The sequence below is a fragment of the Mya arenaria genome, chromosome 7, assembly GCF_026914265.1.
Source record: "Mya arenaria isolate MELC-2E11 chromosome 7, ASM2691426v1".
Classification (NCBI taxonomy): domain Eukaryota; kingdom Metazoa; phylum Mollusca; class Bivalvia; order Myida; family Myidae; genus Mya; species Mya arenaria.
In genome coordinates, this window is record NC_069128.1 from 36316962 (window position 1) to 36461140 (window position 144179).

General features: G+C 33.5%; 2 protein-coding genes across 2 annotated transcripts; both read right to left on the reverse strand.

Annotated features, from left to right (window-relative positions):
* Positions 1-20282: 20282 nt before the first annotated feature.
* Positions 20283-27196, reverse strand: LOC128240097 (uncharacterized). Its single transcript, XM_052956592.1, has 4 exons — positions 27069-27196; positions 26411-26685; positions 24076-24174; positions 20283-21915 (listed from the first exon to the last, which is right to left on the reverse strand). Exons 2-4 carry the CDS (start codon positions 26672-26674, stop codon positions 21796-21798), a joined length of 483 nt encoding a protein of 160 aa, XP_052812552.1. The 5' UTR covers positions 26675-26685; positions 27069-27196; the 3' UTR covers positions 20283-21795.
* Positions 27197-35140: 7944 nt separating this feature from the next.
* Positions 35141-72896, reverse strand: LOC128240098 (vascular cell adhesion protein 1-like). Its single transcript, XM_052956593.1, has 13 exons — positions 72810-72896; positions 59611-59662; positions 54201-54513; positions 50416-50730; positions 46639-46953; positions 45036-45332; positions 42750-43031; positions 42170-42457; positions 41216-41536; positions 39823-39951; positions 38686-38774; positions 37770-37785; positions 35141-35320 (listed from the first exon to the last, which is right to left on the reverse strand). Exons 3-11 carry the CDS (start codon positions 54307-54309, stop codon positions 38686-38688), a joined length of 2145 nt encoding a protein of 714 aa, XP_052812553.1. The 5' UTR covers positions 54310-54513; positions 59611-59662; positions 72810-72896; the 3' UTR covers positions 35141-35320; positions 37770-37785.
* Between the last annotated feature and the right edge of the window lie 71283 nt (positions 72897-144179).

Genomic DNA, 144179 nt, shown 5'->3' on the forward strand with positions numbered 1-144179 from the left:
TCAAAACTCCAAATATTTCTGCCCGCAAATAAGTAGAGGTTCCTGTGCAAACGTTGGACTTGCTTGTCTATGCTTCTCGAAAGATAACTTCTTTGGCGTGCAGTCTATCCGTTCAAGATTGATGTTTGCCTATTATTCTACTTGAAAACGCTTGAATGATTGCGATCTGTGGTATGTTATGGCTTAAGCCGCCGTACATTAAGCAATGCATTATTCATCCGCATCTTAAGATGGCGATGGAACTACACAAGTTGTTTATACGGACAAAAGTTGTTTAGGTATATCGGACTCGTTGTAATGGATGTTAATTACGGTCGACACGCCGAAATATGATACTGACGAAATTTAAAGAAAAATGCTAATCATTATGTGTCTGCAAACATATGCCAATACTACCTATTTTAAAGATGAACACAGAAAAAACGTGGTGCATTTTACGTTTCGGATAATCCAAAGCGTGCAATTACGGCAATATCACATTCGATTTTAAGGTTAAATTAGTGTCCGGAATACGCGACGATGGTAATAGAAGGCGACTGCAAAATGTCCCAAAACAATGAACAAGTTCTTTAATATAAGAGACCAGCCGGCTTATGACTTTAAGGCCATAAGAAAAGCACCAAAACGTTGTACAAGAACAACATAAACAAAGCGCACGTGCGCTATTTTAAAGGGGCTAGACACCAGATGGTCAAGAAATCAGCAAAAGCAAATGCTGTATTTCAATGCGAGCTAGTAGGAGGCCGATGAGACGTTACTTTACATGGTTAAAATAATAAATGCAACATTCATGTGGCTTTTTCTCTTATGTGTTCCACGTTTAAAATAGCGCATGCCGGTTCCAAGTTAAAGTCCTATCTGCTTATGAGAACAGATACATATACCGACGCTTTTTTAAACTTACTAGGATTTACGTGGTTTTACGTGCGCAAAAACTGCGAAAGATGCATGTATCGTAAGCGATATTATGATATACATCAGTAAGTATTATCAATGTGTTATACACAACGATGTCAATATTATATAAGTGTTTGTCAAATTTCTTTTTCTCTTGCAATTATATCATCTGGTGTATAGCCACTGTAATGCTTTGGGACTATGTGGTATAATGTTAATTGTAAAACATGTGTACTTTTTCTATTTTATTTACATTACCAGCAAGTGCACACACACGTTTATTACTTAAACTATTGTTCAAAAACATGGCCTATATTGCCCTACTGATATTAAAAATCACATTGTCGATAAGTCGAAGGGATATATTTAACTGGAAATAAATGGGATAGTACAATGGAAATTACAATAGCCAAGCATTAAGCGAAAACATAGTTAAAAGGCACAGTGTTATAGTAGCCATATACTTCAAGAAAACCTCGTTTAAAGTCGCAATGATACAATTGCAAAATATAACACTAAAACCTAGTTTAAAGGCTCAGTGTTACAGTAGCCAAGCATTAAGCGAAACATAGTTTAAAGGTGCAATGTTATAGTAGCCAAACATTTAGAATTCACCAAGCTTGCTGGCTCAAAATTACAATTGCCAAACATTTGGTGAAAACCTAGTTTAAAGTCACAATGTAATAGTAACCAAACATCTGGAGATACGCTAGTTTAAAGGTGAACTGAACTGTAATTTCTAGTTCTTAATTGTATTTATTGTTTCTACTAAACGCGCTCAAGTTTGATATACAAAGCGTAAATTTTGCTTCTACGGTCTACCGTTACCAAGGAATCCGGCCTCTGTTCTGCCCATTCTATGGTTGCTAGATGAATTAATGCCCTTGAAATGAGTGGACACTGTGTTGTCTCCCTTCGTTTTAAGTGCGCATGCCCAGCGAGTACCACAATGCATTGCACCATTTACCACAATGCATTGCTTTAATTTCCCGGAAAATGTTAGATATTTCTGGGTTTCTGATATCGCCTACATATTGATGTAAGAATTAAATCTACAAAATCTACGTAGTCGGTTTGAATAGCGATACGAAGTGTTTTATATGAAGTCAGTCTGTATCATTGCGATAAATATAAACGTGTTACTTCCCTTGGATTAAAATAAGCCATTTAAAATGGAGGCCATGGCAACACTACGTTTCAGAAACCGTCAATGACAGACAAGTCAGTGGCACAAAATAAGGTAGCGATAATGAAATGCAGACGATCTTAAACTTTTACGACCGTGCTCTTATGTTGGGGCAGCTGGTTGAAATGGATTGATTTACCAAACAATAATTGCAGTGCCATTCAATCGTAATACTTGCGAGGACTTGGACAGGTTATAAACATTGGAGATTTTTTGATACAAGGAAATTGGAACAACCAGCATTCCATAATATTGCTTTACATTTGGCTGTTTTAAGTCAGCATTTTTAATGGAATGCTGTGTTGCACTCTACTTAGGAAGATTAAATTGTGAGTGATAAAGGTGAGTGATTTGATAATTACTTGTATTTTATCAAAGAATGACCTCCACAATAACAGTTAACAGTAAATCTGTGAGGAAAAGTGGGCCCAATGATGGGCTCGAACCTATGATCACTAACACACTAACCGATGCCCCATGTTCGTATAGGATTACCTAAACACTTCACCCCTCTCCCTTTGGGTGCAGGACGAAGTGAACCATTTCACAAGTGAACCTGTTCCTAAGTGTACAATTTCAGGACCAAGTGAACCACATATGTATTATATAGTGGATATTGTGTGATGGCACACTGCCTGAAAGGTGATAATAACTAGTAATTATCGCCATTCGAATGCAAGACTTCACAAATTATCCATTAATTACACCCAATTAGGATGCAGTAGGATGTATTGATAATATATTCATTATAAGGATTAAATAAAAAGGTATTTTGTTTTTCATTTTTCTTTTCATTTTTTCAAAACATTGTTATATCAAAATACAGAATTCTAATAAATAAACACTTTGGTTAACAATTTATTCATATTACCTATTAAATCATTTATACTCAGGAAAATAAACTCCGAGTTACTCTGAAACATAATATTACATTAAGAGAATATTCCCTATATAACATATAGATGGTTCACTTCGTCTCACCAAGTGGTTCACTTAGTCCTGGTTCACTTGAGAAGTGGTTCACTTCGTCCTACATTCCTCCCTTTTATCTAAAGACTTATCAAGACACCCTTGCATTTAACATCAAAGTTAACCTTGGATGAACAGTGTGTCCGGTGTTGGACTCGAGCCAAAAAACACTCAAAAGTTAGGATGAAATTCTTATTAACTTAGCTAACCAAGCCGCTGCTTCCCCAAATACAATGCACACTACAACAATAAGGCAACTATCAATTCATTGCTGGATTTTCATACCCCGACATCCTTTTTTTTCGCCGCCACTTAGAAATATTGACTCAAATAAAAATGTTGATCTAGTGTACCAGTATGTATTTGCATATCGGTCCAGAACTGTCTAGGAACTGAGTTTATTCTTCGATGTAAAACATTGACTTATAAAAAAGGAGAAATGTTATGATCTTGATTGTGGTTCGTCTAGAAACTCATGTTTATGGCCCCTTATGCATTAAGAAAGAGCATGAACATTCATCTAATGAACAACAAAATACCCCCATTTAAAAAATGGTTGAAAAGCAATTAATCTAGCAATTTATATTGGCCAAAAAGAGACTTTGAGATTTTAAATACCGTCATTCACATTTTAAATACAACAATGGTTGGTTTTCATTTAAGTGATACTCACTTATTTTGCCTATTTATTGAAAGTATGTTGTAAAATAAATCTGTAAACAAATCATTGAGCTAGAGTTGTGGGCCTTTATCCCCCATAATCATATGATTTAACACTTTTAGGAACCGCTTAAAAGGGAGTGATCCATAAAAATAATAAAACAAATAAAAACAAGAAAGACTGAAAAAAATCATAAATCAACAACTTTAGAGTTTGTGGAAAGTTCAGTTCATAATTCTGGGTGTAAATAAGGTTTAGTGATTTTAATAGAAATTTGTACTATTTACAGTCACCAAAAGGCTGTTGGTCCTAGCTAAAAGGCTGATCCTTCAATTGTGCAATTTTTAATAGAGGCTTGATTTACAATGGGAAAAAGGGCGGATTCAGTATTTGATACTGGGAGGCATAATTTAGGGGCAAAAACATTTAATTTGCGGCCCTCCATTAGAACTGAAATGTATTTGGTTAAAAGCATTGGCAGTGGTGTTTGAAATTTTCACAATTTCTTGATCGAAATGGTGCATTTTGGGGATATAATTTTTTATACTCTTTTTCTACTATATTGAAACAAAACTGATCATAGATATTGGGATGGAGGTGGGGGGATGCCCCCATCCCACTGGATCTGCTTGTGAAATTCTCTTATCAAATTGTGACAAATCAGAAAACTTAAAATATGCTTTAAGACAAACTTCTTATCATTCTAACTTTTTGTTGTACAGCAGACTAAAATTTTTTTTAGTTTTTTTTTCTGAATTATTTCAATTAAGCCCGACTTGAAATATATGTTAACCATATTTACATGTATACAAGTCATTTTGTGAACAAAAAGCAATCAGCTGCTATAAATGCATTGAGTACAAAGAGTGAAATGGACAATGGCTGTATTTTAAAAAATAAAACTGCTTGTTGAAATGCATTTTTTGTTGTAATGAGTAAAAATTCATACATAAAATAGAGAATTAATTTGATTAAACTTGTGTATGATTTTTAATAATACTACATGTATTAAATACATGGTATTAAGATACTGTTTAACTTGTGCTCATAGAAATATAAATATTCTGTATTCAGCATTTGATGTTTACTTTTATTTTACTGCTTTTTGTCTTTAAACTGTAATTCTATAGGATTTAAAAAATACTGTAAGGTTAAACACTGAATCAAATTTCAAACATATTAGAGTATTGAAAATCAATTACATGCAATATTTTTATATCAGTATCTTTTTCAACATTTAATATAAGTATAAAACAAGTATCGCTATCAGTTATATTGTTTATTGTGTATAATTTTAATTGGATATCATGAAGATGAATCAACTTAAATAAGTCAACATCATAAAATGCTCATGAATACATGGAATACTCATATGGAAAATCAGTATTGTGAATAATGTTTTTTCAAGACATTATCTAGATCTGGGCTAAAAGCATTAATCAACGAAATTTATCATCATATCATAAAATTAAAACTGCACTCTCACAGATTGAACGTTTTGACAACTTCTTATTTTTTTCTTGAAACGAGCCAATTTTTGCGAAAAATGCACTGAAACTAGTTATATAACTGCTGACAAATAAAAAAATGACTGGATTTTTATATTTAAGTTCAAAAATTGATGTTTTATGCATTTTTCTTAAACCGTTAGTAACCATTTAAGCCATAAAACATGAATTTTCGAATGGAAATATGAAGTTCTATGATCTGATCTTTTGTCAGCAATCTTTTATCGTATATTTGCTGATACCAACGCAAAATTTGCTCTTTCCAAGACAAAGAATAAAAAGTTGTAAAAACACTATATGTGTGAGAGTGCAGCTTTAACATGTCTTGACCACTTTGATGTTTAGACTCTAGAGTTGCAAGTTTGTCCTTAATCTTTCCACATGACTTTGTTCTTTGAAATAGTATCACACTTACCGTAATTTATCTAGTTAATTTGTATAACTCTGTCAGATTCCGTGAATGGCAGATTGTGACTAAGCATCCCATAGACTACAAATGCACTGGTTTGGAACTGCCAGTGCATAGTACATTCATGGCATACTAATCATGTTCAGATGTTTGTAGTAATTTCACCAATTTCCTATGTAGAGAATACATGTGTTTGGTCAAAGCCAGCATGAACCATGATGAAGTTCTCTCACCTTTAGAATGAACAACATATGCGCTTCTTTGCAAATTTCACAATAGATAGTTTTTCAAAATTAATGTTATAAATAGATGCATACATTTGAAGTTTCTGCTAAATGATTTAACATTTTGTGCAGGTTTTATCTAGCTAACCTTGATGTAAAATTTGGTTGACATTTGAGAACTTTAGCTTAGCAAATAATCTACTCCATGGCTAATTTACATAAAAGGGATGTTACTCTTTAGTCAAGCCGACGGTTAGAGATGGCCTTTCTTTAAATACAAACTTTGATAGTATCCATCGATAAATACCTAGGTTTTTAAAGCCACTTTTGTTGTAACATAGCACGACATTCCTTTTGTCAGTCAAATGACTGCCACTAAATCAGCTTGGCATTGCCATCGTTTTGCGTGTCACTACTGTTATGCCACGTTTTACATGAGAATTTAAGTGCCTAAATTTTTAATGGCTGGCAATTTTTTTCTTGGTCTTTCAACATCACATCTGGTCAAAGGAGTGGATGGGACAGAGGCAAAGCTGTTGCCTATTTGGGCTAACACACCGATCCCCAATTGAAATTGTATAACCGCCCCTGCATATTATACTGATACTGGTACACTAAATTATTCACAGATTCAGACTTCAGCCGGTTCAGGAACAAAGGATTTGTCGTCAGTTTGAAACTGTTTCAAACATTCTGTGTTTGACTTGGTTGAACATATTGATTCGTTCCATTTCTTCTGTTAACTTTCAAATTAAAAGCGTCTACTTCGGAAGATTAAGCAAAATCCATATGTTTTACTCGTTATTTTGGTGATAAACCATGTAAGTGGACTGGAAACCTCGGAAAGTCCATGTTTTTTTACTGAATTTTCGCGGACGCGGAAGTTGATATGTCGATTGACTGGCTCCCGTTTCATCTTCATTCTCTATCAAAACCGAGAGGCAGTACCAAAGGAAGCAACTACGCATGTATAGCAACGCCAAGGGACGCAAGTCAGTCGAGTTTTTCGGAAAATGCGGAACAGGGGGTAGTTTGTAACAAAATTGCCAGCTTATGAAAATGATTTGAACTGAATATCATATCGTATCAGACTTGAAAATTATCAATCTTTTATATCGTTATGTAATAATTAAATGTCAAATATCAGTTCAGTTCTACTTTAAAGGCGTCACTGTTATAGTAGCCAGACGTTCAAAGAAAAACAAGTTTAAATGCACAATTTTACAATTGCCAAAGATTTAGCGAAAACCTAGTTTAAAGGCGCAATGCTACAGTAGCCAAATAATACGCGCAATATTAGTTTAAAGGCACAATGTTATAATATTCAAACATTTAGCGAACACCTAGTTTACAGGCACAATGTTATAATATTCAAACATTTAGCGAACACCTAGTTTACAGGCACAATGTTATAATATTCAAACATTTAGCGAACACCTAGTTTACAGGCACAATAATGCAGTAGACAAACAATAAGCGAAAACCGAGTATAAAAGGACACATATTACAGTAGCCCAAAATAGCGAAAACCTAGTTTAAAGGCACAATGTTACAGGAGCAAAACAATAAGCTTAACCTAGATTAAAGGAACAATATTAAAATAGCCAAACAATTAGTGTTAGTATGTGTTGATAAACAAAACTCAGGCAAGCTTTGCATTTACTCGAATGCACCCAATAAATGCATCAAAATACTATATAACGCAATGCACGACATAGCATACGTTACATCACAGCTAAATGGCGCGAAAGTTTTACCGTGCTGGATGCGACAAAGGGGTATGACTCATATCCGCTATCAAAGGGGTCGTCACTCCTAACTACATGCGCGACGCCTTTCGATCGATATAACTATAATCATATTCCAATGGGTATCCAATCAGCGTAAGACATTTTCAATCGGAATATCGATGAGATCCTTGAGAGGATTCCAGGCGTTGCATCGCTTGTAGACGATATAAAATTTTGGGGACGTTCGAAACCGAAAGATGAAAGAAAACCCGGAGATGCCTCCTCAGCAGCGCGTGAGAGAAAGGTTTCAAATTCAACACAGACAAGCTATTGTATAACCGTCGGAATTCAGCTATTTTGGTCAGGTGATCGGTGAAAAAGGATTGTCCGCAGACAAGGACAAAAAACCCGCGATAGTAAACAAGAATATCCCATAACCACGCCATGAATTAGAACCACGCTTCGGCATGGCGAACTGCGCAACAAATCTCAAAGACATCACAAGTCCAATTCGTAGTCTGCTGCAGAAAGAAACACAGTTCACAGTGACCAAGTTTCCTCGTTTGACCGAGTCAAACAGGTCAATTTCCAAGCACAAGTGATAACATACTTCGAAACTGAGAAATTCATCACGCTCAATGTGGACGCATCGTCCATGTGCGTCAGAGTCATCTGCTTACAGGGGAACCTGTCACGTACGCGTCAAAAACTTGACAGCTATTCAAGTAGCCTGGGCACAAATTGATTTCGTTTGGATGCCAAAAATTCAAACACTACTTATAAGGCAAGCAGACTATAGTCGAGAGTGACTTATTTCAATCCAGAAAACGCCACTATGTATAGCCCTGTAACGTCTGCGGATTGATTATGGAATCACGAACACTCGACATAGAATTTAATCATACGAAGGGATCAAACATCCCGATCTGTGACGTGTATCTAGAAATTATGTTGCAGAATCCTACCCAGGAAGGGGCACAAATTAGATGCTCACAGAAGCGATCAAAGAAAAGAACAAATCCATATTGAAACGCAAAGTGTCGAGCAGTTGCTGGCTGTAAAGCAGGCAATTCTCAAGGGATGGCCGGGCGAGCGGACATTGTGTGACTCATAATCTACCGAGCTCTGGAACCACAGGGACGAGTTAGGGTATGACGATTGGCTCATATTCAGATGTCCTCATTATACCAAGGGTAGCACATTCAGACATCCGTTCATATGAATTAAATCAGTTGCCAGAAGGTGATTAACCGTCCTTGCGGTATTTTGTCCTGGCTAGGCATGTCGAAACAGATTACGGAACATGTTTTAGCTTGATAGAAAGATCGCCTTGAAATCAAAAAGGAATCGTAGACTCAGCATGAATTTCCCAAGCGACCATGGCAAAATGTCTAATGCAACCTTTTATTCTCGAATACAAAGAAAACATTGTTTGGTCGACGCATTTAACTATCGCAAAGAGACAATTCGCAAAACAGTTCAAGCAAAACCTTAGTTACGAAGCTCAAAGTTTATTTCAGCCGACTCGGTAGTCCCATACAGATAAAAACAGTAAACGCAAAATAGTTCACATGAGACGAGTTGGTAAGATTGGTGAAATAGAGGATCAACACGTGACGTCATGTTCTTCAATTGCCTGCTCTAATGCTCATGCAGAATCCGCAGTCAAAATTGCGAAACGTATATTACAAAAGGCTGAAGACGCGAACACCGACGCACACCCTGCTTTGTTAAAAATTCACAACATTCATCTTCCATTAAGATATTCATCTGCAAATCTTCTTAAATCCCCGGCCCCAATTTCTCGAAACTTCTTAAGTCCCTTATAACAGGATTTAGCTAATCTCACTATTTTTGTTGTTCTATAAAATGTGTTATATTTACTTCTTCAAGAATTTTTAGAAATCATGTAGGAATAATCTGTTTGATTATCAGAATAAACCATTTTTCATTTATCACAATTCACTTTCAGTATGTATTTTGGCTAATTGAAATAAGCGTCTTAAGCCTGTTAAGCTTAAGAAGTTTCGAGAAGTTAGGGCCCGGTGCCTAAGGTTGATTTTGCCAAGGTCGAAATCGACATAAAGCTCAAACGTGTTAAAAGGTATCATGACAGAAATACCATGCCTTTACCGAGATGGAACCCAGGTGGCCGTTTCATGTTATAATGGAATACTGAAGTTGTTTTTCAGTATTATAACCGATCATACACAATACAGAGCACGGACGGCACAGAGCCGAAATCGAAGTTCATGAACAAAATCAGAGCTGATCATTTGAGCATAGGGTATGATCAAAATCCCCCCTGTACACTCGCGATGTCTTTTAAGGGTCGGCAGCGATGCAAAAGTCGATTGTGGGAACAATTTTTTTAACTGTTTTAACACATCAACTCATTTTTATTTTTGAGCTTCAATATTTAGCAAACATGTCTCATATATCCGATACAACATGAAGAGCTGCAATAAGGAGTTAAGCATGTTTTACGAAATCATTTTTGTCAGATATTCAATCAAAAAGCATTTACGTTTTCAGGGAAATGTCTTAATACATAAATATTAAGTTTGTGAGTCAAATTTATCGGAACTGCTCACAAAATTAATAACTTGTTCATCGGATTTCCAACACCTATTTCTTCAGAAAAGCAAAAAGAATATATGTTTATTATTTTGTCAGTTGCGACCGCACCGTGTAAAATTAGTTGTTTTTTTTAAGAGCGCTAATTTGTTTAGTAGAATGTGGCCTTTTCCCTTCTAACCGCGTTTTTCGATCGTAAGAATTATCAAAGCACCGGCTCAATCATGCAGCCGCTCTAATTATAATCAATGAACGATATAGACCCGGATACAATCGTCTAGATGGTCGAGATTAAATTGGCAACACGAACACATTATTTCACTTCCTAATTCCTTAAAATTACGTTAACAAATGACAATTATACCACCATTTAAAGTCTGTTTGTTTTCATTTGTGTAATCGTATATATACTGGGCAAGAAGTGCTGATTTTTTTCGTGAATGACAGTGATTATCCAAAGTTTGAATTTGGTTCGGACATATTTGACGGGAATTTGGATGACCGTTACAATGAAAAGATGGTTTCCAATCGGTCATCTATACTTTCTACACTTGTCCAGGTAAAAGCTTCAGGTGTGTATTTTAACTTCTTTGTTGTTTTGCTGTTAATATAGCAAATATGCTGTATTTTTTGTATTATTTGTTTCCTTCAAAATTAATTATACATTTAATGATTTATTCATGTGTGTTTTTATTTTGCTACAGATAAAAGTATAGTGTTTATTTCATTCATATACAATGCATGTACAGTAATTGAAAAATAAAGTTTGGCCAAGAAACGAGCACCACATTTCTTGTGTTATCATAAAACTGTTTCAGTAATGCATACTACATTATACTACAATGAACATTTATGTATAATATTTCTTATTAAAATTACAGATTCCTCCGATGCAGCGGATCATGAAATTCCTGTCCCCATGAGGCAACGAGGCCGTGCTGGTGGTAAAGGCCTTGGTCGCCGATGAGTCAATGTTCGTGGACAGTAGGATGATGCTAAAAATCAAACTGACTGACATTCAAATGTGCTTCATGCAATCCCATGAGTTTTACCATTCACAAAAAAACAACAACATCAAACAAGCCGGATTGTGTATATTTTGTAAATATTAGTCAAAAAGAATAAAAAAAATGGTGTCAGAGTGTGTGATTGGAAAAAGGTATTAATCACACTTTGTGTTGCGAATAAATGTTTGTAGATTGTTTAGATGTTCATGTGTATATTTAAGCTATATCTCGAAATCATTTAAGTGTTAAATATTTATGCTGAGTGGTTTTTGTCTATGAAAAAATATTGCATATTCTTGTATTTTTTTAGATATTTTTTTTGCTATATATGAAAATTGACACAATCAGTATTTGCAGTACAAAAGAAGTAAAAGTGTCGTTTGTATATATGCTTATGTTTTCTATTACCGGTCTAAATTTGAGCAAGATATCTAAAAAATAATAATGAAGATCTGCAAGTTTAAAAAAGATAGGCGTTAAATTCTGAGAAAGCCTAAAATCAATCTGGCGCTAGCTGGAATTTTCTGTGACATATTTTCAGCTGGTTAACAATACGGTGAAGGTCTATTGTAAATTCTCTTCCAGAACTTAGATGGCTACCAAGGTCAATCGTGTAGTCAAAGCAAGAGTGATAGCTGTAGTTTGTATTTGATTGCAAATACCTATATTCATTTTGTGAGTTATTTTTCAAGTCGCCTTGTGTAGTCATTTCCTTGGCATGAGATATGACAATGGATTTTAAAAGAGAATATTTTAACCAAGTTTTCCTAAGGAAAAGTGGAAAACCTCTTTAATAGATTTGGATATGCCACTGGTCAGGCTGGTGACTATGAGATAGTTCAAAGAAATATATTTGCTTTTTCTCAAATAGCATTTGTTTGATCTCAAAACTAATATTTGTATAGACTTATCTTTTAGTGTTATCATTCTTTCATTGGATGTTATCTTTGTACTGTTTACAATATCATTGTTTAGTTAAGAAGTGAATAAAATGTGAGCAAAAGTGAGTTAAATGACTATATTATATATTTGTTCGCTCTTCGCTCGTTTCTCTTTTTTGCTAAATGCAAAACAATTATTATTATTATTATTATTATTATTATTATTATTATTATTTCGCTCGCTCACTCCATTATTTTTTGAAAGAAATCCGATGAACAAGTCAGATGAATCAATTAGGCGTGGCCTGAACAATTTTAAATAACAAGCTTCAGAAATTTATAAACATTCAGGTATTAACTGTATTCCTTTTCTTTTACAGACGCCGGCTGTATACATATAAAAAAGAAAAAAAAGCTATAATGCGAAAACAATGTTGTATTTTCCTAGACGTTTGACATATTGTTACTCTCTGATAGGTACACCTTAAAATGAAACCGGACGTTAGACACAGGCTTCATTGTATGACCCTATACTACACTATGTCCCACGCAATGCTATAAACCATACTTTGAAATCATTAACATTGACGAACATTTATATAATCACCAACTGCCGAATTGATGTGTGCAGTATAAGTAAATATTTGCTCTGAATATTGAAACTTTGTCTTTTTTAACATGGATCTCGTTATCAAAGAAACATACATGAGAAATGTTTGAGGAATTTCATTCGAGTCCTCAAAGGCTTGCTGTGATAACTATTTGATATTATAACTAATAATACAACACATTACAACCGTGAAAATTATGAAATTGAAGGGAAAGTATTAGTATTAAAATGAAACAATGATAAAATATTTAGTAAGAGAAAGTGAAAAGCAGCAAAGGAGTTGAGACTTGAGTCTGGTTGTTTACGAGCCTTACTCGTTTTGGAAGTTCGCTGTGTGTTGCCCTGTTGTCAAGTATGAACGTTGACATTGCGGGAATTGTACCATAGGAATTTAAAGTGAACGAACCCTGCTTTCAATTGGACAGATGCAATGTTGAAAGAAATAATTATGAATACTAAATGACAATCGTAATGAATACTCACAACACTACCACAGTTGGTTTAAAACGTTTCTGGTCATGACATAAACTCAACTAACAATTTCCACGCCTGTTAAGACCGCTCTTTGGTTTCCAGTGGTAAACGACCATCCAATGGCTCGTGGATGGTAAGCTGTTCATATTTCCATGAACTCAGTTTTGTAAAAGATCCACGTTTTTTTACATGGAGCTCATTGATACATGTTGTTCAAAAACGTCTCATTTGAAACAAGGGACGAAACATACACTTTGAAGATTGAATAACTTTCCACCGGAGTGTTTAACAAAACCAGAAACACGTTTTCAAACAGTGAGTACATCGGGTTCCTGATTTCCAAAGAATCTCAAGCATGAATAGCTTAAGTGTCTAATTTTACATACCACTATCTTAACATTGATGTTTTAAATTAAAAGTAGTTTCTAGTATAAGATAATTTCTTCAAAAAGTCTAAGAACTCGTCAAAATGTAAATACTACACAACCTATACAGAAATAAAAATGATGTGTTTAGCTTGGTCCTTTTATTAGTTGATTGAGAAAATAAGGCCAGTTAATGACATTCATATGTATTTACTTAAATGGTTACAGAATAGTTCATAGCAGTTTTAATTAAAGATGTCGATTTGGCATAGAATTTGGAAGGCATGGCAACGGTCGTTGATTGTCTACTCAAATATGTGTATGCCTGATTTGTATCTGTATTCCTTGCCAGCAACAAAATGCAATCAGAAACTTGTCAATTTGCTTTTCTGATATGCATTCGCTTTGATTCAAATAGGAGCTTTTCCTGTGGCCATATTATAATTACATAGAGGGGAAATCAGCATAGAATTTTTATTATCAATATAATGTAGGGAATATAGTAAACTGGACAACAAAGTCATACTATGACTAAGATGACTGCGACAAAAAGGGTTACAAACACCAGCGGCCTTTTAAAGCTATTAAATTAACAAATTAACAAATATTCTAAAACATATAATACTGTTAACATTTTGAGTTTGCAAATTATTTTTAAAATCAAAACCATTTTCCAGTGTAGCATATACTAAAGTGTGTTGATTAATTTTGTCGAACACAATTTTGTTGAGAAATACCATGTAAAAAACGTCATAGGTATGACTATGTTCCAGTGCCAGAGTCTTTATATATTTGAACAATTTATCTCTTGATTGGAACCTTCTTTTCATTACATTATTAAGCATATTGTCTCGTCCATGACAGCCTATCAATTATCAACGTTATTTACAACAATAGGTTGTGTTGCTTCTTTTCAGAACAATTTAATTACATTTGCATCGAAACAATAATTTCTCTGTCGGAAATCTTGTTCATGTCTCAAATGTATATGACTTCTATGTCAGCAATGTTATAACACTCCGATACTAAACAGTTTGCTTTTCAGATATACAGCTGCCTTGATTTAAATGGGAGCTTATGATGTTAGCACACTATGATTATATAGAGAGAACTCGGCGAAAAATATATATCAATATAACTCAGGGAATAATTTAACAAAAATAATTAGTATTGCCAATACTTAAAAAATGCATTTTTTAATATAGAAGCTTTTATTCAGCTCAAGTTGAGTAAGACATCAAATTTTACCGAACTAGTAACTTGAGCAACAAATACATATTCATGACTGAGATATATGTAACGAAAAAGCTTCTCTTTATACTTATAATACTCTTACCATTTCGTATTGCAAAATATTTTTGATATCAAAACGAAGTTAACGTTCTCCACAGCAAGGAAGTATTACAAAATTATGTTAATATACACTAATTTAAATTTTCTTTTTATTCCTATATTACCATTTTAAACCTCTTTCAAATGATACCGGTTAAATATGGAGTATCAGGCATCGTAATGAAATACGCATACGAAAATATATTCATAGAATATCCAGATTTAAAGAAAAGAAATAATTAAGAAAAGTCGACAAAAATTACATCAAATACTATTGGATAAGTAAAACATCAATTGTTCCAAAGTATGGGTCTGTTTTCAACATCAGCCAACCAACGGTAATGGACGAAACTGACTGACAGCTACTATTATTGCTAAATCTGATGGTAAGAAACGGCGCTTGCGCGATCAAGAAGATAAACACGCCACATGCGCAAGCCCATTGCACCAGGGTTATTTTAAACACAACCAATATATGCATTGTTGCTGATGCACCCGCGAGATGTTCCGAACGCATTATCACTAATAATTATATTAAAACCAATACACATTCCCTTCACAGTGTCATATTTCTGCCTTCGTATAACCACGTAGCCTTCTTGGAAAGTTTCGCGATATTAATGGAGGATATAAAACATAATATCTATCAAGAGGAAACTCGAAAAAAACATTGATAAAAGCCAGGTAATTATTTTAACGCGAAAATAATTAAGTGTTCTATATGGCTCTTAAACATTTCAAATTTATTAATTTGATTGAATTCATGAAAAAATATGCGAAAAATCGTAATGAAGTCATATAAAATACGATATCTGTAATGTTTAAATTTTTCGAACTAAATAACTTGTCACGTGAAAACGTTATCTTTATTATGTTTGGTTGCAATTAATGGCAGTTTAATGCAGTGTATGACACTTATAGGATTTTTTTCGTTTTTATATCTGTCTCGTTTTTATGAAGATATTTGAATTTCCATTTGAGTGATAATTATGTGACATATCCGCCATTATCATCGTGAAAGTTTTCATTATAACTGCGTTGTAATGTGATAGCACTCAAGATTTATCCTAAGATGTACTTAATATGTCATTATTCCATGTTAGAAATATGAAACGGGATGACTCAATTACACAATGACCCGTATTGTATGAAATTGCTTAAATATTTTAAAGTATAACGTTTTACGAAAAGAAGATGTTTTCAAATTTAAACAAAGCTTTTTTTCTTCAAATAATAATACTACGACCGGAATACGGTGGTGTGTTTAAAACACATTTGGATAATACATTTATTTTACATGCATACCTTCTTGGAATGATAAATAAAAGCACGTAAGTGATCACGGGGGGGGGGGGTCGGGGAACTTAAAGCAGTTCGCAATGTTAAAGCCTTTACCTGGAAGATATCGATAAAACAACACAAGCCATTTTCAACTTAGGTCATTTACTAAAGTTAAGTACCACTTTTCATTTGATACAGTTACTTCATAAAATCTTAAATATCTTATTTTCATTGATTTGATTCAAAATGCATACTTTAGGCCACACAAAATTGATATTTCGTTCCGCGGATTTACCGCTCCTATTTTTTTGAAAATGTAAAAAAAAAAAAAAAAAATTTTGTGCGCCCGCACCTTCATTTTGATCGCCAAGCAGATTTTTTCAAGTAATAATTTATTAAAAGGCTTAAAGTAATCAAGGATAATTTGATACCGATGCGTAGTGTTTTAATACTGTATATCGATCGGTTCAGCATGGGTTTCAATAAATTCAATCAAAATGGCGGCTTCCGGTATAAACAATGTTGCTCGAAGTTTGGAAATTAAATCTTATTTTTGACAATAAATATGTTTTGAGCAGGCTTGAAGTCATTGTTGATCGTCTCATGCACTAAAGGATCATTATTTAAAGCAATCATTATGCAATAAAGCATGTGTATCTGAGACTGGTAGCGATTATATATCTCCATACCCTACGTCACGCGCACGTCGTTGCAGCGATGACGTCATTACGTCACAATTTCCATTCGCCTATAAGGTTATTTTATACGCTAAAATACAGAATTATATGTCCTAAAATGGGGTTGGCAATCTCAAAGATATCTAACATACCTACACGTGATCAGGCTGGGACAAATTTTTCCATGTAGGGGACGCTAAACCCTTCAAGATGCACCCTCAGGGTGTGCGGGATGATATTTGGTCACTGTTTTTAAGCGCGTCAAAGTATGCGCAAATTCAAGATATTTCGTAAACAAAACGCGCTCCCATATAGCTCATAAGGGGGAGCTAATCTCGTACATATCTTCGGAACCAATAACGATAGGAGGTTGGTTCTGGTATTGAAATTTACGTCTCTCCATACCCTAAGTCACTCGCACGTCGGTTCAGCGCTGACCTTATTACGTCACAATTTTCATTCGCCTATAATGTTAATTTATACGCTAAAATGCAGCACAAAATGCCCTAGAATGGTGTTGGCAATCTCGAAGATATCTCAGCATCCCTACACGTGACCAGGCTGGGACCAATTTGTCCATGTAGGGGACGCTAAACCCTTCAAGATGCACCCTCGGGGTGTCCGGGGTGATATTTGGTCACTGGTTTTCAGCGCGTCAAAGTATGCGCAAATTCAAGACATTTCGTAAACAAAACGCGCTCCCATATAGCTAATAAGGGGGAGCTAATCTCGTACATATCTTCGGAACCAATAATGATAGGACGTTGGTTCTGGTATTGAAATTTACGTCTCTCCATACCCTACGTCACGCGCACGTCGGTGCAGCGCTGACGTTAATACGTCACAAATTTTATTCGCCTATAAGGTTAATTTATACGCTAAAATGCAGCACAAAATGCCCTAGAATGGGGTTGGCAATCTCGAAGATATCTCAGCATCCCTACACGGATGCTAAATCCTTCAAGATTCACCCCTCGGGGTGTCCGGGATGATATTTGGTCACTGGTTTTCAGCGCGTCAAAGTATGCACAAATTCGGGACATTTCGTAAACAAAACGCGCTCCCATATAGCTCATAAGGGGGAGCTAATCTCGTACATATCTTCGGAACCAATAATGATAGGAGATTGGTTGCTGGTATTGAAATTTACGTCTCCCCATACCCTACGTCACGCGCACATCGGTGCAGTGCTGACATTATTATGTCACAATTTTCATTCGCCTATAATGTTAATTTATACGCTAAAATGCAGCACAAAATGCGCTAGAATGGGGTTGGCAATCTCGAAGATATCTCAGCATCCCTACACGTGACTAGGCTGGGACCAATTTTTCCATGTAGGGGACGCTTAACCCTTCAAGATGCATCCTCGGGGTGTCCGGAATGATATTTGGTCACTGGTTTTTAGCGCGTCAAAGTATGCGCAAATTCGGGACATTTCGTAAACAAAACGCGCTCCCATATAGCTCATAAGGGGGAGCTAATCTCGTACATATCTTCGGAACCAATAATGATAGGAGGTTGGTTCCGGTATTGAAATTTAAGTCCTTCCATACCCTACGTCACGCGCAAGTCGATGCAGCGCTGACGTTATTACGTCACAATTTCCATTCGCCTATAAGGTTATTTTATACGCTAAAATGCAGCACAAAATGCCCTAAAATGGGGTTGGCAATCTCGAAGATATCTCAGCATCCCTACACGTGACCAGGCTGGGACCAATTTTTCCATGTAGGGGAGAAGGAGAGAACATGTATTAATATATAAATACAAAATGACAAAATACGTCTTTAATATGGTCAAACTAAACATTTATTTTGCATCAAACGCATAAGTTTTTTTTTTAATCTATAGTTGTTGAATTGCATACCGACACCTTACCATACATGGCGTAATTATTGGAATCCCTGTTGGCTAAAAACACGTTGATCTTTAAGTAAATTTAAACACACAGCTTAAAGCCTTCAATTATAAGAAAGACTCGCTCGTTGGGCTCACGCCTAATGATGCAATGTGTTCTCAAGATAGTATTATTCCACAATGAAAAAATACAATTTAAAACACGACATTTGTAAAGGGAAGCCTACCGCCTCAGCTTGGTCAAATATCACTTCCGTTGGTTGAGAAGAAGTTTCCAATTTAGAAGTCGTTTCGTCGCACAGAAAAAAATCATCACTGCCATAACGAACGTTGAGCAGAGTTGTTGGGGGTTCACAAATACTTCCCAATTCGCGTTTCAGTGTAGCTGCGTTAACGTCACACAGTCCTGATGACGTAGAAGCACGTTCGTTATTTGCTCCTAACGCAGTGCCAACGAGTAGTCCGAGAACTAGAGCAGCAACGGACACCATGGCAGACATCACTACAGTACAAATGTACAAACAAGGGGTTATCTTACATCGTCACGTTTGTGAATTGAAAAAAAACAACATTGTCCTTGTTATCTGTGTTAAATCACTTTATAATAACAATTTGCCAAACGTAATACCTCATATAATTCTGCATCCTTTCTGTAGATGTGACTTAAAAGAATCGTGTGTTTATTTGAACCTCGAAGTGAATGCCGTTGAACATTGTGTCATCAGCTTTTCATTGACATACCATAATTTGTGCAGTTTATAGAAAGGCTTAGTCCACCAAAATCGTTACGCTATTTATAGAAAGGTTGAGTCCTCCGAAATCGTTACGCTATTTATAGAAAGGCTGAGTCCACCAAAATCGTTACGCCATTTAGGGAAAGGTTGAGTTCACCGAAATGTTAACGCTATTTATAGAACGGTTGAGTCCACCAAAATCGTTACGCCATTTAGGGAAAGGTTGTGTTTATCAAAATCGTTACGCTATTTAGGGAAAGGTTGTGTCCACAAAAATAGTTACGCTATTTAGGGAAAGGTTGTGTCCACCAAAACGTTCGTTATGCTATTTAGTTGTACACTTGATATATGCACGAACTTTTTTTTTAATGCATTTTTATGTTTAACTCATTTGACGTTTATAATAAAAACCCAAAATCAAACACAAACAAAAGTGATTTAAGAACAAATAAAAATATTAGCGATATTTTTGCGATTTGTTATCTGAGGTATTTGTGGTTATTGATATTGATTGAAAACACCATTTATTAACACTAACATTATTATATGTACTTTAATCATATGCTTTTTTGTTTTGAACATTAAAATAATATGAGTTAACATAATAAAGCATTCCAATTAATTATTTGTTTGTTTATCTATCAAGTGTTAAAACTTATTGCCCACATCCTACACAAACTGTCACTTACGCACATGTAGTAGTTCGCAACCTAATTACTGCATGGCCACTAAACGCTAGCTCCACCCCTTAAAGGTAGTGCAAAAAAACGAGCTGTCGACAACACCACAGTACATCTGTTCCCTTTGTTTTATTATACACACACGAACATGATTAATATTTTATTTGATTATTTTATCGAACGGATATATTTCGCAAATTCGAAAATGTGTTACCGTTATTTGATATTCTAGCCGGTCTCGAAATATGAGTGAGTCCGACTCGGTGGAGAAAACCTCCTAGCACCACAATTCACACAATATTGAAACGAAATCCGTGCCAGCCTGCAGTAAATGTTTTTACACGGTACCACATTATCCGATTTTCTTTTTATGTCCGTTCAATAAAATTGTAAAATTAGCTGGCGTTTAGTGGCCAAGAACTGCTATAAAAATAAGTAACGACATGTAAAGTTTCCACCTGTCTTCTAATAATTGGGATCATACCGAACATAATAAGAACACTAAGTCTAAGTTATAAACTCGACTTGCCTGTCGACATATTGAGCTTCTATTGAAAGTCAATCTTATCTTTGTACAATGTATACATTATAGGCCATACTGTTTAAAACTGCCCAAGTTTAACTGCCACAGACCGAGTGTATCTAAGGTTATTCTCATTTATAAAGTGATCGAAGTAACGTTAAACTTTGTATATTTATATTTCAATATGACAGTCGCTTTTATTAATGTTAAACTTAAAAATGCTTATATAGATATCGACACATCTGAAAAGTGTTATAGTTTTAATTGCTGGAGACAAGCATATTTAACATGTTTGAAAAGTGTTTTAAAATTCTTTGGGGTGTTTTGCAAAATGTTTTGTGTTAATTTATAAATCCAATGGACCAGCACAAAGGACACACATTAACGAAGATTAAAGAAGAGTTGTGGAGGCTCCAATTAAGACATTTGGCTGTATTCAGTAAACAGCTAAGATGAGTAACTTAAGCTTATGAGTAGAATTATAGTGTTTTGTTTTGCCATTAGACGGTATGGAATATCGAGGTCATATCAGGAAAAATGTAAAAGATTGAATAACATTAGATGTGTAACTAAAGTTTAAGAGTAGAATTTAAGTGTTTGTTAGACTGTTTAAAAACTGGCTATTAGACGATATGAAATCTCGAAAAAATATCAGGCTAAGGATAACACACATTGATTACCGCCCCTGGCCTCTATGTAACAAGAAAATCACCGCACAATATCAAACTTATTTAACAACGTAACGTCAAATTTAATTCAAAATCATAAATTGTTTTTCTAATATACTTCATGAAAAATAATAATATGGTAAGCATTTGTTTCTCATTTAATAATTATATATATTATTGAAATATTAATAAACCTGAAACAATACGTAAGAAACCATTACGTTAGATATCAAACGACAAAAAAATGTTATTGAACTTAATAACTCGTATATATCTACGGTTAAGTAAGCCCTTCAGCGATATTTGCGAATCTTACTTTTAATTTTTGAAATCGTCTCGTAAATGTTTCAAAGATGGCACTAAAAACTGAAACGTACACATAAAAGCTAATAGTATTACGGCTTTAACTAAAGGTCATTATTAGTGAATGTTAACACAAATAAGACGTTATTTTTATCGATGTCCACGGGACTAAGCTGGTACCTGGAACTGGAACACAGCGACTACCGAGCAAATACTTTCACTGTTCAAATTTACGAAATTTAGCAGTGAGAATTGACTTCTGTTTTCATCCGCAAGATGTACGTCAGGACCAGTTTTTGAACTGAACAAGACCAGTTGGTATCTATGACTTCCCGAAGGTGGAGAAGGACCGTAGTAACCTGAAATGGAAAAAATAGACATGTTCTGGGGGTAACAAAGGTAATTTACGTCTATTTGGTCTCAAATGCTACACAAACCAATACTCTTTTCTCTTCATTTTGATTTCACGATGTCCAGTGTTATTAAATGATGTGAACTATGATTTTGAATACGTTACTCTGTGATAGTTGGTTATTCAGATTGATTTATTGTTATATTGAATGGCATACATTATCTAACAGAAAGTACTTTCAAACTTTGACCATATTAAGGTTCTCATGAAATATTAAACTCGGTGCAGTTCTTATAATCTAAGGCAAAATTAGTCATATACTTTTCTAACTACCCTAAAACATTGAGACGTTTTGCTCCATAGGCGTTTTCAGGTTTTAGCTCTTAACCATATAGAAAACAGCGACCTATTGATGTTAGCCAATTGTATGCCAGCGGCTTGAGCTGATTGAGGATGCCCAACGAGCACACACAGCAACTAAGAAACCCTCGACTTAAAGATGAACTCTTATTCCCAAATAAGATTTACCACAATTAATACAATTGTTTGAATATACCAAAAATGTTATATAATGTCGAAAACAATTGTTCTTCTGAGGGTTACCTAGTAAAATTTGAAAGAAAGATGCAAAACACGGTATTCCTACCTTTGGAGAAGATAATATATCACAGTAGATCTTTAAACACTCACCAATCATTTAATATTTTTTTCATTTTTAGCTATTAAATACATGGTTACAATCTTGTTATCAGTAATTAATATCTCCATAAATGCATTATTGAGTAATTTGTTAAAGGTTTATCATTGAAACGTATATTCGTTATACATGTGTATATATGGATTTTGAATAAGAGTGTCACTTTAAAACAATGGATACCAGTCATCATGTTATTGTTGTGATCTGGGAACCAGTCACTTCTAAAAAAACAGAATAAACCAGTCTGATTCTGTAAAGAAGCTTATATAGGGATAAAACTAAGGGGAAGTAGGTATAATCTGACAAGCGGCTGAGACGACACACACTTTGACATTCCTGACATTAATCTTAATCTATTTACTTTGGTACTGAGATTTGACGCATGCGCTCATCTTAAACAAGGTATGTCAATATTTGCACTTTTTAAACTTCGAGTTTCCATTTACGTTTGTATGTACCACCAGGGCGTTACGACGTCTTTGTTAACATCATTCTATGCGAACACTGGCGTCGTTCAAATTACACGATATTCCCGAAATGATGCGCTTTATAAAGTATTACATATTTTCTTTATTAAGTGAAGATTATAACAAAGTTATTGCATATATACCAATAAGCTGTAATCGAGAAATGGGACGCTACAATTATCAGTTATTTCATGAAAATGGACATAAAAAGACAATGAATGTTGTTAAAGTTTGCAAACTGAGAAACAGAATCCAGCATGTAAACATACGAGATTGATTGCATTAGTTAACGCTCCTTTAACTATCGAAATAACATGATATAAAGTACCCATTAGTGTTGTTCCCTCGATGGTTCCACTTTTCAGATTTTCTCCCTGTAGGACAAAAACTAACACAAATTTAGTTCAAAATTTCATGATTCTGTTTGGATACCAATTGCCAATCACTTGTTGAAATTATTTGATAAAGGTTTATTGATTTGATAGCTTCTGAAATTTCGTTTGCATTAAAAAAAATCTATCAAATTAGAAATGTCAGGCACATTGATACTATATGATTAGCCAGTACGTTAAGAACTGTCACGTGGCGTTCTGATTATATGTGGTAATTCAAAAGATTTACAAATGTCATGTGACGTCCTGATACTATGGCCATTCAAATTCTATTAGCCGTTACATTTGGACGGGGGAGATTCTTGAAATTTTGTCCCAAACGTATATTTGTTAGATAGAATGGAACTTAAGTGTTGTTTAAACCAAAACATTCAAAACAACTGATGATTGATTGACTCTTATGAACGTTGGATATGAGATATTAGATTGATTGCAATTATGTGAGATAAAAGAATAGTTTACATCGTGTAGCATTTAAATTAGACCAAGTAATCTTGACCTCTCGTTATCCAGCTTCGATGCCAAAACAATATCCCCTTTCCGAAACCTTCGAATCGGTAGGAATACGACTACAATAACATATCATCATTTTTTTACAAGGAGTGACCTACTGTTATGCCTGTAACGGCCCAGTGAAGGAAGAATGTAAGCTTTTCCAAACTGTAGTGAGGGGCATCTGGGTCAACCATCAGAAGGGTGTACGTCTTTCCCTGGGAAGCAGATATAATGATATAGAAAATATAAGCTGTCAATGAAACGTCAATAAACATTTATAGTTTGCGTCAAATGCATACGCACAACATATAGTTGTGAGAATCTTAAGATGTTGTATTTTGCAAGAGTCAGTTGTAACCACGGTGCCCCCAGGTCCGGGAACAGCGGGAACTTTGACTTTCGGTCCAGCCAACCCAGGGTAAATCCCCACTCTGCGGAGACGAACTGATGGTAAAATCCCCGCCAAATGCCCCCCACCCATGGGACCCTAGGTATGGCCCATTCCCCGCTATATTTTGCGCGAAGAAAAACACACCGCATTCACACGGCACTACGGGGCCACCTGAAAGGTAAAACCACGGCCCATTTCCCCAGCTATCCCCGGTATACCCCGGACCTGGGGGGGGGGGGGTTACAATTGACTGGTGCATTAGTAAGTTAGGCAAAAATGTTTCCATATATTAAAATACTTTTTACGTAGTTTTGGCAGACCGCCGGTTACAACGCTCTTATTTACGCTTCAACAGCCTTTCCTTTAATATGCTGCCTTTCGGCAGTTGCGATTATCATCCGATGAACGCAACATCTTCGGATATGTTCGGATTGCGATCGTCGCATAACAATGGACATGAACATTGTTTATCTTGTCAATGTTTGTATTGTGTCAGCACGCCCCGAGAAACTTAAATACACATGTTAGAAAGTGTAAATTTATGACATGTTAAACGAATTGTTGTCATAAGCGTTCCAACTTTACTTTTGTAAGTGATTTTAAGTGGTTGATCTTTTCCCGCGTTATTGTAACGTCATTTGAAAACTGTTTCCTGTTACGGTCGTGTCGTTCTATTTACAGAATGGGTGAGAAATATTTACTGTAAGGTATTCTTAAGTGAAATGAAGTATTTCTTAAAAACTTCTTGAATGAAATCATGAACAATTGGTGTAAATATAAGTAAGGAATTGCGGGGCTGATGTCATTATCGGGGACGGGACTCCACACACTTTAACCACGCCAACTGCGTTATACCAGTATAGCACAGCCATTTTTAACGATATTTATTTATGACACAACTGTACGAGTTTTGGATAATTATTACTCTTGATCTATATATATCTTATAAACATAATGATGACATTTTATCACGGCGACATTATGTATGATATTATATAGAATAAATTAATTATTAGCTGATAAAAATGCTTTCATGGTGACAAAAAAATTTATTATTGACGGAGGTCAATAATTATGATTTTAGTGGCAAAATGGCGTTCATTTTTTTCCAGCGTCATTATGACGGCATTTGATAAACTGCTTTCGGTATATTAATATGGCGATTTATCTAGTTCTCGAAAATTGCCTCCGGCGGTTTATTTAAAAATCTATATCTCTCTTAAAATAGTCCATATATACAGGCATGCGCATAATCGGATTACACATTAAATCGAAAGAAATATTTAAACAATTTCGTAACACTGCAATATTAAAACTACTTTTTAATACAAACTGATTGCATAATATACTCGAGTGTATTTCCTGATTGACTCTTCAATGGCCATATCATGCAACCGATTACATCTTTTTACTTGATTGGATTTTATATGAACAATGATAGTTTAATCAAGTTAACTTACAATTAAGAATAAAAACACATGGAGTATAGATAATGTCCTTGGGCCGATTGTTCAGAATTTTGTTAAAGCTATCAACGTTTTAATCGTCATGGTTGTAAACTTTCAAATCAATATTCCTCTGTAAGTTTCACATGTACACTTATGATCTGCAGTATTCCTAACAATAATGAGACAACAGTTGAATCTGTACTTTACTTTATTTAAATAAATGAGCACACCATCAAATAGTTCATCCTTAAAAGTTAACAACGACGTCATTAATCCCGTTGTTAACTTAAACAACGTATTGAACAATCGAGCCATTAACTAAGAGATGTTATATTATGTGCTTACCAAATGGATATAATCAAATGAAATTATTATTATTTTAGCATTTTATGTAGAGTTAAACCCATATTATATTATGACCTACATTTCTACGTTGGAACATGTTTCATTTAGAACATATTGCGTGAACTTTTAAATTAACAAGAAGGTCTCATTCGCTTTTCTCGCTCCGCCGTTCTTTATCGCAAAGGTTTTACACAATGTGTGTAGATATAACTCGATTCCAAGGTGATATTATTTACAACTGAAAACATTAACAAATGTTAAACTTACCGCTTCTGCTTGGTTAAAGCTCACTTTAATTGGTGGAGAAGAAGTATGCGATTTAGAATATGTTTCGTCGCACTGGAACTCATTATTTCTGCCATAACGAACGTTAAGCATGGGTTTATCGGATATGCATATACTTCCCAATTTGCGTTTCAATGCATCTTCGCTGACGTCACAACTTTCTGATGACGTAGCAGCACGTTTGTTGAATACTCCGGACGCAGCGCATACTAGTATTCCAAGAAAAAGAGCTTCCACTGACATCATGGCAGAAACCGCTGCAACATTAAGAGTGCGAGAACGAGGATTACTTGTTTTGTCACTTTGGGTTTTTGATATTAATCAACACTTGCCAGTCTTGTTTGTGTTTAAATGTTTTCAAATATTCATATCTTTATACATGATTTTGTAGATACATTAACACTATCTCAAAGAATTATGTATGTATATACGCAGCTGCATGAACGTATAAATGTACGCTATATCAAATTGAAAACAGTTAATAAATTAGATTTATTAAGGTGTCAACGAAACCGTCTTACTTGAAAAAAAAACAAACTAAGTTAACTCATTCGAAAGAAAATGCTACTGACATAAAACAATTGCTGACACAAAATAACCTACAAACATTATTTAGGTAATTGAATGTTCATGGACTTACAATTATTGTGCAATTTATCCGTTAAGACATGAACACGGAAATCATAAACCTTTTAATTATTCAATATCGTATACAATTTCCAGCTGACTTCTGATAAAAGCGCACAAAACAAGACAAGCAAAATCGATATTATAAATGTAACTTGCCTGGCGACATATTGAGCCTCTAACAAAAGTCTTTCTCGCAAATATAATGGACGGAAAGAGAGCTTCACAAAACCCGCAAAGACTTCTAAAATTGATGCGTAGATCTAACTGTATTTCACTACGCAATAAATCTTAAAACGGTATTGTTCACAAAATTATGTTAATGTGATAAATATTTAATACATAGCCCTTTATCATAATTTAATTAAAAGCAGCATTACCTTGTATTATGACACGGCTATTTTGTACGTTTTACAGACAAACGAACCGCAGGTGACGTCAATGACGTCGTCATCTTGCACGGCGTTAAATCGCGCCATTTTATAATGTTTTAATTATTTAACCTTTGCAACGACAACTAAAATCCACAGAGAAAGAGAACCGAGCAACAATTTTAAACACCGATACACGATATTAACTACGAGTTTAACAAAAACAAAATCACATAAATTAATGCCTAGAACAGAGAATTATCTTAAGGCCAAAACGTCAAGAAAAGTTTCGATGATCCTGGTAGATTCAATAACCAATAACATATTGAACACACTATAAGAGCACTCCATATCCAAAAATACTGATAAATTATCGAAATTAATCCTCATAGACTAATTTAATAAAGTTCAAGTTTTTTAGAAATGTTCAAATGCTGGTGGAACTTATATAAAAACTACCAAAAGACTAACGATCAGAGAAGTTTTCCAGTATAGTCGAACCCTGTTAGCTCAAACTCGCTTGGCTCGAATTCCTCGTTGGCTCGAATTGCATGTTAAACACCAGTTTCTTTATACCAAATGTAAGCTTTCCCGCTTGCTCGATTTTCCCGAGGCTCGAGTTATTTTCATCGGTCCCTGGGAGTTCGAGCCAACGGGTTCGACTGTATTTACAAAATAAAAGTAAGAGAGTACATACTACAAAAAAATGTTGATGTTTTTCTTTAAGTCTATAAACAAATTTGTTTTCTAAAACGTCTGTCTATAACATCTACCAAACTTTTCTTTTACAAGTTAAATAACAATCAAAATGTTCTCAGCCAATATGAGATCGTAAGTGAATTCAATGCTAAGTATACATGATAATAGTTTTCTTTTGTATTTTATTTTAAAACTGCATGCAAAGCCGTGTGTTAATATAATGCAACTTTCAATTGTAACCACGGCCCTCAGGTCCGGGACTATACAGGGGATAGCAGGAGAAATGGGCCGTGTTTTTACCTTCCTGAATGGGTGGTTTTATCTTCGCGCAAATATATTTGTCCGGGCTGGCTGGACCGAAAGCCAAAGTCCCCGCTATTCCCCGGACCTGGGGCTGTGTGTGTGGGGAGGGGGGGGGGCGTGGTTACAATTGACTGGTGCCTTATGATGTATAAATGTGTTTATAAACGACGATATAAGCGTCAAGCTTTCTAAAAGAATGTTTTGATATTTCAGGCCTAAATGCGCATGTAGCACAAGAAAATATGTGTCACAACATTCAAGGCCAAAATTCATCAAAAGTCATTTCCCATCCAACGTTGATTGACTCAATTGTTCATAGTAATTGTAACGGAAATAATAGGTATATTACATAAAATCAGCAAAAAAAAGTATCTTAGATATAATTAGTCATTGAATTATATGATCATTGAGGTTCTTAAACTGAGGAAAATGACATAAGTTAGGCAATGGCTTTCTAAGTTTCCTAATGTTGTTAGAAGCTCTGTTGTCTTTATTGGTATCGTTGTAGGTGTGTGGTCACCAAGTCATCCTTCTGGTAAAATGTCCCTGTCCTTTCAATGCAACTTAATGTGAAGGCAACAACACTATGCGTGATGTTACAGCCAGGTTAATCGGCTGAATCGGCTAAGCAATCGGCTCAATTGGCTAAATAATTAGCTTAATCGGCAAAATTAAAAGGAAGATGCCAGAACACGTGGTTGTCTTTGCGCATTCGCAAACGTATGACTGTCTTGATCTCTTGAGTTCTGTTTTGTATTAATGATTCTTTCTGATAACAATGCATAAAGTCGACTGACGATATTATGTTTTAGTGATGTAAACTTATTTGTTTTGTATGTATATTCACATGGAATCTCTTAATCTTTTTGACCTTTCAACCCCCAGAATGATGCCAAAATGAAATTACAAAATGCAACAAAACCGAAAGTATAATCTTAATTTACCTCACCCAACGTCATTACGATATTTGCATATCACGTGACTCTCTGAATACTTTACATTTTATGTTGTTTTATAAACTTATGATTTGCATTTTTTCACTAAGAAGTTTTGGTTTAAATACATTTTCCCAGTCATGCATCTGAAACACTTATTGTATCATTATTTTAGTCCATGATATCGAAATTGAAAAAGATACAGTTAAAGTATAATTAGCTCATTTTAGTGGGATGCAAGCTCTCGCCGGTAAAGTGAAGAAAAAACAGAGAACTAAATGCCACCTTACCCACTAGACCACGAGGACCTTACCCACTAGACCACGAGGACTTCGATACATCTTAGACATTTTTGAAATGTTGACCAAATCCTAATAACATCACGTGATAATTTCAATCAAACCAATCACGCACCAACAAAGCATGAAAATTGTGGCAGTCAAAGACGACTTTTGAGAAAATATTAATATTTGCGGAAGGGTTTAAGCTTTAAATATCTTAGTTTTAACACTCCTAATGAATTGTCACACTTTATTTCGGCATACACAAAAAATATCCATTTTAAAAAAGCATGACCGAGTACCTGCAATTTTTCACTAAACAACATTGGTGCTAGTGCTCCGCCCACCTGCCTCAAGATACAAGATTTAAGAATCTTTATTCAAAGTCGGGTATATGTAAACTAGAAACATTATGTCAATGAGCTATTTTCCGACATGAAGAACAAACATACATACTATTTAAAATCATAACAATTTAACTAGGTACAAGGATTGGAACAAGTATTTACAAAAGCCGTCCCTTGTTATATTCATGCATTCAAAATGTAAGATGGATTAGAGCGTTGAAAACAGTGATAACATCAAAAAGTTATGAAAAAAAGCTACAAAAAGTTATACACATTATTAAAGTACAAACTATTTGTAATTTAAACTGTAGATGAATTAAATGGTTTTGTAAGAAAAAAACTAGCATAATATCATTAGCCTTAGCATATAGTAAGTCAGTGACCAATTTGGAATATCGTTGATATTTCCCCTACACTTTTTTAATAAAGCATCGTGTGGACCTCGGGAATTCCTCAAAAATTATATGAGACTTATCATTGTTATATACTCAATTATTTTTTTCTGTAATTATTTAATCCTAAATGACACTAAGGCTTTAAAAATACGTACTGTCTTAAAATAATCGATTGTACGCGCAAATGATATTTTTGTCACTTAAACGACTTCTTACGGTCTAAATACCCAAACGTATGCACACAAAAACTCGTATCTTTTCTTAAAAGTCTAATGGTAAACACCAGTTTTTTTATTGAAAACAGGAGATATATCAGAATGTTCATATGTTTTGTGTTTTTTTTTCAAATAGTCCAATAAAGTTATGTTTGACGTTACGACGACTAACTATTATTTTCCAAACAAACGCATATAATGACCTTTGTTGCCTTTTCTTAAAAGCTATATTTAAATATATTTCATTCAACATTAATAAGTGTAGGGCTGGTTCTCACCATGAAATGAAAATAAATGCAAGCTCTCGCCAGGACAGAGCAAGCGAAATAAATCAGAGGGACTAATACACGGTTATTCTATAATGTGTTATATAAGCAAAAGTAAAGTATCGATTGGAACTTCTTACTAAATTTGTTAATTTTCATCTATGTAATTACGATTGTTATTATGACAAAACCACAAATTTACGTCATATTAGATATAACATTTGTTGGCAAGGGGGTATTCAAGAAACAACTTAGTTTGAAATTAAATTTAAGGTTCAAAACAGTGTTTTAATTGGCCTGTATATTTAGCTGATCAATAGGCTGAATGGAATCACTGAGGCATATTAAGGATAAGAACAAGACGAATGTTGATGTTAGGCATCAAAGACGCGGCTGAATGGGTTTTATTGAATATTAATATATATTATCGATACCCAATTGGCTCAATAAAGTCAAGTGACAATATATACAATAGTTAACATAACTATGACGGTTTAATCAACTTTCTAGATCGTAGTTACTCGGTCGTCTCCGGCATTCGTAAATTATTTAGACTGGTACCTTGCATTATCACCGACAAAATTATTGGTGTCGGGTCGATTCGGCCGAGATATCATTTCGACATTATCCTTTTCAGCCTACTTTTATTCATTAATGTTTGTTTTAAATCGTGTGAATTACGCTTTGAACTTTCATTTTATATCAGTTAAATTTAAATTGTGTTAATTTCGTTATTCCGACTTATATTTATTGGTAAAATTGTGTGAATTAAGCTTTGTACTTCCATTTTATATCACTTAAATTTAAAATAGTCAATTAATGTCGTGTTAAGGCACTTATATTTGTTTCAAATGCATAATTTAAACTATTATTCACAATATGCCCGTAAATTCTCACATGCATATTTACAACCACAGCGTGTATATAAATCGTTTTCACAGAAAGTAAATTTCTAAAATAACGAACTCGTATGACCGTCGACCATTCAATACAAAAAACAGGGAATAACTTTTTTTTAATTTTCTGTTTTAAACATTAGGCTTATTCGTTTTATATGACGTTTTATATGACGTTTTACACGCATCAAAACGGTTATTGACGAAAAAATTTAAGTAAAGTTGAATAAGATTTGATATCATTAACAAATCTTCTTTTTTTCATAACTAAAATTTATTCGTATACACATCCCCATTGACAATTGCAAACATGTATCCCTATAGACGCGGCCTCCAGGCCGCGTCTAATAAGATCAATAGTGGCGGATCCGTGGACTAATGGTAACATACTTGACTGTCAATCCAGGGGTCGCAGATACGGTTCCCCGTCGCATCATAATTTATCATAATCATATTCGACACGGGCAGCTAAGCGCACACTAGCTCTGTCATATAAAAAACGCAAATCCTGTGCAATTGTGTAACTATTTATATGAACATGTTTAGTTATAACAGATGATGTCATACGTTTATCAGGAAAATGCTCTATCAGAGCTGCACAAAGTATTGGCCAATTGATGTTGACTGTTCAAAAATTGTACGAACGTCAGACATACAAATGTAAAGAATCAAATTGTATGTCACTCTGGGTGCAAAAAACATTCAGTCCCTTTCTTGCTACAGGTACAGCTTGTGTATTCTTAATTATGATAATATATCATTCAATTAGGAGAGCTTATAATATATAGTTTATTTCAGATTTGTATAATAAAAAACTGTGCAATATAGAATATACTGAAAATAATAAAACAAACACACACTTATTACAACGATAAATGGTTTAAAAGTATTTTTTAAAACTTGAAGATATGTAAACATTTTGTATGAGTACGCAAATACAATGCAGATATATATAAGCAAATTGGACATAAAGGTATTTCAGACATAATTGAGATTAAAGCGTTTAGGTTATACAAGGTCTCTTTTCTGTATAAGCTGGTTTTCATATGTTGCTGTTTTGTGTAAGCAAAACTAAGAATGCGATATTTAGTACTCAATTGAATGCACATCGAAACATATTAAAATGTATTTGATGTAAATGCATTTGAGCAAGGTTGGTAAAGTGCAGAGACGATTGGAGGGACGTGTGACAAGACAATACCAAGAGGTAACACAGGAGGTATGTTCCAATAACGTTTGACAAGCACACAATATGAATTTAGTTACGACATGATTAAAATAGTAGAATTTGACTGGTCCACTGTAAAGTGCACGTCGGCAGAAGGAATGGAATGTGACTCTAAATTTCCCGAACTAACAAAAAGGAGTTTTTACAGTATGTGGAAAACAAATGTTCATAAAGATTTCTGTAATAATTTGTAGCCTTGCGTGATGTATACTAAACTTCCGATCTCCGTCATGGAAAAAAAACAACAGTGAGGCATGTTTATAAGTTTTGTTTAGGCTGTGTTATAAACTGGCAGATAAGGAACATACTGGATTTATACTTGGAGGGCATTCCATCAGGCTATTATAGAAGAAAGACACGAGTAAGAATTTGTTACTTGCATGAAATATTGCAGATTTCCCAAATTCCGAAGGCGATATGAGGTGGTTTTGCAACGACGAAAGTGAATCGAGGACGACAGGTTAGGTTTAGTCATTGATTGGAAAATTTTATAAAGTAGCTTGCTATAACGTATTTTGTTGTTTTGAGACTCAAGTTAGGTTTCGGTGTACTGGATGTTAATGTATACAAGACGTGCTGCACCACAAATAATCCTGACAGCTTCATGTTGAATACAAAGTCGTACTTGTCTTTTTTGCAAAATATTGTAACAAAAAAACGTCAACATACTGAATAAGTGGTATTAATAAAGTAAATTAAAATATTTCTAGAGATCTAAGTTGAAAGACATACTAGAAATACCGCTCTATGTGTATTCATAGCCAGGACTTTTGCTTGATGGACTCGATATGCTAGTGTCAGGAACAGGATATTAGAACCGTGTAAAAAAAGCTTTACTCTGTAATGTCTGTGAGATGTAACCGATTTAAGTTGCATGTTATTCGTGAAAACATGATTCACTGGTGTGCTCGTCTTTTTAGAGACAAGGAGAGGCAATATTTTCGCTGGGTTGAAGGACACAAACTCTCTTTTTGCCCAAGAATGGATAGGTGGTCTACAATAATGTTAAGGGCAGTATTATCTGCAAAAGACACGAACGCGAATTCACAAATGATGTTGTTTATATATACAATGAAAAGAAAAGGACCGAGAATTGAGCCTTGAGACACACTTGCAGTTACGGAAACAGTATCAGAGTATGTGCAAGAAAGAACAACAACTTGTTTTCTGTCGATAGGATAATCAGTAACCATAAAAGTCATGCTCCTAAAATTCCACTTTGGAGAAACTGGAGAGAAGACGTTTGTGCTAAAAGCAACCAAAAGCTTTGTAAATATCACAAACCGGCGAGACAGAATAAATTATAGAATGAACAAAATGGAACATAGTTAAATATTTCTTAATGAACCCAGGCTGAAAAGGGGCCAGGAATTCGGTCGTGCAAATATGATAATGTTATTATTCAGGATTCCATCTACCGAAAATATTTTTACGAAAACTTTAAAAAAACACATACATTTTCATATGACCTACAATCAAGTAATATAACATGTTCAAAATAGCTAATTCGCTCAATGAATGAAACATTGAAACAAGTTAAAGATGCATTGCAAACAACATTTTGTAAACATAAAATTTTAAAATTAAAAAAAAAATCATGTCATGATTGAAACAATTATTTATTGGTTCTTTATTCGTTATTATCACCTTAAGTCAGTTTGTTGTATATTGCTGTACATGCTCAGCATTTATCCATTTATTACGATGTAGATAAGGAATTTCACCGGCAATGCCTTTTTAAAAAGCTGAATATTCAATTCTTGAAAGGCACCACAGACTTCAGATTGTCCTGTATGCCTTTCAATATATACTTAAAACACTGTTTACAGTGGGTTCGTCAGCATCACGTTGTAATAAACAGGATCCTCTGCAAACAAACACATTTGAGTGCATGAGAACAAATATACTCTTTATGGTTCAACAAAACAAAATGTAAAGTCAACTAGAGGTTTATTATGAGTTATAACACACATTGTTTTTACCAAATTCACGCTATTGTAATATATATATAAAGCGGTGTTGTTTCCCTTCATTCGTAGACGTCGAATATGGCTGACGAACTGTTGTCTATCATGTAACAAGTATTTCATGTATCTGTATGGAAGTTATAATTTATTTCTATTATGTATATGTTGCGAAATTCATTCATTTGTTGCAATTTCATTTTTTATATGTTGAATTAAAACATCCCAGTGGTATAATTGTTTACGCGAATTTTTACCATAAGTTTAACTAGATCATACCTTTCTTCGCGCTAACATCTTCGTAGTGCTCAGCATTCGTTGACCTTGACTCATCCAACGGTGTATACAAATCCGGGTCGTCGGGTCTGAAAAGTATTCCTGTAATAGCTTAGAACCATTGTTTAGAATGTCACCAATCATATATTGTATATCATAAAACAAACTGCATTTCTACCCATGACGTGATTGCCAAATATTTTACAATGTGGGATTAGGTTAACAACATTGTAGGTAAAAGGGCGGCTATTGTCAAGCAAAACCTTATTTATGAATTCAAATTGCCCAGAACGTTTCCATTGTGTCTGATAAACCTATTTACTATGTCACTTTAGTGGAAGGTAATCCAACATGACATAAATACATCAATTTCAAATAGAAGACTATTATTTTTTACAGTATTTAAATCGTTATAATCAATGACGGTTATACACATCAAATGCATATCACTTCCTGGAACATTGTGATTGTTTTACTCAAGATGTCTTAATAATTTGAATCGATTTCGAGGATAAGAAAGCGCCAACAAAGAAATATCAATATTGATTTTAAATGCACCAAATGTTAAATACGTAATAAAAACGTTTAATGGTCATGAGCGTAATTTCGACAGGGACAGTGTCAATGATATGGCTGCCAGCATGAATTTTTTTTTTTATGATAATTCATTAAATCAATATCTACCGATTCCCTTCCTTAATTCGATGCATGTAGTCCTAAACAGGTCAAACAGTTTTTGAAGGATTCCTTATCCTTAAAACAAACATACAAACATAATGTTGGCGTATTGAAGAATGCCGGACCTAAATAAACTGGTCACCAATTCAACATTTAAACAAAGACCATAATGCACGAGTGTTGGTACGTTACTTTTTTTGTTCAGTGTCATCTCGGGCTTAGTCATTTGCATAGTCATAGTCCTTTAGTCAGAGTGTTACTTACTGTTGTGACAAGAAGGATTGTCACTATATTATTAACATTTATGTTTAGTTCATAAAACAAAGATAATCATTAAACTACTTATTTCGTGTTTTTTTTCTATCATGATCTATTTACACCGACACATATTCTATTGTAAACAGGCACATTAATAAATTAATTTTCATATCAAGACTTTTCCTAACATAAAATCGATAGAGTAAATCAACCGAGTTCTCCGTAAACAACCAAGTTTATAATGTAGGAACCTTATATATCACACAAAATCTTACAGTTTTCTACATCCAATACTCCAGAACCAACAGAAGGTGCAACTTTAAAATGAAACTAAGACGAAAATATTTTTTATATCAAAATTAGTGTTGTCCAATAAAGACAAATAATGAGAGGCCTTTAGAGATTGATTTATGACACTTATATCACATTTTGAATATGTCCTATGAAACTTAAGGTAGCACCAAGATTGTTAAATTTATTAAATTTCGAATACTTTGTTATTTATATTAAAGTGAGTGACTCTTGCTAACATAATATTTCATCTCGATTGATAGTGTACATTTAATAATATTCTATATAATAACTGTGAATTAACCATCTACACGATCATAGCTAATAGAAACAAGGTTACACACATTTAAAATTCACCGTACTGGCAACAATGGAGATTTCGGGATGAACCATTTTGGATAATCATTTTCTAACCGACAAGTCAATCCATGTTCACGATTACAACTCGGATAACTCAGGTAACTCAAGTGTTTAGTCAAATAAGTTGAGAAAGTCCACTGCGCACGCGTTAAATCATCGATTCGATTAAACATCATCGCGAGTTGGCTTTGACAATAGTAATTTCCATAGCGTATGCGTTAGGTATTAATCAATTTTAAGATAGTTAGATTTTCCGAATGGATTTAAGCGGCTCACCCAAACGAAGATTTAGATAGCTCTGACATTTACGAATGTCTGATCAAAATAAAAAATGAAATACAAAATAAAAACGGACAGAAACAAACAATATAGTCTTGAATATAATTGATAATTTGTTCAACATAAACCATATTTTTCCCTTGGTAATTAGTCAATGATGTTCCTTGATGTTCCATATACACGAAGACACTTGCGCTGAAAGGTTAATATTTAATTTGGAGCGGATAGTTTTGATGCAACAACGGGCAGTTTTTTAGTCACCTCAAGTGTCAATTGAAACAAGTGTCTATATGATTTGTTGGTATAGAAGCCATTCATAACAAAAACTTATTTCAAGCCAGAGTTATAACATTCGTATTGTTCATATTAACATGTTCATACGTTGCACAAACGTTTTGGTCAATACTATACACAGGTTAGGGAAGAAATATATTGCAACACTTTTCATAATGTATAACATTGTTTAGTCTTCGCGTTAAAACCCTTTTCCTATCAAACAACCACAAGAATCACATATAGATGATCGAAATATATCACCAAACAACTACATAGCTCATTTGTACTAACAAATAATATGTAAATTAGTCTACCAATAAACCGAATACACTTTATCGATTAATTATACACATATTGTAGTATGAAACTTTTAGCTATTTCATTGGTTTAACATACCCATTTCCTCGATCGTCTGTAACAGAAAAACAGAAGCACATTTAAACAGTACGATAGTGAACTAATGAAAGCATTGCTTTCATGTACATTATGTTATCATTTGTGAAGGCCATAATGCTTTGTTCATGTAAGCAACACCCTAACATTAATATAAAGAGCAAGGTTACATAAACGCTGATGAATTATCGTAGCTTTATGATTCGAATTTGACAGTGATCTTTACTTATTCAATGTATTTTTACCTACAATATGGATTTTAAAACTAATGACTGTACCTGCTGTTTTGAGAATATAACAAGCCAGGATAAGTCAATGATAATCATGATTTTTTTTAAATAATTTAAAAAAAATATCATAAAAATAGAAAATATACAAATAATCAGAAGAAGGTCGCTGATTATCTCGGTCTGCAGAACGGTAGATGGATAATTATATAGATTTTATGCGACATATAAATCCTTAACAATTGCGGCTAAATTTGTCAACATTGCAGCGAAAGAAGTTGGCATTCGCTATAGGCAGAACGTAAATAAACAACATCCAAAAGGTCTACTTTAGCAAGAAATGTATTTCTTCACTCCTTAATATAAACAAGCACAGTGATCAAAACGACAACTTTATTTATTGACGATACAAATATATGATATCGGAGAGTGACAATTACTAAGCGCGTCGTAAACCGATGCGAAGTTACGCCAACTTTATTAATTGACAATACAAATATATGACATCGGAGAGTGACGCTAACTAAGCGCGTCGTAAACCGATGCGAACTTACGCCAACTTTATAAATTGATGATACAAATATATGATATCAGAGAGTGACGCTAACTAAGCGCGTCGTAAACTGATGCGAACTTGCGCCAAGGTTATTAATTGACTATACAAATATATGATATTCGACAGTGAGACTTACTTAGCGCGTCGTTAACCGATGCGGCATTTGGCACGGATAATTCATCGTACGTATGAACTGCGTTATTTTCAGGATTGTCTGTATCGGATCTGAAAATAAAAAACAGAAGTTCTTAACATATATGATCTTAATAGATCACTGCAGTTGTTGGGTTTATATCTTTAAAATAAATCAGATATTGATAAAAATAAATATTGAAGATCTTCACTATGATCAGTTGTATTTACTAGGTGTACTTTCATTGTTTGAATCACAGTATAAGGTAAAAAATGTTCAAGAGTCATTAGAACATATTCAATACAAGAAGGACAAATCAATAAATGTATGAACTGTGGTCGATGTACAAGACATATTTTAAAAGCCACCGAAATACACTTTGTAATCGTTTTTACTTTTAACGTTTACCACACACCTAAAGAAAGAGAATGCAAACACGCATATTAAAATATCTATTTATGTCCGTTTTGTTAACTAAAACATTTTTGAAGGAATACCAATCGAAAGTACAAACTTCATCATAGTTGGATTTAATCTATTTGTTGACTGCTAATTCGGCTGAGAACTATTGAGTTATCAGTTCTTAAGTCGCCGACTGTTCGCTTTTCAAAAGCATTGACACTATTGTGAATTGGTTCGTATCAAAGAAATGCTTTCTCTTGTTATTACATATATTAGACAAGTCCGTGCCTGTTCTATACTAATTTATGCTTTTAGACACAATTCAGGATTGAGTAAGTAGACCAGTCATAGTTGACGTGTTCTTAAACCCTTCTACTTAGAATTGTAAACACTTACACAGATTGCGAAGCAGCCACATCTGAAAAAAAAATATATTAAGGGAAAAATATATTTTGACTCAGCAAAGGTATTCAGGAAAAGTCAAAACAGCAAAAAAGTTTGTTCTGTGATACTACCAATACTTTGGTTTACGGTACAATATTGCTATCTAATTTCAAGGAAAATATCGTAAATGTTCGACTCTTACAAAGGCACTTGTCGTATTGCAGGAAAGTGCTACGTATATAACAGCGCAGTGAACGAAAGTACGGTTCTCTTTCAAACTTACAACGCCATTATTATAAAATCAACATCATATTCATTATAAGTGTTAAATAAAAACGTGAAATAGCCGCTTACCTCTTTTTCTTTCAAAGTTACAGTTCACTGTATACTTCCGTCTAAGAATAACCACGACCACAGTTACGACTACAACTACCGCAAGAGTTCCGCACACAGCACCGGCAATAACTGAACCAGCACTGTCATCTGGTTGTATAAATATATAATTCGTTTTTTATTAATTAAAATACACTGTTCGTCACGTTAATTTTAGGTTTATTTTTGAATGGTATCTTAAGTTAAATTTATGTCGTACGCCCAAATGTATATTCAATCATGTGACTAACATTCCCACAATTCTTAAAAGTCTCTCCAGAGACGTGTTAAATGTGCTACCACATAAAATATATCCACTGTCGGTGAAAAGATTTAGTGAAAACATATACTAGGGTACTTCAAACCGTTCTGTAATATATGTTGAATAGCTTAGAGACCACAATATAATTCATACAAAAACTATCTTTGGTGTAATCCCACACTATGTGGAACCTGTAAGCATTCATGTATTCCTGCTAATGGTTGTCAACTAACAACACAGAAGTCTGCACTTTGGCACTGACACATTTATATTTAAAGGCTACTCCTAGTATTATATCTCCACCCCTAAAGCACGTGTATGAAACAATAAAAACATAGGAACATGTTTCGACAACGTGAAAGTTTGGCACAGTTTTAACTTCTCTTTTGTAAAGAAATACCACCACCACTAAATTTGTGAAATGAATCAGTAAAAACAGATAAAGCTTTTCGAAAAGCTGTAAATCTTAGCACTTGCAATTCAATAATTCTGACCAAGAAATAAGATGGACAGCAAGATTATGGGGTATTCGATGCTATTTTCAAAGTTGCGAATTGTGATTATAAAATGTTAGAAAAATATAATATTCTCTTATAAAAGACAAGTCAACACCATTCGTTTTGAAAACTCATAGTTTGGTTAATGGAGATTCCCTAAAATTCTAAAATCAGAATGAGTACCGAAATTGAACTATAAATTGCACATTGTGTGAATAAAATGTAGGCTCATTAAGTGACAATCTTATACAAAATCAATCCATAAACATGTATAACAAACATAAACTTTGAATGAGCCTTTAACTACTTACTAAATAATGCATTGATGGAAAATATTAATTACTGATAACAAAAGTGTAACTGTGTATTTAATACCTATAAACGCAAAAGTATTAAATGATTGGCGAATGCTATAAGATGTGCTGTGATCTACTGTGTTTTATGCACATGTTTTGTTCAAATTAAACTAGGTATCCTTTATTAAAACCATTGTTTTCGACCTTTATTCATCGTTTTTTGAATATTAAAAAAGTATTAATTTTATGTGGGAGTAATAGTACATATTTAAAAAGACATAATCCCCCGAATTCAAGAGCTGAGTAAACTCGTACATTACCTTGTGCCTGCAGTAGAAACGTTTCAGTATAGTTTCCAAGCTCGTTGTTGACATGTACGCGGTAATACCCGAAATCCTTTTCATCTACGGAACTGAAGAATAATTTAGTTTGAAGTCCGTCTGTAGAAATAGTTATGACGATGTCTGTGTCATTAGAAACAATATTCCATGTACTAGACGCCGAAACCTTCTTTTCCCAAACAAAGTCCTTAGCTCTTGGTCGCGGAAACGCTACTAACTTAAGAGTAAACGCTGCAGGCTCTCCAGGTGCAATTGTGACGTTCTGGTCTCTCTGGGACAATGCTGATGCACGAGGAGCACCTGAGAAATAAAGCTCTTTTTTATATATTTTCCTGGAAACAGGATAAGAAAATGTTTACAATGTGCTGTTCTGGAAAACATGGTTTCTAATGTTAGTACATAATTAAAAAAAGGACAAGCAAAGTAGCCAACAATTCAGGTAATATAAACTTTGGTATGATGTTTTTTACATATGAGGCGATATCGTCTGGAACCGTTTGTCGTACTGAAAACGAATATGATTTCAGGTTCAGATATAACTAACTTTAGCGCCAAATATGGGTCACAAATGTGTTCATGTCTAGCGTATGTTCAAAATAAGTAGTTGTGTTTTTGGCTTAGTCACAGTATAATATGCACATTTGTGAATGCTTAAACTTTCATAGAAACTCCATTCAATACAATATGAGATATAAACAACACTTATCTACGTTCGACAACAGTATATGCCATATGTACAAGATAATTAACACATGTTTGTACTGCAAAGGAAACAACAGAAAATAGTAGTGTCGCAATGGAAGTTGTGATGAAAGATTTATTGGTGTAAGTTCTTTTAATAAAATGAATATGCATTAGTCAATGTTTAGAGGGAAAAACAAATAAATGGAACTAAAGCTCGAAAAATCAAAACCAGAAAATCATTGTACTCACATCGAACAAATAGCTCCAAGGACCTGATATTAGCTTTAGTATTATGTTCGTTTTGTGCTGTACACTGGTAAATGCCTTCGTCTTCACAAACACTTTTGTTGATCGTGAAATCCAATTGTTTTGCGTCACTGGTTGTTTTCAAATATTGGCTTTGCTTTAACAATGCTAAATTTGATGATGGATTACTATGAGCTTGGCAATAAAATATGACTTGTGTGTTTTCATTTACTTCAAAGTTTTGCCCGTGATAAGCATTCAATAATGTAAAACTCGTCACTTCTGCTTCATCTAAAATACAATATATTGAATTAGTATACGATCAGTATAGCTGCATATTCTAGTTTTTATCAAATTCATTCATACGTCTTTACTATTTAAAACCTTTTTCGGGCTTACTGTCATGTGCTTAGTCTGGAAGTATTTAATTTTACTAAGTATTTAACTTTAAAAAATCATCCCATGGAACACATTTTTAAAGCAATTTAAAATTAATACGTCCCCTTATGTGCTGCAGTTAATTTTAAGATGTCAATTTCAAATCTATGTATTCAATTGAAGCTATTTTTAATATCGGACTTACATTGCACATCAATGTAGACTGTATTGCTGCTGATGCCGACGGTTGCGTCATGCCCTGTAGGTTCCATGTAGTTCGAAGCTGTACATCTGTAGTATCCAGTCTGTTTTCGATCAATGTTGGCGATACTAAGAGACTGCTCCATGGAGACGTTGGTACTATCAGACATTCTATCCCATTTAAAGTCGTTCTTGCTCGGAACACCAGCAGTTACTTCACAAACCACAGAAACTGTGCCTTCTTCGAGTACTGTAACGTTCGTCAGCGGCTTAACCACGGGAGGAACTGAAGTAAAATATAGCTTATCATCACTACAAACACTTATAATTTTAAGTTATATAAGTTTATAAGTTTTTATAAATACATCGCTAAAAATAAAAGAAAAGAGGCGCGCACTCATCTTGAAGTCTATTTAACACTATTCTGAATAAATGCTTTTGTTATAATCTGCATGCGCCCAAGTGTGGTTTTGGATATATATTTATACTGGTGAAGAACAAGGAAATCAGCCCTTGGGTCGTATTTATGAAACTTCTTACAAAAAATGTTTAATTTAGTGAAATATTTCAAATGTTAAACAACGAAAATTCTAGAAACCCTTTTATTTTTCACCAAATTTATACATGTATGCATTATTATTTAAAGTCGTTTTTGCTTGGAACACCAGCAGTTACTACACAAACAACAGAAACTGTGCCTTCTTCGATTATTGTGACGTTCTTTAACGGCTTAACCACGGGTGGAACTGAAGTAAAAGTTAGCTTTTCCTCCCTTCAAATACTTTATTGTTTAATTATTTAAATTTAAAGACTTAAAGAAGACATCGCTAGGAAAAAAGGAAAATAAGCGCGTTCTCATCAAGCGTTATTATGAATAAATGTTATGTTAAAGCGTGTGTTTATCTAAGTCATTTTCATTTGGACCTTGTAACTACACAGGCTCTTTTTTGAATTTCCAACTACTAGGCTTGCCCAATCAGATTTCTTTGTATTATTCAAATCATATATTATGAGAGCATTTTAGATTCAAGTCATATTTATGTTTCCCAAAAAGTTATTAAAGATACACTCTTACTCCCTACTAAGATTTACGAAAAATCATTTAATTGCTTTGATATACCAAAGAGGATGAATAAATGTCGAAAGCAATGGTTCTTATGAAGGAAGCCGAGTTTAATTTGAAGGAAGGTGCAGAAAACATGATATTTCTACCTTATGAGACTATAGTAGATCACAGTAAATCTTTTAGCATTTACCAACCATTTAATATTTTAGCGTTTTCAGCTATTAAAAACACGGCTACAATCTTGTAATCAGTAATTAACGTTTTCAATAAATGTATTATTTTGTAAGTAGTTCAACTGGCATCACTCAAAATAAATGTTTGTTATGCATGTGTATGTATTGATTTTGAATAAGAATACCACTTTAATTTCAGGTCATGTAACTCTTATTACCCCATTGCAGATTACTGACTTGTGTTAGACTGAAGATCTCGGCTTTCAGTTTTATTGTTTGGAATAAGTATATCAGGTACGAAAAATATCGCGCTAGTTATCACATATAATAAATAAAATGTGTTGTGTTTGTGTCTTTCTAAATGAGTTATAAAGTATGAACATCAAAGAAAAAAAAAACATTATTAAGATATTGCATTTCATTTTCAAATCAAAACTACTGACAAATTTCCTTTGCTAAATTGCACTGATTTTTCTCGAAGAATATCTCAAACAGTAAGACATTTTTTTTTTCTTTTTTGCGCAGCATGATGGCAGAATTGTTTTATTTTGTACATTGTTCTAAATACAATTTTGATATGGCTTACTCGATAGATTGCCTCTTTCAATGTACGTAAACATGCAATACCTTAAAACGTTATAAAAACCTGTAGACTAAAAGTAAGACGAAATTGACAATTTGAGAACAAATACCTTTACTATGACAATATGTAAGGTCGTATATGCGTTTGGATATTATAAATCATTTTATACCAGGTACTATTTATTTCAAGGTTTTTGCGTCCGACACACAAAAATCCAACGTCTTTAACATTACCACATACAACCATTCGGGCAACGAGTTACCCATCAGGTACACACTCAACATGTAGCGACCCATTTCATCGAACATTTAAGGAAGAAAAGTAATGTTTTTGTGTGAGCTTATATCTTGTGTCGCATACATTTACAGTATTGTAAGCTAATTATTAATCACGGAACGTTAGTATGGCATCGTCCCTAAAAAAATATTAGTTAAAGCGCATTTAAAATTTAATGAAAATAATACATACAAAGAACGTTAAGTCTTGGTTGATTATCAGATGTGAGTACTTGACCACCATTACTTCCTCGACAGATGATTCGCTTGTCCTGGTGTTTTTTCTTGAATGTGTAATTAAGTGTACTTGTAGTGACGTCTTGTAAGGTATTGGACTCTTTGCCAGTTTTGATTAGCTTGGAACCCAGATACCACGATATTGTGGCCACCGGACGACACGTTGACGTAACGCACTGGAAAATCTGTGGAACATTTTCAATTACCGATATAAGGTTAGTCTTTGGAGTTAGATTCACTGAGTTAATGTCCACTGAAAAACAAAATACAAATGCTCGTCAAGCCAGATTTAATAAGGAATAAAAATGCTCTAGTGTCATATTTTAAGGGCACTCCACCATGAAAACGTTGGTCAGAAAGGCCAAATCTTGAATGGTTCTTATGTTAATGTTTTATTAAGTTTTCAGGAACAATGTTTTTTAAGAGTAAACTAATTCTATGATTTTGTTTGTCAATAAAACTATGATATAGTTGCGGCAAGCATCGAAACAATTTGCAATAAAGTTCATGTTTCGACTTACTTTAACAACCAGGAACATAATTTAAAGTGTACGAAGAGAACTTGAGAGTTTTCAAGCACGAAGAAAGGCTTAACACGCCCTTGTTTATCTGATTTTTCTAATATGGTAATTTAAAATATGTCTCATATTGAGAGGGTCCCACTGACTTCATCGCTAAACACCACGCCAACATAGAAAGTCATCCAAAAATGGGGCTCTCACACTCAATCACGAAACTCTCTTTTCAGTAAAATTCTGTGCATATGGTATAAACTGAATGACTGAGTATATGTTGGTTTAAACTTGTTTATTAATTTTATAAGTTGCGTTGGTTGCATGATAATTTAGTCAGTTAACGTGATACAAATATTTGATATTTGCTCACTCAGTGTGTTGTGTTTAGGGGCAACAAGCAAACCATGGTGACAAAGACAATTGTTGTAATAAATCTTATTACCAAATGTACAAAATAAGCCTTATTTTATTTATATATTTTTATTATTGAAATAATACATATTTTCATATACGTATGAATGGTTGTCAAAAGGAATTGGTGCTTGCTTTATTTGCATGTACAGTAAACATTGAAAAAGTAACATACAACTTTTAAACCTGATATGCATGTAAAGAAAAAAATTGGTGTTAAGTAAGCTCTGCCGCCTGTAGTGACATTTGACTCGATTCGTATTTGGTAGGCAATCAGGTTCATACTTAAAAAGGCCGGAATGTTTTAAATAAGGTATAAATAATTGAGAGGAATATAAGTGCGTAAAAATCTATGATTTAGTCTAAGATCATGTTTGATTTTACAACGAGGTCTACACGATGCTTTATTAAACAGTAATGTATGGAAATATTAAAATTAACGGTAACACTTCCTCGACTAATCATTTGTTCTAACAAATAAAACCTCAAGTTTGAATTGTTTAAATTGTCTTCTATAAATAATATTCGCATGTGTTAGAACCATTTTAGGATGAATTATCAATACAATACCATTTCGTATTTTTTGTTTCATAAAGAGCTGTTGTCAGGAGTGGACAAAACATATTACGTTACCTGCATGAGTGATTTGTATGAAAGAGTCCTGCCAAGAGTCATCCAATGTGAGGCATCGATACAAGCCTGTATCGTTCACTTCAAAATTCGTTATCGTTAAGGTGTACATGTCGTATCCAACAGGCTGTAAATTGCTGTTCAAAATAAATTTGCTTTCATTTGATGTCGAACATCCCAACTCTATTTCGCATTTTCCCAAACCTGGTACACTGCTCTGAAACTCAACCAATTTTACGCTTTCACTCGTGTTGCAGGTTAGCGTTATATTACCTTGAAGTTGAGCATACTGTTTGTCGGCTGTAAGCATCAAATCTCCTGAAATCGAATATTAAAACTTTGAAGACTATCGACACATATCAATGCACTCCATCTCAGTTCCTACATGGGTGCTCAGCTAAATACTAACTTAGCATACTTCTAAAACTATTACCAACTTTATTGTTATTACTACCTTTGTGTCAGTCCAATATAATGAACAAACGAAAGTGTCCTAAGTGACAAATCTTCAAAGAAGGTTAAATAGGTCTTTAGACGTTACTTAATATATTTTGGTTACGGCAATCTCTTTCGTGTTAGATTCAGTTTAAATGTCCAAGACCAGTAAGCTCAAAGTTAATACATATAATTGTTCTGAAAATAACAAATTTGTTGAGTAGAATTTAAAATGATCAAATTTATTTAATCGCATTTGTTAGGTGAGCATGCTTAAAGCCTAAAGTTCAAAGTAAACAATAACTGGTAAATCAAGACCAACAACTTAACACTCTACCTAATCAGTTGGTTTTAAAACTTTGTCGAAAAATTACCATTTATAATGAAATGAATTGGACACATTTTTATTTTCTGATCCTTAACGCATAATTCGCCAAAGGATTCTTGTGTAAATCTTTCGGGAATATTTATCTTTTAGCGCTAGCAATATTAGTTCGCTTTTGTTCTCACGGGGGAGGGACTGGAGAATGAGTGGTTTGTAACGCCTGTTGCAACCTGCGTACCAACAATTGTTTAACTGACGTTTACAAAGAGTATTTACAATGAATCGAATTATATTAATGTTAATTTGTGTCAGTTGCATTTGCATATGCTTATGGGAAAACATATAATTATTTTTCAAATTGTTTAAACATTCATTTGGCAATAAAATACGCACAAAAGCTTAAAAAATAGTGTAGAGCGCTCAAATTAACCCGACTAATATTTTAATGGAAATATAAAATGGTGAATGCATCCTTAGTCTTTACAACTAAATAGTATGCACTCGGATGAGGAAAATATGTTCCCATGAGTTGTAATTTGAAAATTAAGGTTCCAAAGGCATATTTCTGACAATATTTATACGGAAATCTATAGAAACAAACTCAGTAGCAAAATGTTTAAACATAAACCCGGTTAAATTGTACTGGGTAAACGCCAAAGACATAGAACATAAAATCACAAACAATCACAAACAAGAAACAGATCAGCACAAAACTCCACAAACAGTACATTGCATATATACTATATAAAAAACTAGATATGTTTATCAAATATTGTACGGCATCGACTTGGAACGGTCAGTATAATGTAAATTTACTGGAGGTTTACTTGTCATTTGTTGAATAGAAATTGTAATAAATGATTTAATAGTTGGTCAGATCGCTATAAAAATCAATATCCATGACAACGGCCTTACTAGGCTGCTTAACTATCAACCGTTTATTGCTAAAAATTATATATCGATGCTCAATGAAAGCACTGAAAGCGTTGAAGTGCAGTAGGCGCAGCAAGCATGATTTTATTTTTTTACAATTCTGTTCACAGGCAAAAAAATGAATCCGTAAATATTTTGAATGACCCCAAACTGTAACCGATGAGTGCTTGTCATTGCCTGCGAAAAGGTAATGTTGATTGATGGTTTTTTGAAACATAAATCTAGTTTTTTAACTGATAAACTTATATGTCTTGGAAATATGAAGATTGATTTCATTTCATAAGTGTATTGCTAGTGTTTATACACTTAAATAAAACACCGGAAAAGGACGTTTTGACTATTTGTACTGAAGGCTGAGTAAGGTAGGGTCTTTGAGTCCACACATTTCCATTATATGCGTTATTTTGGCTCCTCACGAAGATTATTTTGATATATCTGCTTGCTTTCAAATTCACATTAAATTTGCAATCTAATAAATGTATTTAAATAAAATGGTGTGTTTGTTCGGAATATTTTCAACCGCATAGCACCATACGTCCCATTGTGTACCCCGGCGCATTAATTATTATGACATGTAGTGTCATAAGGTAGATAAGACAATACCTCATTTCTATTTGCGGTACTTAAGTATGTAGCCCTGCTGCATACAACCTAAAAACTGATGGACCATAATTTGTTTTCGATCAATAAAATTTGCTACGCTTGTTATTTTCAGAAATAAAAGCCTGAAGTGTTATTCTAGTTGGTCAAAGTCCGGACAAAGCTGATACAATTACATAATTTGCATTTATTTCCAAACAATTCAAATAACCATAACTTCATGAATGCTTGTCGGACAATCAGACTAACCTAATATGCAAAATAACTAGCTATTGACGTCTCCGTTTCTGAGAAGTTATTTGGACAAGATTTGAATATGAAAATTCTGAAAGAGCTACAGTAATAATGTCCACGATTGCTAACCTGATAAATAAACCAATAAAGTCAATTTTGACAATACAACTGAAACTAAACTTGTAGGAGAGATTTAAACTTGTCATCGAGCCAACCAATACAGTGAGTGCTACCTTCATTTGGTGCTTTATTCCAAATATCTAAGCTCTTTATTGTGTGGTTTTAGTCTGTATTTGTTTAATGTGTGCATCTTTATACAATATAAGAACCAAGGAAAGGGGGTTGTCAAGGCGCTTGATTTGCACAAACGTTGAAGAAGACATTAATTGTTTAATGACAAAGGGACCGAACGTTAAACAAGTCACATACAAGGTCACAATTCTATATGATTCATAATCATAGTGCATACTCAAATATATATGTCATTGAAAACAATTAACCTCGAGACGAAGCCAATCCTGACCTAGTAGGCACGAAATTTACGAGCAAGATATATGTTTTATGTGTTTCAATATTACATAGAGGATACTATGTTGTCTGAAATGAAAAGAATATAATTGAAATTAAAATTTATTTAGTATACGGGTAGATAACAACTCCATGGTATTTGATGGTATTAGGGCAAAATGATGGAAATGATGAATATGCTCATTGTGTCGATCAGTTAAAAAGATGATTCAGAAAATACTATTACATTTGACTCGTTAGATAATGATATTTAAAAAGTTATCTGTTGGGCTCAATTTCTGATATGCATGTAAAGATAAAAATTGGTGTTCAGTAAGCTCTGCCGCCTGTAGTGATATTTGACTCGATTCGTATTTGGTAGGCAATCAGGTTCATACTTAAAAAGGCCAGAATGTTTTAAATAAGGTATAAATAATTGAGAGGAATATAAGTGCGTAAAAATCTATGATTTAGTCTAAGATCATGTTTGATTTTACAACGAGGTCTACACGATGCTTTATTAAACAGTAATGTATTTAAATATTAAAATTAACGGTAACACTTCCTCGACTAATCATTTGCTCTAACAAATAAAACCTCAAGTTTGAATTGTTTAAATTGTCTTCTATAAATAATATTCGCATGTGTTAGAACCATTTTAGGATGAATTATCAATACAATACCATTTCGTATTTTTTGTTTCATAAAAAGCTGTTGTCAGGAGTGGACAAAACATATTACGTTACCTGCATGAGTGATTTGTATGAAAGAGTCCTGCCAAGAGTCATCCCATGTGAGGCATCGATACAAGCCTGTATCGTTCACTTCAAAATTCGTTATCGTTAAGGTGTACATGTCGTATCCAACAGGCTGTAAATTGCTGTTCAAAATAAATTTGCTTTCATTTGATGTCGAACATCCCAACTCTATTTCGCATTTTCCCAAAAGGGATACACCCCTCCAAAACTCAACCAATGTAACGCTTTCACTCGTGTTGCAGGTTAGCGTTATATTACCTTGAAGTTGAGCATACTGTTTGTCGGCTGTAAGCATCAAATCTCCTGAAATCGAATATTAAAACTTTGAAGACTATCGACACATATCAATGCACTCCATCTCAGTTCCTACATGGGTGCTCAGCTAAATACTTACTTAGCATACTTCTAAAACTATTACCAACGTTATTGTTATTACTACCTTTGTGTCAGTCCAATATAATGAACAAACGAAAGTGTCATAAGTGACAAATCTTCAAAGAAGGTTAAATAGGTCTTTAGACGTTACTTAATATATTTTGGTTATGGCAATCTCTTTCGTGTTAGATTCAGTTTAAATGTCCAAGACCAGTAAGCTCAAAGTTAATACATATAATTGTTCTGAAAATAACAAATTTGTTGAGTAGAATTTAAAATGATCAAATTTATTTAATCGCATTTGTTAGGTGAGCATGCTTAAAGCCTAAAGTTCAAAGTAAACAATAACTGGTAAATCAAGACCAACAACTTAACACTCTACCTAATCAGTTGGTTTTGAAACTTTGTCGAAAATTACCAATTATAATGAAATGAATTGGACACATTTTTATTTTCTGATCCTTAACGCATGATTCGCCAAAGGATTCTTGTGTAAATCTTTCGGGAATATTTATCTTTTAGCGCTAGCAATATTAGTTCGCTTTCGTTCTCACGGGGGAGGGACTGGAGAATGAGTGGTTTGTAACGCCTGTTGCAACCTGCGTACCAACAATTGTTTAACTGACGTTTACAAAGAGTATCTACAATGAATCGAATTATATTAATGTTAATTTGTGTCAGTTGCATTTGCATATGCTTATGGGAAAACATATAATTATTTTTCAAATTGTTTAAACATTCATTTGGCAATAAAATACGCACAAAAGCTTAAAAAATAGTGTAGAGCGCTCAAATTAACCCGACTAATATTTTAATGGAAATATAAAATATATATATAAAATGCATCCTTAATCTTTACAACTAAATAGTATGCACTCGGATGAGGAAAATATGTTCCCATGAGTTGTAATTTAAAAATTAAGGTTCCAAAGGCATATTTCTGACAATGTTTATACGGAAATCTATAGAAACAAACTCAGTAGCAAAATGTTTAAACATAAACCCGGTTAAATTGTACTGGGTAAACGCCAAAGACATAGAACATAAAATCACAAACAATCACAAACAAGAAACAGATCAGCACAAAACTCCACAAACAGTACATTGCATATATACCATATAAAAAACTAGGTATGTTTATCAAATATTGTAAGGCATCGACTTGAAACGGTCAGTAAAATGTAAATTTACTGGAGGTTTACTTGTCATTTGTTGAATAGAAATTGTAATAAATGATTTAATAATTGGTCAGATCGCTATAAAAATCAATATCAATGACAACGGCCTTACTAGGCTGCTTAACTATCAACCGTTTATTGCTAAAAATTATATATCGATGCTCAATGAAAGCACTGAAAGCGTTGAAGTTCAGTAGGCGCAGCAAGCATGATTTTATTTTTTTACAATTCTCTTCACAGGCAAAAAAATGAATCCGTAAATATTTTGAATGACCCCAAACTGTAACCGATGAGTGCTTGTCATTGCCTGCGAAAAGGTAATGTTGATTGATGGTTTTTTTAAACATAAATCTAGTTTTTTAACTGATAAACTTATATGTCTAGGAAATATGAAGATTGATTTAATTTCATAAGTGTATTGCTAGTGTTTATACACTTAACTAAAACACCGGAAAAGGACGTATTGACTATTTATACTGAAGGCTGAGTAAGGCAGGGTCTTTGAGTCCACACATTTCCATTATATGCGTTATTTTGGCTCCTCACGAAGATTATTTTGATATATCTGCTTGCTTTCAAATTCACATTAAATTTGCAATCTAATAAATGTATTTAAATAAAATGGTGTGTTTGTTCGGAATATTTTCAACCGCATAGCACCATACGTCCCATTGTGTACCCCGGCGCATTAATTATTATGACATGTCGTGTCAAAAAGTAGATAAGACAATACCTCATTTCTATTTGCGGTACTTAAGTATGTAGCCCTGCTGCATACAACCTAAAAACTGATGGACCATAATTTGTTTTCGATCAATAAAATATGCTACACTTGTTATTTTCAGAAATAAAAACCTGAAGTGTTATTCTAGTTGGTCAAAGTCCGGACAAAGCTGATACAATTACATAATTTGCATTTATTTCCAAACAATTCAAATAACCATAACTTCATGAATGCTTGTCGGACAATCAGACTAACCTAATATGCAAAATAACTAGCTATTGACGTCTCCGTTTCTGAGAAGTTATTTGGACAAGATTTGAATATGAAAATTCTGAAAGAGCTACAGTAATAAAGTCCACGATTGCTAACCTGATAAATAAACCAATAAAGTCAATTTTGACAATACAACTGAAACTAAACTAGTAGGAGAGATTTAAACTTGTCATCGAGCCAACCAATACAGTGAGTGCTACCTTCATTTGGTGCTTTATTCCAAATATCTAAGCTCTTTATTGTGTGGTTTTAGTCAGTATTTGTTTAATGTGTGCATCTTTATACAATATAAGAACCAAGGAAAGGGGGTTATCAAGGCGCTTGATTTGCACAAACGTTGAAGAAGACATTAATTGTTTAATGACAAACGGACCGAACGTTAAACAAGTCACATACAAGGTCACAATTCTATATGATTCATAATCATAGTGCATACTCAAATATATATGTCATTGAAAACAATTAAGCGCGAGACGAAGCCAATCCTGACCTAGTAGGCACGAAATTTACGAGCAAGATATATGTTTTATGTGTTTCAATAGTATATAGAGGATACTATGTTGTCTGAAATGAAAAGAATATAATTGAAATTAAAATTTATTTAGTATACGGGTAGATAACAACTCCATGGTATTTGATGGTATTAGGGCAAAATGATGGAAATGATGAATATGCTCATTGTGTCGATCAGTTAAAAAGATGATTCAGAAAATACTATTACATTTGACTCGTTAGATAATGATATTTAAAAAGTTATCTGTTGGGCTCAATTTCTGATATGCATGTAAAGATAAAAATTGGTGTTCAGTTAGCTCTGCCGCCTGTAGTGACATTTGCCTCGATTCGTATTTGGTAGGCAATCAGGTTCATACTTAAAAAGGTCGGAATGTTTTAAATAAGGTATACATAATTGAGAGGAATATAAGTGCGTAAAAATCTATGATTTAGTCTAAGATCATGTTTGATTTTACAACGAGGTCTACACGATGCTTTATTAAACAGTAATGTATGGAAATATTAAAATTAACGGTAACACTTCCTCGACTAATCATTTGCTCTAACAAATAAAACCTCAAGTTTGAATTGTTTAAATTGTCTTCTATAAATAATAATATTCGCATGTGTTAGAACCATTTTAGGATGAATTATCAATACAATACCATTTCGTATTTTTTGTTTCATAAAGAGCTGTTGTCAGGAGTGGACAAAACATATTGCGTTACCTGCATGAGTGATTTGTATGAAAGAGTCCTGCCAAGAGTCATCCAATGTGAGGCATCGATACAAGCCTGTATCGTTCACTTCAAAATTCGTTATCGTTAAGGTGTACATGTCGTATCCAACAGGCAGAATTGCTGTTCAAAATAAATTTGCTTTCATTTGATGTCGAACATCCCAACTCTATTTCGCATTTTCCCAAACCGGATACACCCCTCTGAAACTCAACCAATGTAACGCTTTCACTCGTGTTGCAGGTTAGCGTTATATTACCTTGAAGTTGAGCATACTGTTTGTCGGCTGTAAGCATCAAATCTCCTGAAATCGAATATTAAAACTTTGAAGACTATCGACACATATCAATGCACTCCATCTCAGTTCCTACATGGGTGCTCAGCTAAATACTAACTTAGCATACTTCTAAAACTATTACCAACTTTATTGTTATTACTACCTTTGTGTCAGTCCAATATAATGAACAAACGAAAGTGTCATAAGTGACAAATCTTCAAAGAAGGTTAAATAGGTCTTTAAACGTTACTTAATATATTATGGTTACGGCAATCTCTTTCGTGTTAGATTCAGTTTAAATGTCCAAGACCAGTAAGCTCAAAGTTAATACATATAATTGTTCTTGAAAATAACAAATTTGTTGAGTAGAATTTAAAATGATCAAATTTATTTAATCGCATTTGTTAGGTGAGCATGCTTAAAGCCTAAAGTTCAAAGTAAACAATAACTGGTAAATGAAGACCAACAACTTAACACTCTACCTAATCAGTTGGTTTTAAAACTTTGTCGAAAAATTACCAATTAAAATAAAATGAATTGGACAAATTTTTATTTTCTGATCCTTAACGCATGATTCGCCAAAGGATTCTTGTGTAAATCTTTCGGGAATATTTATCTTTTAGCGCTAGCAATATTAGTTCGCTTTCGTTCTCACGGGGGAGGGACTGGAGAATGAGTGGTTTGTAACGCCTGTTGCAACCTGCGTACCAACAATTGTTTAACTGACGTTTACAAAGAGTATTTACAATGAATCGAAATATATTAATGTTAATTTGTGTCAGTTGCATTTGCATATGCTTATGGGAAAACATATAATTATTTTTCAAATTGTTTAAACATTCATTTGGCAATAAAATACGCACAAAAGCTTAAAAAATAGTGTAGAGCGCTCAAATTAACCCGACTAATATTTTAATGGAAATATAAAATGGTGAATGCATCCTTAGTCTTTACAACTAAATAGTATGCACTCGGATGAGGAAAATATGTTCCCATGAGTTGTAATTTAAAAATTAAGGTTCCAAAGGCATATTTCTGACAATATTTATACGGAAATCTATAGAAACAAACTCAGTAGCAAAATGTTTAAACATAAACCCGGTTAAATTGTACTGGGTAAACGCCAAAGACACAGAACATAAAATCACAAACAATCACAAACAAGAAACAGATCAGCACAAAACTCCACAAACAGTACATTGCATATATACCATATAAAAAACTAGGTATGTTTATCAAATATTGTAAGGCATCGACTTGGAACGGTCAGTAAAATGTATATTTACTGGAGGTTTACTTGTCATTTGTTGAATAGAAATTGTAATAAATGATTTAATAATTGGTCAGATCGCTATAAAAATCAATATCCATGACAACGGCCTTACTAGGCTGCTTAACTATCAACCGTTTATTGCTAAAAATAATATATCGATGCTCAATGAAAGCACTGAAAGCGTTGAAGTGCAGTAGGCGCAGCAAGCATGATTTTATTTTTTTACAATTCTGTTCACAGGCAAAAAAATGAATCCGTAAATATTTTGAATGACCCCAAACTGTAACCGATGAGTGCTTGTCATTGCCTGCGAAAAGGTAATGTTGATTGATGGTTTTTTTAAACATAAATCTAGTTTTTTAACTGATAAACTTATATGTCTTGGAAATATGAAGATTGATTTCATTTCATAAGTGTATTGCTAGTGTTTATACACTTAACTAAAACACCGGAAAAGGACGTTTTGACTATTTGTACTGAAGGCTGAGTAAGGTAGGGTCTTTGAGTCCACACATTTCCATTATATGCGTTATTTTGGCTCCTCACGAAGATTATTTTGATATATCTGCTTGCTTTCCAATTCACATTAAATTTGCAATCTAATAAATGTATTTAAATAAAATGGTGTGTTTGTTCGGAATATTTTCAACCGCATAGCACCATACGTCCCATTGTGTACCCCGGCGCATTAATTATTATGACATGTCGTGTCAAAAAGTAGATAAGACAATACCTCATTTCTATTTACGGTACTTAAGTATGTAGCCCTGCTGCATACAACCTAAAATCTGATAGACCATAATTTGTTTTTGATCAATAAAATATGCTACACTTGTTATTTTCAGAAATAAAAGCCTGAAGTGTTATTCTAGTTGGTCAAAGTCCGGACAAAGCTGATACAATTACATAATTTGCATTTATTTCCAAACAATTCAAATAACCATAACTTCATGAATGCTTGTCGGACAATCAGACTAACCTAATATGCAAAATAACTAGCTATTGACGTCTCCGTTTCTGAAAAGTTATTTGGACAAGATTTGAATATGAAAATTCTGAAAGAGCTACAGTAATAAAGTCCACGATTGTTAACCTGATTAATAAACCAATAAAGTCAATTTTGACAATACAACTGAAACTAAACTAGTAGGAGAGATTTAAACTTGTCATCGAGCCAACCAATACAGTGAGTGCTACCTTCATTTGGTGCTTTATTCCAAATATCTAAGCTCTTTGTTGTGTGGTTTTAGTCAGTATTTGTTTAATGTGTGCATCTTTATACAATATAAGAACCAAGGAAAGGGGGTTGTCAAGGCGCTTGATTTGCACAAACGTTGAAGAAGACATTAATTGTTTAATGACAAAGGGACCGAACGTTAAACAAGTCACATACAAGGTCACAATCCTATATGATTCATAATCATAGTGCATACTCAAATATATATGTCATTGAAAACAATTAAGCGCGAGACGAAGCCAATCCTGACCTAGTAGGCACGAAATTTACGAGCAAGATATATGTTTTATGTGTTTCAATATTATATAGAGGATACTATGTTGTCTGAAATGAAAAGAATATAATTGAAATTAAAATTTATTTAGTATACGGGTAGATAACAACTCCATGGTATTTGATGGTATTAGGGCAAAATGATGGAAATGATGAATATGCTCATTGTGTCGATCAGTTAAAAAGATGATTCAGAAAATACTATAAAATTTGATTCGTTAGATAATGATATTTTAAAAGTTATCTGTTGGGCTCAATTTCTGCTTAGACGCTTAATTAGGCCTATAAATAAAGGTTTCTGTTTAGTAAATGATTATCCTACTGAACTTGTTTTATTTAGGCATATTGAACTTTAAGTCGTTTCCCGGTCCTGGTATTCTGGTGTTTTAATTCCAATTCACCAGAAATACAAAACATATTATTCTAATAATTACAGGGCAATCACACTTACTAGCTGTATTGAAAAATGTATAACTATCGTATTAAATAAATGAAGCTTTTTTATCAGATGCTCAGTAAAGATTCAAAAATGGGAAAATACTGTGAAACCGTTTGTGCTTTACACTTTTTGATTAAAAAGCGTAAGAAAATAAGTTGTTGTTTTTTATTATAGATTGCAGGTGTATGATATTTCGTCAATCAGTTTCTTCTTCCATTTCGATGTTTGTGCTTTGCACTTTTTGATTCAAAAACAGCTTAAACGTAAGAAAATAAGTTATTATTTTGTTTATTACAGATTGCAGGTGTATGAGATTTCGTCAATCAGTTTCTTCTTCTTTTTCGATGTTTGGCACTCTCCTCTCCGCCAGTTCCATCAGGGTGAAATTTCCTGAGCAGTTCCACTTATAGACCTCAGAAAAACACTACCGTCCTCGTCATTAAACACTCTTCAGTTCACTAACTGATAAATCACAAGTGTCCAAGTGTGCAAGTTTTTTGAAACACTTAGCACAAATACGGAAATGATGTAAATTATAAATAATGCATGCTTATACTAACTAAATAAACAGGCTGTGGGTTAATAATAACAGTGGTAAAAATAATTAAAAGATCGGTGGCACATATATGAATAAGTAAATATACGTTAAAACAATTCTACACCAGTTTTACGTGTTTGACCTGCCAGATAGGTAGTTTAATTGGTTCATTATAACAGGTACAATGACTTGTATTTTTTCTGTGAACGCGGGTGTTGTCTGGGCCAATATTCAACACGATGTCGCTAGAATTATCTCCGTTGCAACACGTCTTGTGTCCTTTTATCAATCTATATTTCGAAACCGCCCTTGGACCACTTAAAGACAGCCTATTTTACAAGATGTTTAAGTCAATGACTTCACCGTACTTGTTGTCCGTGATACTCTTCCATGTTGGAGACCACTTATCACCCTCGTAACTCAAGATCACATGCAGATCGCAGCTGTTGCTCAACTCTTTTCTTCCTTCTACTATCTTTTCTTAGAATGCCTTTCGTAATGAAACTCGATTAGACCCACCCTTTCCAGCTTTTAAACGCAATATGAACACAACCAACAAAACTGTTCCTGAGTTTTATTACGATGGAGATCGGAAGTTGAGTGTGCCCAACTCACGTCTATGAGTCTTCAAGAGCAGTTGTTATAAATAAAACAATCGCTTGTGTGACGCAATATGATTTTGTCAATAAAATGGTTAACATAACGAAACTTTTGCGTGATATCGAATTAATTTATACATCAGCATAGAAATGTTAAGATCTACAACAAAGCGAAAGGTTATGTTTGTCATTTTCGCATGTGTGATTGTGAAGATTTTAGTTATTTTCATATTTCTTAAGGAGGGTAACTTTTGGGTTCATTTTTATGAAAATTTCTGCAGGCATAATCAACGTTGACATTGACGCGAAATATGTACTAATAACACATACATGTGTAACAGTCTGAACAAATTGCTATGTGCAGCTGTCGGGGTTCGAACTCACGACCTCTCGTTCTACCGCGTCGCTATAAAAGCTAGTTCTATAGCGAGACAGTATAAGTGCCGCAATATACACATCGTGTACCCGGTTACACATGTATTATAAAAAAGATGGCATTCGCTTTTTTAAAACCTTACGTGAGTTTTCAGCTGACATTGAACAAGACGTTTAGGAATAACCAAAATATTACAATATTGTTTCTGTATCTTCAGGTTTAGTCATTTCAATATTTGTGTGCTGACTGGTCTGTCACCATTATGCAAAGAGGACCTCAGTGCAATGTTATATATCTTCAAATATGTTTATTTAAATGCATGTAGTTCATACATTTGTGCAATGCATTAATGCAAATAGGAATGTAGCCAATACATAAGTATAAATTACCTTGCGTGACGGCAATCGTCAACAGTAAACAAAGGACGTTCCATCGGACTACCTAAAATGATAATCAAAGTACTAAGATATCACAAGCAGGGCTAGGAGTATAGAGAGGAAATATATATTTTTTTAAGTAAATTTTTAGCAATTATAATGCTACAAAACGTGTCGGTTAAGTTATATTATAAAACACCAACAACCTTTTATAACTACCAGTTAAAAATTGTATAATTACAAGTTGCTTTGGTAACGCTAGGACGACAAGCCCAGACCTCACTCACGATTTCTACTATATTGTCCCCCCCCCCCCTTTGCCGCCGCATCTGGTTGTGGGGGCACTAATTTGGGTGAAAGATGAACATCATTTCTCCGTTATTGTGATTAAAGTGCTGTTGTTGTAATACAACTACTGGCAAGGGTACCACAGCGGCAATACGAAAACCAACAATATTTGTACGGCTTAAAAAGCATACTCACTTATGCTTAAGTATTTGTTAGAATGATTAATTGCTTCGCAATTCGTATCCTTTCGCAGAATAGTCCCGTCATTGCACAATGAATCTTCACAAAAGCCTGCCAGAAATACATTGTATACCCATAATAAGCTAATTGTTTTGTTCCATTCTGGTACGACTATATATGTCCCTTTCCAAAAGAAACTTGTTACACAAACAAATTGATGTGTATTGTTGATTTGTATATATTTCCATAACTCTTTTGTCATTATAATTGTGCAATAAAGAATGTTAAGGTTCCGGTCAATTTTAGATATTAATATGGTGTTCATGATGTTTAAGAAGTACTATTCATTTTTTAAAAAGGTGTTTGTTTCTCTAGATTATAAATGTGTATTCTTCTTTTTCAATTAAGTGTCAATTTAATTGTTGATAATGCAGTTGTCTTCGCAAATAATGAAGAATATTTTATTGTATTCATGGCTGATTTGAAACTTCAGCAAATTTTGAAAGTTATGTAGATAAATCAAATATAATAGTAGTTGATAATAGATCGAGACCGGAATGTAATATGTTTGCGCTAGATCAAGCTTGGAGTTAGAGAAACATTTTAATATCTAAGTGTATTTTTTTAAGTTGAAGATGCCAAAATAAATTTTAATGATCAAGCAAGGAATGCCATATTTAGCTTATATCTTCCAATGATAATCTTAGACTTACCTATAGAGTGTTTACTGAAACTATGTCTATGACCAATTCTGTTATTAAGTTGTTAAGTGTTGGTGACCGAAGACTTATTTGGAACAGTAATAGTAAAATACACGGGGATTGTATGACACAAACATTAAAAATTAAAAGAAAAGTTTGTTCCACGTTATGCTATGTATATAGGTTAATTCCCACTAAGTATTGCTTTTAGTGATATAATTCGATTTTAGTAACATACATAACATATATTTTACATAATCTTTGAAATATATTTTATGAGATATCAATTAATATAATTTTAAAAGTGTCTGCTATAAAGATGTACTTCAGAAGTGAAATTGGTATATGTGACATATGAGAAGAAAATGCTTTATTTTTGTTCTGATTTTAAAGAAAAATAAAATTTTGTGAACAAGGCAACATCAAAATAAACAATTGTAATTGTTTAAAGAAAATAATAATTGAAAATAAATATTAAGTCAAATAAGGAAAAAATTCATATAAACGAAGAAATGTTCAGTTGCCATGAAAATAGGAAACAATTTCTTGTGATTTTGTTCCATTTTAGGTCAAGAACCTTAAGTCTGCCGTTTCGTTCTGCCAAATATCTCTCTTTTTGTTTCCCTTGTTTGAGAAACTTTACAAAGCTCCCAATACTGGAATATTGAAAGTTGTACTACATTTATAAATATAAAATTTGATAAAGGGAGAAAATGATAAGCCTCACTCTCGGAGTTTGTTACTCTTTAATTCCAAACGATATACTTTTGAAGGTCATTTCAGTTCGAATATTGTTCCGTTCAAGGAATTATTTTAATTTTGACCAGATTTTTATATTTAAACAACATTTTGACTTATGTCAAAATCCCCTAATGAATTTTACTGAAAGCTTCTTAATCTATTATCGATGGTGCAATAAAAATAATTTAAGTCTCATTATGTAATGTAAGCATATTTTTGTACATATATCCAATCCACTTCACTAAACCTTTTTGAATTTTGTTAACACCCAGTTTGATCAAAAGTGAATTTATCGCTATTTTAATTAAGAAGTTTTTGTTTTTAACATTTTAAACAAAACAATTATACTTACAGTCATTTTCATAGAATCGTTCAATTGAAAGCTGACTATATTCAACTGAAGAAAAGGAGGTAATCAGATAATAAGTAATGACTCATGGAATCGGCGATTTTGCACTAAACGACATTGATTTTTTCATTCGAAAATGCTTGCATCACATCTATTTTAGAAACTTAAGGAGCTTAGCTTTCTTCATGTGAACATTTCATTTGTAAACCTCAAATAAGAGGCAGGTTTTATTTACAAAGCGCTATGCTACGCCCATTTATATATACCTTATAAGCATAGAGCGAGTTAGCGGTCCATTTAAGGATTTCCCTATTTTTATTTACATTTTGTTAAATAAATCACCGTGGGGTCCTTGCGATTTTATCAGACATTATTTAGGACTCAATCATATATATATATGTGTTCTCTAATTATGTTAGCCTAGTTGGGACTTTTAATAGATATATTAACATACTAAATCCGTGAATTCATTTTTCTATTTTACTTCTGGTTTGATGAGCTTTTGCCCTTTTTATTGTTAATCTAATGTTCATATTAGAGTCTGTTCGGGGTTTTACCCTTAACATTTTATCAAGCAATATATCATTAGTAAAACATTTTATCAAGCAATATATCATTAGTAAAACATTTTATCAAGCAATATATCATAAGTAAAAGGTTGTGTTATATTATGCATATCAATATTTAAACGTTCGTCTTTCCAGTCAACTGGAATGCAAAAAAATAATACATGGTAGTTTCGAAATTATGGAAGCTGTAGATCATATGAAATTCTAAATTTACCAAAATCGCAATTTTTTTGTTTTCTTATATCATAGAGGTGACCAATTAACTTCATATCTCGCCTAAAGCAGGTCTTAAAAATTCGGCTTGCTAATAAATGTAATATACTAGTCAATCCAATGTATTTGTTTCGGATGAGAATTCGATCAAAATTTATCAATGTACAACCTTGAAGTATATCTCACAGCAAAGAGTCTTTCATTACACTAGAACATCTTTTTTTAATTTTGATTCTTAAGACATTAATTTCAGTGATCTTGAAGCTCTTGTAAATGAAACGTTTTCGAATCAGTTAGAGTGTTTTCATTAAATTGACATGTTAACATCCTGCCTTGAGAGTATTTATATCTGCAAACATATCAGTCATTTTAATTTCGCCCTATTCAAAATAATTAATTAATGTTTGTCTTCATATATTATCAGGTTTCCCATTCCAAATGCAATTAACCCTTTTTTAATTAAGACCTATAAGGATATTATCTGGTGCTTTTTGAAGACAAGTCAAGGGGTGAATTGTGTGTGACAATGCATCTTAATAACAGACACTTTGTCAAAAAATGAAAGTTTTTGTTTCATCTATCAATCTAAGCATGAGTATAATTCAAGCATTTATGGGGAAAAGATAAAATCAAATGTTGTTTTCTTTTATTCGTAATAATCATTCCGAGACTAGATTCTTTATCTGATGTCTATGTAAATTCTTTACCTTTGCAATAAACAACATTATTGTCTTTCAGAGAACCAATTTTGTAAACATTTCTTTTTATTATTTAGTTTTAGACCAGAGTTTTCACTAACTCTGTCACAATTTCTGTAGGCTTTTCAAATGACTGTATTTTTAGAGGTAAGTGAATCATCAGTAAACATAGAACTCTTTAAGTATTCATTGGCTACATTGATACTTTTACTTAAGTTGTTCGAATATACGGCGATGGATAAAATATATATGGATATAATGAACAAGTAGGGGAAAAATTGATAGCGTTGTCGTACATCTCTTTCCACTTAAATGTGATATGAGCAAAAGGATTAAGGGGTGTTGGCATAAACTCACTTACAATAATTAAATGTTATCTTCGATATTATACAAAGTACATTTTAATGAGTCCGTTCGAATAAAATTAGATAATCAATACTTATTGGAAGATATTGGTAAACATATATCTGATGAATGTGGGTCAAGCTTTTTATAGCAAACCCAGCACTATGACTTTGAATTTCACTACAATAACAACATAGACTGGTGTACTTGATTTAGCAATACCCAGCACTATGATTGTGCCAAAGAATCTGTTTAAATCTTGTTGACATATCACTAAAAGATAAATCCAAAATATTTAAGGTAGTTTACCTTTTCTAAGATTTACAAATCTGATCATTTGTTTAAGGTTTTTATATGACGTATCCAGACATGTTTACTGAACCTTTTATATTTTCTGTTAAGTTATCGTGGTTTGTTACTGTTTACTTATGTTTCCGTTCAAACATTTTATAAGCATTTATCAACACACTTTGATAAATGCATTAATTTTCCAAATGTTATGATATGGTAGTCATGTACTATATCTTAATTTAAAACGTACTTGTTCTTAATGTTGCATTAGGCTCGATTAAATGACCTTTATAGTGTCAAATAATAGGTTGTTGTCCTATGTGGTGCTCATGTTGTTGTTTTATTAGCTCATGTGTTTGATATAAAACGATAATCTACTTTCTGTTTTGTACTGTATATTTATTCAATGTATAAATTAAACCCATAAACTAACATCATTGATTAGGGTGAACTTAACAAAAGCCTCAATTGATAGTTCTTTGTCGTGTTTTATAACCGACAGTGTCATCGCAAAAGGACGTTTTTTCGTGCCTATAAGCCTATTTTTTGCCAAGTCATACCAAAGATTAGGAATAATATCCTTATGTTTTTTTCAAACAGCTGTTATCACGGCGGGGAATCCACGTGACCAAACGGTAGGTTTCAGTGCAAGATGGCGTCACCAAAACGCAAGACTCGAGCCGAAAATCAAGGTAATACATATAATTATAATAGTTTCTTTAATTTTCAACATAGCCTATCATATGCCCACCTACTTAGTTTGTATTAGCATATCCATGTTTTCCTTAAAACTTTAACCGTTCTCGAGAACACTTCTGCAATGTTTCCAAAATGTACCAAATCCGACTGGTAGGTTACAGTTCCATTTATGATTTTGGCTCGGATTTAGCGGAAAATGAGGTTATAATTTGGGAAAATCGCATAAAACACTTAAGTTTTGTTTAAACATAACAGGCACATGCATTTAGAAACGAATATTCTAATGATTTTAAAAGATATGAGGACGAAAAGAAAATGATAGGTTGCAGCTCCGATTTTTGAAGAGATAGGTTGCAGTTCCATAATTAGGTTGCCGTCTGGACTGCAGATTCTTTGACTTAGTTTTAGTATTCAAGCCAAACATATAGGTTTCCATAAAATTCAACTGGTATTTTTCTATACCATTGTTCTTTTCACATAGTTATTACATCATCTAAAGTTATAAAATCATTGAAAATCACATCGAGACTGCTGTTTTTATACTTTTGATTTTTCTGCTTACAAATTTATAAGGTTACCATCATTAATGATTTGTTTTCTGTGACAAATTGATGTATTACACGTTTAGAGTTGAATTGTTAAACCATTATCTGTGATAAAATCTGCACACCAGTATACTTTTATTGTATTACGTGTCAATCCATGTTTTGCAATTTTCGATATATCATATGGAATGCATTTTTATCTTTTAGACCAATGGCACGAATAAGAGAGTCTTTCCCTTCATCAACCTAACCGAAATGAATGCAGGATATCTAAACAGCCAACCAAAAAAATGGCAGCGATACAACAAAACAAAAGAAGTGTTCAGTGAGCATTCGTTTGATCACAAGGTGAGGTCAAGACTGGCCTCACGCAGAAAGAAAGCGACAGCACCCACAGACAGAAATGCAATACAAAGGGAAACTTTAGGTGTACGTTGGGAAAAGGCTAGATGAAATTTGTCGAAACAGCTTCCAACAAAGATCATCGGAAAAGACTCATGTGCCATTCTCATAACAAAAAAAACACGACAAATATATCCATTTTCACTGTAAATATCATAGTAAAAAGTTCATGTTATGCTGATGCCGTTCTTACATTTGATATTTTAGCTTTAATATATATATATGTGTGTGTTTTGTAATATTATATATTGAACCAAGTCAAAGTGTCATTCCCAAACAAGTACATCTGGAAACGTGTCTGCAAAACAGCTGTCTACAACCACGAAGTGAATGCATGGAAAGCGAGAATGGACATAAGCTCTGATTTTGATCTGTTTAAACAGATCCATCCGCATCTGTGCCTATCAAGTGTGTGGTCCGTCGCGAGAGCTCGTCCCGAGAGCCTCTCCCTCATGAAGCTGCTAGCATGTGTTTGCTGCCAGCGTCCCCCAGACCAGCCGATTGATTGCCGTTTATGCCATCGACGATGCAGCCATGAGCTCGAGCACTTGATGTTCGAGTGTTGCTCAAATAACAATAGCTATTCGCGACTTTTATTCCTGGTGGCGATTAAAAGTTTGAGTGGACCGATGTATGACTTACTTAGTACGATATCGAGACAGTCCTTCATTATATACACACTTGGCAAAATCGACGAACATTTGATAAAGGTACTCGATGTACAATTATACCCGGACTTCCTTATCAACTGTGCTAAATTATACAATGATGTGTTAAACTAAGACGCATTTAGATGCGTGCACTTCACCAATGCCACTCGACAAAATGAGCTAATCCTTAAACAGCTATTTCTATTTCGCTTTCGAAGAAATATTGCTTAAATTAATAGGAAATAGTCTATTGATTTTAGCCGATGCATTATCATTGTTCTTAATCGTTTGTAAGATCAGACTTGTATGCAGCGGCTAAATTATAATTTATAAACGAGACCAACTTAATGCGTATAAAACAAACTTGTCGCAATTTATGTTACTGTGACTTTCTTTCATTACTATGTACTATCAAATTTGTATTGTGTTTGTAAATATTCATGCTTATGTATGTATTACCATATACCATGTACATCTCCAGAAAATGGGGAAAATAAAGCTATATATATTTATTACCCATTTACGTTTGAACTTTTAAATCGCTCCTTACATATTACATGTAATACATATTTGGTCACCAGTTCATGTAAGCAGAACTCATGAAAGGCAATGTTTGCCATTTTAGTTAAGTATAACGTTTAACTTTGTTGCTTGCGTTTGAACAATATCAACGAATTAAACTCGACTGGTTTTCAATGTCAACATGCATTTTATATGTAAAAATATTGTTTAATCGCAGGATGATGTGGTTTAAACCTAGCTTATTAGCTTATTCCTCCATTGTTTAATTATAAAACTACATTCGTCGCTGTTATAATCCTTCCGTGTCATGAACATGCACTACCTGACTTAATATCAGTACTAGAAAAAATATGATGTAAGATATTGAAGAGTTAGCTTTCGATTAATGCGCCGTGTTGAACAACTTCGGACCAATTGAGACCACCTTAGTTTAAATGAACAAATACCAAACAAGTGATTGGTATTTTTTTATTTATTAAACCTTGTGTTAACCTAAAGGTAACTTCAACTAAAGAAATCTTTAACACTTGATCAGGATAAAGGTTATAAGTTTCTTCCATGGCCGAGAGTGTAAGATAGGTTCATTCCGACCCGAGCGTAGGGTGTTTTGCGGAAACGAGGTTTACCCTTTCATACGCGAGCGGCTATGGTAGATGCTTTTTCTCCCACCTCAGTTAAAAATAATTAAGTAAAAATGAGTTTTTTGCTGGAACTCTTTTGTGCATAGTGAAAATAATTGCGTATGGATATGAGATAATTCGTGGTTGTCATGGATATGCGCGCAGTGATTCCGATTAAATCAATAGTAAAATCGGTCTTTTAATAGTCCTAAAGAGAGTGAACCATTATTTCTTGAATGGTGCGTGAAAACTGTTTTATGGTGACATTCGAAGCGAGAAATAATTAACTAGCATTCTAAATATTGCCACAAGACAAGGTTTCCATGATGCTACAGACGACAGTCTTCAACAAGGGAGGTAATTACAATGTGGTGACCATTAAAAAGGAGTTCCATACGGGCATTTTATCTTTGCCCGTGGGCAAGATAAGAATAACTAGCATGGTTAAATTATTGGATGTACTTATCTGAGGTGGTAAAAAAGTTGTATCCATAATACTTCACATAATAATATATCGGCAGTAAATAAATAAAAATGTTAAACATCCTGATATTATATACACGACGTGTATATAATATCAGGATGTTTAACAAATATTTATATATTAAACGTGATATTATTCAATAATCCTATATATATATATATATATCTTTAATTCATAAAAAAAACAGTTTGTCACATTTCAATGCCTCCATGCTTGTATACAATATCAGTGATACAATCACATTACATAATTTGCAGTCCAGACGACAACCTTTATATGGAACTGCAACCTATCTCTTCAAAAATCGGAGCTGCAGCCTATCATTTTATTTTCGTCCTCATATCTTTTAAAATCATTAAAATATTCGTTGCCAAATGCATATGCCTGTTATGTTTAAACAAAACTTAAGTGTTTTTGCGATTTTCCCAAATTACAACCTCATTTTCTGCTAAATCCGAGCCAAAATGATAAATGGATCTGTAACCTACCAGTCGGATTTCGTACATTTTGGAATCATTGCAGAAGTGTTCTCGAGAACGGTTAAAGTTTCAAGGAAAACATGGATATGCTATTACACACTAGGTAGGTGGGCATATGATAGGCTATGTTAAAAAATAAAGAAACTTTTATAATTATATGTATTGCCTTGATTTTCGGCTCGAGTCGAGCGTTTTGGTGACGCCATCTTGCACTGAAACCTACCATTTGGTCACGTGGATTCCCCGCCGTGTGTTATTTAGTTGTGACTAAAAATACGGTCAATATAAAATTATATTAACAATTTTCTTACATTTCACAAAAAACTCATAAATACATAAACATTAATAATAAAATCAAATAAAAAATGACATATCTTAGAAAATGTAGAATCACCATTGAATTGCCACAATGTTTGCCTTAAAGGTACAAGACACCGATGATATAATTGCAAGAAAAAATAAATTGTCAAAAACTTGATTTAAACAATATACTTTTCAAAAGAGCATTTTAGGATACATAAAGTTTAATCATTATCAATAATAAAGGATTTTCCGAGGAACTTATAAATTAAAGGTAAACAATTGATCCATGCAAAAAGCAAAAATATTTTCTACAGACTTTGCGTTGCTTTTGTAACTTTTTCATCCTGCTTGTTCTAGTGTAATTGCTTTTATCATTTGTAGATTAATGCAATTGTTATAATTTGATGCATAAGATGAATGACAAATGTATAAAGTAGTAGGTGGTAAAAATGCGTTTGACGTACTGAAGTTGCCACAGAGAGGCAAACGTTAAGTACAGGTGGAGGGGGAGGGGGAGGGCATGGACAGGTCAGGTCAGTTGTAGAATAAAGCGTGTTCTAATTTACCTAAGGGAGGTAAAAAACGTTGAGTTTAGCGAATGAAGTGCTGATTATCATTGAATATCGTTGAGTTGGTCAGGTCCCTGGAGTTTTTCGACTCAAACATTTGTATTTGAAGTGACACAGGCCTAATAGCAGACAGTGTGTCGAATAGGTGGAGTTCTTGTGCATGGTATAGGTGACTGGTGAAGAAGAAATGGTAGGTGTGCTCAATTTCACCACATTGGCAATTAAGGCTATTGATAATGGTTTCAGAGAACAAATGGTTATTAAGATTACTTAAGTGCATCCGCAGACTGGCATTCGTGGCACTTAATTTGCACACTCTTAGTAGAAATGAGGAACTGATTTTTTATTCTTGTTAAGATTGTACTTGAAGGCAGGCAAGGATGTATAGGAACGAACAGTTTCCAGAAAAGCATTCCATGAGGATATTGTAGTTTGCAGAAATGACATCAATTACGGTTGACATTAACAAGAAATATAATTGGGGAGAGTGACGCCAATATGTTTATGAGTAATACTTGCCTCTATTTTAACATTATTAAGATAGGTGGATTAGACTGTCTGTTTGTTTTTTCGACAGATGAGAAGTGATTCTGTTTTGCTGGATTGAATAATACAAGCAACTTTTCTGCCCATGTCACCATTTAGTTGCTGAGCAGCAAATAAGGTCATCGACAATGATATGCATAGTATTTTCACTTTCAAAAAGACGTACAAATGATATTATTTCACGATCGATATCATTTATATTGACAAAAAGAGTATGGTTCAAAGAATTGAACATTGTAAAACTCCAGCATATATTGAAACCGTATCTGACATTGTGTCTGACACGACAACGCTCTGTTGTCTTTAACATAGGTAATCAGTAAGCCATACTAATAGGTAACTGGAAATACCACTTTCTCGAAGATTGAAAAGAAGGCCATTATGCAATACGCTATCAAAAGCTTTTGAGGTGTCACAGAATACTGCTCTTAATTATTTACCTTCATCTAGAGCAATGCAGTAAGAATAATATATAGATAGTTAGATAGATATATAGTATAAGTTGATTTACAATTCAGTCCTTGGTAACAAAGCCTGACTCAAATGGAGTAAAGAAGTCAGTATGACAAAGAAGTTGAACATGTGTTTATTCAAAAGTGTTTCTAGTACCTTATTGCCACTCATTAGGCATATGAGACGGTACTTACCGTCAGCTTAGGGATCTGTCTTTTAAGAATCGCGCAGACATGAACCAGTCTCCACTGGTTAGATACCTTTCCAAGACGATGTGAGTAATTAAAAAGGCATTGAAGGAGATGGGAAAGTTTTGTTGCTATCTCGCTTAGAAAATAGCTATTAACACAGTCCGGTCCTGTTGCCTTGCCAGATTTAAGGTTCCTGATCGAGTCAAGAGCATCTGGAGAAATAAAAATCCTTTATAGAAAAAAACCATCAAAGACAATGGGATTAGGTCTGTTAGTAGAGTAAGAAAGGTCTGTGGTCGGAACAAGTTATTAAAAAAATTTGCCTTTCGATATTTGATTCGTAGATTAGGTGCCATCGTGGATTAGAGGGGGGATGTGCTAGGATACCTGAGTAAGACGAGTACAAATTATAAACTTTTCCAAAGGTCTATAAAGGAGAAGGTATTTCCCTAAGTTTCGAAGCATGCATTTCATGTGTTTGCTTGGCAGTTATAATAATATGATTGACATGGTTATGTATCGTCCTTTAAGTTCACCAGTGATGAGCATTTTTCTACCGTCTGGCTCTTCCTTTTTGACGGAGTTACTAACGAATTGCCAAATAAAATCTCTGGGTTCCTGAGTGAGAATCTTGTTTTCTTTGACGATATACATATGTCACACAAAATCACCAGTTGATTAGTGAAATTATTAGCGTAGATGTCGATATTTGTGTTAAAAACATGGCATCAAGTCAAACGATGACAGAAACGATCGGGGTTTGATGTAGAAACCTTGTGAACTTTTCGTTTCAATGTTGATCTGACCGTTTTGTTGAATTTGCATTTGAAATAAAAAGGTCAGTGATTACGAACTAATTTATCCAGAAATGTTTCATCAATACCGCATTTTAAAACGCTATCTGATGATGAACTAAAATTAAGTCAAGAAAAGATTCTGAGATTTCGGTAAAATGAGTAACGTCACGGTTGACTTGTGACAGATTTAATTGTTAACATACGGACTATATCGTTTATACAAGTAGAAACTGCCAGTGACACTTAGTTGGTAATGTATCCAAATACATATGAAGTAGAATTGGGAGGTATGTTAAAAAACAGTTTTTACGCGTTTTTCCAAATCGAAATTTACTGGGGTTGTATAAATTTAGTGTCGGTATATGTTTGTGTACTCACAGATGGATATGATTTAAACTGGAAAACCTTATGCGCTTTTTGATATCGTGGAAACTCAGATGAGACAGCAACATGATTGTTGCGTTTATTCTTTCAATCGTGTAAAATTATTTAAATTTGGCCTCCTCCTTTTAGCTCGATTTGACAAGTCTATGCATAGTTTGAGAAAATACTGTATTTACCTTTGTTGGACCATTAGGTGTCTAGAACCTTGAATATACCGTTTATTTCATTAAGCACCAAATGAATCTTAACAGTCGCCCTTCAGTGTGGTGATTCCAAATATCTTTAAAGTGACTCTCTTATTCAAACGCAATACATACACTTGTATAATTAGTGACTCAGGAACCTTTAACTATTTACTAAATAATGCATTTATGGAAAATATCAACTACTGATAACAAGATTGTATCCGTAAATTTAATAGCAGAAAGCGCATTTTTTAAATGATTGGTGAATGTTTAAAGATTAACTTAGTCTACTATAGTCTACTTTAGTCTCATAAGGTAGAAACACCGTGTTTTATGCTCATTTCGTTCAATTAAGGTCGATAATTTTCATTATAACCATTATTTTTAACATTTTTTCATCCTATTGGAATATAAAAACAATATAATTAATAGTGGTAAATCTTATTTGGGATTAAGAGTGCATCTTTAAAAGATTGACAATAATATTTATGAAGTTCATTGTTCATTTCAGTGAAATACTTAACTTGATTTTACTTTTCAAATTACGTTTTATACTAAGTTACAATCATTAAACTCATTAGACATGTGTAATCGTATTGGGTGTAACGTAACTGTAATCCTCCTTTTAAGGACCATTTCCAGTTCGTATCATCATTGATTTAAAGCTTTACTTTCGAAAATATGATTATGCTTTTACGAATAAATGCTGAAGTTAAACTAACAGTGGAGATTTTATAACATCCTTTAAAATTTTGCTATTCAGAGATTTTGTCGAAATAACTTTTTCATAAAAACGGTATCAAATAATATTATTTATAAATATTAATAATGCATTTTTCAATTTTAGCATAAATAGTAATTTACTTTTTATATATAAAATATGTACACCTGTATGTTGGTAACGAATCTATTCATGATTTCAAATACTCCAACTGATGAAGGCTTGATCATTCAATACAAACAGCTTGAAAGCCCCTTTTTTAAATGGTATGATTAAAAAAGATTACCTCCATAGACATAAAATCCCTCATAGCTTTTCTAAACAAACATATCGATGAACTTAAACCACAAGGAATCAGTTTAAAATATTAGAGCGTGTACTTCGCTAAACATCCGTTCGTTTGAAGTGTAATAAGGCCAAGTTCAACTGAATGTGTGTTTGCCGTGAGGTTCCAGTTTCAAATCTACCTACCAGGCAGAAGAAAACCCAACCACTTCGTCCGAAATTTAACTTGTTGGTGTCCGGAAAAATTATAATTAAACAATTTTTCGATATAGCAGGTTAAGAGGCCATGTTTAGAGCCCCCTATCTAAAGGTTATCGTCTAGAGCAATGATAAATAACAGCTAAACTGATAGTCAAATAAATATGAGTATCAGTAGCATTAGCATTAGCAGCAGCAGCGGCAGCCTCAGCAGCAGAAGTATCAGCAGCAGATGCAGCTGTTGATATTTTTTGTTGTTGTTTTGCAAGTACAATGACAAAGTTCACTTTTAATTAAGGTTAGTAATATTAAGTTATTAATAAAAAATACTATTATTCAAAATGAATACATACACAATTCATGCATACCAAACATACATTTTGACTGATACCTTTAAACCTTTAACTACTTACTAAATAATACATTTATGAGAATATTAATGTCAGAAAATTTAACCGTGTACTGAATAGCAGAAAGCGTAAAAAAAATAAAAAAAATAAAAAAAAATAAAAAAAAAATAATGATTGGTGAATTCTTAAAGGTTTACTGAGGTCTTCTATAGTTATATAAGGTAGAAATACCGTATTTAATGCCATTTCGTTCAAACTCGGTATCCTTCATAAGAACTATTGTTTTGACATATATTCATCATTTTGGGAATATTTAAACAATGTAATTAACTATGGTAAATCTTATTTGGGAGTAAGAGCACATCTTTAAGTTAAGCACTTAATAACTGTTATCGTTTGCTAAACATTAAGGCTCTATTCTTATCATAGTATGCCATGGCTTCACCAGTAACGGTTATATATGCAACTATTGTTATAAAGTTATAAAAAGCGGCATTTCTGATTTATGGCGGAATCGCCAGAGATGAATCATATTGTACACCGTATACGGTTGAAACACCAGTACTAGTTTGTAAGTAAATATTATTATGAAGTTGTAAAAAGCGGCATTGCTGATTCATGGTGGAATCGCGAGGGATAAAACGTTAAATGTACGGTGTCATCACCAGTACTAGTTTATGTTTAAAATTGTTGTTTTATTGATTCATACGAATGTAATAAGTCATAAGCCATGAGTGTTAACCAAATTGATTTATATGAATAATTTATAAATGATGGTTTTGTAGAAATAGTTTTGTGAATACGCGTATTTAAGCAGATGCCCAAGAATGACACCTTACCAGAATACTTGACGGGCAAAGTGGATTTTTCTCGGACCGACTACAGAAGGGAATGGCCTCAAGTTTAATTCTTCAATACGGAAGTATTTATTTCAGTCAGAATGTAGGATTTTTTACGGTTTATGGAGAAGAAATTTTTGCCTAAAATTTAACTGTTATAATAAATTTGTTTTCATTAATACAAAGTGATAAAAGGGCAAGTGTGTAGTGACTTCTGGTGGTTTCAACTGTACTGGCTTTCGTACAAAAAAATGATTATTATGTATTTGATACATATTTATACAACAAAGACTAAACGTACATATATAAAGACAGTTCGATCATTAACACAGCTAGAACTCGTTTCAGCTTATGTAAAACCTTTAATGACTCATTGGTCTGAAATGAAGGTTATGTGTATCCAAATTTATATTTTTTATACATTATTGTGTTGTTTATTGAAATTTTATACGAATATATGAGATGAATTTATTCCAACACTTGCTACTCATGTTAACCAAAGTGCTTCTCTGATACTTCCAAAATAATACTATTGAAACGTATTGATTTTGTTGTTTTCTATAGGAGGTTATAGGGAAATATAATTGCCTTCGTTTGAGTAAAACGAATTAGAAGGAAATTATTTGTTAATCATGGAATAACCGCCAGATGGCGTTTAATAAGCACGAGTGATTCATATGCACCAGGTTTTCGTGCGCATATACATTTACATCGATTCAATTTATTGTTAAAACTTTAAATGTTTATTGTTTAAGTTTTCTGTTATAATGCAATTTCATCATATGCATTATCTATTTGTTTTCACTCTTCAAAGAACAAAGCGATGTAATATTTCATCGTACAACTTAATATAATACTTATACATCATTCATGTAATTAATATATTTTCTATACATCATTGTTATGGGTTATGAGGCCCGACATCTAGTGGTACAAGACAAATCCTGTTAATCTGGATGCCAAACGAGCAGAGGTTTCTGAGTTTTCCCCAGAAGGAGGGTTTATCTCAGTTTTCCTCGGCCAGTCGACCACGTCTGTAAGCTCTATTTGTGTCAAGCATGTTGTTATCTTGACATACTTCGTTCATGTTGCAAGTGTATGCTATATGTGATCATCGGTTTCCCAAGACTTCCAAAATTATACTTTTGAAAAAGTATTGATGTTGTTGTTTTCTATAGGAAGTTATAGAATGGTATTCTGGGAATTTTAACTATACTAGGGGTCACTCCGGCAATGTAACATTTTAAATAAAGCTTCAATTATAATTTCAGGTTAATAAATGTGTACGTTTATAAGGTAAACTGGTTTTATGATTAGGCTTAAAAAATGCAATTTTCTTAGCATTCATTTGATATTTCAATCGTTTGGAAGGTTCAAAACATATTAGCCAGATGACGCTTAACAAGGAATAAATTTGACATGGCTACATCTTTACTGTACTAATAAGTAGAGTGGCATTTAACTGTAATTGTGAATTTGTCCGATGTATATGTATGTGCACTAAAGGAAACGCCTAACGTACCAGCTAACGCTAAATTACATATTTAGGGCCCTGTCGTGACAAATCAGCTGTCATTTCGGCCCATGCATATTTCATTCAATTGTCTATATAATCCTGACAACATGACGCTCAGAAGGGGGGGGGGGGGGAGCATTATGTTTGACACACATCTCTTGTTTCAAATTTATATAACATCTCTCGAACACATAAACTACTTGAGTTTTTCTGTCGCCACGTGCAGGGATGCTGAGGTACTTCGTTTATGAGAGCCATGTACGCGAATGGAGACGGTGCCGCAATTACGTCAGATATTTCGATTGTAGGAATTGCTCCAGGTACTAGCATGCATGATTGACACATAATTCCTGCCAACATACGTTTGTGTAAATATGTTGATATAATATAGAGGCTTTTTAAGGACTGATGCATGTATTAACTCATGAATATGAATAGTAAACGCTTAACAAAAGTATTTTAGATGAAGATTAACACTTGTATGTCTGTGTGCTTCAATGAGTGCCCTTGAAAAAATAATATTTTTTTAGGTTATACAAATTGTCAATCTTAAAACTCACATATTGAAATTGCATCGAAAGCTTACTTATCATGTAGTGTCCACTTTTTTAATATAAATGTATATAAAGTTTAATTTCATGGCACTTGTATTTAGAAACTGGTTTAACGAGACTGATTTTGAATTAGAGAAGTGACTAAGCATTCTTTACAATTATACAGCCTTTATTTACCATAACATTATGTTGGATTCCGACTTTTAATTGAATTTATTTTTAAACGTTATTATAACTATATATTGTACGATTTTTACGGATATTTAGTAATTTTTAAATCTGAAAGACGTGCATAAACATGTTGCTAAATAGTTGTTTTCATAATTGTGGTATAATTATTGTAGCAAATGAAACTCTTCCTCATATATTGAGCCTACCTACATATCGATATATCAGTAAACTTATATGAAACTTTGTCATATATTAAGAACACGGAACCTAAGTTTTTAATTGCATACTTGAATTGTTCATATTGGGAAATAAGGATACTTCTACAAACAGGACGTGTAATACAAAGCCCCCAATAATTACAGTAGTCTTAATTGAGCACTTTAAAGCGGGAAGTTTTTTACAAGTACTAACACAAGACCATTACATGATTAAAATATTAAGGGGGCTTACTCAAACGTGCGAATGCGAATGAAAATTATGTGTGTTTTCAAAGAAGTCCATACGTATATTATTAATTACTATAAGGTGGCGGATACGGACTCCACAATTTACATCAAAAACGCATGGAGAGCTGTCAATCTGAAGAGCACGCCGTTCAATGGTTTTGACCAGCTTCCAAAGGAAGTCCAACTGCACAGAAAAGCACTAATCCCGGAAATGGTAAATTAAGAGCGGAGGGTGAGCGGGAAAACTAGATCGTTAACAACAAGCCATACACGCCTGGTGAAGCATAGATTTAAAAAATGCAAATAAGCAATACCGTGGACCGAGGACAATTGAATGTTGTAATTTGGTTATTGGTAAGCGTCGCATATTTCGAATGGCAAAGTGTCGCGTTAAATTTAAATAAAACCAAAGTCAACGTGAACGGCTGCATAATACAGCAATAAATAAACCCAAACAGTTCTAGGATCTTATTCGATAATATAAAAAAATAATAATAATAATAGCGATGTTTCTTCACAGGAATTTTATGAACATTTCAAAAAAAAATTCTGATTCTGAATCTTTCACTGATAATGTCGAAATTGTAAATAGTGACACGTTTGGTGATCAAGAAATAGATTAGCTTGACTGTGATTCTAATGTCTATGATGTTATTAAGGCTATAAATAGTCTAAAGAGGTGAAAAGGTGCCGGTTGTTTTCTGTTAGTCCTCGGTATATTTATTGAGTCTAAACATATTTTAGCACCATAATGTGCAAACTTTTTAATTATATATACAATACGGGTTCTTATCCGGAATCATGGACGAAAGACATTTTAATACCTGTTCCTATAAAGGGTGATGAAAATGAAGATGATAATTACAGAGGAATACAGCTTACTAGTATGCTCTCTAACATATTTCACTTATGTTAAAAACTCGGCTAAGAAAATGGACGGAAGATAACGTTTTTTAAAATCAACTATTAACATAAGTTATATAACATAAAGCATGAAAGTTTTATTGCGCACTCGTAAACTTTAAAAAGGCGTTTGATCTAGTTTACAGAAACGGCATATGATTTAAGCTCCTCAACAAAACTGTGTCCTCAATTTTGTTTAATTGTTACAATATATGTATATGTATGTCAAAATATGTGTTCGTTCAAATGGATGGCAATGTCGCGGACTTTTTTAAAGAGTTTTATGGGTGTAAAACATGAAGAAACCTTTATTGTGTATCCAAATCTACATATATAGGAGTTACGCTATCTTCAAATGGCAAAAGTCGCTAAAGGCTTTAGCCGACCAGGCATTGAAGACTTTTTGACGTTGTGTCACTGGATTGTCACTGGATAAATAAAAACTTTAAACTTTTTGACAGTATGATCATGCCTATATTTAATTACGGAGCATAAATATGGGGTTTTCATAAAACCACTGATATGGAAAGAATATATTTAAAATTCCTTAAACATGTATTAAAGGTGAAAACTCAAACCATAAACGCTACTGTATATGGTGAGCTTGGGATGTTTCCCTTAGATATTGCACGTAAAGAACGAATTCTGAAATATTGGTACAAACACCACTTAACATCACAGTTCTGTGGTGCATGAGGTGTATTGGGATCAACTGAATAATAATATTTGTGGGTGATGGGCATTGGAGGTAAGGAAATTGCTTAATAGTTTGGGTTTTAGTTTTTTATTGAACAATAATGACATTTCATTGCTTCAATTAACAGTGTCATACAAAGATTACATGATCATTATTGCTAATACTGGTTTTCTCTATAAGACACGTCAGTCAAATTCAAAACTAAATTGCTGTAGTATAAAGTATAAGTTTGGTTACGAGAATCATCTAAATTATTAAATATTAAAAACGACAAGCATCGTATCGCTAACCAGATTCAGATGCTCAGCTCACAAACTTGCAATCGAAGAAGGTCGTTTTAGAAATATAGATTAATCTGATCGTAGATGTATATTTTGTCAATGGAATGTTTTTGAAGATGAGTTTCACCTTTTTCTTGCATGTCCTTTTTACAGAGACATTTGTTTGCCTAGATATTTTTGTTTTTGGCCCACAATGCTAAAGTTTTAAATGCTGAGCAGTATAGTACACAAATAAAACTTGCTTAATGTGCATATCTTTCAACTTCCAGACGAGAAAGTATCATAAACCAATAATATTGTTTCTTCTTACATTACAATTATTGCTATGCTTAAGTAACAATTTTTATCTATTTCTTTTTAAGTCTGACCATTGAACTAAAACAAATTACAATTATGCTCTGAACAGTTGCCGTACAACGATAACATTTCATTACTAGCATCCCGCTGTTGTCAAAACATGCCTGACCGCATACCTTTTTAGCGCGGGTGCTCAGTCTATTCATATGGTTCAGTAAAGGATTATGGTACGTCACTGTTCAAGCAATTTCAAATTGATAATTACTTTTTAGACTTGAATTATCAATATCTTAATAGTGTTAATAATCTGTGTCATAATACTATTATGCTCTTCTCATGTATGTTAATAAAATGTAACCATCAGAAGTTTAGGCGATGAACTTCAATGTTTGTTCTTATAATCTATTGAATTGAATTAAATTGCAGCTGAAACAGAAAAGTAGGTTTAATTGGCGTTTGTAATTCACCAAGCAATTGCTTTTTTAATCAAAGTACGATGATGGGGTTGATTTAAGCTACTTTGTCTTGGTCCTGTGATACGATTTCCCTTCCTGATCGATGTTTAACAATATACACATATCAATCTGTGTTGTTTAAATAGAAAAAAAACACCAACTATTTCTGTCCGCAAATATGTGTTTCTACTTTTAAAAAAGCGCATACCTGTTTCCAAGTTCAAATCATATCCGCTTATGAGTACAGATAAGTATACCGACGCTTTTAAAAAAATACTTTACATGCATACAAACTGCGAAATATGCATGTAACGTAAGCGATAAGCGATAAGTTATATATTCAATGCGTTGCACTCAACGATGTCAATATTGTGTAAGTCTTTGACAATTTTCTTTTGCACTTATATCATCTGGTGTCTAGCCCCTCTAATGCTTTGGGGTCATGTTGTATCATGTTTATTGTATATCATGTGAACTATTTCTATTTAATTTACATTAACAGCATGTGTGCACACCTATTTAATGCAAACAGTATAGTTTTAAAGCATGGACTATATTGCCCGATTGATATTAGAAATCACACTGTCGATAAGAAGGAGAGATAAATTTAACTGGAACGAAATGGGAAAGTTAAATGGGAATTACAGTAACCTAGCATTTAGCGAAAACGTAGTTGTAAGGCTAGATATTTAAGTAGCCAAAGAGTTATAGAAGCCAAACATTTAGTGAAAATCTTGTTTAAAAGCACAAGTTTAAAGTAGCCAAAAAATAAGCGTAAATCCTATATGAAAGGCACAATGTTACAAAAGCAAACAATAAGCGAACACCTGGTTTAAGGCACAAGGTTTCATTAGCCAAACAATAAGCGAAACCTAGATCAAAGGCACAATGTTACAGTAGCCAATCATTAAGAGAAACCCTAGTTTTAAGGCAAAATATACATGTAGCCAAAATTTAGCGATGACCTAGTTTAAAGGCACATTGTTACACTAGCATAACAATAGCGAAAACCTTGATTTAAGGAACAATATGATAGTAGCCAAACAATTAGCGTAAGTATGTGACGGTTAACCAAATTCAGGCAATGTTCGTATTTGCATTCACTCGAAAGCACTCAATTAATGCATTAAAAGACCATATTACGCAATACAAGACATAACATACATCACATCACATCTAAATGACTCAAATATTTTAGCGCGCTGGATTCGACAAACCGGTTATGACTAATCTCAGCTATCAGGGGAGTCGTCACTCCTAACTCCAAATCTCACAGAAATATTAAGTCTGCTGCAGAGAAAAAAACAGTTTACAGTTTACAGTGACCAAGTTTTCTCGTTTGACCGGGTCAAACAGGTCAAATTCCAAGCACAGGTGCTAAGATACTTTGATACTGAGAAATTCGTCCAAGGGCGTCAGGACCGTTTGCTTACAGTTGTCGGGGGGACCTGTTGCATATGCATCAAAAACCTTGACATCTTTTTTTAAGTAGCCTGGGCACAAATTGAAATAAGAATGCGTTGTCGTTTGGATGCCAAACATTCAAACACTACTTATACGGTTAGTAGACCGTAGTCGAGAGTCATTTCAATCCACAATAAAGCAACTATGTGTAGCCCTGTAATGGCTGCTGATTGATTATGGAATACCGAACACTCGACATAGAATTCAACCATACGAAGGTATCAAACATCCCGATCTGTGACGTGTTTTCTAGAATTTATTTTGCAAAATCTTACCTGGGAAGGTTCACAAACTTGATGCGTACATAAGCGATCATAAAATAGAACACATCCATACTGAAACGCGAAGTGTCGAGCAGTTGCTGGCTGTAAAACAGGCTATTCTCAAGGGATGGCCTGGCGAGCGGACATTGCGTGACACATAACCTACCGAGCTCTTGAACCACAGGGACGAGTTAGGGTATGACGATTGGCTCATATTCAGATGTCCTAACTCATGATACCAAGGGTAAGACATTCAGATATTATCAGGGTCGTTCACATGAATTACATCGGTTGCCAGAAGGCGATTATCCGTCCTTGCGGCATTTTGTCATGGTTAGGCATGTCAAAACAGATTACAGAACATGTTTAGAAAGATCGCAAAGGAACCGAAGACTACGCATGAATTTCCCAAGCGACCATGGCAAAATGTCTAATGCAACCTTTTATTCTCGAAAACAAAGAAAACATGGTTTTGTCGACGCATTTAGCCATCGCAAAGAAATAATTTGCAAAACATTTCAAGCAAAACCTTAGTTACGAAGCTCAAAGTATATTTCAGCCGACTCGGTAGTCCCGTACAGATACAAACGCAAAATAGATCACATTAGACGAGTTTGTAAGATTCGTGAAATAGGGGATCAGCACGTGACGTCATGTTCTTCAATTGCCTGCTCTGATGGTCATGCAGAATCCGCAGTCAAAATTGCGAAACGTATATTACATAAGGCTGAAGACGCAAAAATCGACGCACACCCTGCTTTGTTAAAAATTCACAACATTCATCTTCCATTCAGATATTCATCTGCACATCTTCTTAAACCCCGGTGCCTAAGGTTGATTTTGCCAAGGTCCAAATCGACATTAAGCTCAAACGTGTTAAAAGGTATTATGACAGAAATGCCATGCCTTTACCGAGATGGAACCCAGGTGGCCGTGTCATGTTATATATGGAATACCGCGAAAGTAGTTTTTCAGTATTATAACCGATCATACACAATACAGAGCACGGACGGCACAAATTAGAGCCGAAATCGAAAGTTCATGAAAAAAACCAGAGCTGATCATTTGAGCATAGGGTATAATCAAAATCCCCCCTGTACACTCGCAATGTCTGTTAAGGGTCGGCAGCGATGCAAAAGTCGATTGAGGGACCAAAATTTTAACTGTTTTAAGACATCAACTCCTTTTTAGTTTTGAGCTTCAATATTAAGCAAGCATGTCTCATATATCCGATGCAACATGAAGAGCAGCAATAAGGAGTTAAGCATTTTTTACGAAATCATTTTTATCAGATTTTCTATCAAAAACATTTACGTTTTCCCGGAAATATCTTAATACATAAATAATATATTTTTGAGCCAAATTTATCGGAACTGCTCAATCAACAATGTCTTGTGGCTTTGTGCTTATATCAGCTATTTTAATTAAGATATATGCATTTTTGTAACCCGAAAGTGAATTTCATCCACGAAATTTGATTATTTTTCTGAATGACTTTCTTATTTGACAAGATTTCATCAGGATCTCGCAAGAAATTGTAGAATGTGAATAGGTAGTCTGGGGCCTTTCGATATAAAAACGGAGTATTAATTTTTGTAACTCCTTACTAACCCAAAACATCATTCCTCTAAGCTAAATACAACATATATTTTTAAACGTTTTAGTTTTTGACCTTCCCTAACGACTCCTGCATTGCTGCCGGCCCTTACATTCTTAGAAACTGAAATTCCCCAGACATCCTTATGTCAATAGGAAAGGCCGAGTTGTCAGGCCGCCGAAAGTGTTCGTAAATGAATGGGTTAAAAAAACTCTTAGACTAAATAATACGTGCACCATATGAAAGAAATATTTTGATTAGAATTCTTATCTTTTAAAATGCACATTTGCATGTTCATAAACATATCGGAAACATTTGAACACATATATTCAAAGTTTCATATAACAAACGGAACGTTTCGCATGCATATTCATGATCTTAATAATATTCCCGTCACTCTGGCAGTTGAAATGGAATAAATAGTATAACATGCATCTCTCTATAGATAACTCAACACATAACAGTAGCCATCCATGTAGCGAACAGAAATTTCAAAGGCACAAGGTTAAACCTAACATTCACCTAGCAAGACATACACATCGTCGCAAAACACTGACGGTGATCATCCCACGTGATGTCACGTCATTTATAAAAATTACGTTGTTATAAATATTACGGACATTTTTAGTTGGACATGAATGTGTTTCACTGATCATGTATTCCAAAAAGTAACAATGCTACAAAACAGAGCTCATGATGATGTAAATATAATGTATGTGTTCTCAAAAATCAGTCAGAATTATTTGATACATCAAGCGAAAATAAGGACAAGAAAAATGAAAAGAAATAATGTGAACCATCTGATTTCAAAATTTCAATAACGAAATAATTTGTATTAAACTAAAATTCGACCAAGCCATGGAAATCATATTAAATACATTTTTTATATTTGCTTTTTCTTCACAAAAACCCTTTAAAAAAGATACCAAAATATTAAATTACATAAATAATATATAGTCACTAGGGAACGTATTTAGCTTCGCCTTCAGGTTATAGTCATTTGGCGAGCATTTAATAAGGATTATATGGTTATGAGTCATAATTTTCTAAATAATACGAATTAGTTATATATTTTTTAATTGATCAACATGTTTTAACAACTGTTTTCTCAGTACTAGAAATCAAATCCAAACAAAGTCATTTTGTTTTACCTTTCAAACATATTTGTGATTTGAGTACAAACGTTTAATTTGAATACAAAATGGCTGAGGGCAACGCCAACCTTATTAATGTCAATCAATTATATGACAAACTTGAAATACTTGAAATTTGATTTAGACTTTATTGCATTTATTTGAAGATTATGGTGATTTGCATTAGGCCACATCAAATTAATAACTTGTTCATCGGATTTCCCGTACCTATTTCTTCAGAAAAGCAAAAACCATATTGTTATTCTTTTGTCAGTTGCGACCGCACCATTTAAAAAATAGTGTTTTTAAGAGCGCTAATTTGTTTAATAGAATGTAGCCTTTTCCCTTATAACCGCGTTTTTCGATCGTAACAATTACAATGTATTTTGATAGAGAATTATTTTTAACCAAGTTTTCCTAAGGAAAAGTGGAAGACCTATTTAATAGATTTGAATATGCCATTGGTCAGGCAGGTGGCTGTGACCATTGGCGCTTGTGTCCAGGCTTTATCTTAGCCATGCATAAGATATTTTGAAAAATTATTCTCAAAAAGGTTGAATAAACTGGAAAACAGTGGTTTTGAGTTCTCTCATTTATGAAATAGTTCAAAGAAATATATTTGCTTGATCTCAAATAGCATTTGTTTGATCTTAAAACTAATATTTGTATAGGCTTATCTTTGAGTGTTATCATCCTTTCACTGGCTGTTATCTTTGTACTGTTTACAATATCATTGTTTACTTAAGAAGTGAATAAAATGTGAGCAAAAGTGAGTTAAATGACTATATATATTTGTTCGCTCTTCGCTCGCTCCTCTTTTTTGCTAAATGCAAAACAAATATTATTATTATTATTATTATTTCGCTCGCTCGCTCCATTATTTTTTGAGAAAAATCCGATTAACAAGTTATCAATTTGGTTTGGCCTTAACAATTTTAAATAACAAGCTTCAGAAATTTATGAACATTCAGGTATTAATTGTATGCCTGTATTGCTTTTCTTTTACAGACGCCGGCTGTATACATATCAAAAAGAAAAAAAGGCTATAATGCGAAAACAATGTTGTATTTTCCTAGACGTTTGTCATATTGTTACATTCTGATAGGTACATCCTAAAATGAAACCGGGCGTTAGACACAGGCTTAATTTTATGGCCCTATACTACACTATGTCCCACGCAATGCTATAACAAATGTGGGTCATAACTGTTCTATTTCAGTCCATCCACTGTATAGATATTTATGGCTTAGCTGGTTCAGGGTAATCAAGTGGTCATCTGCTATTCACGAACAATGTCGCATGGGCAATCTGTGATTTGGTTATTGTAAGGTCAAACAATGTTTTGAATATCTTTGACCGTGACAATGACTTTTGGTCTCCAGATCAAATAATCAAAAGGGGGTCATTACTGTTCTATTTCAGTCCATCAATAATGATCCATCGTACTAGGAATAAATAGTCGTAGTTTATAAAAGAATTTTTAAAAAAAATCTTCAATTGAAGTGTCGAGTTCTTATAAGGTCAGTGTTTCTCTAATAAAAGTGACCCTAGATAGTCACCTATTGACAACATAAACTATTGTTTTTGTCCGAACTACCAGTAAAGATTCCTAACTACCAGTAAAGATCGTTCAACGTCAAACCTACCTCAAACATAACTGCCCGTGCCTTTGACGTACAGAAGCCAGACCGATATTGATCAACCATAGGTCAGTGGATACCTTAAATAATAGTTTCCATGGTTATATTAAGAACATTTCTTGAAAGTTATATTGTAACATGATTTGCATTCGACCTTCGCATTTGACCTACTGACCTTAAAAACGATAAGGATAAGAATACGGTCAATTATAACTTCCCAGTCAAGTTTTACGGTCCAAGGTTAAATGTCCCTTTTATTGCCGACCACGAAGAACTGCACATATCATACCTTCGTAAGTAATGGGCTTATAGAGGTTTAAATCGGGTTAAAAGTATCCCAATAATTGTATAAATTATATGACAAAACTCAACTCTGGTTTCCACCTTATTTTCATGCACGTGGCAACACTATGATAGGTAATTTGACATGTCAAACATTAATTTACATGTTGAAAGGGATTTATTGTATTACATAGCTTAGCTGAACATCAATAATACAATGTAAATTAGCTTTTAAGCAACACCTTATCAATGAGCCTGTTTAGCGGTACATGCTTCAATGACACTAAACAAGAGACACATAACTACAAAATGAAAGGGGTAGACTACATCAATATTAAAAAATATGTTTTAAACGATGTTCAGGTAGCACACAAATCGAAACGATATCCCAGCCAACATGATGTTTCATTCTTCGAACACTGATGCAGCTCATACACATATTATTCCTCGATAAGGCTTTAATTTAATAGCGTTCATTCTGCTGTTGTTGATACAGGTGTTTGTAAGTCACTTGTGTCTGCACTTTCATTTGGATATTTCCATAATGATTGGCTTCTTTTATGGCGATGGACGTAAGTTGCAAAGCGTTTTGTATGCTTTGTTTTGATAGTAGAGAAAACATTTTTACACTTCACTGTTTTCTACTCTTTTACCGATACTTTGACGTGTTCCTTTTACCGATATGAGCTTTATTTTGAAAGCATTTGATGTACTGTTGTAAACACTCTTTAGAGAAGTTGTGCCTAATATATTTATATCCACACTTTCACCCAGTCAAGACTGTTGTGGACACTATCGAAACATGTTGCTTCGATTTTACTTCTGCTCTAACATTCACTGTCTTTTCTTGAGCGCCTTATCCTCTTTACTGCGGTGGAGTGTTGTTCTAAAGTTTCATTTTCGATATAACTCGTTGTCAACGAAGCGGATGACTTGTTCCGTATTCGGAATTTCTTCATAAATGCTTTCCTGAATTCACGATTGTAGCACACGTAAACTAATGGATTCCATATGCAAGCCGCTTTGGCCATTAGACATGGCAACTGCACAATGGCTGGTGAAATTTCCTCCAAGTTCATCTTAAATAACGCCGTTAAAAGGCTAACAACGGCATAGGGAGTCCAGCTGAATATAAAGGACACTGCAAATAGAATACATATAACGGTTGCACAAAACTTAACGAATTATCATAAACAATATCCATGCTATATCTATTGAAAGATAAGGTAAAAAGAAAATACTATATTATATACAAGTAATAAACTAACATTGTCACTTTTAAAATTGTTTGTATATAATATAATGCATAAGCAACATGTAACTCATAGATAAAAGCAATCGTTGAATCAAAACGGATTTCTGTTTCTTTTTTGGATATTTATTCAACACAAGTAAAAATGTCCGTGACACGTACTCGAGTGACTCTAGTCAGGGTAATCAATCGCAAACACATAGAGTAAGTCCGATGCGCATGCGCCTAATCTGTCATAAAATACATGATCTATTGTAGCATCGACTTAGGGCGTTTTTGTTGATACCAAACCAGTTTCAGTTTTGGTGTCAATGGAATCAGCAGTTTCGAACTCGGTTTTGATAGTTTGGCTTGAAGTAACAAATGCATGGTTTTGTGAACAGTTTAAACAACATGGCGAAGCTACTGCATGTAGCCATTATTTCCAATTATAAATATAACCTTTACCATTTAGCTCATTTGCCCATTATAAGGCAATGTTATCAAAAGGATTGAGTTTCAACAAACATGGTTGATCATTTTCCGCCATGTTGGTTTAAAAGTAAACTAGTTTTCGGATGGAACGAACCGATGAAACTGCCTCCGGTAGGGGTTTCAATAGTTTCGAAAACCGGTTTCGGTTTTCGTTAAAGAAACGATAAAACTGGTTTTGGTTTTATTTGAAACTGTAACAACAAATGCACAGTTCGTGAAACCGAAATAACCAACAAAAGCGCCCATAATCGCGACCTTATCGGGAACTTGCTACGTGTTGAAGTGATTGTTCGGTAGTTTGCCAATTAAAACGAAGTAAAATGTATCATCTTGAGGTTAAAATATACTGTGAAGAAATAATGTCAGATATTGTTCTACACCCCATTTTCATATCAATGAATTAGGAAGGAAAGACACTGCAAAATACTCAATTACACCTGACAAAATGCATAAACAGTGTACCCAATGACGTTCGGAATAAGTGGACTGAGTAATGCAAGCCTACTCAACATCGCTATTATACTTCAGTCAAATTCAACGCATTTTACCACAAAAGGCAAAGCACGATTTAACAGTTTTTTTGTTTTCATTTTCTTAAAAAGCGCATTATTTCATAGATTTTGCTCATATACATATGCAATTTTAAATATTTGCTATTTTGTCAGTTATCACAAAAGTACATGTTGTGCTTTAGAAATAATATTCTTTAATTTATGTAGCAATGAAATTTATAAGCATTATGCTTATGGAATAGTACTGACAAAAAAGAAAAAAAAAAACAACATTAGTACAGCTGAAATAAACCATACTTTATAATGGTGAGGTTGGTTTAAGAAATGACTCGAATATTTCCATGATATTGGGACCAGTGATAGTTAACCCAAACGTTCAAAAGGTACACAGAATTCCGCAAACTGGATAAGTCGCCTACTTTAAGCGACCCTCTTAATCGACTGAACAAATTAAAAGAGTATATTAAGTTTGGAGACATTTTCTAAAACAGTAAAAGCATAACAAATAAATAAGCAAATTTTACGAAATTCTTTGAAGCAAATTCTAAGATATATTTTAGGCCATAGAATATATAAAAGTAACAACCGGATATATTTCATAGTTAAAATATCATGACTTTGTTCAAGACAACTGAAATCACAGACAAAAAGACAGTGAAAAAGACACCAAAAAAAAACTTAAAATCACTCTCAACACATCGAAAAAGAACTGAAATATATCACATATCACATTGTGAAGAACCTTTATCGTTTTAATACCTCAATAATGGGTATTAACTTTGCTAAGGATCTGTTTTCTCTAGAGATTGAAATTAAAAATACATTAGTTCACAGTATTATTTACGATACTTTTACTGTTCATGTCAATAACAACTTTCCTTTATAGTCCATTTAGCAATTATAATTTTTCGTGTCATCGTTCATCATTTAATATGTTAAACGTTAATAAAGAGTTATTACGCAAAAGCTATCAGAATGCCACGTAGGCGGCAGGCATAACTGTTATTAACTTTCTCGGTTTAACATTGTACGTTATCACCCTCCATGGGATTTGATATTTTTATCTCAGTGTTTCGAATCAATGTTCTATCGGCAGTAATGGATTGTCTAGATTAAAATCCATTTGGTTATTCATCTAAATTGAACAATGGATTTATCATTTGCATTATGCACTAATCAGGCACGTTTTGATAACGGGTGTATTACTATTTGGGTTCATATTACATTGAATATGTTTTTTAAATGGCGTATAAACAAAACTGAAACTGTCTGCCACTGTTTTGGAATGCAGAAGTATAAAGAGTATTTTTATATATATATTGGTGTTTTTGTAACTGGCTAATAAAATGAAATATCCTTGCCAATTGTTTTGAGAAATATAAGGAGTGGTGATAAACGTACATTTTTTTTACAAACATCAAAATAATGTTATATATATATATCGGCAAGTGCTCTAAGTTTTCTCATTCTTTCGTTACGTCTGTTTACAACTACTAAGGCGGTTGCAACGTTTTGTCTCCCTTATGCATGAGCTATTAAACAACTTGTTTTAAATAACGTATCATCATAAAGTATTTGTCAACGTTGCTAGTCCCTGCAGTTTCAATGTGGTGTTTCTCTTTAATAACAAAGACGGTAAGTGTATAAGGTCACTCGAGATATTGTGTGTTCGAGCCCTACCAGGTCTGATTTCCGCATAGACTTTCAAAATGTACCCAGGAAACGTGAGTGATTGTAAGTTACCAATATTCGCTTCAATCGATCCAAAGAAAACGTACTATTCTTAAAAAGCAAGGCCTATATGAGAATGTTATAAATTTGGTTTCTTTGTTAATTATGTGTCTACTTGACTAATCCCTGTAGTTTTCAGTGCATCTTTACAACAATAATTTTAAACAATTTAAATGACCTTCTCTGCTTTCAGGGATCTCGTATACAAACTAAGACTTGCTCTTTAGTATATTTCACTAAACTGCTGTTACAAACGGTCTATATATCAAAACAATACATGATTTTGCCGAATGACAAGCAATCAAAACAGAAATCACGAAGGCAAGAAGTAGTCATTTTTTTAGTTTTCTTTTAATAGACTTTTAAATTGGTATTTGAATGAGAAGCATGAGAAGCTGACGTATAACTATCTGAAGACAACAAAATCAAAACCTTATTTTGGCATTCGATTTGGTCAGGACCTTTCGAAATAAATAAAACAGATTCCTTCCGGCGACCCCACGGTGGAGACATTGATTCAAACGCTAAGTCTATTAAAGCAATCCTATCATTATTAAAAACATATGTACGATAATGTACACCTGGTACCGCCAATCAACAGTCTGTAAAAACGAACAATATTTCAGACGTAAGTGAACCGATATTCGTCTTCTTGATTTCCCTGACAATGCACACGAAATGCAAACTAATACAGACTATATTAAAAAATGCAATCATCCAAAACCCGTGCAACATAGTAGTATAGTGTTGAAATAAACAATTACAAGTACTGCATACGATCAAGCGACATACTGTTATGGTAAAATACTTACATATAACAAACGCCACGGACATGGTCACTTTTACATCTCTCATGACGCTCCGTTTCTGAATCCATGCAGACCGCATCTTCTTCTCCCTCCAAATCTGAAAGTTTATAAAGAGTTTGCATTGAAAATCATATTTAAGAAAATAAAAGAAGACGAGTATTCATTTGGTTCATTTCATCAATAATATTGAGGAAGTCAATTGAAAGAATTGGAAATAATCTAGTCTAGCAAAACACATGGTATTTTTCCGCTGTTTCACCCCATACCCTCAGTTTTTATACCTGACCATCATATTTCTATTGCCACCCGACAATTCGGTTTGACATTTACTCTAATGTTTTACTTTCGGATACTGTTTTGTAGTAATTTCTTGGTCTGGTGAAACGCCTTAATGTATTGTTTTCGAATACAATTCTAACCAACATTTATCCGTACCAATTGACACTGTGTTGAAGTTTGATCATAATGTTCACCGGTAACGTAACCTAAAATGTTTTGAAATAAATAAAATCGCGAGTTACCTACCATGTTATTTTAGGGTAGTATATTCGAAAACAAACACTTTTTTTTGTCCTGATCCAAAATTTATTATGCATGTTTTTGTGCTTGCATTATTGCAACCATGTCTATTGCAGGCATATCTTCTCGGCATTTAAAACTTATTATTATGAGGTGCTGCCCATGGATGATTGATGTTGTCATTATGAAGATAGCGTTTACATTACTCGACTTTATGTTTAGAAACATATAAACGTATTCAGGTTTGAGGTAAAGTGTGTCCCTCTTGTTCTAATAAAGCTATATGTATGTTTAAACTTGATTTATTTGACAATGGTAGTTATTATTTGGCTAGAGGCATTCTCCTTTACACAATGGTGTACGAAAGTGGAGTATTCAAACGACAATGAAGTAAGGTATTAATGCGCTTAAAAGATTAAAACAAATGTCAAACACTATTAGTTAACTTACCTTAAGCAAAATTGATATGTAGCATATTAGTATTATGGCCACCGGAATGAAAAGTACAAACAAATACATTGCGATGGTATACGACAAATTTGATAGGGTTCTTGACTTCCAGTCCGGTGCGCAAGAAATTCCTATACCTTCAAGTTCAAATGATCCCCAAGCAACTAAAGGCATTGTGCCCCAGAATAGTCCAAACGAAAAGCATAGTCCAATAGCCATCATTATACGAAATCGCCCTATAGTGTTTGGCTTAAATATGGATGTCATTATTAGATATCTGTGAATCGATAGTCCAGTTAGTAAAAATATCGATGTAGTCCCCAAAGTAGTCACAATAAAACCGTCCCACTGGCATCCATAGTATCCGAACATAAAACCTTTAGAGAAACTGGAAATGATTAAAAGTGGAAAAGCGCTCAACACAATAAGCATATCACAATATATTACAGCAACAATCCACATATTCGTCTGTATGTGCAATTTTCCACATGAATGATACACCCTTAACACAGCAACGTTCTCAAGAAGTGCCAAAATAAAAAGAATAGAAAATATAGTTCCTATAACATAATAAACATTTGAAGATATGTCCATTATTGTCAGTTTTAGCAAATCATTTACTGTGTCATTCACGACAAGCTAGCAGACCCACTTGTTACTCCTTTCCCGATAGAACCGTACCTCATATTCAGCATACGGGCAAAAAGGCAATAGCTGTATATACAATAGTCCTGTCGTTGACGCGTATTAACATACTGCGTGGTTGAAGACTGTTTTGGCCGAAAAGTGATAAACATTTTAAAGATTCAACTAAAAATCTAACTTCTTTGAAGTCAAATGCATATTAAGCGTCTAAAAATCAAGTGCCAGTTGGCCATTTACATGTATGTTACAAAATATTTTCAATAGTTAGTCCTATATAAAAGAATGATCGACAAATTTAGCTCCCCAAAAATAAAAATAAAAATAAAAAAAATGGGTACTTCTGAGTGTAACAGGTGTTTACAAAACATCATATGGTGACTTTAATATTTAATTCATAACAATATTTAATTTCCACTTTAAGAGCTATTCTATCGTGTCAATTAAATAACGTATATGTGTTGTAAATTAATTAAATGTGAACTTTGATTTTGTATAGGCATATAGTTATTATTTAATGTTTAATCAAAGCTCACATAAATTCATTTACAACACCTTTCTTATTATACTTTTGGTATTCTCGTTTTACCGGTACGGAACGATAAATGCAATTTGTATCGTTATTATGTATTTGGTTTGCTTTTGAAAGAGACGAATGTCACCAAAGTGTTATGAAATTGATGGAGAATATTCGAAAAGCCAACGAATCTCGAATAGAACATTATATGTTCGCCATAATCATGGTATACTTCTAGCATATATCACGCCTCCAACATGAATGACGTAACACCATTGGTTCAGATCTGATCACGCGGTGATCCAATATTTTTCCATATTGGGTCAGTAAATAATATCGTACCAAAATTGCGTCTTTTTTTCAGGCCAGATAAAAAAAAAACCGATTAACCCTAAGTTGATCAACAGGTCCTCGACGTGATATATACGTTACGGGGTTAGAAGATGACCCGATATGAGATATACGTGGCGCAGGAAACCATTTATAGGTTCGAGATTCGCTTTCACCCAATATGGTTACCTCTGCCCAATATATCACCTATCGGGTCACTTATTTACCCCGCAATTTATATTATTAAGGTCAGGAGGTCACTTTAAAAGACTGCACGTACGCATGATAAAGCCACCTTCAAAGGCAACTGAGCAATTTGTAAAAATATGCTTCCTGACTGTAAAGGGTGTGAGTTTTTAAAACCTTAATGTAATGACCTTCAGCGAGACATAACTGTTAATAGCGCTGGAACTTCTCAACCACTAGAACAGATGATGCAAAGTGTCTGCAGTCATGGCATGAAGAAGACTATAAAGACCGTTTTTCAGTTCTATGATGGTAAATGGCCATTAATGGCCCGTGGATAATAAGCTTTTGTTAGATCCTTCAAATACTTCATGAAATATTTATTGAATAACTTTCCTCCGCTGTGTTTTACAAAAAAATCAAATAATCTTTTCTTGCATAACGTATATCTCCGGTCATGTGACCAGTGTTGGAAAACCCTGTCTTACACCCCGTTTAAGATGAGTCAAGCGCAACATCGCGCCACTTCTTATTTCTTTTATTATATGGTTTATACAAGACTTAGTATATTATGCCATTTCAATAAAGCGCAATCAAGTATATAAGTATGCAAGACTTTTAATTAAAATTGAAAATGAATAATCGTAAAAACGCGATCTTCGGATAACTTATTTGACATAAATAGTAATTTAAAATCACTGCGCTTTATGACGTCAGTAGACAACCTCGCGCATGTGTTTTGGTAAAATGTACAAAAGTGTGTTTCGAAGTCAAATCTTCCACATATTTATAATTTTAGATATGCAAGATAAATATCAATCATGTTTTTCCGGTCCAGATTGAAATATCCGACCCTCAGGCAAGCTGCGTGCCCTTGGGTTGGATTTTTCGTATCGGAAACACATGCTAGATATTTATATTGTATAGCACTTTGATCGTACAACTTTTATGACATTAATATTTTATTTCTAAATGGGTAACATAATATATTTAAGACTAAGTCACAAATTTAGGATTTTAACTGCCGTCCTAGATAGGACCATTCCTAATAAAAATTCGTCAAAAACCTGTTCAAACTCCTGTGATTCGTGGCTGGGAATTCAAACTTTATTAAAATTTGCAAAAAAAAACATTTATTTACTCATGACATCGATCATATATTTTTCAGCAAGAGTACCGATTCAGTTGTATCCAGCCGAATTCGTCCTGATTATCCCGTTCTCAATCCGATTCCGATTTTCTCTTTCGCATGGTAAAAAATCTGTCCCGATAGCGTCCGGATTCTCCCGAATGCGATCAGACACAGATCAGACAGTGACCTATCAGTGAATGGAAGACATCCGTTAGAAAACCGTTTCACGTGATAGTCCCGGACTCAATCGGCTAGAAACGGCAATTCAAAATGTTTCCAGATCATGCCCGTTCCACGAGACACCGTCCTGGTACCGCGCAGACAACAGAGGGCATTGTTACGATTTTTATCCGAAATAGCCGAATCCGTCACGACAAAGTCACGATTGTAATCCGACTAGACAAAATCTGCAGATTTTTGCGAATTTTACGGGATGTACCTCTTTGTCGGGAGTGCTTTACAAACCTCAACCTCACACTTTTCCATAGGGCTCCCTTACGAACCTATACGACTGCATTTCGAAGATAATACGACATTCTAGATAATTCAGGATAGTAATCCGACTTTTTATACTTTTCCGGTGGAAGTGCTGTCTGATCTCAAATGGGAGCAATAATCATCACCGTATGAACGCCGCATTATTGCTATAAAGTTAGCCCTCTACAACTTTGTACATTGTGATCAATTTATATTCGCTGCAATGTGAATTTAAAAACAAGCAATAAGGTAATCGGACGTTGATTTCCCTTTAACTTGATACTAAACATGATTATATAAATAATTATAAATTATGCATTATCCCGTATTGAAAAGTTACTTTAATCGATATAATGCCGATAGACATGTTTAGAACAATGATTTTGTTCAAATGTATTGAAGGTTACTTTGAACTTTGAATATGGTTTGTCTTGAATTGAAGTACGCATGACTGAGTTTGTTTTCATTTTGCTTAATACAGTAAACACTATCGTGTGATGGAGATTTTCAATATGTATGTTTTGTTTTTTGCGTACAAATCGACAATTATGAATGCAAACCATAAAAAGTATGTTCCAAGTTGTCATTGAATGCATTTATTTATGAAACGAGGAAAATTAAAAGTTATAAAGCGAGTCTTTCCGTAATGAGTTTCATAAAAGTTTGGTATAAAATGCAGAGAATGTAAGATTATTTCAATATAAAGATAAATTCGTCGCCAAAGGAAGGATTTTATTTATTTTCCGATATAAGGGTCGACACATAAATAGTAGGGCGAAATGACGTCATTATCAGGATATTACATTAATCAATATTGAAGGCAAATAAATTCACGTTTATTCCAGACACATGTTAAGCACTTCAACACTTGTTGTTTAAATTTCAATGAGTTATAAAATGTGTTAAACAACCAGTACCTCGGAAGAAGAAATATCCTATTGAGTGAGCTGTTAACGCATTTTTTATCGTGCAATGGTTATTTATTTTAAAATATTCATATACGTTAGACAACTTCCAAACATAAATTTGAATAGAGCATAGTCACATAACAAAGGATTTAAAGGTGAACGATCATGGCAATCTAGCGGACATGTTTGATGAGTGCCTAACATATAACCGTGTTAATACTAACGTCACACGCACATATATACTTAAACTTGCTTTTAATGGGGACAACCGTCGCCAAAGTCGTCATGAAATTGACCGACAATGGTAACGGAAGCTGATATCCTCACCTTTATCACAGTGTAGTATAGGCATGTACTATGTCATGATCAGTTGATATTGTCTGACATTACCCTTAAACGACTGTGTGACATTCGTTATTTTCATTAATGGAAATTCAGGTCAGGCCATGCACAATTATTAATGATAAAAGCTGTTAACCTAACACCTTTGTGCAAAATAAACCAGTACAGCAAAAACGATGTGGTATGGGAGCCTCTTTCACCACTACAACATACGAAATTAGCATTATAAATGATTTAATGATTTCAAATGTCTTCAACTATCATTAATAAAACCGTTTGTAAGTTTTCTATTTGTAAATGGGCCGTGGATAATTGGCTACTCACACTTTTAGACAACATTCTAATTCTTTCAGTTGTGTTAGAGATTTATAGTGATTCAACTTGTTTATTAATGAGCCAGATTAAACCTGACGTGGAAACTCTCTATCTATTTCCACTGGGTTCCTATTCCGAAATTGTTATACCCCTTCCAAAAATTCTTTATTTAGTTATATTGCATAGTACAAAATTTATATATTGTTGTGACGTTAAGATTTATATCTTTGAAAGATAACAAAATGTTCAGCAGTAGACTGCACTATCGAACTTAGGTCAGTATATTGTTAGCAATGTGGTCTTCATTTATGTTAAAAAATAAGAAGCAGTATTCTTGAATTCAACACTATTCAATCAAATCATCAATCATTATGAATTCATGCTATCAATTTGAAAAATAACCATCAATTATAATCATCCTCATTTTGTAAACATACTTTAATGGTCTGCACATTCATCATTCGGGTACAAATGAATGATTAAAGTTACCGCTGTAGAAATTTTAAACACTCACAATGATACAAAATATTCTAATACCCTCTTTAACATATTTAAACAAGTGGAGTACTCTATCCCTTAAAATGTCAATATTAATGAATTTGAGGAACATTCAAAAAGTATCACGTTCATACTACAACAATATTTATGAAGTTTGATGTAATTTATCTCCGGAAAACGCAACTTATATATCTTGTGAAGACAGAGAAAACAAGATAAATAGTTTGTCTTTGCTCTTTCCATTGATAAAATGATGGAGTCGGCACATGTATATCCCCTTAAAGCAATATAAAACACCCATGCGATAATGTGTTCTTATTTAACTGTTCGGCGAATCAAAATTTAAAATACAAACAAAATAAAAAATATTTCTTCTTTTGATCACTAGAATAATAAACAAAAAATGAGGCATACTTTCTAACTTTAATTCCATATAGTATTTTATACTGCGTTTCACAACTTTAATCTTTGACCCCTCTTATTAATATTATGGCTATAAGTGAATACTTGTATGTTTATAGTGACTATGAATTAATCCTTGCTCTAACATATTGCATGTCAACCTTAAACCTCCATTTTGCTCTATACTGACCAACAACCTCATTTGACCTTGACACTTTTAATCAATTCAATACGTAAATCTTTGGTTGCCAGTTAAATGAAATTCATTTCAATAAAACATCATTGCAGCCGAAAGCAAAATAATATGGAACAAGAGACTTGTAAGTTGCGTAAAAATCACTAATTACAATTAAATAGCAAAGGTACCATCTGAAAACGGCAACTTGATATATTTAAAGTGACCCATTGTCCATTGTAAGTGAATATAATGGTAACAGTTATAGTTTGATTATTATATCAATCCAGAAGTGACAAACAAAATGCTAACTTTGTCAGTTTTTTTAATTGAAATGCTAATATACCTGTATCACCCCACAAAAGGAATGAGATTTTCAAAATTAAATATAGTACTTACTACATCATTTATCAAACTGCTTTGCTGTGAAGAAACATATGTTTCAAGTCAAATTCAGTGTTTCAATTCATATAAGGCGTTTTCAACCTTAAATATGTTTTAAATGTTTGGCTTGAAAAGCCCGATGATTGACATAAGGATTCTGGAATCTTAGAAATAAAATTCTTGGGCTGTTCTTTTATGCGCCCAATGAACATAAAACGGAGATAAAGCGGTTTTTGTACCAGTCAGAACCGATTGTTAAGCTACCAGTCGCTGATAAGAAACGGTTGCTACATGATAATTCAGAAATTATTATATTTATTATATAAAGTCTGCTTATGCAGGTGTTTATCGCGTTAATACAACTGCAGATCATTTTGCTGGACATAAATTACTTACCTCTAATGCAAAAAACGTTATTTAGTATTAAAATAAAACAATGATGAAATATTTAGTAAGACAAAGTGAACAGCAGCAAGGGAGTTGAGACTTGAGTCATGTTGTTGTTTACGAGCCTTACTCGTTTTGGAAGTTCACTGTGTGTTGCCCTGTTGTCAAGTATGAACGTTGACAATGCGGGAACAGAAAACTGTACCATATGAATTTAAAGTGAACGAACCCTGCTTTCAATTGGACAGATGCAATGTTGAAAGAAATAATTATGAGTACTAAATGACAATCGTAATGAACACTTCCGTTACACTCACAACACTACCACAGTTGGTTTAAAACGTTTCTGGTCATGACATAAACTCAGCTAACAATTTCCACACCTGTTAAGACCGCTCTTTGGTTTCCAGTGGTAAACGACCATCCAATGGCTCGTGGATGGTAAGCTGTTCATATTTCCATGAACTCAGTAAAAGATCCACGTTTTTTACATGGAGCTCATTGATACATGTTGTTCAAAAACGTCTCATTTGAAACAATGGACAAAACATACACTTTGAAGATTGAATAACTTTCCACCGGAGTGTTTAACAAAACCAGAAACACGTTTTCAGACAGTCAGTACATCGGGGACCGGATTTCCAAAAGAATCTCAAGCATGAATAGCTTAAGTGTCTAATTTTACATACCACTATCTTAACATTGATGTTTTAAATTAAAAAGTAGTTTCTAGTATAAGATAATTTCTTCAAAAAGTCTAAGAACTCGTCAAAATGTAAATACTACACAACCTATACAGAAATAAAAAGGATGTGTTTAGCTTGGTCTTTTTACTAGTTGATTGAGAAAATAAGGCCAGTTAATGACATTCATATGTATTTACTTAAATGGTTACAGAATATTTCATAGCGGTTTATATAAAGATGTCGATTTGGCATAGAATTTTGGAAAGCATGGCAACGGTCGTTGATTGTCTACTCAAATATTTTACTTTCCCTATCGGAACATCTTATGTATGCCTGATTTGTATTTGTATTCCTTGCCAGCAACAAAATGCAATCAGAAACTTATCCATTTGCTTTTCTGATATGCATTCGCCTTGATTCAAATAGGAGCTTTTCCTGTGACCATATTATAATTACATAGATGGAGAAATCAGCATAGAATTTTTATTATCAATATAATGTAGGGAATATAGTAAACTGGGCAACAAAGTCATACTATGACTTAGATGACTGCGACAAAAAGGGTTACAAACACCAGCGGCCTTTTTAAGCTATTAAATTAACAAATATTCTAAAACATATAATACTGTTAACATTTTGAGTTTGCAAATTATTTTTAAAATCAAAACCATTTTCCAGTGTAGCATATACTAAAGTTGTGTTGATTAATTTTGTCGAACACGATTTTGTTGAGAAATACCATGTAAAAAACGTTATGTCACAGGTATGGCTATGTTCCAGTGTCAGAGTATTTATATATTTGAACAATTTATCTCTTGATTGGAACCTTCTTTTCATTACATTATTAAGCATATTGACTCTTCCATGACAGTCTTCAGCCTATCAATTATACAACGTTATTTACAACAATAGGTTGTGTTGCTTCTTTTTAGAACAATTTAATTACATTTGCGTCGAAACAATAATTTCTCTATCGGAAATCTTGTTCATGTCTCAGATGTATATGACTTCCATGTCAGCAATGTTATAACACTCCGATACTAAACATTTTTTTTCAGATATACAGCTGCCTTGATTTAAATGGGAGCTTTTAATGTTAGCACACTATGATTATATAGAGAGAACTCGGCGAAAAATATATATAATTGTCAATATAATTCAGGGAATAATTTAAAAAAAAAAAAATAGAATTGCTAATGATTAAAAAATGCATTTTTTTAATATAGAAGCTTTTATTCAGCTCAAGTTGAGTAAGACATCAAATTTTACCGAACTAGTAACTTGAGCAACAAATATATATTCATGACTGAGATAAATGTGACGAAAAAGGTTCTCTATATACTTATAATACTCTTACCATTTCGTATTGCAAAATCTTTTTAATATCAAAACGAAATTAACGTTCTCCACAGCAAGGAAGTATTACAAAATTATGTTAATATACACTAATTTAAATTTTCTTTTTATTCCTATATTACCATTTTAAACCTCTTTCAAATGATACCGTTAAATATGGAGTATCAGGCATCATAATGAAATACGCATACGAAAATATATTCATAGAAATTCCAGATTTAAAGAAAATAAATAATTAAGAAAAGTCGACAAAAATTACATCAAACACTTTAATATTGGATAAGAAAAAGAAGATCAAGAAGATAAACACGCCACATGCGCAAGCCCATTGCACCAGGGATATTTTAAACACAACCAATATATGCATTGTTGCTGATGCACCCGCGAGATGTTCCGAACGCATTTTCACTAAATTAAATAATTATATTAATACCAATACACATTCCCTTCACAGTGTCATATTTCTGCCTTCGTATAACCACGTAGCCTTCTTGGAAAGTTTCGCGATATTAATGGAGGATATAAAACATAATATCTATCAAGAAGAAACTCGAAAAAAACATTGATAAAAGCCAGGTAATTATTTTAACGCGAAAATAACCTGGTAAGTGTTCTATATTGCTCTTAAACATTTCAAATTTATTAATTTGATTGAATTCATGAAAAAATATGCGAACAATCGTAATGAAGTCGTATAAAATACGATATCTGTAATGTTTAAATTTTTCGAGCTAAATAACTTGTCACGTGAAAACGTTATCTTTATTATGTTTGGTGCAATTAATAGCAGTTTAATGCAGTGCATGACACTTATAGGATTTTTTTTCGTTTTTATATCTGTCTCGTTTTTATGAAGATATTTGAATTTCCATTTTGAGTGATAATTATGTGACATATCCGCGATTATCATCGTGAAAGTTTTCATTATAACTGCGTTGTATTGTGATAGCACTCAAGATTTATCCTACGATGTACTTAATATGTCATTATTTCATGTTAGAAATATGAAACGGGATGACTCAATTACACAATGACCCGTATTGTATGAAATTGCTTATTTTTTTTAAAGTATAACGTTTTACGAAAAGAAGATGTTTTCAAATTTAAACAAGGCTTTTTTCTTCAAATAATAATACTACGACCGGAATACGGTGGTGTGTTTAAAACACATTTGGATAATACATTTATTTTACATGCATACCTTCTTTGAATGATAAATGAAAGCACATAAGTGATCACGGGGGAGGGGGGGGAGGGGAACTTAAACCAGTTCGCAATGTTAAAGCCTTTACCTGGAAAATATCGATAAAACAACACAAGCCATGCCATTTTCAACTTAGGTCATTTACTAAAGTAAAGTACCACTTTTCATTTGATACAGTTACTTCATAAAATCTTAAATATCTTATTTTTATTGATTTGATTCAAAATGCATACTTTAGGCCACACAAAATTGATATTTCGTTCCGCGGATTTACCGCTCCTATTTTTTTGAAAATGTAAAAAAAGATTATTTTTTTTTTTGTGCGCCCGCACCTTCATTTTGATCGCCAAGCAGATTTTTTCAGGTAATAATTTATTAAAAGGCTAAAAGTAATCAAGGATAATTATTCTACGCTAGTTTTCGTTTTTTTGTAAAGGGAAGTTACCGATGCGTAGTGTTTTAAAACTGTATATCGATCGGTTTAGCATGGGTTTCAATAAATTCAATCAAAATGGCGGCTTCCGGTATAAACAATGTTGCTCGAAGTTTGGAAATTAAATCGTATTTTTGACAATAAATATGCTTTGAGTCATTGTTGATCGTCTCATGCACTAAAGGATCATTATTTTAAGCAATCATTATGCAATAAAGCATGTGTATCTGAGACTGGTAGCGATTATATATCTCCATACCCTACGTCACGCGCACGTCGGTGCAGCGCTGACGTCATTACGTCACAATTTCCACTCGCCTATAAGGTTATTTTATACGCTAAAATGCAGCACAAAATGCCCTAGAATGGGGTTGGCAATCTCGAAGACATCTAACATCCCTACACGTGACAAGGCTCGGACCAAGTTTTCCATGTAGGGGACGCTAAACCCTTCAAGATGCACCCTCGGGGTGTCCGGGATGATATTTGGTCACTGGTTTTCAGCGCGTCAAAGTATGCGCAAATTCGGGACATTTCGTAAACAAAACTCGCTCCCATACAGCTCATAAGGGGGAGGTAATCTCGTACATATCTTCGGAACCAATAATGATAGGAGGTTGGTTCTGGTATTGAAATTTACGTCCGCCATACCCTACGTCTCGCGCACGTCGGTGCAGCGCTGACGTCATTACGTCTCAATTTCCATTCGCCTATAAGGTTATTTTATACGCTTAAATGCAGCACAAAATGCCGTAGAATGGGGTTGGCAATCTCGAAGATATTTCAGCATCCCTACACGTGACGAGACTGGGACTAATTTTTCCATGTAGGGTATGCTAAATCCTTCAAGATGCATCCCTCGAGTTGTCCGGGATGATATTTGGTCACTGGTTTTTAGCGCGTCAAAGTATGCGCAAATTCGGAACATTTCGTAAACAAAACGCGCTCCAATATAGCTCATAAGGGGGAGCTAATCTCGTACATATCTTCGGAACCAATAAGTATAGGAGGTTGGTTCTGGTATTGAAATTTACGTCCGCCATACCCTACGTCTCGCGCACGTCGGTGCAGCGCTGACGTCATTACGTCTCAATTTCATTCGCCTATAAGGTTATTTTTCGATATAGGGGACGCTAAACCCTTCAAGATGCACCCCTCGGGGTGTCCGGGATAATATTTGGTCACTGGAACCAATAATGATAGGAGGTTGTTTCTGGTATTGAAATTTACGTCTCTCCATACCCTACGTCAAGCTAACGTCGGTGCAGCGCTAAAGTCATTACGTCACAATTTCCATTCGCCTATAACGTTATTTTATACGCTAAAATGCAGCACAAAATGCCGTAGAATAGGGTTGGCAATCTCGAAGATATCTCAGCATCCCTACACGTGACCAGGCTGGGACTAATTTTTCCATGTAGGGGACGCTAAACCCTTCAAGATGCACTCCTCGGGATGTCCAATAATTTAACCTTGCTAGAAATTATATCTTTCCCACGGTCGAAGATAAAATGCCTGTATGGAACTTCTTTTTAATGGTCACCATATTGTAACTACTTCCCTTGTTGACGACTGTCGTTTGTAGCATCATGGAAACCTTGTCTTGTGGCAATATTTAGAACGCTAATTATTTATTTCTCGCTTCAAATGTCACCATAAAAAAGTTGGCACGCGCCTTTCAAAAAATAATGCTTTACTCTCCTTAGGACTTTTTAAAGACCGATTTGACTATTAAAGTAATCTGAATCGCCGAGCTCATATCCAAGACAACCACGAATTATCGCATATCCATACGCAATTATTTTTACTAAGCACAAAAGCGTTCCAGTAAATAACTATTTTTTTTTACTTCATTTTGTTTAACCGAGGTGGGAGAAAAAAGCATCTACAAAAGCCGCTCGTGTTAGATAGGTTCATCTCGACCCTCGCGCAGGGTGTTTTGCGGAAACTCGGTAAGCTTTGTTTCCGCAAAACACCCTACGCGCGGGTCGGAATGAACCTATTTCACTCTCGGCCATGGAAGATACTCATATTCTTCTTTTCATGGACACAATAATTCCAGTAATTGGGGTATACTTTCTCACTTAAATTACAGCTATTCCTTTAATGCTGCGTTTCACAACTTCACATTGAGACCCCTCTTATTAATATAATGGCTTTGAATAGTGACTATGAATTAATCATTGCCCTAACATTTTGCGTGTTAACACCTTCAATTTCCTATTTGTTGAATACTGCCCAAACAGCCTCATTTGACCTTGACACTTTTAGTAAATTCAACACGTAAATCTTTGGTTGCTAGTTAAAAGGAATTCATTTAAATCAAATAGCAGTTTCGCTCAAGGCTAAACAAGATAGAACAACAGACTTGTAAGTTGCATAAAAACACTCATTGAAATTTAATACCCCCTTTTCCATCGTGAGCTTAAAATGGTTTAAGCTTGATCATCACATCAATTGAAAAGCGACCAACAAAAGCATGCCATATTTATTAGGTTATTTTGAAAATTGTAAATCCCATATCAGTCAAAACGAAATGGTTTTATCGGAATCAAAATTAGTACTTACAACCTCTTTCAAACTGCGTTGCTCTGAGTAAATGTTTATGACAGGTCACATTTAGTGTTAAAATTATATATTAGTGTTCTTTCATGCGTTCAAACAACGTGAAACAAAGATAAAGCGGTTGTTAAACAACCAGTCAGAAGTCAGAAAAGGTTGTAGTCTGCTTATTGCAAATGTTAATCACTTCAATACAACTGCAGATCATTTTGCTGAGATATATTTACTTTCCTCTTATTAATAGAAACATTATAGCGTTTTACAATGAAACAAAGATGATTCAAATTTCATATGGTATATTACATGCTAAACAAACGGTAGAGGGTGGGGTCTAGAAAATACAAATCAAATATTTAGTAAGAGAAATTGAAAAGCGCAGGACGGGAGTTGAAACTTGAGTCATGTCGTTATTTGTCAATTTATATAATTGAAATATTTGGGCGTAGATTGTCTAAACTAAACCTATTTTACACAAAGAAGACACAAAAGGAGTCTAGACAAACTAATATCGCACCATGCGGGCTGCAACTAATGTAAGTTTATCACGACGTACTGAGTCTAGACTGATAGAACAAATTTCAGCAATGAGCATTTCTCATTGAAGTAAGACAAGGCAATAGTTTCTGTTAAATGAATACTGAATGTATTCCTCTGTATTATCTGCATTGAATGTTTGCTTTGAGTCACTGCTAATAAAAACTTAATCCACACACTACCTTAAAAAATTGAAATCATTTAAAATTTGTACGAAGCATGGGTTATGTTTAATTCAAAGCAAGTGTGTATATTATACCGTAATTTGAATCACTGACCGTTAATGGTTAATACCCATACTGATATATTTGGCATTGTTATAACAAAGCTATGTAAACTTCAAATGCCTTCCTCAAATAAACTTACTGATCAACCCAAACCATAACTGTGTTCCTATCCCTGAATTGTTGTTCCCCTAATAAAACCCTTCATTTAGTTATATTTAAAGGCGGCATCAAGTGAATGATTCCGCATTCCCCACCATAAAATTGGTATAATAATAAATTATATAATTAATTTATCGAGCCTATCTTTTCTGATTCTCTTGGGTCTGCAAAACATGTCTATGCTTTTTCGTTATTCTCAGTAATGATACTCACGGGGCTTGAACTTGAAAATTGTGCACCTTTTTGATTCCGTTGTTGGTACAGTTCGTTATAATGATTCTACATCTCGATCAAGTTCTTTTTCTCGTAATGATTTCAGAATCTTCAATGCCATTGGGACCGATGAAGACGCTGAATTGTCCTTAAGCGCTACTTTGCCTACAAGGAAATAATGGAATATCTCCAATTAAACAAACATGTTTACGAGTTTTGTATGTTTTCGTATTCTCGCTTTTGTAAATATGCATTATTTTTGCATAGACAAATGTCTTCAGGAATTTTTTCCAGTGAATGTATCAAGGATAATCGTTTGTCGGTGATATCATATCGATGGTGCTGTCGTCGTGTTTAGATATTAAGCAAAACGGATGTGGGTCAGCTCCCCACCAGTGGTACTTTCGCATTGCCTTTCAAAAAGATACAACCACTATGTATTATACAGAAGCCTGACACAAGTGATTTACATAAGCTTTCAGTCGACATCACAATCGATCTATAATAAATAAGTACAGCACTCACACAGACAGAATCCCGGCAAAACATATAAAAAAATAACCTATTGCAAGTAATTCATTCAATTATTTTCAATACGTTCAATACCATTTCTTTTAAATATGTTACTTGACCAGTTGATCTGAATCTCCCGACCTTTAGTTTAATTTCACAGATGACCTAAGAAATTACCATTTAACATTGTTCTTCATTGTTTAAGCAATTACTGCAAAATATACATTTTGTTTAGAAATGAAAACTTGACAAGTCACTTGTAATGGGAAGTTGTTTGCCTGAGACTCTTATGCAATGACAACCAATGAGATAATGTTATGGCCTTGGCACTTCTCCCATAACCAGAACAGATGACGGAAAATATATGTTGTCATGATATGAGGTCTGCTTACAATGCCTACCACTATAAAGACCGTTGTTCAATCATGTGAGAAAAGGCCATTAAATGGCCCGTTGATAATAACAGATATCTTATCTGCACAGACAACTTCCTTTATTCAGCTTTGTACAAGATTGAAGCAAACATTATGAAGATTGAACAACTTTCAGCTAGGGTGTGAAGAATAATCGGATTTACTTTTTCATAGCTCATATTCCTTAAATCTGTATATGGCATTCATTTATATTTCCTGGAAATATATCAAAACAAGTTTAAAGCATTAACTTATTCAATTGCAAATTTGTATATTTTAGGTTTTCTTTGTACACAACAGGCACTAATGTATTAAAATAAAATGACGTTTATTGGCCCCAAATTTAATAATAAACTTACTTGAGTTAATATTTTAATTGGATAAAGCTTTCATTCCATGTTAAAATGGAACCTCAATCGATATTCAAATGTATTAAAGTTTACATGATACTTTGAATAGAATTGTATCTTTAATTGAAATGCGCATGTCTCTTTCTTTATTTTGCCAAAAAACAAACAAACTCGAAAGTGCTCGTGATTTTCAATGTGTTTGTACGACAGTAATATATGAAATATTACATTTAACATACTCTATAGTTTCCCATTTAATTTATATATTTATGAAACCAAAGTAGGAAGAGTTATACAGAGTGCCTTTAGATTTTGGTTTCAAAATCGGTTTAAAGATATTTTATAAATCATCCATGTACAGCAAATACATTGACTTTAATTCCTTTAGCATGTAAAGCAACACATTTCTTTTGTATATATTGATTTGTTTGACGACTAGTTGAATATTTCGAATTATTTCAAAATGAAGAAGAATAAGAAGAAGATTATTTTCGGTACATCAGTTACAAGTTTGGAAAGAGGATAACTTTTTGTTTCAATCGTAAAATCGTTATATATATCACCGAGTGAGCAAGAAAAGCTATATTTCAGGAGTGGCGAGTTGATACACATATGTGTGTGTATTGCGAACTAACGTAAAACAAACATTTTTTATTATATGTCTTAAATTTACATTTGAACGTAGATTTTCAGGAAAGCGCGACAAATTAAATGCGCATGTAACGTCATATCGGAAATGACGTCGTTGAAGTTGTCTCAGCCGTTTGCTATCAGAAATTTTGAATTTAGAACCGGCTTAAATTTTAAAACAGTGAAAAATATCAAATCGTTCTTGTTCACTGTTTGAACTGATACCTCTCCATAAATCACCGGATAACAAACATTAAAATCAGGTATTTTACAATGGAAACATAAAGATTGAGCAATACACTTTACTTAAACTATATTTAAACAAATCATCAATCATTATGAGTACGAAGATCAATCATCATTTTTCGTCATTTTAAACATATATTTATAATACAAACATTTTCATCGTTCGGGAAAAAAGATGAGTTCATGTAAAGCTACAGTTATCTAAAATAATCATATCGATACAAACTATTTATCTTACCCTCTGTAACATGTTTGAACAAGTTGAGTACATTTGCCGTTACAGTGTCTATATTAAAGAGGTTTTTTTGCATTTAACAGTATTACGTTCACACTAATTCAATATTAAAAGAGGCTGTTGTTATATATCTCACGCAAACGCCACTAATAGTTCTTGTAAAGGCAGACAACAACAAGAAAAATAGTTTGTGTTTGTTCCTGTCATTAATAATAAATGAATCAATCAGCGTTTGTTTATCCCCTTAAATCAGTACAATCGACTGGTATGTTCTTCTTTCATTATTTCATTGTGCAGGAATAAAAACATCTGTTTTCTACAGTGAAAACCTCTCTGGCCGATTTACACCAAACAGACAGCTCTTTGATATTTAAGAAAATGTGTTTTCTACTGTGTTATTATCTCAGGGGTTTATACACCAAACAGAGAGCTCTTTGAACTGTTAAAATACATTTAAGATATATGTTGTTGTTTCGAACATTTTCAACAGAATAATTATTAGGGGCATACCTTTTTGCCTACATTCATGCTGTATTTTTGATGTGTTTTTTTCACAATACTCAGCTTTCGATTTATTTCGAGCCCGTAATTGAGTGTTTATTGTGATATCTTCGTATTTATAGTTTAGAGTGACTATAAATAATCATTGTCCTTACATATAACCTGTAAAACATGTCACTTTAAATTGAATATTGAATTAATGCTTTGAATGTCGCGAAGGTTGCGTTACTTGTGAACGTTGTAAATGTCGAATATAATGAATGTCATAAATGTTGTTAATGCGATCTTTATGATAGAGGATGTACACGCACAGTTATTTTATTTGTTTAGAATATATATATAAATTATATGTAATAAAGGTCGCAGATAACTAGTTTTATAAGTTGGACCAAATAAGAAACCATCGCATGGACTGTAAATATCATATATTTGTTGAAATGACTGTGTAATATTTTGAAACACAGCGTTAAACAATATATTAGATGGCTTCAAAAAACTGACCTTGCGCGTATAGCATTTTACACTATAGACTTAGTCAACGTTGTGTTCAAATCATATTTATTTCAATATAATGTACAATGACACAGTTATCATAAATGAACAGAATATCCAAAAAAGCTGCATTACAGCAATACCACGTCTACAATAGACTGACCGAGCATCTTGTGCAAATCATATACTTAGATAATACATCAACAGTTTAATACCTACAATGGCACAATGATCATTAATGAGCGGAACATCCGATAGACGCTAAAAGTATACATTCCCAACCCGTATCCCTTATCTTTAGAAGCATTAATTGGAAACACATGCACGAATTTGATTATTTTATATTATCTATTATTTAAAGAACTTAATCTACTACTATCTACTATCTATTTTTTTAATTAGGTTTTTTCTTTATATACTACAACCTTATATCAGTTAAAGATAATAATTTCACCATTCCTTCAATGTTTAAAATAAACCTACAAACATATTCATACTTACACAAAGCAATATTAGCAATATATATGCAAACAATACTCAATATATCAAACAAACATGTTTATTTCAAAACGAAATATAGAAGCCACTGCTAAATTGCAACCGACAATGTATCCTTTGCTAAGTTGAGCATTTAAGTAGAAACCTTTTAAAGGTATGTTATTGCACATCAGAATCCAATTTAAGGATCAACTCAGTTTTGCAATGATTATATTGTCACTGACATGATTCCCAACAATGATAATTGAGTTCATTATTAATGTCCTCAATAAGTTATAACCGCTTAACCGTTTATTAATGGGACGGAAAGTCCCTGTTTTGCCCGTATATGTGCTTTCAAATTACAGTTCCACTCAAATTAAGATACAAATAACTACTTTTCAGTTGGATGTACTCGAATATTTGAATGATTGCTAATTAAAATATATTGTTAGGACTCAATTGGAGGCCCTTATCAATCGCATTCAACAAAGTCTAACAAATCAACGCTTAATACACGTCTTTCGATTATCTCTGTTAACCAATAAGATATTTCGGATGTGATTATATTGATTTTACATAGGAACCATTACATTCAAAGTCTGCCTTCATTCTTGGTACAATCCACTGACATCATGTATACAAAGTAACAAAAGCATGACCTTCTGAACTCGGATTTCGCGATGCTTTAATATTCATGATTTGATCACAAGAAAACCCATTGAACTCCTGAAATTTGTTTGGCGGTAATCGTTTTATGAATTATTTATGATGTCTGCACTCTTGTTAATAGCAAACATTTCTTGTTTGTGATACTATGACGTATTTGTCCAGTGCTTTGTTACTGGTTATGATTTTAAGGTTAATAGTTGTTTTCATTTTGTATCAAAAACATCAGTAATAGTATTAGTAGACCCGTGAGCCGGTTATTCCATTATTTCTCCTAAAATCTCGTTTGATAAGTGCGTGGTATGTTTATTTATATATCATGGCATAATAAGTATATCAGTTTGATGCAGATGGGTACAATGTCTTTGCTTACATCATCATGTGAATGATTGCTCATCGCCTCCAGTACAGCAAATAACTGTTCAGTTTCAGAAATATCTTGGAGCCAACTAACGGACAGAGATCACCTGAAGTGTTTGGGTGCAGAATATTATCATAATGACCTATATTCTTCATTGAAATAACCCATGTACTAACACCAAGGGATTTGTTTTTGGGATCAGAGTTCTCATTATGTAGTGTATGTAAGCACTAACAGAATCGAAGGCACGTGAAAAAATTGAGAAGCATTCCTATTTTCTAAAGTATTAGAATGTGATATTCTTCTACACAGTTGTATCACAGACAAATTGAACAATTGATTTCTATATACTCTGTGATACTAATGTTGCAGTTGATTCAAAAGACAAAATAATACTAGATTCATGTGGGTCAACATTACCTTGCTGATTTCTAGCACGAGAGTCAAAAATGTAAAAACGACCATGGTTCAAAAATATAGAAATTGCATTTCCAATAAAAGTACCAAGAAGCTAAGGTGATCAACTAAAGGCTCTTTCCTATGCCTCCTGTTAAAGTATATGAACCTGCCTCAGGCATAACAGGTAGATTATTCACAACTCCTTCAAACGTTGTTTCCAATGTATGCTGGTAGGATGAACCCAGGACAGAAAATTGTGATTGAAGATCTTCAGTATTCAAATGCATACTAGCATCTCCATTGTATTCTCTTTGAACAATGGAATGATATGAAGGATCTCCTTCATATATTACAGTATCCCAATGCTGATGATCTGATTTTGCAGGCTCAATATAAAAGCTAGCAAACACCAGAGCTACCAAAGCAATCGCTCTACACTGTGTTCCATATGATCTGCTTTACACCATGAACAGCTAAAATACCTTGATGAACGTAACCTTGTACTGGAGCTGAATGCCTTTTTGATAATATGCTGCGATCAATGCTTTCTTCAATATATAATTCTACTTAACTTCTGTAAATGTAGCTCAATTGTTTTCTCAAGATCAGAAAAATCGGAAATATCACAATATAAACAATATCACGAGACAAACTTGGCCGCATTCAGAACAATCGTATCATGTGACAAATTTTGCGGGAAAACAACCTAGAACTTAACAATTAAATTACGTGACTTAAAGACAATTTAACTTATTTTAGATAAACAAAGAAGGAAACTGCATTCATACAAAATGTACTGTTGATTCCTGAAAAGATAATTTTCGACAACCATTATTTTAAGATAGTTCAACAGCGCCCAAAACTTAAAAGTTAGTCACACTCACGGTCACATAAGTGTCGAAGAAAAATTTCATTGTTCTGAAGAAATGAATATTTAATGGCTTAAGAAATACTGCTTAATTCGAAAGACAGGAAACCTGCTTTTAAATAAATCATATAAATGTATGATAACAATTTTTTTTTAGTTAACTACACAAATACCTATTCCCAACCGCCAGCAGGTTGACCTTGATATCCCAAAATTATTGTACACATTTGTTCGGGCATGCGCGTCCTTTTTTCCTTAAAATCGCGAATTTAAGCACAAATTACAAAATACCGTTTTAATATACATTTTGATTATAAAACACTCGCACTCGCAATATACTAGTTCACCGATCTTCTGAGATTATTGTTAAGATTCATTCTGCGCATTGGTATTTGTTTTTATGTAAAAATATTTTAAAAACAGAAATATATCCTCAACGACTGTGCACTATTGATAATTTACTTTTTAAATGTTATTCAACAAAAAGCTAATAATAACTAATCTTAATATTCTATATGCAAATTCGAACAGAAACCAGTCTAGTGACGAACTGGTACGGAATTTTCTGATAACTGACGGCAAGAAACAGCGCATGCGCAAACCCTTTGCACCAGGGATAAATTAAACACAACCAATATATGCATTGTTGCTGATGCACCCGCGCAATGATACCCAACGCATTATAACTAATAATTACTATTAAAACCAATACAAATTCCTATCACAGTGCCAGATTTATACCTTCGTATAACAACGTATCTTCTTGGACAGTTACTAATGGAGGATATAAAACATAAATATATATCAAGAGGAATCTCGTAAAAACCATACATGAAAGCTAGGTTATTAATGAAACGCGAAAATTACCTGGTAAGTGTTCGTTATGGCCTCCTAAACATTTCAAATAAATTGAATTCATAAAAAAATTGCAAAAAAATCGTAATGAAGTCATATAAAGTACGAAATCTGTAATGTTGAAACTTTCGATTAAAATAACTTGTCACGTGAAAACATTATCTTTATTCTGTCTGGTTGCAGTTAATGGCAGTTTATTGCAGTGTATGACACTAATATTTCGTTTATATATTTATCTATTTTTTGAAGATATTTGAATTTCCAATTGGTTGATAATTATGTGGCATATCCGCGATTATCATCGTGAAAGTTTTATTAAAACTGTGTTGTAATGTGATAGCACTCAAGATTTATCGTAAGATATACTAAATATGTCCTTATTCCATGTTAGAAATATGAAACGGAATGACTCAAAGACACACTGGCCCGTATTGTATGATATTGCTAAACATGATTAAAATATAACGTTTTACGAAACAACAATGTTTTCAAAGTTAAACAAGGTTGTTTTTTCTTTAAATAAAAATACTATGAACGGAATAACGTTTCGCATTCAAAATATACATAAACTGCAGAAGGATAAAAACAAAATGCAAACTTATACAAAATTTGTTGTATTTACTAAAAATCCTTTGATAGCAGTTTTCAGTAACGCAAATCATGAATAAATCATCGAATGCATTTGCAGGTCCACACGTATGGAAATAAATTATCTTTGCATATCTTATGACCAAAACAAGTAATTATTGACCCAGATCTTTGTTATTTTAACTAATCAGCACCGCAAATTATATTGCTCGCTTAATATAGTTTTTCTTGATTAATATTGCTTCTGGAGACTGAAAAACTACTTGCTCGATGAGGTTAACATAGAATTAATTTAGCATTGCCAATGTGTATAAAGCAATATTGGTTCTTTTGGGATGTGGCACTCTCGGCAATGAAAAATAAATATAGTCCTACCTTCTTGCAGTTGATAGTAGAAAGTGTTTTGTTTTACTAATTAAATTAATTTTAAACTATAAATTTCAATCCTGATACTTCAAAAACGTTATAATGCATGATTAATTATCATACGCTTTGAATGTAATCAGACCGGAAAAGTTGAACATAAGATTATCGTAAGAACCAGATAATAAATACGACATGAAAGGTAAGCACATGGACATCAACTTTACCAACGACAGGGAAAACAATTTGAATAGCTGAGTGTCGAAATAAATTAATGAAAATTGATTTCTCAGAGCCGTACTTGTCCACGATTTATTAATAAATAAAACACATTACATCTCTTTTCATTCTGTCTAAATACTTCAAGGCCTAGTTGGATCCTTCTATAAGTGACCCCTCCCACCCCGCAAACCGTGTATTGTACACAATGTATGTGTGTTGATCTTAATCTAATTGCCTAACTGTCTTATAATATATCCGATTTTAATATCCTGCTGTGCTGTTTTGGAGGTTTTATAATAGAAATTGACACTAAATGGCCCTGAGCCAATGAACAGGAAATTGGCCCCTACTGTGAAATAAGATTATGATATATTCTACCTGGCCCACGAGTTTGCTATATGCAATAATATCTGATATCTGCACAATAACAAGCCTTGAGTAATCGTTAAAATCTTTCCTAAACAAGAATATTGATGTGTAAGACAATAAAACCCACAAGATTGATTTATTATAGGAATATTAAATGTTACCAGTCTCTGAATAGAAATTGTTTTAACAAGAATTTAAATTGAAACGACACTGACAAACCCTTAGCAGCCCAAGGATTCGTTTTACAATAGGAATGTGAAATGTTGACTCAATAACAGTCGTGAGAAGTCCCTGAGAATGGTTTTTAAAAGATTATCAATTAAAACGACACTGATAACCTCTTTTCTCCCCACGAAATCCTTTTATAACATGGATATCAAAAATATCAAAATCAACAACCTTTACTAGCCATGCATTGCATCGTAAAGAGTTTTAACTGTGTTATAAGATGGTCATCAGAAGGCTACGTATAAGGCCAGATGAAAAACACACAGAAATGAAAGTAAATTATCATGCAATCAATCATCACCGGAGTTATCAGCTCAATACAGTCATGTTTGTAGGAGATATAGTGATTTAAAACATCTGCCAAGCAATACAGCAAACTCCTTATACTTACGAGAAAGGGTATTAACTGTTTTGGTTTTATAGTGTTCAATTGCAACAATGTCACTGTCAAAATAACTTATTGAAAAATACCACTTTTTTCAAGACATAGTCTTTGCCGAAGATAATTCAAAAACACAGTGAGAGAAGGCAACTTGCAACTTGATAATTGCGACACAACTTGAAAAGCACTCGTTCACACTATGGTACTCGGTTGAGCTTCTCCTTTAATATGCGGATAATTACTTATATATTACACGATGTATTGTTTCTACTCATTTAGTCACAAATCTCGATATTCAAAAGTATCTACCAAGTGGTGGAGGGTTGAACCCATATACGTTTATGAGTACTTGCACTGGATGTGCATAGGCTCGTTATATTACACGATAGAAAGTTATTTGGGGAAGTGAAGGAACTAAAGATGATGAACAAACTTTCCGTCTGTCTTCCTGTAGTATACGTGCCGGTATATTAAGCATCATATTATCAGCCAAATGGCCTTAATTACAAAAGCATAAAAGTTTTATACCCATGAGCATACATCAATGATGTCTATACAAGTACACAATCAACTGTTGGTCACTCATATATTATATAAATCTGCACAATGTATTAAGACACGGTAATGTGTTACTTCATTAGTGTAAATCAATCAACTTTAGTCATCAACGTTTACCATGTTCGCTTGGTAGAATTAAATTATGTATAGGTGTTTACGGATTACATTACCGAATTTGATTCCCCTCTTGTAGTATATGCGCTGCGACTTAAAAGTAATTGAAAAACTCAATAGTTATCTGATGTAAGAATCGTTAGTCATTACTGAATGTTGCGCTGAATAACACCACGATCTACAAATTTCATACCGATTGAACATTATTCTTACTCCAGAACCTTACGTGTTACCCTTGATCACAGTGGATATTATTGTTACCTTAGAACCTTACGTGTTACACATTATCACAGTGGATATCATTGTTACCTTAGACCAACACTTGTTACACTTTATCACAGTGGATATCATTGTTACCTTAGAACCTTACGTGTAACACTTTATCACAGTGGATATCATTGTTACCTTAGAACCTTAGTGTTACACTTTATCACAGTGGATTTCATTGTTACCTTAGAACCTTACGTGTTACCCTTGATCACAGTGGATTTTACTGTTACCTTAGAACCTTACGTGTTACACTTTATCACAGTGGATATTACTGTTACCTTAGAACCTTAGTGTTACACTTTATCACAGTGGATATCATTGTTACCTTAGAACCTTACTTGTTGACCATTATCACATTGAAGATAATTGTAAAAACATTGGAAATTATTAGTGCATTATCTAATTATTGTTTTTGTAACCGTACCGTTGAAACTGATACTGTTGTAAATCCTTAATGGAATATGTGTTATTTAAAATATAACTCTTACAATGTCTTTTCAGCGACATTGACAGTCTTGCTATTAACTGTATGGCATGTACTAGTTATAATGAGGTTTTTGTATTAATCCTCAAATGAGTATATCCCTTGTTTAGTAGTTTGTATATTATATGAAACGATAGTCTTAGTAAGGATAGGATGTGAGAATTAACAACATTATATGACTATTATCACGCATATAATGGAAAGTCTCTTCCGGTGTCTGTAAAGCTATACCTTTGAAATGAAAGTATTTATTTCATACCGAGAAGTGTATAGTTGGAAACATTTAGTATTTACCGCGCTACGCAAGCTATGTTGTGACAGTATAGGAAGAAGCGAACATCGTTGATTATTGGTCTGAAAACTTTCGCGCACACGATGTTTTATTTAAGGCGCCTGAAACAGCCAGCTAAAACATTTTGAAATATAACTTTTGACTTGTCTTAAATATGAATTCCACAGGAAACATATCAAATAGTGTTAATACTGCGGAGGTTTCGCCGCACGTGTTTTACTCAATAGGGATTATTTTCAGTGTATTATTTATAATAGCTCTTCTCGAGGATATATCTGTGATAGTAGTTTATAACTCTTGCAGGAAATTACAAATACTGGCTAACATGTGGATTATGGCTGTGATTTATTGCGATCTGCTCATATTGCTAAACGCATTCCCTGTTGTTATAGTGTCCAGTTTTGCCAAATCGTATATATTTGGAGATACCGGTTGCAAATGGGATGGGTTTATAGTAACAACACTCGGATGTACCTCGATATATTTACTTTCGGGCCTGTCTTTTCACCGGTACCTTATTATGCAATATGGCAGAAGCTATAAAGATATCCCCCGAATTAAGATTATTCAAGCAATAGCGGCATGCTGTCTGTGCGGTTTATTTTGGGGCCTTATGCCGATTGTTGGCTGGGGCTCGTTTACAAATGAAGGGATTGGTGTTTCATGTGCTCCAGCCTGGAAATCAAGAAAGTATTCGGACTTGTCTTATATTGCGGCAATGTATGTGTTTGTTCTCTTTATTCCCGTGATTATTATCTTATTGAGTTATGCTTCAATTCTGCTCAAGGTAAGCATTTTTCCTGCAAAATTATTTGTGTTGAAATATTGCAAAAAAAAGCACTTTATGTATTAAATATATTTTGGTTTTAGGACCGAACCTGTGCTATTTAAAAAGGTTGACTGAAAGAGAGCATATTCCAAGGCGATCCTTAACAATCCTTGATAAACATACCTAGTTTTTTTATATATATAGTATGTATACACTGTGCTGTTTGTGAAGTTTTTGCTATTTTTCCATGTTTCTTGTTTTTTTGTTGTTTTTTTTTGTTTTTTTTCTTTATCTTTGGCGTTTACCAAGTGCCATTAAACTGGATTTATGTTTAAACGTTTTACTACTGAGCTTGTTTCTGTAGTTTTTTGCAATTAATCAATCTGTCTGACACAAATGAAGAAAGTCATTCATGTCAGCATTTTATCATATGTGCGTATTGTGTTATGCCGTGTTTAAGAGGAGCCGTAGTTATCTGCAAGCAGTTATAATGGGTCAAATCACATCACCTTTTTATAGTGTGGGTAAAGGAGATATTTGAAAACTAGGGTATTTTATGGGTCAAATAACGAATAAGATGTGACGCTTAGAATTTACTTTAGATTGAAAAAAAACGTGTTTTTCATTATGCAGTAGAAATATTACACAAAACAGGCGGAAAATGAAACTCCGTTAACCTTTTTCTTCTTAAAATCTTATTTAGCTTGTGCGAAATGATGCTTACATAATTAGATGCAAAAAATGAAAAAAAGAAAAACAATTTTCATGACCTTTCTTAATCTTATTTAATTTTCCGAAAACAAATAACTTAAAACAGAAACACCAGAAATTATAGTTTTGCGAAAAGATGCTTCGCAAAATACCAGGAATATATTTAGGTGTAAAAAGCAACACTTTTCATGACCTCCTTTAAGGCTGCACTCTCACAGATGAACGTTTTGACAACTTTTTTTATTTTTTATCTTGAAACGAGCAGTTCTTGGCGTAAATATCAGAAAACCAGTGATAAAAGACTGATGACAAAAGATCAGATCGCAGATTTTCAAATTTACTCTCTTAAACATATTAATATCAACTACATTTATATTGATCGATTCAGGCGTAACTGACATCATTAAGTAAGGGAATATTCACTGTGTGATGCAATATTATTATCACTGGTAATTATCGTTATAAAAGATTATGAATGGAAATTTCAATTTCAATTCAATCCACACACATCTGTTTCAGATGCTCTTATTAATGCATAGCAGTATGATACCCTAGGCTTATGCCATGGTAATAATGTTCAGTCAAGTACCGCTATAGATTAGATTTTGCATGGTGATTGCAAATCATTTCTTGTAAAATATAGCTGTCTATCAATTTTCCCTATAACGGTTGGTTAGCTGATGTTGAATACAGACCCATAGAAAGGGGCACGTGTTTCTTTTCTAATTCATTTAAAGGCTTTTGTTTTTCGACTATTCTTAGTTTAATTTTGAATTCATTCTTCTTAAGGTCTCGATATTCTATGAATTAATATTCGTGTGCGTATTTCGTTACGATGCTTGACAACTCAATATACAAGTGGTTTTATTTGAAATATGTTCCGACGGTTAACTAAAGAATAACATATACAAAACATATTTTTCGAATATGAAACGGTAAAAGTATTTAAAGCATACGAATATGTGCTAATTTAATAATTTAAAAAGTTCCGCATTTCGTGTTTACCTTTTTCGTCGTCTTTATCTAAGTCAAAACTCTGCCTTTGTTGCTTAGTTAACGAGTTTGGTGAAAAGGATTTCTTACTCAACTTAGACTGTATAAAAGCTTTGAAATTCATATATGCCATATATGCCATACTTAAGATTCATTGGAAGTTCTAATTATTTTTACAACTATTCCCTGCATTAAATTGACAATATATATTCTTCGCCGATTTATCTCTGGTCACATGAGAAACTCCTATTCAATTCAAGGCAGCCGCATATCATAAAAGCAGTTTAGTATCTCATTGTAATTACGTTGCTGGCAATAAAGACTTTTACCAATCAGACATGCACTAGATGATCCGATAGGGAAAGTAAGGTAAACTTTTCAACTTGAAACACAGCGACCCTTGCCGTGTGTTTTCGAAATTTCATGCCAAACCGATACATTTTATCGAAACTGCTATGAAATTTTATGTTATCAATCGAGAAAAGACGTATGTATGTCACAAACTGACCTTATTGATGAAATTCATTTTACTGCCTTATAACATGGTCAAGCCAAAGAAATTATCTTATGATTATAAACTACTTTTGATGCATAAAATCAATGTTAAAAAAAGTTTAACTATCCGAAAGGGGGGATGACGCAATCCAAACCATACCCCCTAACCCCTCCCTTAAATCGTTCAATTTGGCTTTTAGTTTCAGTGTAAGAGAACAAAGACAACATATACGTCAAAAGTACACCATTTCGAGCTAGAAAATGCAAACATTTGTTGACCATAGCCCTTACCCTTTGGGTTTGCGGTGGTCACCTAAACCATCCGCACCTAAATAATATCATTTACTATTTAAACATGATAACAATATATTATCTTTGATATAACTCCAACATGTTGTTTTCTTTATACACTGAATGGAAAATGAAAAATATCGGTATTACATTTCGTCGAAAACGTAGAAAACTTGCGAACCAGGCTTTTTGGATATTATATATCATTATGATATTTCAATTGCCACCAAAGAAATGTGAATGTATAAACTATTTGTATTAATCATTTATATGGCAATAAGCCACTGAATGTTAAACAGTGTATAATAAATCTTAACTTGCAGTTAGTTTTATTGAAAAACAACTAAGGGGAATTATTCGAATAAACATGTGCGAGACTCCTTTTCCCTTCAATGTTGATATTTATGTCCATTGAACTTACGTATTATTCCCCTCATGACTCGATAGTGTTTAGTTGTAATGATATTGATATGTTTGAGGAAGATGAAATATGTAAAGACAAATTAAATCGCAAGGAATATTTTTCATAACCCGGGACTTCAAAAGTCGAACTTTATTAAACAGACAATTTTTAACATATTTCTTGACAATGGCCCAGCTTTACAATCTAATGTTCATTAATTAAACATTGACTTAAGACGTACCGTGTGATAGAAACACATGGCAAGCGTCTTATAAGGTTATGTAAGTCAACAAACCTATGAATACGCAATGGAAGATTACATAACGATACTGGTTGCTAATTTAATTTTTTAAATACGAATACTTCAAAAGTGGAAGAATATTTTGTACAAGTCATTCTGACTTTGATACAATTAAATTATTTGAAGTATTGATTACTAACGCGTTGTCAGATCTTTCACCGATCAATTTGCACATCAAACGGAACTCAGTTTTGAATGGGATAAATCACACACAGAGGATTTCAAAATCAATTTCAAGTTAAAAGACAAGTACTTGACTAGCTGACTGCTAATTTGGAAAATAAGTCCATAGATGACCCAGTGCCGTCATTTAACGTATTTATGCAACATCGGGCTCTAGGTTTTTTCGGCAAGGCAAAAATGACTTTTAAACAATGTTGCTCGGTTCATGAAATGTTAAGAAAAACAGTTATGTTTTAATAAAGAATGTTTCGAGGGGCGAAAAGAGTTTAACAAATCTAGAAATAAGTTTTTGCATACTCGAGGTGATTATAATTAAACCGATTTTCTGGATGAAAAGAAGAACATATAATAAAAAGGCAAACATGAAATAACATGTATTCGAAACAACAGCTATCATATTAATTTAGTGACCTTGCAAAGACAGATTTAAGTCCTTTTGGAAAAAATATCACATTTACAGTAATATAACCTTAAGGAAAAGGATTCGACTTCAGTGACATTAGATATCATGTATGATCATTTTAACAATTTTTGCCAATGGGCAGTAAAGCCACCTCGTTTATAGAAACGTTCCAGAACATTGCCCGGGCATATTAAATGCTGTCTAAAAAGTCATGAGTGATTAATAATTCAGTTATATAAATTACTGGAATGAAATCAAAACTGAGTGATTAGAAAAATGTACTACAACCAAATAATTCCAAAAGTCCTTAAAGTGATATGATAACATCTCATTTTGTTCTAAATTTATATAACAAATTATCTAAAAACAATAGGAAGGGAATAACCGTCTATGTTTTAAATAGTTCGGATCAAAATTAATCGGATTGACCTGTGAATTGAATTGCAAAATTACGATACAGCTATTTCTGCAAAATACTGGTATCAACGGATGACACATAACAAACTAACCACGATTTCACCTTGTTATAACCTTGAAGTTTTGATGGCAATTCGTAAAACCGTGGAATTATGAAATCACCAATTGTCCTTTGTTGCAAACATGGTTAAAGTAGAGCTGATAATTCGGGAAAATAATACAAATAGCAACTTATTTTTTACATTTTCAGGGATAAAAATAGGAATACAGCATATCAATTTTAATATGTTTAATTTGTTATGCGAAAATTTCTCTGTCCTAACGCAATTCATATTTTTATTTTTGATATTTTTATAGTTTTTCTTTATTTTTAACTTGTAAAACTGAAAGGACCTTAAGATATCATACCACTGTATTCTATTCCTATATACCTTTTAATGCAAAATCTATACTCTTTCAGATCTGGAGGGAGAAGAAGATGCGGTCTGCATGGATACAGAAACGCAGCGTTATGAGAGATGTAAAGGTGACCATGTCCGTGGCGTTTGTGATTTGTAAGTTTATTATACATTTAAAAGCATCAGCATGATCGTCTTAAATACTTGTAAGTTCTTATTTTAACATTACACTTCAATGTTTTAAGGATTTGTGTTTCTTGTATTTGTGTATGTTGTGAGAATACGTCTTTGTATCGAGTTCATAAGCATTTGGAAGTTTGGTTTGTCCACTAAACAGTATTAATTTTCAAGCCTAAGCATATTGGACTTACTCGATTTGCGATGGAACACTGTGACTAGGTTTCGAGTAGATGTTTCGATAATCTCTACTAATGTAGGAAATAGAAAATATGTGTTGTTGACACGATTGCATTTATAGATAGATATATGATGATGATGCTTAACAAAATATACAAACACTTTTAAAAGAAACTATTATAGTTCATCATTTCATATAACAGTACTTTTTCCTCCCTTCTTTATCAATAAATTTAGCATGTGTTATTTTATTTTGATAATTTGTTAAGGTTTTAAACAGCTTTTATTATTATTGTATTTTCAGTGTCCTTTATAATCAGCTGGACTCCCTATGCCGTTGTAAGCCTTTTAACGGCGTTATTTAAGATGAACTTGGAAGAAATATCACCATTAATTGTTCAGCTGCCATGTTTAATGGCCAAAGCGGCTTGCATATGGAACCCATTAGTTTACGTGTGCCATAATCGTGAATTCAGGAAAGCGTTTGTGAAGAAATTCCGACTATGCAGCAAGTCGTCTTTTTCTGAGGCTACAAGCTATTTCGAAAGTGGTAGTAACGCTTTCGAACAAATCTCGACCGAAGCAAATGGAATCGGTCGCTCAAGAAAATATATCAGTGAGTGTGCGAGCAGTAGTACATTTAAAACAACTTGTTTTGAAAGTGCCAACAACAGCAGTCTTAATTCTGACAAACTAAAATGTATAGCGATTAAAGGTGCTCTGCTATCACGAACTTATCTCGAAGGAGCGGTAGATAGTTATGAATTGGGTGCACATTCAATAGAAAGTGTTAACAAAAGTAAACCAAACGTTTTCGAAATGAAGACCATTCCGGTAAAAGCAACCCTGCGTTCGCATATCGGCGACAATGTAGACATTAGTGAAGTGTAAAACTATTCGAGTGTAAAAACACAGCAGAAACAACGCTTTTCAACTAAAGTCCATCGGGATAAAATATCCTATTATGAGTCAGTAAGACATTAAAAGTTGCTCGCTAAAAAGGCTCATTGTAAAGGTTTTAAAAATGACTAACTGCTTATTGTTTAATTACAGCGAATATATTTTAGAATACTGGGTAGTAACTTGAGATCGGTTTGACCTTGAACGATAACAATATTGACTGGTAGTTTGTACATTTTACTTGAGTCTTGATTAAAAAAAGTTGATGCTAATACATTATTAACCATGGTGGATTTTCGAAGGTTTTTTATGAATCAAAATTGACCCGCTTTTGTTTTAATTTGATAAGTAGTCTCCGCCATAGATGTTTCAATTTTGTATGTTTATCTGCAATTGCCCTGTGACAGTTGACAAGGAGAGTACATAAAGATTACTGAATGTCAAAAGTAAACATTTTGAAAACAAATGCAATTTCCTCTTTAATCTGTTAACTTATAAACACATTGTATCTAAAACAAAATGAAGTTGACAATTCCAAGACGTTTCTTATCAAGAGGAATAAAGGTGGTTTAGGTTGATTACCAATTAAATCAAACTATGTTATAACTGTTACACTGTGTGGAAAAGGCACCGGATACAGCTTAAAAAGTGATCAATCGATAAGCGTTTGATTTTGACACATGGAAAGTTTTCTATCATTTTTTTGCATTTTATGGTTATATATTTATCAAAATCATAGAGTTTCAAATAACTTGACCCTCTGCAATATACGACTATGCTGGAAATATGTCTCCTCTTATGTTTAATAGCCCAATTCTCGCCGAAAATTGCATGATCGCTCACAAATGTTCATTTATGTGGTACGATTTCAAACATAAATCAACAAATTGAAAATAGGAATAAAACCTGAATCGAGCGATTTTATTGTAATTACATTATCTAGTAATGTGTAAGATATCAATACGATATGTTTTGTTGTTACGGAGATTTTCATACCTTTTGATGCCCTGGAGGTGTACTGGGAATAGATGAAGCAAATCAATAACTGCACAGGGGATAGCTATTAAGTGGACTGAGTATAGTAACGATGTAATAAGAATAACGAGACTGTGATAATGATGACGGCCATTTACCTATACGCGAGCTCGAGGGAAGTTGTTCGATGTTGTCCATATCGAGGGATGAGAGCAAAATAAAAAGTTTGCTGTTTATTTGTATCTGTATGCACTTAAAATTGTTTCATTCATACAGATAATTTAACCTGATGTGTTTTTCACAAGCATCAACGTTTGATTTGCAAATATCTAAATATTTCGAATACGCCGGTAATCTGATCTATTGAGGAACACAAAACATATGGCCATAGAATGTATGTGATGTTTGCTATTCATATATATATAGTATTGCTTTGTAAATCAAGTAGGTACGTTTTTGCACACTGAAAGCCATCAGTAAGGAATGACATATTGTGATCAAATTTGAAACATGTGAAGCTTGGGTCGATGTTGCTATTACCGAGAACAGAATAATGGTCTCTACTCGTTCACCTCAGTGAGAAAGTATGTATTGTAACCAACGCTGATATTTAAGCAGCTTGCATATGTACGTCCATTTAGGAGAGCATGGATCAAACTCAGTGTTAACTAAAGTTTGCTCAATAATTTCTCATCAAATTGTACTCTCACTTTTTGCAGATTATTTGAAAGTTCGAAATAGACATACATGTATATTGTATATTAACAGTGTTATTATCAATTTTTGTCCAGTTTTACATGTTATCACCAGGACACATTTCTCAACTTGAAACTATCCTCAGTACATAATACGGCTATCCCCAGTACAGTACTGTGAACATTTCTAAGGGTGTATCTTTAACAGTTTAAAAGTTACATTGTAAGTTCAAAAAATAGTTGAGCTTATGCTTGTGAAATCCTTCGATTCAGATTTTTTATTTATTCGATATATTTCCTAAAAATAACAATACATGTCGAAGTTCTGTAAGTTTCCAGGTAATCATCTCAGATTTGAAGACATATTTTTCGAGGTCTGCTAAATCGTAAGCACTTTAAAGTATACCATAGGCCAAATTTAGCATTCAGCTATTAGTTAAAACACTTGTTTCATTTGTGGATACGGTAGATAAGCGTTAACACAGCAAGATCTTACCTCTGGTAAAGAAAAACAACTGCATAATTGTCGGTTTACTTATCTCTTTTTGAGCTATATCCGGTGTCCGTTCCCACGCAGTGTGTTATTGGTACTGGTTCATTTGAGCTGACGTTTGATTTGGAAAGTTAAACGTGTCATGTTTTCATAACATTGTCAAAAATCAAACGATCGATCCAATGATCGAAACAAGTGGTATATCATTTAGCTATCGGTGATAAGACTCAATTAACCAATGGAAAGTAAATAAATGTAATTTACTTAGTTTGAGTTTACGAATTAGAAGTAAATTAATTTCCTTAGTTAAATGAAATGAACGCTAGGTGGCGTTGTAAGTTAGCACGAGGAAAACGAGGTATTGGTCAGTGAATTGGTCATTCAGTTTCGGACAGTCAAACGGACAAGACTTAACTTTTCTTTGTTAATTTTTGAAAACCGGTTTTGATTACACTGTGGGCGACCACGTGGTAGATTATGACTTCGGAGTCCATTCTAAGTACTGAGGATACGAGTTGTGGAGATTCGAACCCTATCCAGTTGCAATTAAGTACTATTTTAGCGGAGTTAAGCAGCTTGAAACAAGAAGCACATGGTAACAGTTATTCAGTGTCATCAGAAGTGAAAAAGTTAAAAACTGAGCAAGACATAAAGTGGCGTTTTGAAGGAAACAAAGTTCAGTTTAACTTTAACAATGAATTGTTGGATGCTGTAAAACAAGCAACTTGGGCGTTAGAACATGGAAAGAGGGAATATTGTATTGAACAATTAAGCGAGTTTTCAGACTAGCAAAAGAGGAATAAGTTAATTAGGATTGCTGATAGTTCCGAGGGCAGATGGGAGACGGTACGACAGTACGAGTCGAATCCGATAGCGAGTGATAGTGAAGATGAGACCAAGATTCACCGAGCTGAGAGCAAAGCTCTCAAGAAGAAACGCTCTTCAAGGGGTAAGGGGCGTGATTTGGCTAACACTCGTCAGCCTGTGCAGTCGCCCTTTCTTACGGGAGGTGGGCGAGGTCGTTTTCGTCCATACGGGTCCTTCAGCAACGCTTCCGGTTACGGTCCAGGATCCACTTCCGTTTACGGCTACAACGCAGTCCCAGGCTTCGGCAGACCACCCGCGCCCGGCCCATGCTTCGCTTGTGGAGAGACCACCCACTTCCGGCGGAACTGCCCCCACGTTCGGGCAGGTGTCCAAGGCGACCAGCCTTCCGGTTCAAGAAAACGAGAATTCTGATGTGATATTAAAAGATGAGTATGATTATAGACGCTTTACTCATGATTTTTCAGTTGACTGTCCAGATGCTTATTCAAATACAGTATTTGTATTTCTCAAAATGTTGATCGTTTTTTGTTAGAAAAAACTAGTATCCACCACAAATATAGTGGTCACTCATAAGTCTTAAGGTGTGTGTGTCAAGGTCATGAGGTCAATGAAATAAGTGAATGGAGTTGTACGTCAGGAATTAATTTTGCAATAAATCGTCAACAAGGTTACTGACGTTATAGCCTCTTAGGCTCTTAGGGGTTCAAATCAGTTTCCGATTCCACGTCAAATGGAGAAACTCGGTCATTATAATTCGGTTAATTGGATCATTGCGGGCGACACTGACATGTTTGTATTTGGGTTCCTTCTTGGGGATCACTGTTCCTGTGTACATCCGTATCTTGACGAAAAACGGAAACACAATAATGAATATGTGAATAAAAAAAGTAATGCATTAAAAGTTCGAAAGGTAGCACATCAATGTCATGTCAGATTAAAATGTTTTTACTAAGATACTTCCAAAAGTCTGACATGATTTAACTCATGGATTATTCTTTAATAATGATTAAAACGATTCACAAATAGTTCTTAGCTCAGTATGTATCGTGTCAGTAAAGCCGTACACGGAACATGAAAATGTTCATATTGGCATTTTGATGAGCTGCAATGCTTCATGCTATTTTTCTTAAGCCCGTTTCGCATAAATACAATTGGACGCGGCAAAACATTTTAAATATTGTTTACGCTTGAAAAGTTCTTAATTGTCTGATGTTTTATATTTCTATTTTTAAGGAGTAATATTTGTATTCATGTGCTTCGGCAGCTGCTAATTGTTATAAACTGAATATGTTCTCTACAGCTTACAAGTTTGCTTATTTTCACACAAGAACAATTTGGTTGATCAACAATGATTTCTGAAAAAAATTCTGGAATCAATTAACATGTTTGCTAATTTTTAACAAGCCAAAGAACTAACATGCTCATTCGATAAACTGCAGAAAGGTTATTCTTTCTGGTTGTATCTTACAAAATAAACTCAATGATAAGTGATAAATTGACAACAAAAGTCGTGTTTCACTGGCCCAAATTTCTCGAAACTCCTTATCCTTAGCAGGCTTAAGTATCTTATTTTATTTAGCCAAAATACATACTTAAATTCGATTTTGACTAATATATTGTATTGTTTTTATTATAACGACAGTTCCAGTCTAGAGTTAAAAACTCTTGAAGAAATAAATATTACGCAAATTATTGAAAAATAAAAAATGTGAGCTTAGCTTAATCCTGTTATAAGGACTAAAGAAGTTTCGAGGAATTGGGGCCAGATGTACACAACGATTAACAGAATGCTTTTTAATATCAATTAAGAGTCTGACCAATAAATTAAACTAGTTTATTGTTCGGCGTTTTAGTTATAGGCAGCCGATTGGATATTCGTGACTTGTCATTTTTAAAACCTTAATTATTCTTGAATAATCTTAAGTTGATATCTTGTATCGTATTTATCCCGAAGCGTTTACCAATTCATTAAGTATAATTATGGTACATGAGAAGCTTAGTGTTTTCTGCATGGCGTTATGTTGTCTGTTTCCTCATTGGCCTTGGAACCAAACCTTTTTGAAAACTCTTAAGTTTATCTGTATTGTACTTGCTAATCCGAACCGTTTACTATATTATTAATTGATCACTTGAGAATCGTAATGTTTATTGCATGACGCAAAGTTGTCTGGTTTCAAATTTGACCCTTGAGCCAGTTGTTGTCAATCCTATTTGTGTGAAGTATTTGTGTGTAAGCCAATAATAGGTATCTGATGCCACCTGTTTTAGTTTATTGTTGTTGAATTTCTCCATAATAGTTTTGCAATGGATCAATAGCAAACATATAAAGTGTTATAAATTTAAAAGTTATACGTTCTACTCCCTATTGGCCTGAACCACAATTTTGTTATCACGAATTATTATTATATTCCTTACATGTGTTTTGTAAAATTTTAAAAATAGAACTTTATCGTTTACTAATCGGAAACATCTTTTGCACAGTCATGTTCCTTTGATATTTGCAATTAGCATTTTTGATAAAAAGTAGAGACATTGTTAATATTTTAATACAAAAATAACGATCATTGAAACACGAAATGAATGGAAAACGGGTTTGCTGTTTGAAACAAGTTTGTACACTCAGTCAGAAAAGAAACGATACCTATAAACTTTAACAATTTATTTCTTCTCTTTATGACATTTTTCTGAAATATTTTTTTTTTAAATTTAATGTTTAACAACCATTTAAATAAAATTTCATAATATTAGTAGAAAACCATTAATACTGGCAGATTATTTGCTGCTGTAACAACGATCATGCGAAAACTCAATTCACAAGTAATCAGAATCTGGTATGTCCACCATGTGCGTCTCTAACTGCAATACAGCGACGTCACATTGAGCGAATCAGGATCTTAATCGTCTCCTGTGGTATCGCTGCCCACTCTTCGTGCATAAAACGTGTAAGCTCATAAGCGTTTTGAGGATTACCCCGTCGAACACGGCGTTTCAAGACGTCGCATAAATGCTCAATTGGAGACAGGTCAGGTGAGAGTGCAGGCCATGGAAGAACTTGGTTATTTTCCTCCCAAAGGGAGGTGGATGAAACTCGAGGGGTGTGGCACCTAGCGTTGTCCTCTTGGAACCTGGTGACGTCCGGATTGGTGTTGATGAATGGTGCAAACAACTGGCTCCAAAATCGCTGTCCTGTTAGCCTACCTTGAACTTCCTATAAATGGATTCGAGAATGAAAGGATATTCCACCCCACACTATAACGTTAGGTCCCCCAAATTGATATCTCTGACGTACACATGCGTCCGAAAGTGGTTCGTTGCGTCGTCTATAGCAAAGTAAGCGTCCATCAGCGTGATCCAAGCAAAACCATGATTCATCGCTAAATAACACGGTGTTCAACTTTTGTTGAGTCCAATGGTACTGTTGGTGACCCCAATTCCGACGTAAACGTCGACGTTCGGCTGTAAGGCACGGGGCGTTATGTGGGCGTCTAGCCCTAAATCCATGTTCGGCAAACCTATTTCTCAACGTTTGAGCACATATCCTGGCATTGATAAAACCAGGTGTTATAGCTGCGGTGGTCGTTGCCGGCAAAATTCTGTTACGTAGATGTGACGTCCTTATATAGCGGTCTTGCGGTTAATTGCGGCCTGCGATATCTATTGCGATCATTAACTGGGCCAAGTGTTCGATAACGACTTGCCAGACGAGATATTGTCACGAGCGACAAACCAAAACGTACAGCGACGTCACCATGACGTGCACCTGCCTGTAGTATACAAATAGCACGATTACGTTCATCAGTAGACAAACGTGGCATACTTGTTACGAAAGAAACCGGGTAATTAACGTGTTTTTCTTCAATTATACTTTATTCCTTACACAAATCAAAAGTCACGTCAACTCAACATGTACAATGTACCTCGTACCCCGTGGCGCACGTGAAAATCTAAAGCTAGGTCTTTAACTCTAATGCTTCACTGATTTTAGCTAATCCCTATGATTGAAATGTACAAACTATAACCACTTAATTTTTATTAACTTTTAAAAATATTTACTTATCTTTATAGAAATAATTGAAATATTAATATGGTATCGTATCTTTTTGGGTGAGTATATAAATCACTAGGCAATGGCCAAAACCACAATTTACGAAAGACACAAACGTATAAACACCATAAACAAACCACACGTGTTTTAGAATAGCTCTTCCGATAAAATATGTGATAACCGCAACACGATTCTACGAATAATATCGCTGATTTGTCATCGAATGAAAACAATAAATTTACTGTAATTATAGTCTTAATCTGTAAAAATATTTTTCATTACGCCATAGTAATGCAAATGAGTAATCTTAATAATATAAAACCAAATGTTAAACATTAACAAGAGTTCAAACATGTCATCTATAATTCATAGAACTATTTTCGCTAAACATATTTCAGAGAAAACTCAGGGGACTTCAATAGGTTTTCAAGTGATCAACATCATGTTCATTCCATCATCTCGATACTCGAGTTCAGAAGGTCATGTAGTGACACATGTCTTTTATATTGTGTTCATCTTATAGTGGATTATGAACCAAAGCTTGTAAAACACCAAGAAGTGGGGAAATTGAGGCAACGATTCATATTTACTATAAAATATAACACATATCGGAGATGTCTAGTTGGTTAACAGAGGAAATAGCGAGTTATGTATATAACATTAATTTATTTTTACTTCGTTAAAGTTGAACTAATCACAACATAGTAATTGCAATACAATCAACACTTATATGGTAACACATCTGTGAGATGTTAACTAACATCCAACTTAAAAGTAGTCTTCTGGGTTCCATTTAAACTGTCAATTAAAAGTACATTTCCAGTGCAAAAAAGCGACTGTCGATCCCACTAACATAAGGTTTAATGTCATTTCATTGTATCTGCATTACAAAAGAACCTTTAGGATATAAAATCACAAGAGCCATTATAAGAGTGTTTATCACGACCTTGTGACAAAGGTTAAACCAGACATTGTGCTTATCAATGTATAGAATCAATTGAACAGACTTATTTGAAAATAGGTAAAACTACCTATCATTGCCTGCTTGTAATACCAAAAAGCCTCACGAGGTTAAAACAGTCATTGCACTGATCAATGTGTAGAATCAATTGAACGAACTAAATGAAAATTATGCAAAACTAGCTATTATTGCCACATTATAAAGCAACAAAAACTTACGAAATAAAAACTACAATTTTCCCTTTCAAAGACTCCTTTTCTCTGACCATTATAGTCAATATGGTATGACTTTAAATTGTACTGTTCGCTTCTGGATGATCCATCAGTATACGTGAAGAAATACTACCTGGCTTATTTGGCATCAGATTCAATCCTGTCATCAATGTCTTATAATACAGGATACATAAGAAACCTATTCCTTGCTTTGTTTTCGTTGAATTTTGAATTACACAAAAATTCAGTGACGACGTTATAAACGTACAAAATAATCAAAGCTGAAAAACATACCATCTCGTTGACTTGACAGTACATACCTTACGGATTGGGAGGAGTATTCTGGTTCAAGTTTATCAATTTCAGATGTGATAGGTATAAGCTTGATCGTTAACAAGCAGGTTTAAGGCCCCCAACTGGATATTAGTTCTGTGCGTTTGTTTACCGCTGCAAGAAGGTATACATGCACAATGGAAGAGGTACCTTCATAAGCAGTTTCTCTCTCACACCAGATGTAGATCCAAATATATGACAATGCTAAAAATCCTTATATTTGTATATAAATATTTGAAATTGATTTTTACTACATTTCGTTTAACTAAGCTGGAAGAAAAAATGACACATTTACCATGGCCTGTGTATACGAAATGTTCATTCCAACTTTAGCGCAGTGTGTTCTGCGGAAAGTTGTAGATTTTATTTCCGAAAAACACCCTGCGCTCGCGTTGAGATGAACCTATCTTACACTCTCTGCCATGCCATCTTCAAAGCTATTCGAATATTAATAAAAACCTTGGATGAAATCGAAAACATAAGAGTTGCCTTAATTGTTTTTGTTCTTAATCATGTGAAGCAATTCGTACTAGACTGTTTTAGATTTCTGACGGAGAACACTGACATACTAAGTACTATTCAGGAAAAGTAATGTGTTACAGATGGTGCCATCGAATTACCGATCATTTTTTCACGAATACGTAAACGCTGATAATGGCGGATATCTCAAATAATTATCAAGTAAATGGGAACACGTAAAAGGCATATATAACAGTGTTAAAACACAAGTTCAACTTCATGGTGAAACTGGTGAAATGTTTGAAAGTTTTCTCGGTGTCCGGCAAGGGGAGTGTTTAAGCCCTTTTATATTTTCTATGTATCTAAATGATTTAGAAGACGAGTTGTTTCTAAATGGAGCCAAAGGTATTGATCTAAACATGGTTAAACTCTTTTTATTGATTTATGCAGATGACATCGTAATTTTTGCAAAGACCAGTGTTGAAATGCAAACTAATCTTAACATTTTAGAAAACTACTACTGTAGAAGATGGAAGCTTTCTGTAAATAGAGATAAGACTAAAATTGTTGTTTTCAGAAAAGGCGGTAGATTAGCACAAAATATTCATTTTTATTATGGTGATTCAGAAATTGAAATTGTACCAAAATATTGTTATTTGGGAATTGTGTTTACGTCTGGAGGCTCCTTTATTGAATGCCTGAAAACATTGTCAGGACAAGCAAATAAGGCAATTTTTAAAATGAAGAAATACCTTCAAGGCTTTGTTAATATATCGACTAAACATATTTTAGATTTATTTGATAAACTAGTTAAGCCTATTTTATTCTATGGATGTGAAGTTTGGGGATTTTCCCGTGCACACAACGTAAAAAGAATACATACTATGTTTTGCAATAATTTACTTGGTGTTAAAACTTCTACACAAAACGATTTTTTATATGGAGACATAGGCAGGATTGATTTTTATTCGATGAGATTAACAGTTATATTGAAATATTGGTTTAAGATATTACACTGTAGTGAACGAAAATACATAAGTATTATATATAAAAGCATGTCAATTGAAATTGAAAATAATCCTGGTAAAAACACCTGGGCGGTTATGGTGAAAAACATGTTATGCACATTCGGTTTTCAAGACGTTTGGATTGCACAGGGTGTTGGTAACAATAATAATTTTCTTAGCATTTTTAAGCGTCGAGTTAAGGAATCTTTTATTCAAACTTGGTATAGCAGATTAGAAAACTCAACTAGAGCAACTTTTTATATAGTATTCGCAAATTTTGAAATGCAGTCATATCTTAACCAAGTCAATATTCAGAAGTATAGAATAGCACTTACAAAATTACGTTCGTCTTCACACCGGCTCGGTATTGAGACTGGTCGATGGAGAAACGTGCCAAGAGCAGAACGGTTATGCGTTACGTGTAATAAGTTAGAAGACAAATATCACCTCTTATTTGAATTCATATTGTATAATGATATACGATGTAAATATATCAAGCGTTACTATAGAGAAAGACCAAGTATGTTCAAAACTATTCAGTTGTTAAAATCCAACAACGCAAATGTTGTGAGGAAATTAGCTGTATTTATCTTTAATGCTTATGAAATAAGAAAGACACACACCCTAATCCAGGCCAATTAAGGGAGACCTAAATTGTTGTTTTTTTCTTTTTCTTAATGCTGCTCGACCAAGATATTTAACCAGTTTCATCAAAATCTTTATTCACTATTAAGGTTATAAACATTATATTATTATCATATTGGTATGCTGAATACAGTTGTTGTCTTATGATCTATCCATTTGTTTAAGAAATGAATTGATTTTATTTATTTTTCGTAATTTCGATCATGGGCCATTTGCTCGTAATTAAATATGTATATACCCTATAATGGGTATACAACAGAGAAAATATTTCAAAGTTGATGTACTTAGAAAAGTATATTGAATCATACAGATACAGTTGTTAACATTGCGACATAGATAAACCTATTTATCATAATTAAATATGCTTCGCCATACATGTATACATAAGCTATTGTATTAAGTTATGTAATAATTTGATCAAGGGTCATATTGGCCTATTTCAAATATGTAGTGTGTTGTATGTTGCTTTTGAATAAACTTTCTTCTATCTTCATGACAACTAGACAGATATCTTATAACTAAACATTTCCTGAAAGCGCTATAAACTGCAACCAATTACATTGCCACCACATTTTTTTTATCATTTATCATTATTTGAAGTGAAAATGTCTGCTAATCCACTACGTTACAGAACTAACATAAATTGAGCACCAAAAGCTTTATTTACGAATGTCATGTGCGCGAGAGAAATATTTACTCTTAATGTTCAATGGGTGAATTTTATAACGATTTTACGCTGAAACAAACATTTTTATATGCCTAAAACAGGTTTAAAATGACAGTTTATTGGAATTTTCAAAAAGCACTTCAAATTGTATGCGAACGCAACGTCATTTCGGAAATGATGTCTTTGAAGTATTGTACGTACTGACGTTTGATTTGGAAATCAAAGAGGGTTTAATTTTCAAAACAATGGAAATATCAAAATGTTACACTTTTTATAAAAGCATAATAAAATTTGCATTCCATTGATAGTAATTTTTAAACTACCGGAAAGTATATAACTAAAACAGATAAAACATGTTTAAATTCATTGATAAATCTTATTCGGTTAAATCCTTGAAATAGCAACCTGAAGAGTTAATTGATGTTGAACTACTTTTATTTGACTAGTGCTATATTATAGGTAATGGGCATCTATATGACAATCATTTTCCATAATTATTAGGATTAGCGCCATGGAACAGTCATTGATGAAATACCGGTTTATGAGATCTCAGCTCTGTATGCCCTGGCTCACCTTTATTCCATCACGAATAGACTTGTAATAGTCTTATATGATATTATATTACAGCGGAAATCATATTGAAGAAATGGGGTATAATTGGTTTTCCTATTTGATTTATATCTTTGTAACCTTACCGTTTGGTTTCCAACTGACAATATCCATCCTTATGGGTTATTGAATTCCTTAATGTAATTTGTTATTTTTGTTATATGTCTAAGGACATATTGGGTTTTGTTTGATCTGATTGAACAAGCAAGGTCTGTCAGGCGCGCATTGGCTTCAGTATTCTCTTGGAGACATCATCAACAAGCATCTTCAACCGTTTCGTCTCACGATTACTGACAAAAAGTGTTTTATATATCTGAATAAAAAAGAGAAACATTTCCTCGAATGTAATGTGTTAATGTTCAATATGAATATGTACTAAGAACTGAGGAAAAAAGTTCTGCTAAGTCGTTCAATGGAGAGGCTTTGAAAATCTCTTGTAAGTGTACGTATGCTAGATTTTTTTTGTGAATCACGTCAATCAGGCAAGTGAATTAAGAATGCCGTGTGTTATTGTGGGGGTAGTTATTTATAAGATGATCAGCAAGCCTATATGAAATAAAGAAACAAACTCAATTGCAACTTCTGCATGTATATTTATCTACATGTGAAAGTGCATGCCTTGTTCCGCGACCATTCTTTAATATGTCTTTTAACGCTTTGGTTGATTATTGAAGTACGCATTAGCACTAATGGAAATACTATTTTCTTTATGGATAGGTATGTGAGAAAATATCATTACACAAGTAGATTACTGTCACCTGGCTGTTATTATGAATTTGAAAAATCTTTGGTAAAATGATACTTAAATCAATGTAAAAACGCAAATATGGCCCATATGACAACACCACTTTATTGCAACCCTCGTCAAAACTTAATCAGCGCATATGACAATACAAGGTTTGTAATTGAACGTCGCGTTAAACCGATACGTTCACCTATGTTAAAACAACCTATGTTGAAAGCGTTCGCTTTTGTAAATAAATTCATTAAGGTTCAGCCCGATACGTCTATATTACTTTAATAAAAAATAAATGGTCTACGTATAATTGTCAAAGGGAGATAAGCTTCAGACTCAGACTTTCAAACATTGGGAATAACATTAAAACATTAAAAATGTAAATAATAATAATAGTTGTTGTAGTAAATTTATCGATGTCATAAAATGTGTAGCAGACTGTTAGTGTAAATTTGATATGTGTTTTGTGTGTGTTTATAATTTATTTTTTAGACTTTTTGTTTTGTTTGGACTGTTAAACATTTAAATCAAAAACACACCAAATAATGGATTACAGATTTAAATATTTCTAACAACCTCATGAATCTCTGAACAAGAGCATTATAAGCATAGAACATTTACTTGTAAAACCATGCTCCTGGTAATAATTTAGGACATAGAAATGTTTAAGTTTCAAAATGTAACATTTTTACATCCAGTATAAGAATTACTCTTGATTATGATTAGTCATATAATCATCATTAATTATTATAAAGGTGATAGCCAAACATTTGCCTAGTTTCTTTCGCTTTTGCCTCAATTAGGCAAAATGTTAAACTGGCACTTTTTCACTTATAAAACCAAAATAATACAACTTAATAATATTGTTTTAATATCAAAGAATAAATGGTATACATATCCTTGTCTAATAATTTTGATTTCGGCTCAGTTAGACATTAAGTTATTGGCTTTAATAACAATTATAGTTTGATGTTATGATTGTATGCACTTGTGTTATAAATTCTATATTAAGTTATAATTGAACTCTGTTATCAACATGAAATAACTAGCACATTTATTTTCCCTGAATCCATATTAAATGACTTATAGAAGTTGAGGCTTTATTTTTTGTGTCTTTATACAACCATGTTCCATGTATATATGTACATATTTAATCTCACCTACAATTGTTATGTGAAAGTATTTGATGCTTTGTTCAAATTCTTTTCAAGGGAGGAAATAATGAAATATCGGTATTAAAAATCTTAAAATATTTTGACATCAAACTACATATGATGTGTTTAATGCATTTGTATGAAATGGTTTTATTTGAGACTATACAAATAAATCAAAACACTGATTATGTGTTGTTTTGAATGTTGATCGCTTAAATAAATGTTTGTTATAATTAAGTAGAATAATTGTAAACAGACAGTCAGTTAGCAGTGCCGTAGCTACACTGAGGCTCCTCGGTGTTTATTTGGGGCTTTTAGAAATTAGCTTGAAAAATAACTCTTTTCGACTTACTTCATTTGCTTCAATGTACAAAAAACCATTGACCAACGATACCCCAGAATGCAGGAAATCGCTTCTTGCAAAAATAAATCAGGGGTGAGGGGAATGACCCCGGACACCCCTTGACCGTTCTGCCTCGGAGTTGTTTTTTTTAAGTCTGGCTACGGCACTGGTTAGGATTAAATGACTCAGCTGATGGATATTTTGTTTGTTTAAGTTTATGTTCAGAAGATGTCACATTAACCAAAGATGTTTCATACGAAATTTAAACTAAATACAACAAAAACTCTCTAAGATAATTGTAAAAAACTCCAGAAGTGTTAGGTTTTTTTTACTTTTAGCCAGTACAATTCAAGATGCAATTCAGCCTCCATAAGTGCTGGTGTCAGGTAAGGGTCATACTGATGTATATTGTTCAAGAAACTTGACTCAGGTGAATAAATGATATGAAACGCTACGTACCTGTTCATCAAATGTGAAAAAATTGCCCATGATTCTGAGTCTCCGGCTACTTCTGCTAAGTGATGATCTACTTGGTTGAAGTGACAAACCGGTTTTGATGAAGATGCGCTGCACAGATCATCTGTATACATCTATAGTACATGCATTTCTATAAGTTTTTGGAAATACTATGAAATGAATTCAAATGTTTTTTATCTTCATAAAATCTAAAGGCCCTATGGTATGCTGATTATATACATACGCACAGTATATGACTTAAACAGTTTTAATTGGGTTATCAAACAGGTACAATGCATAAAATCTTGAAAGACTGAGTGGTTTAATTGCTGTGATAGGTCACATATTTCCGATTAAATAGCATTTATATAGTTTGAAGGCATGTTTAATTTCTTCAATGACTAAAGATTATACTATTGTAAATTAGAACTGATATTTTACATATATATGTCGAGAACGGCACATTTTATCTCATTTCGTAAAGAGCTCTTTCACCCGGATTTGCCTTCATATGAGGTTACTCTACCAAGAACTTGTCTGTTTCTTGCAGTTGAAAATGCACTTAACATTAAGTATTATAAGATGCCTTGGCCTTATTAGACAAGGTTGTATTATAAATGGTATCATGAGTACTGTACTGGCCAGTATGCATCTTTTAAGTATTTGGAACGTTTTACTTATTGCTTTTGCATTTTTATTAGATTGAGAACGGGAAAGAGGGCCCTATCATAACAAAAGTCAGAAGTATATGTCTTCTAAAACATTTTGTAAATGGTAGTATATGAATCGGGTTTTATTTAAAATCAGCTCTCTGTATTAAAACCGTTTTGCTTAATGCCTAGAGTACTCTGTAACCTTCAATAGATCTGGTTTACTGAATTGAAGTGGGTCAATCGAATGCATACCCAGGAAGTCGAAGAAGGAATTCAAGTTTTAATTTCTTTCATTTTAAAAGCGATTGTGCGTTTGGTTGATACATTTTTCGGAAGCGGATAATAAAAACACACATCTGACGCAGTTTAGCATTAAAACTGCGTTAGATTGCACACAAGTGAGAAAGCCAATGTTATACGGGAAATCAGGTTACAACTTACATTGTTTATTTTGTTATTTACTTGTATTGACCAGTTAGCTACATAAAAATAATCATCTCTGTATAAGTGATGTGATAACCGCCACACGATTCTACGATTAATATCGCTTATATTGTGTCACAGAATGAAAACAATAAATAAACTATACTTATAGTCTTAATCAGTTAAAGGAAAATGCCCAAAACGCCATATCTAAGCAAATGAGTAAATTTAACTAAATAGAACAAAATTGTAACAAATATGAGAGTAAAAACATATCATCTATTATTCTTAAAATTAATACCGCCTATCATTTTTCAAAGAAAACTCAGGGGTCTTCAATTTTTCGAGTGATCTTCATCATGTTTATTCCATCATCTCGAAATTCGAGTTCAGAAAGTCATATAATGACTATATATTTTTAAATTGTGTTTTCAGTTATATTATTATTTTATGTTATCAGTTTATTATGAACCAAAAAATGTAAAACACTAATGAGAGGGAAAATTGAAGCAATGGTTCAATTTGCCATAGAATATAACACACATCGGCGATATCTAGTTGGTTAACTGAGGATATTGCGAGTTGCATATACAATTAATTTAGTTTTACTTCGTTAAATATGAACTGATCACAACAGAATAATTGCAATACAACCATTAATAGTAACCTGTCAGATGTTAAATAACAATTAACAATTTAATAATTGTTATCTCGGGTTAATTTTAACTGTCAATTGAAAATACATTTCCGTGCAAAACAGTGACTGTCGATCCCACTCACATATGAAATAACGCCATTGAATTGTATCTGCATTATAGAAGAACCTTTAGGATATAAAACCACATTTATTTGTTATATAAGTGTTTACCACGGCCTTGTGAGAAAGGTTACAGCAGACATTGCACTCAACAATGTATAGAATCAATTGAATGAACGTATTTGAAAGTGTGTAAAATTAGAACTGACTATGATTGCCTGCTTATAAAGCCACTAAACGTCGCGGGGTTAAAGCGGACATTGCACTGAACACTGTGTATAATTAATTAAATGCACTTAATGGAAAATATGTAAAACTAGCGATGATTGCCTGTTTATAACACAACAAAACTTGCGAAATAAAAAATACACTTTTTCCTCCCAAAGACACCTTTTCTCCGACCAATATAGTCAATATAGAATGACCTTTGTTTGTACTTTTGGCTTCTGGATGATCCCTCAGTATGCATACTACCAGGTTAATTTAAATAACGATATATTCTAATGGCAATAAAGTATGCATCCATAGCATGGTTCGTTTCTTTTGCTGTAGACAAATAAACGCCGGATTTCAATCCGATCATAAATGTCTTATAATACAGCATACATAAGCAACCTATTCCTTGTTTTGTTTTCGTTGCATTTTAAATCACACGACAATATAGTGACGACGTTATAAACGTAAGAAATGATTCCTTGAACTATTTTATGGATTTGGAGATGTCTTGAGGTTTAAATTTATCAATATCAGTTGTGATGGTCGTTTACAAACATTTTAAAGGCCCCCACCTAGTTATAAGTTCTGTGCGTTTGTTTACCGTTGCAAGGAAGTATAAATGCACAATGGAAGTAGTACTTCCATGATCAGTTTCTCTCACACCAGATGTAGGTCCAACTACAAGGTAATGCTAGAAATCCTTCTGTTTGTATAAAATTAATTTAAATTCAATTTTACTTTATTTCGTATAACTAAGCTGGGAGAAAATACATCTTCCATGGCCTTTGCATACGAAACATTTATCCCAACCTAAGCGCAGGGTGTTCTGCAGCAACGTTGATCTTATTTCCGTTAAACACCCTGCGCTCGCGTTAAGATGAACCCATCTTACACTCTCGGCAATGGGGGATGCTTCTTAATTTCAAAGACATCCGAAAATTAATAAAAACCTTCGATAAAATCGAAAATGTTGCAGTTGCCTAAATTGTTTTTTTCTTAATCATGTGAAGCAATTCATACTAGACTGTTTTAAATTTCTAACTGAGAACACAGACATACTAAATGCTATTAAGGAAAAGGAATGTGTTACTTATGATGCCATCACATTACCGATCATATTCACGAATACATAAACGCTGATGATAGCGGTTGTCTTAAATAATTATCAATTAAATGGGAAAACGCATATCTTCAGGACAACGAGACATATATCTTATACCTCAACATTTCCTGTAAGCAATATAATCTGCAACCAATAAGATTGCCACCACAGTTATTTATAATTTATCATTATATTAAGTGAAAATGTCTGCATAATCATTAAGTTACAGAACTTACATAATTTGAGCACCAAAAGCTAAATTATACTCATCTCATATGCGCGGGAGAAATATTTATTTTTAATGTTCAAGAGGTGAACTGTATAACGATCTTATACTGAAACAAACAAACATGTTGAATATGCCTAAAACAGATTTTAAATGACAGTTTATTGTAATTTTTCAGAAAAGCACGTCAAATTGTATGCAAACGCAACGTCATTTCGGAAATGATGCCTTTGAATTTGTGTTCAAGTTTTGTGCGTACTGCCGTTTGATTTGGAAAATTAAGCGGGTTTAAATTTCAAAACAGTGGAAATATCAAAATGTTTCACTTTTTAAAAAAGCGAAATAACATTTTGTATTTAATTGATAATAATTTATAAACCACCTGAAAGACATAATTAAAATAGATCACACATGCTTATATTCATTGATAAATCTAATACGTTAAACTCCTTGAACCAGTAACCTAAAGAGTTAATTGAGTTTGAACTAGTTTTATTCCGCTAGAGTTATATTTTAGATAAAAAGCATCGATATGACAACATCATTTTCAATAAGTTTTAGGATTAGCGTCACGGAAAAGACATTGATTAAATACCGGTTCATGACATCTCAGCTCCGAATGCCATGGCTCACCTTTACTCCATCACGAATAGACTTGTAATATTCTTATATGATATTATATTACAGCGGAAATCATATTGAAGCAATGGGGAATAATTGACTTTCCTAATTGATTTATAACTTTGTAACCTTACCGCTTGATAACTGACAATATCTATCCGTATGATTTATTAAAGTCCTTAATGTAATGTGTTATATGTCTAAGGACAAATCGGTTTTCGTTTGATCTGACTGAACCAGCATGGTTGCTTAAATAGTTTACGAAGGTCTGTCAGGCGCGCATTTGCTGCATTATAGCTTGGAGATATCATCAACAACCATCATCAACCGTTTCGTCTCACGAATACTTACATTAAAGTGTTTCATATATCTGAATAAAACCAAAGAGAAACATTTCCTGTGTGTAATGTGTTAATGTTCGATATGAGTATGTACTACAATGCCTTTCAGAGACATTAATATTCTTGCCACCAAAAACATTTCTTTGTAACACATAATTGAAGAAATAAGGCAAGTGTATTTAGATGGCGAGTGTACATTTATTGTGAGGGTAGTTATTTATGAGATAATACGTCTTCTAACGCTTTGGTTGATTATTGAAGTACGCATTAGCACAAATATAAATACTATCTTCTTTAGGAATAGTTATGTAAGAAAATATAATTTGACAAGTAGATTACTGTCAGTTATTATGAATTTGAAATATCTTCGGTAAAATGATACTTACATCAATGTAAAATCGAAATTATGTCCCATATGACAACACCACTCTATTGCTACCCTATTGAGAAAATCAATCAGTGCATATTTACATACAAGCCGTTATGGGGTTTGTCATCGAACGACGCGGAAAACTGATATGTTTACCTATATTAAAATTACCTCTGTTGAAAGCGTTTGACTTTGTAAATAAATTAAGTAAAATTCAGCCCGATACGTCAGTCTTACTCTAATTAAAATAAATGGTATAATTATCAAAGGGAGATAGCCATACATAGGGCCGTACTTATAAGGCGTCTTTAAGTTCGTAAAAAAATCAATTAAGCTGTTGTTTCCTTAATATTTATATGAAAAGCTTCAAAAACAAGCTCAGTGGCCAAAAGTTAAAACATAAGACCCGTTTAATGGCACAGGGTAAACGCCAAATAGCGAGCGCAAAAACAAACAAAAAATCACAAACAACAAATATGGAACAACAGCAAAAAACTCCACAAACAACGCAGTGCATATATACTATATAAAACTAGGTTTTTTTTATCAAGGAGTGTTAGGTACCGCCTTCGAACAGTCAGTAAAATGTAATTTACTGCGAGTTTAAACCAATTTGCGTGCACAAGCCCCCTCTTATCCCAACAATCTAGAATAAATTAAACACGTAAAAGTAAATCTTATCAAAGTATGCATTAACTTTAGAGAACTTAATAATAACAAATAATAATAAACTGATAGGTAAACCCCAAGTGCTTCAACGATTATTATTAGGATTTCCGCCATGGAACAGGCATTAATCAGATACCTTTAGGTCATTAGGAGTGAAACCCGGTTTATGAGATCTCAACTCTATATATACGGGCTGATCTTTACTCCATCACTGATTATTTCGCCAGAACGTTTCGTGTTAGTTTCACATGCATCACATATTGAAGAAATAAGACACTTTGATTTTCGTATTTAGTTTAAAGCTTTGTAACCTCACCGATCCGTAATTGATTAAATTCCTCTCGATCTCTTTATATCATAAGGACATTTTCCTTTTAATTTGATCTCATTGATACCAGCATAGTTGTTTGTAGCCTTTATGCAAGTTTGGCAGGCGCACATAAGCTGCATTTTGGCTTGGAAACGTTATCAACCGTTTCTTATCATTGAAACTGAAAACCTTTCCTGAAAAGTTTAGTGTTATTTTACAAACAAATATGAAATTGTTTTGCAGTGCCTCTTAGAGACAATTATAGTCTTGCTGTTATACGTTGACACATACTTGTGGAAATAAAGTTCTAGTAATTCATTCAAAGGGGAGGCCGCGAAAACCTTCTTAAACGGGTACGTGTTTTTGCTGGCTATTTTTGTACATAACGTCACTCAGGTAAGTATGTATTGTACATGCTTAAAATGACGTGTGTACGATGACCTGGATACCATGGGCATGACACACGGCCAGAGTAGTTGATTATTTGTTGACGCACCATGATAGTTTGTATCTGCTTGCAGATTTCCGTGTTGGGGACTTTAAAACGTTTTAAATCATGCACCTCTACGTTCTCATTTAAAAGTCAAACAGTGCATCGGGATAAACGCGATCGAAAGAATGAATTTATATTGTATGAATTTGATACAAAACGCAAGTGATCGA

Coding starts and splice junctions, on each gene's coding strand:
- LOC128240097 (XM_052956592.1), bottom strand. CDS start 26,674: ATGATGTCAGTGGAAGCTCTTTTTCTTGGAATACTAGTATGCGCTGCG. Junction 24,175..26,410: donor GCTTTAACCAAGCAGAAGCG/GTAAGTTTAACA, acceptor TCTGCTTCCCAG/GGAAAGACGTACACCCTTCT. Junction 21,916..24,075: donor GGGCCGTTACAGGCATAACA/GTAGGTCACTCC, acceptor TTTCCATTTCAG/GTTACTACGGTCCTTCTCCA.
- LOC128240098 (XM_052956593.1), bottom strand. CDS start 54,309: ATGTACACCTTAACGATAACGAATTTTGAAGTGAACGATACAGGCTTG. Junction 46,954..50,415: donor CATACAAATCACTCATGCAG/GTAACGTAATAT, acceptor ATTCGATTTCAG/GAGATTTGATGCTTACAGCC. Junction 45,333..46,638: donor CATACAAATCACTCATGCAG/GTAACGTAATAT, acceptor TTTGTTTTTCAG/TGGACATTAACTCAGTGAAT.